Genomic DNA, 134,076 nt, shown 5'->3' on the forward strand with positions numbered 1-134,076 from the left:
TGAAAAATCAAATTATTAAGATTACTCAAAAGCAAAAAGAGGAATTAAGCTAGTTTACTGTGTCAGTTAACTGTGGGTATATGTGTGTGTGTACAAGCACTCTGGTTTGTGTGTGTACTGTTCTTTAATGTGAGGTGTGAAGCTTGTGGTTTAGGAGTCATTACAAGACAGGCATGGTGACAGACAGAGCGGTAATTAGAAAGTTGTGGGAGAGAGAAAAATAATGAAAAAGAGTAAAAGGGAAGATGAAAGAGCTGAGTACTGAAGAAAGAGGGAGAGAGAGAAAGTCAAATGGTCAAATAAGAAAGATAAATAAATCAAATAAATCCAAGTTGAAATGAGGGTGAGGGTGTAAAGGGAGAGTGACAAAGAGAAAGAGGGTGAGAAAGAACCACTCATATCCTCATAAAGTCAGCCAGAGCGGTTAGTGGCAGCTCCGTGGGTGGCTGTGGAGGATGGAGCACACACACTCAGTGAGTGATGCATGCTAGCCGGTCTGAGCCTGGTGGCTAGCGCTAGCCTTGATTGGTTAGGCAGCTGGTTTGATGTGGAGCCCACACACAGCGACAGGATGACAGACACACTGTAACACACACACTGCAGAGAGAGGGGAGCTTATATGTGTGGGTGTGGGAAGGGGATGTGTTGAGTTGGGCTATATGTATGTTTATATGGGAAAACTGCGATTGTACATCTGTGTGTGGGGGCTTGAGAAAGACTGAGTGTATGAATGTTAAGTGAGTTGGAAGTTGTGTGGGAGAGTATTTGAGAGAGATGGAGACACAGAGAGAGAGAGAGTGTGTATGTGCATGCATGTGAATGTACAGGTGGATGGCTGATACCTGTACACCTGTGTGTGATTGGGTGTGTGTGTGTGTGTGTGTGTGTGTGTAAGGGTTTAAAGTTTGCCTATGACTCTGAATATATGTGCAGATGTAAGGAACAATGACTGTGTGTGAGGGTGTGAAATGGAAACACTGAACACTGACAAGAGATTAGGAGCAGTGCAGAGTGAGTTGGTAAGATAAACAACAAGAAGAAACGAAAGACATAACATGAATTTATAGAGAAACAAAAGGAAAAGAAAGAAAAAGAAATGAAGAAAGTGTATAAAAGGACAGGAAAAGGAATCGTTTAATAAAGAAAAAAAAACAAAGAAAAAAGGGACAGAATGACCTCTAATGACTGAGAAGAGAAAGAGACAGAGTCTACAGAGAGAAGGAGGGGAATGATGGAGAGATAAACAGAGAGCGTGGAGTGTCTGGCCATGACCCAGCTTTGTCTTTGGTTTCAGGGGAGGGAGGCTGGCAGAGGCAGGCAGGCTGGCTGCTCTGGCTTGGGGCCAGGCCACACACTGTGCCACGCTGCCCAGGAAAAGCCCCGGCTTGAGAGGGACAGGGGGTTGAGGGAGGGGGCGGAGAGATCCAGTCCAGGCTCCCCCAAGGCACTTCAACAGGCCCCGGGGGGCACATTGTCCCCCAAGCTCAACCACTTGACACATCTGGTCCCCTCAGCCTGGTGAGGACTCGTTCACCCTGGCAGTGCTCTGTGGGTCTGTCTGGGGTCTAACCAGAGTTGGAGTGGCCTGGGGCCGACTGTACAGACACAAGAGCAGATAGTGGGGCTAAAATAAATCTTGCTTCTGCTATTGGCTCTGTGAATTATGGGTGATTACTGGACACTAAGTTAGTTATGTTCAGAAAAGGCACCCTGTGGGATTCTCTTGTAAACAAACAGTTATGTTTACATTCAGTGTTTCATGTCCCAGCTTTTGTTCTTGTATCACTACTTGTCTTGGCATGTTACCATCACCCTGTCTGTAGAATAGTGTAAAATAGGTATTTCATCACCCGCACACAAGCACAAGGGTAAAGCAATAAACATTTTAAACGAAACACGGAAACATCGTCAACATGTTGCTTCATGTTGCCGCTAGAGGCAAAAATCACCACACCGTCCAACGGCTGCAACAAGCAATTATTTTTATTATCGAGAAGTGTCTTAACTGACCAAGTGCTGATTGGTTGGTTGGTCACCGGGAAAAAAAAACTCCAACTGCCAACATTCAGTCACTCAGTCAGTCACAGACAGACATTGCTTACACGGTTGGTCCCTTATTAGACAGTAATGTAACTGAGCGTCTTGGTTTCACCTAACTGGACGTATTTAGTAATAAAATAATATAGCACATAGACACGTATTCCGATGAACAGCAACAACTTCTTTATTTTCCTAAAGCGTGTCACAAGCTGGACTCCTTACGGCAACTCTCGAAACACACAGTGACCACAGTCTGTTACAGTATTTATGTATGTTGCACAGGAAATCCAAAGTGTGGGACCATTTGGAGAGGCTAAAGGACGACCCCAAGAAGGCAGCATTCAAACTCTCAAAGCAAAAAAAAAAAAAAAAGGATCATAAAGATCAACACTGATGGTTAAATGTGCTTGTGAGGCAAAATAGCTGTTGAACACTTCCATGAGCATGGTTCATGCAGTTTTATGCAGTCAGCTGTGTGCACATCAGGTGTGTGTTTGTTGTTGTTGTTCTAACTGTTGATCATAGGTGCTCACTAATTGGATATTTTACAGCCGCCTCTGACTCAGCCATTAACATCTGATCAACTCAGTTCTGTATGCCTCATGTGGCAAAGAGTTAGGCCAGTGTATCCAATGGGTCAACAAATCAAACCAAGTCAAGGCATCGGGACAAACTGGCCCAACTTTGAGAAAGTGGGCCAAGTTTCCTAAACTTCACATTGTACATCAATGAAAACGTGAAAGGCAAAAGACTCTGAATCAAAGCCAGAAATATTCTGACTGGGATCAACTCAGCAACTGCATCAGAGGCCAAAAAAGATCTGACAGTGACAAGCAACTTGAAGGCAAGAAAGCAACGGCAGCATTCAGCCCAGAGCCACTAACTAATGAACACTGTTTCACCACCACTTGCTATGACTGATTAAAACCCAGTGAAACCTCCCTCTATCAGTCTCTCACTCACTTTTCTAGATTGCTTAAAGCTACACAATTTTTTTCTGTTCTCTTTCCTGTCTCTTTTTCTATTCCTTTTAATGTCTGTGGGTCTCTGTTGTACCTCTGTATCCCTCTCCCTTTCCTGTTTGTAATGAACATATTTGAATTAAGTCACTTCACTGGTATGACTGCTTATAAGATACAAGCTGTGTACAGACCTTCCAAAAACTGAAAAACAATCTCTTCAGGCTGAAAAGATTTATTATTTGGTTAGAAAATATGTAATAGTGCATAATCCTCAACAGTCATAATAGCAAAACTGAGATCATATTTCCAAAACTGAAACATGCATGTGCTCCACCTTTTAGCTTTGTTTGTTTCAACCCCTAATGAATCAATTTCTCCATTTCCTATTTTTCCATTTCTTTAATCCTTCCTCTAGCTCATCTATCTGTGCAGAGTACATGTACTGTATGTACATTTGTGTTTGTGTTTGTGTGTGTGTGTGTGTGTGTGTGTGTGTGTGTGTGTGAGAGCATGTAACAGCCCGAAGGCACAGAGCTGACTAAACTCCATTTTCCAGCTGCCTGGACAAGCCAATCAGCCACAAACCTCAGAGCCTCTGTTTCCGGAGGATGGGAGAGGACAATCGCCACGGCGACATTGCACCGGGATTACATCACTGATAGCGGGAAGAAAATATGTCTTTCTAATGTGTGTTTGGTAGATGTATGCATTCATTTTGGCACAGGGCGGAGACTGTGTCTGTGTAAATGTGCATTCACTCATATCCAGTGTCTACAAAAATGACCTCTGTGTTGAATGTACAATCACTAAAGCTCAAATTACTACCAACCCTTCCTCTCTCTGTGTCTCTGTGTTGAGATATAAGGTTACCACTGGCTCCAGACAGTGAGGCTAATACTCCTCCTCCTCCTCCTCCTCCCTCACCTCCCTCTCACCTGACCGGAGGAGGGGAGGAAGGCAGGGAGGGTGGGATGGAATAAAAGGATGAGAGAGCAGAGATAGAAAGGGTGAGAGGAGGAGGAGTATGAAGAAACTGAATGGCAGGGAGGGGTGGAGTGATAGAAGACACACACACACACACACACACACACACAGACACACACACGAGGGCAGAGATTTATATAGAGGGAGAAAGAGAGATGAGAATGAGTGATTGTCTTGTCCACCTGCGAGATTGCCATGAGGAGAATGGACAGGAGATACAGACATTGCGCACACACCCACACCCACACACACAGACACACGCACATGGAGACATGAGATCTGGGGCAGCCACAGCAGTCAATAGACAGAAACCTAAGATGGAGGAAGATGGGGGGCCCATATGACCCCTCCCTGCTTGTCCCTCCAACCGCCCCCCACCCCTAATCGAACTATGCTAGGGGCCCCATCAGGGTCATGCACAGACAAACAGAGAGACACACACACACACCCCTGACCCTGCCCTTCCCCCAAATGAGCCCCTTATTGATGAGGTCACTGCCTGAGAGGTCAAATCCAAGGGACAGAGAGCGAGCGAACCAGAGAGGGAGAGAGAGAGAGAGAGAGAGAGAGAGAGAGAGAGAGAGAGTGTTTTGGGAGAGAAAAAAGAAGAGATGTCTGCAAAAGCTGCAAAAACTACCAATTATCCAACTTCATGCAAGACATTTACTATTACAAAAAATACAACATGGTGATGTCTAATGAAAAATAACACTCACCACACCATAAGATGAATGAACAAAGTCTGTCAATTACAGAGCAGAAGCTGACAAATACATCTGACCACTTCCTTTAACTAGAAATTTGTGCTATTTGGTGTATAGTAATAGTTCACCTTTGGTCCAACCTACGTATCAACACACAGTGATTCAGTGAGAAGACAAGTGTGCAGTTACAAGAAATAGCAAAGGAAACTTCGATTTAATGAGAAGCTGACTCTGATTTCCTGTCTGTCACATTGTTATGAGGAACAGTGACACTGTCTGTTTTTCTCTCTCACATACACATAGACTGACGAATACCTACTGTATGGTATACGCTCATACAGATACACATTTGATAAGGCTGATCACTGCTGCCTTAAAGTGCTTAGAGTAGCTGAACCTTTATGCTGAGATTCATCAATAAAGCAACATCTAAGTATGTGGATGGAATTAAAAACAGAACAGGCCGAGACAAAGTGATTTTTTTGGTGGCTGTTTGAATGTAAAACATCGAGCAGTGGAGTGTTGCTTGATGCCGCAGCAACAGTACAAAGACGGGCAAATGAGCATTTCAAGACGCGCATTTAATGTCACAGTATGTTTCAGCTGATTTATGGCCCGTCACTTGGCGTCTATTGTTGCTGTTAGAGGAAAACTTTGCATCTCAAAATGTCAACGTTTTAGAAATAATGAAAAGCAGGCTTTGTGTTCAGTTGTGTGGCTGTACACGCACTGTTTCACAGTCAGACTCAGACTCATGTCCCACCCAGACCAACACAGTCACACCGCTCAAGTCCACATTAGCAGTTCCCAGGTGGGACAGAGCAGGGGACTGACACCCCTGGGCTTTTGTGACAAGATGTCTCTATTAGGGATGAAGACTTAATGTCATGATACTGACATTTAAAACACATTTAATTGACCTCTTGAAAAGAGAGAGCGAGTGAGTGGGCAAGAGGGAAAAAAGTGTGCATGTGTGGTTAAATGAGTCTGAGCAAGTGTTAAAAAGAAGCAGAAGTGAAACTGAAACTTTACTTCATTTGGTAATTATTATGTAATGTGATTCTGTGTAGTTCTATGACTTAACAGTGGAAAGTTATGCTAATGGTGACAACATTCGTCACATACATATAGACTACTCCCTGCCTTTTGCAATGAGTGACGACTTCATGTGATGATTTTGTTTTTTAAAACCTATTTCTCTCAATAAAAATAATCTCACCACAAGGTCCATTTAGTGCCGTTCTGGAGCTTTCAACTGTATAAGTGACTGTTGCCCTAGATATCACCTGCCCCTGTAAAATCACATCTCAGATGTCACAGAAGAAAAGTCCTCGTTCACCGTGTATTTACGTCTTTCGTTGTCTCATGCATGTGCAGTTCAGCTTGTGAGAATGTTTTTAGCAGCACATCAAAGGCAGCGAGCACGAGTCAGGCTGAGAATTTCACTAGAGTTTTTCTCTTTATTGAGACTCATTTGACAAAGACAGAATTGCCATCTAGACCTTTACTTTAAATGTAGCTCCACATTTTCACAGGCAGTCAGACAGAAGAGTCAGGGCTAAAAATAACTCCATAACAGAGCGACACAGCGAGAGAGCAAGTGAAAGTAAGAGAGTGAAATGGAGAAAGACACGGTGCAGGTAAAGAAATAGAAAAAGAAAATTCATCTTTGTTGCTTTCCTCTTTCTTTATCTCCCCACAGCTCCCTCTCTTCTCTCTTCAAAGCCAGCATTATCTTAAACTGCATAATCATCTCCTCTCTCTCTCTCCTCTTCGCTTTCATCTTCCTCCTCCCTCTGTCTCTCTCTCTCATCGTCTCCGACATCAAATTTCTACTTCTTCATCACTCCTCCACTTCTCTCCCTCTCTGTGGAGGAATAATAACTGCAGTGTGCTGCATGGAAAACACACGCGGGCACACACAGACAAACAGGGGTGGTGAAGGGAACTTTCTGTGTAAACTGTGTAATAAATATTGGCAATAAATGTGTGTTCTGTTATTCACCATGACACCTGCTCTACCCCTGCACTCAATCTTTTACTCTCTTTTCAGTTTCTCCTTCCTTCTGAACCTTTCATTTTTTCAGCATCAATATAAATCTCAGCCCGTGAAGCAGAGAGAGAGATTACTGAAATTCTTTCATCCTAAGTCTCAGCGTCACTATCTGCCACAGACATTTCAATATATGCAGACTTTGCCACTTCAACACACACAGAAACATGCAGATGGGACATCAAACACACACATACACATGCATGTGCCTGACCCAAACATATGCACATGGCGCTGCGGTGATGCAAACTTGGCAAGTTTGATTCCCAAGGATGCACAGCTGCTCGCTTTATTTTTAACACCTCTTTCTTGCTCACAGACCTTCTCTTACCTCTTTGCTCTTTCTTCCCTTCTGTCTCTGTCTTTGTTTTGTGCACAGCAAGCAGAGGGAGAGGAGGAAAAAGTCACAAAAGGACAGATGAGACAGAAGGAAAAAGAAAAAAAACAGGAAAAAAGAGAAAAGACAGGAAAAGAGACTGGGCTCAGCCAGTCGCATGCCTTTTGCTTCTTCTGTTTCTGAGCTGCAAGCCGACGAGTGTGTGTGTGTAAATGCGTGTGTGTGTTACTGCTATTTTTAAACTCCCATACAGCGGCTGACTGCTTGCTTCTCCTACAATAAGTCCCACTGACTGCAGTGCACACTAGGAAACTTTCTGAGCATGTGTGCCCATGCACATGTGTATAATGTTTTCCATTTTTACAGAGGTGGAAAACATATGCACGTGTGTGTGTTCTCTTGAAAACACACCTATGTTTACTACACTCATTCCTGGGTATTTGAAGGTGAATGCTTTTTGGATTAAGGGAACACACACATACATATACATATACACACACACACACACAGTATCAATAAGAGGACAATAGTGATAACCCAAATGAAACCAGTGGGAGAGCTAAGAGCCAGCTGGGGCTCCTGCTTTTGATCTCATCTTTTCCACATGCGCGCACGCGCACACACACACACACACACACACACACACACACACACACACACACACACACACACACACACACACACACACACACACCTAACACAACTCATAATGCTGTAATTGCTTTGTTTTCACATGAAGTGAGTGAGTGTTACCTTCTCCCTCCCGCTCCCCATTTTTCACTCATCCCTCTTCTCCCTCCATCACTCATTCTGAATAACTGATTGCGAGGATTATTATGAATGAATGACTGGGGGCTGTGGGATGGCCACAGTGTGTGTGTGTGTGTGTGTGTGTGTGTGAGTGTGTGTGTGTGTGTGTGTGTGTGTGTGTGTGTGTGTTATGTCATCTCAAAGGCAGCTATGCTCTATTAGTGGAGTTTGATTCATAAGTACAAAGCCTCACTTCACTGATTCCCCCATCGGCACAATAGATCCATTACACACACACTCACACACACACACACGTAGGAAAAAAAATGCATGAAACGACAACGGAAGGAAAAAAAATGTGCCACATGAGAGAGAAAGCTGAACAAAGAAAGGATGAGAGCCAGGAAACAGGAAGTGTGGAAGGAGGAAATGAGAGGAGGAAGGAACTGAGGGGGTGGGGACAGAAAAATGTCTGGAGAGAGCGGATACTTTGTTTCTGCTTCTGTCGACTTGTGGGGTGACGTACAGTATTCCTGCCTTTCCAAAAACAAACAAAATGGTCATTCTTTGTGTCGCTGCTGCCTCTTGGCAAAGTTTGATCATGGACCTGACTCAGTACAGTAACTCAGATCTGCTCATTCATTTAGCTTAATCTAGATATTAAACGCCACTTGCACTGCCTCGAGACCAACGGGAACAAATCAAATGCTGCACAAATAAAATCTGACAGTTGACAACTCATCCAGCAACTCTGTCATAAATAAATAATTGACAATGACTCTATGTGACTGATACTAACCCACATTCTCATGAGTGGATGCACACGCAATACCTCTGCCTACTCCAATGCGTTATCTGTGTCATTAGCACACATAATGATACTGGAGGCAAACAAAGTGACGTTAATAAGATGGACAGATCCGAGCTTATGTGTTCTGTATCTACAGTATATCAGTAGAACTGTTGCTCAGGTTGCTTGTAAAAACTACAATAAAAACCTGAGAAACCAACAAAGACCATTAGCTTACAGCTTGGTTGTACAAGAGTTGGCATGGCAACCACTAAGGCACACACAGACATGCATTATGGGAATCATCAGCAGTGAGTTCACATGTCAGTTGTCAGTGACATATCAGATTGCTTGAGACTAAGCAACCCTGTACCCTGAAGATAAAGGTTTACACTCGAACATGGATTCTTCTGTTTTGCATGAGCTTTTATTTTAAATATTCAACTTGAGTTTATTTTTATTCATTTATTCTTATTCAGTGTGATTAGTTTGTTATGTGTTTCTGTGACACTGATTACAATTTTCCTACTAAATGCTGCTGTGGAAAACCTTTTGTTTACCACATCACCTTAACATGACTTGTAGTTGAGGGGTAAGCAATTGTGTTCAGCCATTTAGAGATATAGAGGGTGAAGTGAATAGCGGTAATAACCCAGCAGTTGGGTTTAGGGTGCTAAGATGGAGGAGGGGAGGAGGTAGAGGGGTTCAGCCCTACGTGACTCCAGGCGCGTACCCAACACTACCTGGCTCCCGTTCAAACACACCCCACTTCAGCTGGAGAGCCCCAAGTCCCTGGAGAGCTCTTTGACATGAACCCACAGACATTAAATATACACAAAAATATACCATCCCTTCACAAACCTTAAAGATACAAACACAGAGACATAAAAGACAGCAGGAGCACACATATATATGCACAAGCATATAAAGAAAGGTACAAGAAAAAGAAGAAAATAATCATGACAATCTGACAAGGACAATCACAGACCGACAAGCCCAGACAGATGCACAGTCTGAGAAAACACACATAATACAATAAACAAACAGACAAACATGCAAACTTCCTTGCATGCAGGAAAACAAACAAACACACACACACACACACACACACACACACACACACACACACACACACGAAAATAGGAATAGGTGCATCAACACACACCACACACACACACACCACTTTATGTGCAGGGTTTCTTTGGATACAGCCTCGGCCCCACACAACAAGCTGCATGAAATATTCAGTGAATTTTTCAACATGTGCTCTTTCCCCTTTCGCACGTGTATAAGTGCAAAAAAAAAGATGTAGGGGGAGAGCAATGGGGAGACAAGAAGGAGGGAGAGAAGGAGTCAGTGAGGGCAAAGGCAGAGCGAGCAGCAGGAGAGAACAGATGAGCGAGCCAGAAACTGACTGGGAGACGCAGAGAGAGAGAGAGAAGAGAGAGAGAGAGAGAAAACCCAGCTGACTATGTTCCAAGCTACTCCCCTTAGCAACAGCCCTGGCTCGGCCTGCTCCCATTGGCCGGCTGACAGCATGCATCACAATCCCATGCATAGCTCCTAAGCCAATCAGGGGTTTCCTTGCAACTCTGCATTTTGGATTTCATTTTCACCATGGCAACACAACCCTGTTCTTGGCCCTGGATGTGGCCTGTGTAGTGCACGCACACGCGCACACACACACACACACACACACACACACACACACACACACACACACACACACACACACACACACACACACACACACACACACACACACACAGATAAAAGAAAAAAAACATACAGTAAAAAGTTGACATATCCAGCAAACTCTGCTGCTCCACACCTGTGTATGTGTAACTGAATGTGTCTCAGGGCATTTTCATATTAGGTGCATTTGTGCCATGGCTGGGTATGACATTTATGTTGTTCTGTACCCTTGTACACCTGTGTATGTACACTCTGATACAGCAGGTGGCAGAATGCACCTATTTGGTTTGCGATATGCCAATAAAAACAGTACACTCGCACTCACATTCTAGCAGTTCACGTCTGTGATTTATTACAGTACTTCTCACACCTGATGCGAGCCGTACTTGACACCACCTTTTCAAGTGGACCTAGGCAGTTTGTTGTCCGTGCTCAGGTACGTTACAGTGTTCACACTAATCAAACCGACTGGACTAAGGGGTCAAGTGTACTCACATCCAAGCCCCAGTCCCTGATGTGAAATCCTTTTAAGTGGTACAAACAATAAAAGAAACTGAAGGGCTGGAATAGGTGTTCATCCGACAGACATTACACGAAAAACCTTGCTCAGTACCCTCTGACACTCATACTGACGAGAAGAAACACATTGTCACACATCGTGTTTTTCCATCTGTCAGTCTGTGTCCTCAAGTTAAGCTACACCTTCCCCACAGTCCTCCACCACATTCACTTTCAAGGTTGGAAGGCAAAGTGTTAATCTAGCGCTCCTTTCTCACATGTACATTCACTCTGTAAATGCTCTGGAGATTTTATAAGTTGCTTTGGCAGCTGTGCTTTAATTACACTCCCCATAGCAATTTTGTTTACAGTCTTTCATTTACTTTATGATATAGAGGGACAGTGGGAACTGTCTCATGACTGAATTAGAGACTACTGCCGAGGTATTGTGTGTGTTTATGGTCTTTCATTCGCAGTGACAGAGAGTGACGATTGAGATGAGCAGGTTTGCAGTGGAGAGATGTCTTTTCTAAATGTATGTTACTGAAGAACAGAAACTTCCTTAAGGTTGTCTTGACTACCAACAATCTGTACCAGCTTCAGACGCTTGTAGGAGAAAGCCTGGGCTGATCAATCACAGCTCTTATGGAATTCAAGAGGTATCTCTGAAGTTATCTTTATGAGGCGATGCGCATCAGCTATGGCATAACATATGGTCAAGCCTAACCTCTTCACTATAACTCCACCATAATGGAGGATGGATGGGATGGCCACATGTCCATCAAATACTGTCATGAAATATTTGTGTAAAACAGAATCTTTTTGGTTTTGTTGCAGCTTCTTTGTATGCAAAGGGCTTAATAAACAGTTTTAGTGACCGGTGACAGCTGTCATGAGGAATCCTACTTTTCATTTAAGATCACTATTCTTTAACAGTGTCTAAACAACATGATTATGAAGAGACACACAAGAAGTATGACTGGTTAAATACAACACCCAGATTACTAAAAAGGCAAAATGACTATAGACTACATTTTTATGAAGTTGCATGGTGAAAACGTATTTTCCCTCCACACATTCACTACAGCTAGTGATCGTACTACATTTTCTTATATGAATACAGTTTAATCTGAGGACTGCATCAATAGTTTAGGTTCTTTGTGCGAGTATCCACTATAATGAATGTTAGCTGTTATTAACTGAACGACTACAGCAGGCTACATAGCAGGTATCTGCTTCTAGCTTCTTAGCCCTCCATAATATATTAAACACTAATAAAGGTTCAAGTGATTTCTGTATCACTGGAGAAACTAGCTTTGTGAGACGAATCCTGAACATCACAATTCATACATTTCAAACACACACACGGGCAGGCAGACGCCAACAAGGTAACTAGCTATGTCCTCTTTGTTCTCTCAGTGAGGCAAGATATATAAAGGGTGTGAGAGATATAAAGACAGGAAGAGAGAGATGGAGGGGGGCAGAAAGACAAAGAGAGAAGTAGTGAGAGAGGTAGAGAGATAGAGTAAGAGGCGGGCTGGCTCCTGGAGAATAAGCAGGAGGAGAGACAATGAATAGCAGCTCCTTTACAGACAGACACATGATGAATGGGTCTGCTGCCTGAAAAGCCAGTGCACAGAGGACGACAAGAGAAGTGTGTCTGTTCACCCCACTGTGTGTGTGGGTGTGTGTGTGTTTGGGAGTGTGTGTGTGTGTGTGTGTGTAACTAAAGAAGCGATCCATCTGGGCCATTGTGGCAGTGACCACACTGGAGATATCCACTATGCCTTCCTCTCACACAAGACGGAACACAACCATCAGCTCCAAAAACAGCGCACAGGGTCAGTTGTCAAACTTAACAGCAGGTATTTAAAAGTAATAGCAGAGCTTCCTCTTGGGTTTGACGATAGACGATGTATGTACCCCACCAACAGCCAGCCAATTACCCCGAGGCCTAATTATAACTGCCGTCCATAGGAAGGCTTTGGGTGGTGTGGGGTGGGGGGCAATAATGGCCTCTTATGGTTGCCTGTGTTTATTTAAGTGATCAATGATTAGCATGATGACTGGGAAAGGTCAGCACCTCACATGAAAGGCTGGCTGCATAACTGACAATTCTGCTTTTCTGGGGTTAATTGGTACAACAGTAGCAAAGTGCTGTTTTCTATTAATGATGTGCAAAAGTACATATTAGGACGCCATCTTGGAGGCTACATTGGGTACAATGAATTTAAAGACCTACACACCACACAGTCCTGAAGACTCAAGTCATGCTTTCTGTGGTCTAATGTTTCTGAAAGGTAATGAACCTATCCACTTTTAGGGGCAATTTGCATAGCCAAGCTAGGTTATTTTTATTTCATTCACTTGAATCTTGCAGGGTTGATCTTATCTGGTTTCATATATGTCTAAGACAGATTTTATATTATCGGTATAAAATATCCATGTTAATGATGGAGCTTTATTGCCACAAGCTATAACTGCAATGCTTACAATGTAGCATTTGTTGGGAATTTTATGTACTTTATTTTGGCTGATTCAATTAAATCAATAGTACGGGTCCTCCAATGTGTGTGTGCGCATGTTTCAGCTCTCAGAGCAGAGGGCTTGGCAGTAGAAGCTCCTCTAATCGAGTTAGCTGTGATAACAGGAGTGGCAGCTGGCTTTCCAGGAATATACTCTCCTATTGAGCATGCACTCCCGGCAAGTGGATTTCACACATACATACACACAGATTCACACACACTCACAGATGCATGCACATACACATGCAAATGCACCCAGTGTGATCTACCTTTCTGTTTCCTGGGTTTTAAAAATTCATGTGTGGTGCTGTGGGTCTTTGGACAGTAAATGCATAATGCATGTACACATACTGAGACAAGCTTATTAACACATTCAAGTGTATATTCACACGCCGGCCTCAGCACTTGCTCTCTTACTCTCTTACACACTCATAAGCCTAATGAGTTTGAGTCCCACATTCGCTTACATGTCACTTTTTCTGTATTTTTGTGTGTGTGCGTTGTTTATGTGCTCAGTGGGACATTTAGGTAGGTCACTAGGTAAATGACGTCTGCAGCGTCTGGCCACCTTGTTTGGTTAACTATGAATACACTAACCTTAAAGCCCTCTTAGCCAAATAATGGTCCATTTCCACTGTCCGAACTCAATGACCTGGGCCACAGTGTGAAGCTGTGTTCATTGGTTCTAAATATGTTTGTATGGGCGATGATGATTTTGGATAGAACTCTCAGAACCCTTTTTGTAATGGGTGATACCTAAGACTACTTGAGGCCTGACTTCTTATTACGTCAAGACCTGCAAAAAAAAAAAAAAAAAAAAATCGAAAAATGGCCGTTTATGAGGAAAGTTATTCCAACAGTCAGGTCATGTAAGCAAATGTGTTGCTTGTGAATGTAGATCTTTACCATGCAACGATGCATTTATAATTGCCCTAAATTATATATAGGTACGCTATACTGGTAGAGTATGTGTGTCTGTGCTGCTCTATACTGCCCCCTATTGAGTCCTACTGGGACATACCATAAATACACACAAAATATACTGGATTTAGATACCTTTAACTACAGCTTGTCCATAGCATTATTTGGGCCAATCAGCTCTGTGTGTACAGTGTATTATTGGTTTAAACATGACATGTCGGTGCTGAAGACAGTTAAATCTATTCAAATGAAACTGAAAAATCATGTACTATACCACAGGCTGTGTGAATTTTTGCCTCTTCTGTGGTTTGTTCTGTCCTTGCACTGTCACTGTTATATCTGTGTAAAAAATGTAGCAGCGCATGAACATTTTATGTTTTGATTAACATACGAACATCACTAATCTTTCATGTGGTGACATAAATTTGGATCAATGGGATTTACACACAGGATTCTCAGGCTGGATGTGCAACATTGATCAAAAAATGCACAGAACTTTGGCCACAGTTTTCAATAGTCTAGAAAAGGTTCGAAGTTGTTTTTTGATATGTGTCGTGTGCAGCATGTACAGCAAGCAGAAGTCATGGGGCTCCAGTGGCTTGAAAGTGGACTATACTGTGTAATAAAAACTGAAAATCTGCATCAGGCGTTTCAATTTTTTCTGGTCTTGTAATCCTTTGCATCAGCAGCCTTAACCAGACAAAAACTACAACATTAACAACAACAACCACCTCTGGCTGACAAAATGATGTATAGGGACAACTAAAGGTAACACACCACTTTATTTCCAGTTTCTATGTTTCTAAAGGCCATTGGTTGATTCATACTACAGCATACATTATTGTAAGAGCAATTAAACTCACGTCACTTCAAACTACTAGAGGAGGTAAAAATAGTAAGTATTAACTAGCAACAGCAACAACAGTACACTAGAAGTAGATATAAATGTGTATTCATCTCTATACTGCTGCTCATAGGATATTTCTGTTCACATGTATGCAACACAGGGACAATAGGACACTGACAACACTTGAGTAGGTGAATGCACAGCTTTCACTCGATGTGCAAATCCACTCAAGTAAGAGCATGTAAAAGGTTTCAGCTCTAGTTTCACATGTGATCTATAGGATCCCTCTCTTCCAGCTCTTGTCTCTCACTCTCCTCCTCGGCAGCCTCCCTCTCCTCTTTCCCTTTGCTGGCCCCTCACACACAAAGGCAGGGGGAGGCAGAGGTGGAGGAGGGAGGGGAAGGAAGGCACACAGGGCTGGGAGCTGTGGGCTTGCCCTGGGGAGAACGAGGGTGAGGGGGTGGATGGGGGGTAACAGGGGGTCAAAGGGGGGCCACGGGGGTGTAAGGGGCTGGGGGGCAGGGAGAAACCTGAGAGGCAGAAAGCCAGAACAGGAGCAGGGGAGGGAGAGACGGTGGGAAGGGAGGGTCTGAGGGTGAGAGAGCACAAGAACAGCTTATAACTGAAGTGATTTTTTTGTTTCCACTTTGAAGGGGGGGGGGGCAGTGGATTTGTTCAAGAAAGGGATTTGGAGAGTTGGGAGAAGTTAGGATTTGATGAGATTTACATTTTTTCTATAACAGAAATGCACATCCACTATCTACCAAAGCCTCTGTTAGCATTTTAGCCACATCTCTTTTTAAAGCAGAACATGTTCAGGTGTTGTGCCCTCTCTGCCTCGGCTACGTTTCTTTCAGCAGCAACAACTACACTTACATTCTCTGGCTGACTGGCACATGATATGACTTATGCTTGAAACAATATTACTTGTTTTCCTTAAGATATATTGCAGCTCTCTTTGTTTTGGGTGGTTTGGCGGTGACTGTTAAAACGCAACATCACTGCCTACCCTCCATAAATTACCAGCACCTAACACTAATCTTGCACCATCTAACCTTCCTCAACTGCCTCCAAAACCACTGAGGGGCCTTAGACACAGGTGCACACATCACACTGAAACACTTCACAGTAATAGATGTGCAAGTATATACATAGCTGCACCAATAAACACATAATTATGCACACACACTGGTGCATGAGCCAACAGACACACACACACACACACACACACACACACACACACACACACACACACACACACACACACCTTGTAAGCACATACACAGCATACCAACAGAGGCCTGTGACAGTTGGGTAACGAAGGCCAAACAACAAGCACAGCAGAGAACAGGAGGCATGTTGGGCATCTTCCTCGTTGCAAACTCTGTAACCCCTACACACAACCACACACACACACACACAAACACATAGAACCTACAAAGAGAGCTCACATGAGAACAAGCACGCACACACACAAACCCAATGCCCTCTTTCCCAGGAAAGTTATATAACCAGATAGGCAGAGGAGCTCTCTTTCTGTACACCTCTCTCATCACATCTCTCCATTCCTTTATCTTGCGCTCTATCTGTTCTTCCATCCCTCCCTTTCTCTCTGTTCCTTCTTTTTCAGAGCCAGTTTTATAAACACACACTCAGCATTTCTTATTTGAGATGTTTTTTCTCTGCCAGCTGTTGTTTTGAATGCATTAAAAGCCCTTTGATGACATAAACATGGCTGTTAAAAGCTTTAATATGGAGAATTTGGTAAAACGCCCTCACAAACCTCCAGGAGGTGGATGATGTCAGCCCCACCTCTTCTCCTTCCCTCCCTACGCCACTCCTCCCTCGATGATACCGCTGATGACGACAGAGGAGGAGGTGGAGGAGGATGAAGAGGAGTCTCCCCTCCTCCCTCTCTTTCCTGTCCTCCTGCTCACCCACTGCTTCCTGCCGTCCTCCCCCTGGGCATCCTGACTCAGCTCTCACCACCTCTTCCTGTCTCTCTCTCTCTCTCTCTCTCTCTCTCTCTCTCTCTCTCTCTCTCTCTCTCTCTCGATATCCTTCCTTCAAGTCTGTTCTCATTTGAACCAAAAGCATTTTTATCTTATACCATTCACTCTCAGTGTCTCAGATGGTTTCACACTTCACATGTGGTTTTATTTGACATCAGCAGCAGATTGAGGGAGACTGAGAGAACAAAGACTAGGAGAGAATTGTTATTGTGATAACTGAAATACCCAAACTTCTTCATTACTGCTTTGACAGATTGGGGTTAACATTAGAAAACCAATTTTTTTCAGAACTGTTAAAAACACCACTGAGTGCTCTGAACACATACATCCTTTTGTGTGCTCCCTCCACGGGTGTGTGGCACATGTGGATGGCACATGGACTGGAGTATTCAGAAGAGGAAGAGTAGGAGGAGGAGAATATAGACAAAGCAGATGGGAAAACAGTTACAATCTCTTTTCCTACACCCTACACTGAACACTTACAAACTGATGTCACCTGCTTAAATGAAAGAAGATACAAACTGGAAAGTGGGACCCATAATTCAAAGCTTAATTTACTGGAATGATCATTATTTATTGCAGTTCTCTGCAAAATAGTAATCCTTTAAACATTTTTGAAACAACCTTTTTGGACATATCAGAACCTCCTGTCATCAGTGTTCTTAAAATCAAATGTGTAGCTTGTTCCCTCCATCACTGTGTGCAGGACTGTGGCTTTACTGTGGACTCCTACTGCTCTGCAGAGCACAATTCTGCTGCAGAACATATGCCACTCATCTACCATGTCTTAAACTAGATCCTTGTCCAAATTAAACTAGTTCCAGGTGCAACATATGGAATTATTTCACTTACAACCAACCAACATCAAAAGCCTGGTGTAGAGGTGCTGCCAAGCTCTGCAAGTCAACTATGGTGACAGGATCATAGCTTCAGATTTATTATTAGTATTAAAATTGACTCTATGGAATTGTAACAACACTGGGGGAATGCCAAAAGGGCCGTGAATCAGACTCAAACCTAAAACACGTTAGGTACATAATAAGCCACCAGGACACAGTACCAGCCTTGTGGCTAGAATATATATCCGTAGCTCTGTATTTACAAAAGCTGGAAGCTACGTAATGACAATAGATAAGATTCAATATGACACTGAAAACCCAGAGGGAAGGTGATACAAGGCACTGTGTAGAAAGGGTGAGAGTGTGCACACGTCTGAGACAAAAAAAACAAGATCAAGGGATGGAATAAATATATCTACCAACTGCCATTTGCAAAGTAGTACTACTGCATTTTAAAAAAAACTGTGAATAGTATTGCAAAAAATGTTGTACAGACTATTGTAACGTGACAGTACTTTCAATCTTAGACAACTGGTCATCATAGACAAGGACAGGACTTTCTTAAACAGAAGCTATGGACCAGTCTCTCAACATGTGAGTGTGTCTTCTCATCATGTGAGTCAGGTGTTTTTTATTCTATGGATTATCTTATTTTATAAGATAGTCTAAAGTCCTATGGAATTACTAGAAGTTCAACATAAAACCATCAGAACCTGTGGATGGCAAGCACTGATGACCTCACTGCATACTCTGATCTCTGGTTGTATACATGTGGTATCAGCATTTTGCCACAAGCTGTTGTGAACAGTAACCGTATACAAACCACAAGCTCTTTACATTCACATAAGACAGCAACCACTGACTTAAGACGAGTAAGACCGGCCCTTTACAGTTCAAATGGATTTCAATAACTCTTAGAGAAACCATTCAAACACTGTATTTCCTTGGTCAGAACAGTTTGAACCTTCTCCAGGACTTACAATAATCATTACACTGCTCATGTTTTCATGCTGCACTGCTGCCACTTCTTTTTTCAATAATCCTTCCTCTCTTCTCTGCTTACATCCATTTTTACAGAATAAACTTGCAGCCAGACTGTGCTTTATATGTAAGTGTGTATGTGTGTATTCGTAATGGAGGGTGTCACCTTGGTGTTAAGCAGGTTTGTGTGTATTTGTGCATGTGCATTTATGCGTGTGATGGATCAGATTCATGGCCAGCTGTAAATGGGGGTAATAAAGCTGAGTGGGCTAAGTGATGGAAAACCCCAGGTGTGTAAGACTGGGCAGGGTCCTGGGAGACGCACGTGTGTGTGTGTGTGTGTGTGTGTGTCTTTGTCCCAAAGAGGGAGATCAAAACAGTGTTTGAGATGTGTGTCAGAGCGTGTTTGAGGACTGTGTGTGTGAAAATGAAACATAGCTGGTGTTAGCTTAGGTGTGTGTACACTTAAGTAAGGGTGATGAGTGTTTAAAGCTCAGCTGAAGTGTGTGTGAGTGTATGTGTATTGGCTGTGGCCCCTGTCCCAATCAATTAGTAACTGTGGTAAGAACGTCAAGTCCTACAAAAACAGAAAGACTCACATCTAATGAAAATCTGAGCTACATTTTTAACACAAAACCTATAAAACAAGTCATGAATTTATAGCTCAATATGTTCAGGCAAGCAAATATCAGGCCAACACAAACATTTAATGAAGCGGACAGTTTTAAATGTGTGGGTCAGTAAATGTAGCAGGCGCTTCATTCTGGCCTAATTAAACAACACATTGACTCTGGTTCAACCAATGCGAGGTACATACTGTGTCACAAAGGTAACCTCTGTACCCTAAATGCACCTTTGGCTTCAAAGCTACCAGACACTCCTTGGGCTTCAAAACTAAAAGACCACATTACAGACTGTGTAAAAACAATAGGCTAATACAGTGCATTATTGGAATTCCGTTTCTAATGGTTACAGTTACTGGATTTTCATCCTTTAAGAAGAAAATGAGACAAAATCCTCAATGTATGTTTTCTTCGCTGGAACACTAAGGAAGGCTGAGATGGAAAAAAAATTCTACAGTTTCTACAGTAATCTGATCCCAGATCAGTAGGGTTTCATATGTCTCTACCACTTCTGCAATCTGAGTGAAAAGCCTCTAAACTGCTGGCAGTTACAGTAAACACCATCACGTGAACATATTATGCCCAATGGTTGGGTACGTCAATACATTTAAAGAAGTTTAATATTTCATTGTTCTGAAAGAAGCTCAAACAAACATGCATCTATTGGACAGACAAAACAGGAATGACAGACATCCCAAAAGGATTGAAGGCATGCACATCCCATGTGACACTGCAGGACACAGGCAAGCAGGTCAAAGTCTGGGTAAAAGCTTAAATATCTTACCTGAGCAGGTGGGTGCTTGCAGCCAAATGCAGATGGATCCCCTGCAGAAAGAGATGTCAACATGTAAACAATGAGTCTGATGTGGATCAGTCCAATTAGCCAGCTGTCATTAGCTATCATGTTATCTGCTGCAAGTCAACTGTGGGAAAACCAAGTATTGTTATAAATAATAGCACAGGATGGTAGCTAGAATTGTTTTTTCATAGAATACATTGTTATTTTATTCAAAAAATTGAACCGTATTTATGAATAAAATCTTATCAGTTAAGCACTAGGTGAAAGTGCCTTTTAAAGCCCACAAAAAAAAACAGAAATCTTACAGTAATTGGTTTTTATATAGAGTAAGTACAGTAACCTATCCTGAATCCAAACTAATGAACAAACCTAAGAAAAAATAAAAACTCAAGAACTAATGACCAGCTCCTAAATCAAACAATCATTCATTTATATAATAGATATATATATATATGTATATTTGTCTTACCATCACTCACTAATGGCAACAGCAGTTTCTGTGCAGACCATCTCGACTGGCTGTGATTTTCATTTTCCATTTTGCCCATTCTTGCTTAGAGTTGGTCAGACACCTAGTCAGACATTTCACCTATGGCTTCAGTCTGGCAACGGTGGTTCTTCAAACACAGCACGACAACGCTTGCCCATGGTCCTCACTCCTTCTTTGGGAATGGGAAAACATACATTAACCTTTTTGTTCAGGAATAATACATAATTGAAGCAATAGTCAAGTAAAGAATTTGTATTTGATAACATTCATTGAAAAAGTACTGAGAGGGTTTCTCTATCACACTCATTTACATGGCTATTTAGGTAATAAAACTTGGACCACAATGGCACTAAATTTGATGGTTTTGTCTACAGGTCAAATTAAGACAAGACAATATTTTGAGAATCCAGTCTGTCTTTCCACCACTGCACTGTAAGAAGGAAGCAGCTGTTGGCCTGCAAATGTGTCGCCATCTGGAGGAAAATAGTAAATACACACTCTTGCACTTCAGAGAACAAACATAAAGAGATAGAGGATCAAAGAGATACCAGATACACTGCTTCAGTGTTGACATGTAAATCCTTTCATTAAGGCATGTAGATAATGTTAATCTAGGCAAAATTATAGGCTATAGAGAAGGAGTAAAGGGTAAGTCAGATAGTATTTGATGCCATTAAACAACTGAGATGAGGGCAGGGAAAGGGGGGGGCTAACTGGACATGTATGAATACAAGAGCTGCATTTTCATGTAGACAGAAATGGCATTTTCCCCTGGCCACAGTGGGAGTGGAGGCACTGTCAATCCATTGTCACATATTCATAACCACCTATAACTGCGTTGGCTATATTTCATAGTGGTGTGCCAGGAAACAATTGTGATCGAGGAGAATCCAAACTTATTATAGTGGGGAACTGCCAGGTTTACACAGACCGTGTATTTAGTTTTATTTTACCTGTACATTTAGCTACGTAGTCTGTTCGTCATTCGAAATGCAGGCTTGACGTCCAAACATTAATTAAACCGCTTGGCGTATATTGAGCAGATTCGGACCAGAATTTACCTGGATAGAAGCTCTACTGTGTAAGGTACACTTGCTAGAAATAAATAGCTTCTTACTGTTTTGTCCTGAAAGAGATGCGCAGAAGGTCTTCAATCAAGATGGAAACTTTGTAAAATTGTTAACAACAATAACGCCTGCTATTTTTTTCAGAATTTCCATTATTATGTTTGTTTTGTTTGGTCTCGTCTTGTTCCGCCACTGCCCATAATTAGTTTAAATTTTTCGCAGCTGTGGGGAGCTCCTCGAGTTGCACTGCATTGTGGGACATTAGTCAGTCAACGGCTCAGTAAAAAATGAAAGGGATTTATTATTCATACTGACATATTTTGGTTCATTTAATTGTCACTTTTCAACGTGGACAAACAAGCAACAAACCCCTCTTTTATAATAATCTGGTAATGTGGAATGTGAGACACCGTTTGTGCAACAGGGGTGGTGCGCGTGCAGGCTGGTGGCAAAAATACATTACATGCACCTTGTAGGGAGTTTCTATCTACTCCAGGATTATTATGATAGTGGTATGTAGGCCTGTGAAGCTGATCCCGAACTAAGCGGACTACTTTATGAATGGGCCATTACAAAATTGTCGTGATCTAGTTCAGTCTAACTGGTGTTAGTGTTGGCTAATTTAGTCGGACTGTATAAAAGCTATGCATAACATTTGACACGGAGAGGCATGTTATTAATTGGACGCTGGGTCAAGGCCTGCTGCCGCCAAACAGCAACTTAGCATCAGCACTCCTGAGCAAAACTGGATCCTTCACCGAAGTCTAGTTCACTGAAGTCTTACTAAAGTAGTTGAACCAATTCACTGTCCTGAGTCGCCATCCAGTGGCGACATGTCAGAAGTGCTACAGGAACAGCGAGGAGAGGGGTGGAGACAGAAAATAAATCCAAGGGAAGAAAATTCAAACGCTCTTCCTGGAAATAGTAGAGAACCCGCCACAACTTCACCACATGACATTTGTGAAAGAAAATGCGACACTCCTTTCTCAACACCAGTGAGCCCGTATTTCATTCAGTTATAGCTGCTATTCACGCCATAACCAGTAAAATACCACAATCACACGTTGCATATCACACCCACGGACACGATCCATCGCCTTTTTGTGCTTTTATAAACGTGTAACCGTGATCAACAGAAGGCGATTGCGACATCACCAACTCCAGAGCTACCTTCCCGTAACTATTCCTTCCTTACCGTAAAAACATGACATCACCATCATCAGTTTCAACAGAAATTTGGGGAGAAGAGACGAAACAGCTGTCAGCAACACAGTAAAATGTAACCGCTGCAGTATCCAAACTTATCGGCCCTATCCATGTAAAGTTAAGAGATGCGTTGCCGAATACACTGTATTAGCAATTATGTAACACCATCAAACCATCCCCTTATGCACAAATCACCACAATCATATAGCCTTGTGTTTTCATAGATGCATGTGTCTAATATGCAAAATCTCGAGTTTACGGGACTTACAATTGTCTCCCACAGTGATACAAATTCTCTTGTAGTGGCTTATATTTTTGCTGTGATGTTGATCGTGTCCTGTAAGATTTATTACAGGATGAGGATACTGTAGTTCAGATTGTTTTCAATGGACGCTCACTGGTTCCCCGCTTACAATTAGGTAATACAGGCTGTAGCCTCACATGTCAGCGTGTACGCCTGATAAGAGTCATACTATGCATCATGCTTACCTTTTATGTGCAATCCAAAATCTGTTAGGGAGGTGGCGTGCTGACTCTTGCTGTTAAAACAGTGTAATAGTGGAAAATCTGCAAAGCAGTCCATCTCCTTTCCCAGCCACGGATGACGCAGCCCCCTAAAATCCCTCTCCCAAAAAACATGAAACCCCATTCAACATCCATAACGCGTTTAGATGCAAACGTCGACACGGGGAGCTCTGTACACGCAGATCGACCATAGCCCAGGCTGAGAAAATGTGGATGTGTTCGCCCATGGGCAAGACATGACGGATAGACTCATCACTGGTCTTGCATCTCTGCACAGTCATATCGCCTTTCCAAACGACTGTACAGCTCTTTTTCCCTCTCTGAAGACCATCTGGTAAAAAATCGCCAGCTTCTGTAGCCTGAAAGGCAGCACGGGTTGCAATGGGCACGGATACCTCAATCATCCAAAAACACAACTGATATCCATTTCATAGAGAGGAATGGTCCACTGCGATCCGAGCAGGCAGTCCTTAAAGAAATTGCGCAGTTTTTATTCCATTGAAACGGAGACTCATTCCCTTCTGTCCCCGTTGAAAGGCTCTTTCCTTCCTCCTCCTCCCTCCCTCCTCTCCCTTTCTCTCTCCTTCTCTCTCTTCCCTCATGCAGGTTTATTTTCGGTGGAAGAGTCTTGGACATTAACTGCCCCGCCTCCATAGTCACTGGCAAACACACTGTACAACTTGCCCAAATTCCATTATAAACTACTATTCAATGGAGAACAACTGGACCCCAGGTTTTCCCCTTGTAACTATTTGGTTCAAGAGTCAGGCTCTCAGTTGGAAGGAGTAACTGTACTAAAGCGGCCAAGAGCCACTTGAGGAATCAAAAGTTATTTGGAGGTGTCTGGTAATTTTGTCATTTCCCAAGAAACTTGAAACTTAGGCAAGAGCTTGCCAGGAAATCCAATTAAAGCACAAGACAAACCCATCACGGATAGTAGCTGTGAGACAGAGACTCGGTTAGCTGGAGGAGTTGTCAGGGGATCACCACTTGCAGATTGATTTAAGTAATACTATGTTCATTAGGAGACAGTATAATGTGATCAGACATTTCCAATTGGTTGTCATCTAAAGTGACAGATAACATTTTCAAATACAGATCCTTTACATGATAAACTCTGGATTTCCACATCACTGACAGTCATTAATGTCCACAACATTTCTTCTAAAGGCAGGAATTTTCAAAGGGGCTGTTTCTGAGTGGATAAGCAGATGGAAGAAGTTGGCTTCCAATGCCCTCAAGAAATGAATTTTTCTGCGGACTGGGAGCTTTTGAAATGCTTGGCTCTAAACTAAGGCAGCCACTGTTTGAACACAGTCACCACCTCTTACAAAATGATAAACACAGCAAATTTGTGTGATTGTGGCACTTTTCTTAAGCAGCCACAAAAGTTTGGATACTGTATTTCTGTCCTGGAATACACAAATTCAACGTATTAGACAGGAAGGTTAATTAATACCGCATAACAAATACATTTAAAATGTTTCCACGCCACATTTACATTCTAGTTCACTTCAGCTGAAGCTTTTATCCATAAAAAACACCTCCCTAGTCTGATATTTTTGTTACAACCAGCCCTGAGAATAAGCCAATTTGAATTTGAATTCAGCATGTTGCTGTGAGTGCCCCTCCATCTCCCACCCAACCAGAGACCACCAGAGACACACACACACAGACCTGGGTCTGATAAAGAGGCCCTTAAACCCTGAGGAAGTCTGTGTTCAGTCTTTCAGGGGGACAATCCTTAAGTCTGAATACAACCTTGAACTCAGGCCCCCCTTTCTCTGTTCCCCTCTCTCATTACTGGACCATTCTTCCTCCCGGCTCACTTTCTCCAGGGTCGTTCTCTTGTTTTTCTCTCCCTCCCTTTCAGGAGTTTGGGCTGAGTCCTTTCCAGTGGGGAAGTCCAGGCCTTCTCCCTCACAACGCTGACCGACTCCAAACGTCTCGTCTGTGAAGCTTCATTAGAATTCATTTGTTTGAATAGGTTCATTTCTGCTTCAGTCGCTCCCTCCCTCCATCCTCTTTTTCAGCTTGGGGAAATGCACATTAGCATAAAAATATCCTTTACCTCACCTTGATTAACTGCATTGTTTGCATGCATATGTGCCTGCATGTGTGTGTTCTTACTGTGTGAAAATTTGTGTATCTGAATGTACAAAACCAAATACAAATCTACTAATTTTCACTAAATTAAAATATTCATAGGTTTTAAAGATGTAAAACTACCACTTACAGACTTTTAACTGTTGATTTGAACTGATCTGGGTTTCCATGACAGTTTGGTCAATAAGCACACAAATCCAGGAAGTGATGTATTATGGGCTTCATAAAATAAAGGAAATATATCTGTAAATTCAGTGTATTCCAAAACCAAAGCGTCAATTTCCGATGATGTTATCTAGCTCATATTTTGCACATATTGTATTTTTTATAGCCCTCAGTTGTCTACACGCAGGTGCTTTGGCAATGCTGTTATGTTGACACAAAATAGATGACAAGCATAACAGCTTATCAGATTACCAAGGAATTCAATAAGCACAACAGACACTTCCATGTCCAGACAGTCACTTGATCCAGATGTTACAGAGAAACAAGTTTCCAGCATAACACTTCACAGTAGGAAACTATTCCCAGTCTGTGTTTGAGCAGGATAAAAGGGGGTCAACATGGAAATACTGATGCAGGTCTGTGGTGGAGTGAATAATCGGTCAGCTGCTGGCAGAGAACAGAGGCAAAAAGGAAAGAGAAGAGGAAAAAAACTTACCAGGAAGTGTCAAACAATGAATCAGACTATTTATCACTAAATCAGGTTTTATAAACTGCATATATATTAGTAAACAGTTAAAACAATAAATAATGACCATCAAAGTATCAGAGTCAATGTGAGTGTTTCTGTGTTAAGGCCTTTAGTTGTCCAGACTCATGAGAAGAGCAGTCCCTCTCTTGATCCAATGGTCTGGGGTCACAGCTCCGGATTTCAGCTCTATGCCGACCACAAAAGATGCCCGGCCTGCCCCGCCTGAACGTACTGGGAAGTAGTAACACGGACACAGGTACGTATCTACACACACACACACGCACGCACACACACACACACACACACACACACACACACACACACACACATGCACACGCACATATACAAGAGAAAGAGGAACAGAGTTGGGACAGTGAAACCACAGGGTATGAGATCACAAATTACATACAAGCAGAGAAAACAAGAAACCAAAAATGAATCATTCAGAATAAAACCGGAGAAAAGGTAAAAAACAAGGAGAGGAAGATGGAAAGACAGTCAGCGGGATACAGTGAGGAAATTCGAGAAAAAAAGTCTGAATTAACTCACTCTTGCCCATCTTCTTGCGGTTCTCCACAGGTTTGAAGTGAATGGTGGGGATCGGACAGACCATCTGCATGGGTTCAGCTTCCAACAGACAGGAGTTCCTCTTGTCCCAACCTGCCCCCTCCAGGTACAAACCTCGGATAAATACTCCATCCTGGGGGGGGGTTTAGAGAAACAAGTAAGAAGAGGGAAGGGACATTTTGCATACAGCTTTGCAAAAAAATGTTTATGACAAACAGCTATGCCAATTAGCTAATGCAACTGAGAGAGGAAAGAGGAGGGAGGATGAAAACATAGGAAAGGGGTGGGCTGCAGGGGAAAAGGGAGGAGAGGGAGAGAGGGAAAAGAAGAGGAAGATAGAGGAGGGAGGGTTAATGGAAGAAAAGGGGAGAGGAGAAAGAGCCAAAGAGAAGCAAGGGGGAAGGAGCACAAAAGACAGGAAGGGCTGGGAGTATGCCCTGTTTTTGGAGTAGCACAGGGAGGTAAAAATGGAGGAAAAGGTGGGAGAAACAAAGGGAGGCACAGAGGAGTTAATACAGAGAATAAAGATTAGATGAAGTGAGTCGGAAATACAGTTAATACTGAAATACTGGAGTGGGAGCATCAAGATAAATGAAAACATTTTGCCCCACTGCCAAAATTTGAATTGTAAAACTGCTCTGTAAATAAAATTAAAATGTGAGAGCGGATTTGTGGAATGGGAAGAGAGAGGCACAAAGTGGGGTGCTGCTGTGACTGAAAATAAGTTTTTCAGGATAAAACACACTGTCAAAGTTTAAGTAGAGATGAAAAATGTGATGGAAAGTGGCAATGACTGCTGAAAGCTGAAAGCCTCAGAAAAAGTGGAATGATGGCAGGTTTATGTAAATCTTTATGGAAATAGAAATGTGAGTACACGGAGTCACCTTGGGCGGGTAAAGGAGGTTGCTGTCGTCGACAGTAGATACTATAAACTCCCAGGACAGTGTGTCCACTGATATCTGCAAGAACAGTTTCACACAATGTTATCTGTTGGATGGACAAGAAAGTGTTACTATTACTGGTTCAAAAGTCGTACAAGGACATTTTCATTCACTTCAGCAGAGTGTTGCAACTGAGAGGTATGAATACATATCTGTTAGATGAATTGCTCAAGTCTCCTAATGTACAACATTAAGTGTGGTGGTTGTTGGCTGTGAGAGGCTGAGATTAATGTATGGACTCAAAAAAGAAAAGGGAAACGAGTGTTCAGCAGGTTGTGTTTGCCAGACCAGCACAGGGAGTGACTTCAGTGTACATCTGAAAATGACTGTGTCAGCATCAGCAAGCTTTTCCCAGGGTGTTTTTAATTGCGTGTGCTTTGACAATTAAACAGGGCATACATTAAACATTAAATGAAATTATAGTTGTTGTTATGCAAACATTTTGTATTTTTGATTTTGTTCTTTTTTCAGTTTAATCTTCAGTTTTAGAATCATATAGTTAACTGGGTTAAGCTTATGAAATCCCCTCAAAAAACTACTGGATAAAATTAGAAATATATGACCATCAATCACAGGCGGGACAATACACGCTATGTATCCTGGTGTAGTGTTTCACTAATAACTGTCTTTCTGCCTAAGTGAATGTGGTTGTGTGAAATCTCACGTTATGCTGTCGAGCATAAGACTGCAGTACAGCAGTAAGGAAACCATTGGGAAAGGTGAAGCCGGAGAGCCAGAACAAGTTGGGGGGCTGGGCCATCTCTGCCCAGCGTGCAAACTGATTGACTCGCTGGCAAAGATCCCTGGTCCACGCTGCCAGGGGCTTCAGTGAGGGGTATGCCTAGTGGACAGAGAGAGTGAGAGAGAGAGACATGGCAAATCTACAGTCATTTCATGCTTCCAGCTGTTGGCAGCGACACATAATGGGAAAAAGCCCAGTGTAATGCAGTAGCACTGAGCGCTGATGGCTTCTAAGTCTTCCCAACACACATAAAGGGATGCAGAAGTGGTGTGGAGGGACTGTGTGAAATTTCACAAATAAGGTGTGAATGTACCTGTAGTATGTTAAAATTTTAATATGACAACTTTTACGTCCTTTGGTTGATTTGGTTTCACTTGAGGAATAAACATGATTTGAAGAGAGCCACAGAAGATTCAAAGGAATCTACAAATAATCTACTACATCACAATCATGGTTCTGAGGGAGGATGTGTAACAGTGCTACAAATGTTATCTTGTTTCATTATCTCATAAAAACAAAAGTAAAACAGATTATGACTTTGGACAGAAGTGTTAACTGGCTGTAGGTAATTATTTTCATTATTTGTCAATTCACTTATTACTTTTTCAAGTAATCAATTAACCATTTAGTCTACAATACATCAAGAATAATGAGATGCCAGCCTCAACTTTCCAAAGCCCACAGTTAAATTGCATATATTCTGTTTAATGTACAAAGATATGCAACAGATCAAAGCAAAGAAATACTCTAAATCACTCACATCATCTGTCAGTCACCTACAGTAACTGATTCACAAATGTCCTTGTCAAAAACACCAATTGCACTGACTGTCCTGAGAAGAACTACAGTTCCCAACAGTTCAAAAACTCTAAACAGTATAAAATAGAAAATTGTTGCATGCTTTGTCTGATTTAAGCGTTGTCTTACTGTCAGTCTCTATGATACAATTCATCATTCTTATGTTTTTCACCAGTCTTCAAGCTGCCACAAATCTGGACTGATCCTCTTTCACAGTGAGAAAAGACCACATTTTTGTTGGGGAAGTCCTTTAGATTCCAACAGCGAGGCTGGCTGCTGTCATTTCAGGGTTTAAGTTTAACTCTTTATTCCACTTTCAGAATATTGATAAATGTGGATCAGTACAGAGTTTATCATTTTCATTTGATTATTTGTGCCTAACCTCAAACTGCAAAATGATGCTTCTATACACTAATTAAAAGTAAACCAATCAGCTTATGTCACTGCTATTTACAGATATTTGCAATGGCACCTACCCCCACTGATGTTAAGATCCTATTGAAAACTTTCTTCAACCTTTATGGCCTGGTATCTAGCTTTATGTGTGAACTAAAAGGTTATCATAACAAATCCTTTTCATCCACATATATCATACTTTTGGTTGTTTGTTTATTATCTGCCGAACTCTCATACACAGACAAAAGGTAACTGGGTGTCTGGGCACTATATTATATATATATATGTACATAGTAACTTTTATTGACATACTCTTTAATTTCTCATTTATTTTGTCTGTTGTCTGACTAATATACACAACACACCAACCATTCATAGCATGTGCACACAAAGATTCACACTCAAATACATACATAGTGACTAGGGGGATGAAAGCCTTTTTGCATGTTTGCCACCCAGGAGCAAATGCCCTGTATGTATTCACATAGCAGATATACGCAATGCTAACACAGACAGCAAAGTCTTGTGAAGAAACCAGATACAAAATGGCCAGAGACAGAGAAGCAGGCAGGCCAAAATTAAAGCCATGAGTCTGTGAGCTCAGAACTAATGACAGGCTGCCATGCCAAGGAGGGGTGGAGAAGAGAGGGATGCAGGGATGGAGGGATAAATAAGGAGGACATAGAGTCTATGAGGGGCTGTTATTTCTGCGTGGACCAGATGAGGCATGAAGAGATAGAGAGAAAGAAGAGCACAGTATGGAGGGAACACTAGACGGGAGATGTACAAGGAATGAGAATGATTAGTATGAGTATGAGTATACAAAAAAACAGAGCAAGACACAATGAATGAGAAAAGACAGAAAGATGGATGAGAGCCAAAAATAGAAAGAAAGAAAAGAGAAAAACAAAGTTGTCTAGTTTACAAGTGGTCAGCAGAAGAGAGAAGCTCAGCTGGAGGCAGCAGCACTAATAGCTGTCCAATACCCCTATAAAAGGAAATAGACACACACACACACACACACACACACACACACACACACACACACACACACACACACACACACACACACACACACACTACACCCAGCAGGAATAAGCCGCTGGCTGGAGCACAATGAGCTCAGGGTGTTTTTAGGAAAGTGGAGCAGGCCTTGGAAGGTTTACTTTGCTTATTACACTACGATTAGTCCACAGGCTTTGTTCAGACACAGGGCTGAGGTATGCTCCACCTGATGAACAGCTACCCACAAATACATGCATGTGCACAAACACACACACAAATGCACAAACAAACGCATATGCATACATTCTTTTATGTGGAGTCCATAATGAGGACAGAATCAGACACTTGAAGATAAACATGAAATGCCCTACATGACTCCTGCTCAGTGGACACACACATGCACAAGCGCGCGCACACACACACACACTTGAACAGTAGCCAGAATCTTTTCTAGCCCCTTGACCCAAGCTGACAGCACCCTGTGTTCTCCTCCCACTGTAAAAAGAGTTCCAGTGATAATGAAGCCAGAATGGAGCGTTCAGACAGAATTACAGCTGGAACACTGCCAGAGCCTCATCGTTGTGTGTGTGGTTGGAGGGAGGAGAACAATAAGTGTGTGTCTGTGCAGCCAGGCAGAGTGATGGATAAATACACCTTTAATAACAGACCAATGGGTCAGTACAGAGAGAGGCCTGCAGCTGGTGGACTGGCTGAAGAGAGCAGAAAGTGTTGATCAGATCACAGATCACAAAGATCAATACTCAAGACCCATGAGTGGAAAATCTGATTGGTCTCTGTTAGATGGCAGCGCACCATAGAAACTTGTTGTAGAGAGAAACGCTTGGATGCAAATGAAGTCAGAGTAAGTCATGGAAAAATAAACATAGCTGTCTGTCCGATTGAAACATTATCAGTGACCCTCACTAGGAAATACTTGGTCAATACTTGATTATACAGTACAGTGCAGCCAAAATAATAAAGGCTGCATTTGTTTCACTGTTTACCTTGGATGTTGTCATGCTTTGCTACCTTTTTAAAAGCATTCTTTTTAAAAATGTAATCCTGACTCAGCAGTCTTTTTTGTTGTGTGTTATTTAAGTGCACCCAATTTTCCAAAGAAAGGACAGTCTCAATATTATTGATCCTGGCAGCACTTCTTCATTCCAGTCTGTGTCTTCCCGCTTTATGAAGTGAGATAAAAGGAAGGTAGTAGGTGCAGTCTCTCTTCTCACATCAGGATGTCTCACCTCTCATAATGCATGTGCATCACATATACAGTATGTGTAGGTGCATCATTTATACATTATAAGAAGTGAGAAGATGAGAATGCCTCAACCAGCGGAGAAAAGATAACCAAAGAATAAATTAAGGCAATAAAGCATATGTGTGTGCTTCAAAAGAACTTGTGTTGGATGAGAAGTGTGTGTGTGTGTGTGTGTGTGTGTGTGTGTGTGTGTGTGTGTGTGTGTGTGTGTCTGGCACCTTCTCCCACAGTGGTGGTACACGGGCATCATAGATGCAGTGGAAGGTCTCCTCCAAGCTGGATGACATGACCACTAAGCCTTTGATCCCTTTCTCCAGCTTCACTAGGGACGAACTAAGACACAAACACACACATGTTGCAGCAGCACATCTGTTATTGTTACCCCCCTTTTGTTGTAGGTCTTTAGTCCTCACTGCTTCCTTGTCTGTATCTACTGAAATTACCCTGCTCTCAGACATAGAAATACAAACAAGCAGGCCGGTAATTGGGCAACTGTTCACTGTAGCATATTCATTTTATGTGGGATGCAACTCAAGCACAATCATTTTGCCTGAGTTTCTTATGTAAGTGCTTATATAAGCCTAAATTTGACTAAATGTGTGATTTTCCCTGATGATGAATTGCAAATAATATTTTGATTAATGTTTTTGGAATAAAGGGAGATATTCAGGTTAATAACCACACCCTGTTGATCTGCTGACGCTAAATGACAACCTACTCAGACACGTGTTCCTCCCTCTACAGTATTCTCCATTTATTCATTTCGTATCTGTGTAAAACTACCCATCAGTCATCTGTTCATTACGGCCCTCATTCCTTGATAGTTTCACCATTACTTCTCAATAGCATATGACACACACACATCCCTAGCACAGTTCATACATGATGGTGGCCAGCAGCGAGTTGTATCTCTGGATCTCTTGTAGCAGGACCACATTAAGAGGTGACGGGTTGTCCTGGAGGAGGGACCTGGTGCCCTCATAGTCAATCACTGCTGGAATCTTCCCACGAATGTCTCCCAACAGCTCTAAAACCTAGAAGCACAGATGAAACGTTGTACGAAAGCAGATGAGTAAGGTTATATTACAATTCACAGATGTATTTGCAGTGAAGAAAAATTTGCAGAGACAGTCAGATCATAGAGGTGAATAAAATTAGAGGACTTACAATAGCTCGGCCTCTTAATAGTAATTATTTCCAAAACATACACATACAGTATACTCCAACATACCAATAAAAACCACAAGAAAAGTTAAAAAGGAGCTGGATGATGAGATTAAACTGCTGACAGTCATTATCAGTTGGACTTACACCTATTTGTCGGCACCATTAAACTACCATAACATGTAAAGCACATTTGATGCACATGGAGAAACTTCGGCCAAACAACAGCCAGTTTGTTATAGTGGAGAACACAGAACTGGCAGATGGTATCAGAAGGATCCTGAGAGATAATGCTCCCCTCAACAAACAGTAATTTCTGGTTCAGTGGCCACAAGCTCAAAGACATATTTAATGCAAGACATACTAATAACAGGTGATAAGAAAATATTTTAAATGGCACATGAGGGGGATTAGCAGATGTTAGTTCTGTTTGATACAATTTGAGTGTTGCGATATATAAATAAATGTTCTTTGTCTTGGACTAAGAGAACATGTTTTATCAATTTAAGACAAGAGTCAGGATGAAATCTTAGTAGCAACAAAAAGGTCAAGCTCTGAAGTTTAGGCTCCCTTTGAGCTCTTTCCTAAAACTTTATAGTGCAGTGTTCTCCACAAAGAAGCACAGATTCCTAGATCTGTATCTTATTTCACCAGCGACGGTCTGCCAGTGCTGTGTAACCATATGGATGTTTCAGAATTGCTGGGAGAAATCAAATATAGACATTGGCTCCATGAAGAGAGCCTTTCAAAGCCCCAACTATTAACTGTTTTGAGTAGCTATTTCTTTAATATCTCAGGGTGTATCAGGCCATTGTGGCATGTGTTTGAAATAAAGTAAGTTTGGCTGTTTTAGCCATAAACAATTTTTTATAGATTTTCCAGAAAATTCACAACATTTATATTGTAACTGGGATAGAGCATTTTATTCATACACTCCGTTCTAATCTGGGACTTTGGCCAGAAAGAACATTCATCCATGTGCCAGGCAAAAGACTCCTCTGCTATGCACCAGTTGATCATAATTGGATATAAAAGTACGGACGAAAACAAAAACAGTGTCAGGCACACTGTAGGTGATAAAACAAGCCCCTTGTAGTTGTAGAGGAAATCGGGCGGGCATATTACACCTGACTGGATTTAACATTTGGCTGAACTCACATAACGACAGTGAGGTCTGACGAACTGTTGTAAACTTTAAGTAAGCTAGATAACAATAAGGTAGGAAGAACTGATAACACTAAGCATCTAAAATTTGCTGTCAGAAACTTAAGGCTCTTCCTGCAGCTTGCATTACTGGTTTTCAAGTTCATGGCATTCAACGTGACCATGGTTTTATGTAGTTATTACTGTTTTTTGTTGTGATGACTAAAGACCTATAGCCCTTTCCAGGTCTGACAGGTTGGATTTTATTTTATTTTATTACATTAGAGGTTTTAAATCAAATGAAACATGAAAAACTTTCCTAAAAAATGAATGTTAGAGGATTATCTAGATATATACTTAGTGTACTCGTATATCTTTCTGACCATACAGGCAGATGTGGCTGAGCTACAGACTGGAATATTTCATCATATCTATTCTTGTTCAAACTGTATGGGCAGTTAAATGCTTGTAAAATGGGTGGGATTTTTAATCTCATAATCATTTGTATTTGTATGCAGGTGACTTAATTAGACTTTCTTCATTAAGTGCTGCTCCTCAACAGTTGTGCTAATATACTCCCAAAACAGACTGTGACTTCAAATTGAAAGCCACAGAGAGGAAGGATAATTACCTTTAAGGAGGACAGAAAGTTAAAATTCTACTTACCAGGAGACGCTTAAATTAATCTCCCTACATTATAACAGAGATGATACTGAACAGGCTGGGATACCACTCAACTATGGTGTAGATATAAAAATGCTGATCTCATTCTCATGCCAGTCTATTATACTCAACTAGTCATGTCTGCTCTCACCTCCTCCCACCCCCCCCTCACCTTATCTTCTCTACTTGGTCCAGCCCCTGCAGTAGTGGGGCTGGTAACCTGGGGCTGCAGGGAGAGCAGGGTTTCAAACAGTGTTCTGGTCTCAGCAATCTGACTGGCAATGTCAGCATTAGGGTGCTGGCCAAACACCTCAGGGTGCTCTGTGGATGGCAGCATGCTGATATATTCCTTGTATGAGGCCTGGGGACCATCACGGGGGATGTAGTAGGAGGTTAAGGGGGACAACCTGACAGAGAAACGGGAGTATAAAGTCAGTGATATGAAATAGTATTTATAAACAATGGTACAGGAAAGGAAAACTGTAATCTGCATGTTCTGGACTTGCATATCTGCATATGTAAATTTAACAATGTGAGTAGTTGACAATAGGCTACACACGAGTACATTTTGAACTTATTTCTGAACACACTGTACAATCTCCCATCTGTATACCTATTAATATAAACATCTAGTGCTGTAGCATCAAACCGAGGATGCTGTCAACACAGAAATTGCATCTTAATTTCATTTGTCATTACCATCAATACACTGTTTTAGTGGCAAACAGCTTCAAGAGTTTCAGAACACAGTATTAGAGCTATTGTTCTCTCAATTGTATTTCCTGCCAATGCAATGACCCATGACCTAGTTTCCCTGTAGAAATTATTTTCATCTCATCTAAGGTAATTCAGTATAATAATTCAAGTGCAGCAGCACAAAACCCTGAGAAAAGAAATGACAAAAATATCTTCAAGTTTTAGTGTATTGATGATTTCCAAATAAATGGGGGGCAGGTGCAGGAAGTGGTAGTGTTTTCATTGTACTGCAGGACACTCACTGTCCTTCACCACAGCTGCAAACAACCATTCCAAATTCACTCTGCCTGAATGCAGTGCTAGAGAGCTTATTCTTCAAATATACATTTATATGCAGTCTTCTTTGTATGGTCCATGTTAAATTGAGCTGATGCATTAAATATCTTTTTAAAAAGTAGTTGATTATAAATTTAAGGAGTGGACACAGCATTTGTGCAAGTCATAAACAAAAAAAGGTGAGCACTAAGGGCTTGTGACAGTGTTCATCAAGTGCCACAATGTGGCTGAATTTCACAGGCTGCAATAATCTAATTGTCCACTTGGTAGTGCTGGCATTCTGTGACCCGCGAGGAGCTTTAATGGGGAGTTGAAGTGGCCTCTGCCACCACCATAGTGCAACCACAATTTGCTTCTACTGGAGAAAATTATTTTACAGTGGGCCTGTAATCATTTGAAGACTAAAATATCTAAATGTCTAGGCATGTGAGCATCTGCAATACCAACTGTTTATTGAAACTTCATAAATTATTTGCTGTGTGCATTTGAATTTAATGTTCTTATACCGGTATATATTCCCATATAATAGGTGTGGTAAATAAATATGTGTGTTACAGTGTCTCACTTGAAGAAGGCCTGGTTGACCGCAGCATCACAGAAGTAGTCATTGATGTATGTGGTTAGAAGACGTCTGTCCCAGTCGTCTGTGACATGACCTCCATAGTTGACCCCAGCTATCAGATACTTCAGTGCATCCCAGGGAATCTCCTCATACTCATCCAGGTACAGACTCAGCAGACTCTCACTCACCTAAGGGTGCACCGAGAAGACGATTTAACAGAGTGACTTTGAAATGCATAACAACACACTGAGGGCAAGTCAAATGGTTCTTCTGCAGAGAGTAGACAGAAACAGTGAAGATAGAGTGGAGAGACAGACATTTTAACAAAGGCCATAAGTACTGTTCAATCTCATGCACTTGAAATAGATTGTCATTATCCATCAGTCTGATTGGCCTTTACTCTGACAGGCTATAAAATGGCCTTTCTGCTTGACTTACGCCTATATTTGTGGTTTAGAGCAGATTACTGACAAGGAAACATCAGCCACGCATAAATTCCACTCAATCACAACCACATCATGATCATCTTCACTGTATTCTTCACTACTTTTCACCAACATCTTCTATAGACTGTACAACAGACTGCTCTGTCTGTTTTTATTCTGTTCTTTCTGATAGCTGTTACTGTTTCCTTCAGTATCAGATGAGGCCCTGACCTCAAAGTCAGAATCGTTGAAGCCATAGACAATGTTCCAGCCCAGCTGTAGAAACTTCTTCCTTTCCAGCAGGATGCTGTGAAAAAAGCAGAGGGAGAAGAGCAGCTTCCGGTAGAAGACGGGTCTTGAACAGCGGTTGAACTGAGTCTCCGTCACCAGCTGGTACAGGCGCTTCATGTTAGCCTTCACACCCTGAGGACAGTGAGCAGTGTTAACACTAGTGAGGGTGTTATGTGTAGGACTTATATCAGACTGTAAAATACATTTGGGGAAATAAAGCTTAATATACAAAGAACTTCTGTGTAGATTTGTTGCCATGTATGTCATGTATGCAAATATGCCTGTGTAGTAGATATCTTAAGCCTGGAAACCATATATGTGAGCAAATGCACCTTTGGTGGTTCAGTGGTCATCTTGATACCAGCCTGCAGGATTGTAATTGGAAAATCAGGGTGTGGTGAAGAGCTGAGCCAGAGTCTGAAGTTTGAGTGGGGCTTCTGCACTTGTAGCTGCTCCACTAGCTTGTCCAAGTCAGGCATCCATGAGAGAGAGAGGTGGCAGTTGGCAAGGAATACCCATTGACCTGGGTAGAGAAAAAGAGGGCTTGAGATTGCTGATAAAAGCATTAAAAAAACTGCTGTGGGAGAAAAAAACATTGCTAAACAACACAATAAATCAGAGACAGAACAGCAGGAAAAAGGATAGAAACTAGTGTTGTACCATTTTTGATACCCTCTTCAATCATCCTCTTGGCAATGGGGGCCTGTCCCTGGCCCAGAGAGAGAGCATGGAAGTGCTTGCTCATGCCTGAGGCCTCAGCCAGCTGCAGCAGGGCCCCAGTGGGGTCCACCCCAGGAGACAGGACAAAAATCAGAGGAGTCCTGCAGGTGGATTCCTCCAAAACCTATGAAGAGGAGAGAGAGAGAGGGCTCAGCAATGAAGAAGAAGGAAATTGGGAGCCGTTGAGCCAACAACACTGAAATTGGCTTCCTGAGTTTTCAAGTGAGCTACGATCAAATAGTATTACATAAATGAGATGTATGAAGTACATAATTAATTCCTTCAAATTCAAAGCCTGAAAACTAAAACTCAGGATAGAAAAATCTACAGAGGTTACATAGACAAGAGCTGACACTCACAGCCTTCATGTTGAGAACAGGCGGCTCCACAAAGCGAGAGCCAAGGTTGTTAACAATGAAGGAGGTGACACAGAAGGAGACACGGTCCTGACGCAGGGAGCGCACAACCAACATCTTCTGGAGCGCATTACATTTATTCTCCCAATCACCTAGAAAAAAAACACACAGGAAAGGGAGAGGGGGAGAATTCAAGAGTGAAGGAAAGCACTTTGGAAACCATAAAGAAAACTAGAATGGCATTACAGAGATATTGTGTTCACATGGCTAAAATTACATTTTGTGAAGTCACTGTGACCTTGACCTTTGACCACCAAAATTTAATCAGTTCATCCTTGAATCCTAGTGAATGTTTGTGCCAAATTTGAAGAAGTTCCATCAAGGTGTTACTGAGATATCGTGTCTACGAGAATGGGACGTACGTACAGACAATCTGAAAACAATATGCCTCCAGCTCTGGCTGTCGCTGGTGTGGAGGCACAAAAAGAAGTGAAAAGGGTTGTGAACAAAGGCTTTAATGAGAGGAAAAGCTGAAAGAAATTTAGGATATTAGTATACTTCCACAGCCCTGAGCAGGGGCTTTTCCTCTTATCGCATTCATACTGAGCCAAATTTTGTCAAATCTAATTCCTCATGATTAAATAAAGCAAAAGAGAGCACACACCAGCACACACCAGCACACACACACACACACACACACACACACACACACACACAAATAAAGAAAAAATTTAAAAGTACTGATGTAACGTCAGCACAAAGGTGAAACTTGTCAATGCACAGCAACATCATACACCCACTTTTTTGGTAGAGTATGATCGAACATTTTTCCAATTAGGAAGAATTTCCTTCAGTAACAAATGACCAAAAAAAAAAAAGAAAGAAAAACCTCCCACAACATATACAGACCTGGTAATGCAGCATTCTCTGGCTCAGCACTGGTAAACCAAAGGTTCCAGTCTTGGGAATACTGTTCAAAGGAAGAACTGATGCCGTTGAAGTTGTGCAGCTCACTCAGCTCTGCGATTTTTTCCCAGCTGGAGTCTGCCATCCAACTGATACAGGGGTTGTAAATTTGAGCCTTCTTATGAAATACCTAAAAACACATCCATCAGTTTATCAGCAGTCATACTATCCTTCCATCAGTGTATCGATATATACACAAACAATCCACACATTACTCATACAGTATCAGGCCAGTTCCGGGGATATTCAGAAATGCACTGGTCAAAAAAGGTAGTTATGAAAACCTTATTTTCCATGCCTGTGGCAAGCTTGGGAAAACATATTGTGAATGAAGGGGCTGTCTGTGAAGGGATAGCATAACTTCTACATGGTCCTACATTTAAATACACAGTGGAATGTCTTTTGGGACACTGAGTGCATTTGAAAATAAAACATTTGTCCAGTTGGATTATGCTAAGTCAGATAAGGCAAATACAAAATGTTTGTGCGTATTCTTTGTTTTCTTACGAGTCCTCCTCGGAGAAAGAAACTGTACTCATCCATGTTGAGTTTGCCAGCCACCTCCAGGATTTTGGCACACATCTGGAAGCTGAAGAGTAGCTTATGGACCTCAAACAGACCTTGACATGTGTTCCTACATAAGATAACACACTGAGTTAGCTAGCTCTGATTGACATATCAGAAACTTTTAATACCAACTGATTAGTCAACTGATAAATTATGACATAAACGTCTTTATCATGGACACAGTTGCTACACATCTCACACAGTGCTCCACAGTAAATTTTGAGGTATAGTATACCTTACATTTTTAAATCTCAGTGAAACACCTTACATGCAGTACAACCCCCCAGAGGAGCTCTTTTTCACTCAGTCAGTGTATGGAAAGGCTCCAACCCTTTTACACACCACAGTGCTACAGCTTTAACTTTAACAGCTTATTTGTACATCACAAAAGGCTCATGGTCTTTCTCTGTCCATACAAAACATATACAAACACGCATGCATGCAAACAAATGCCTCTCTTGATGCATCCTTGCTCACCTGTACACTGCGTATGTGTGGTAGTCATTGAGGTTGGTGATCCTTTCCTCCAGCTTGTGGCTGCGCTTGCTCTTTTCTATGCTGAGGTTGAAGAGGTTAATGTAGGCATCCAGTGAGAACTGGTACATGGGATCAATGCGGCCCATGTCGTTTAGGATGAAGAAGAGAATGGAGGCTCGCTGGGCACATGGGCGGTAGGCCTGTGAAGAGCCAGCACTTTAACAAATATACACATACTCTATGCACAAACTGACAAATGCACATGCACCACACACATAGCTTCTTTTAGTTTATAGTAAGTAAAGATTAGGTTCGCAATTTATCATCAGAACCAGTGAAAAGCATCGACCCGATCTGCCCCTATAACTTCATCCGTAAACCCTGACCTCTCGAGCAGAGTCGATCTTGATTTCGGTCTGTTCACTGCTCTCCAGCTGCTCTGAGACCTCAGTGGCCGTCACTTTGGATGTCTGCAGTGTGTTCACCAGCTGCACATCGTCCAGCAATGAGCCAGTCGCCTCATTCAGCAGCCTGGTTCAGTAGATAAAGAAAGACCAAGAAAAACATTTGCAAACACAAATGCATAGGGGGTCACATACATTCATAATTAAAGTTTATAATTGCATGTTTTAAAAGTCATGTAATTCCTTAGTATATCAAAAAATTATAAATCATATAATTTTGGACAAACGTGCACTCAATCAGTATGTTAATTGTTAAGCGCTCTTCCCCTTGGGAATATTAACATTTGGAATAAAAATAAAAACCCATGAGACTTTGAAAAGAAGCGAGTTTTGTTTATGGACCTGAAAAAATTTCTAGTAAGAATTCCTGACAAAAGAACATTATCTGCTTTTAAACACAAATTATGCACCATTGTAGCAGGAAAATAAGCTGTGTTGATCAGCTGAGTTGCTCTGTTGCTACATTGTTGATAAGTCATTACTACTGTGCTATTACTTATATAAGTGGCCACAAATCTAGCTGTGTTAACCATGTTTCCTGTTTATGTGGCATAATCAGATCACTACAGAAACATAACAATAGTAGTAATATAGTAGTTTCTAGGTAAAATTCAGTGGTCTCCCAGTTTAGTACTTGCTACTGATAAGTGACTAACAGTAATTGACAGGCTAGAGCTACCTGGTTGCTAATTTCTATTACTAGTAGACTATTAGTTACTAAGACTGATAAAGAATTTGGGCCTTTAACAAACCTTGACTTCAATACCTTTAATCACTGGTTCTAAGGGAGGCAGGGCTTGCTACTATTATTACTGCTACTCAAAATGTTTTTACAACAAATGCTTGTACTATATTGTTACAGCTGGTATTAGTACTACTACTAGTATTATTAATAGATTGGATATTGCACCTAAACTCAATTTTGTCCACTTTGTGAAGACAATATTTGTAAAAAAGATAAACAACCTGAGGATCTCATCCTCCAGTTCCTGCAAGCTTCTCTTGCCAGAAGCAATGCTGATCACCAAGGAGTCCTTCTGTTCTTCTAGATCTGGACGCTCCTTACGCACCACTATTCCCAGCAGTTGGGCTTCCAGTCCCTGCATGCATACACACACACAAACGCGCGCACACACACACATATAATTAGAGAAGTACACAACAGTTAACTAGAGCCAAAGCGTACAAATTACATTAATTCACAGATATACAAGCATACACTAACACACACAAACACACAAACACACAAACACACAAACACACACACACACACACACACACACACACACACACACACACACACACACACACACACACACCTGCTCCTTGACAGCGAAGTTGACTATGGTGGTCTTAGTAGAGATTTCTGGTGTGTAGTGGGGGTTGGACAGTTTGGTGGTGATGTAGAAACAGAACTCTGGACTGTACTCCACCTCCTTATCACCCAGCTTCAACAGCAGCCTGCCGCCTGGTAAAAGCAGATTTCATCAACACCCATGGATTCAGGCAACCCCTTATGTTTGGCTGAAGATTAGCTGAAGGTATTTTAATTTGTGAATTTGTGTGTGTCTGACCTATCCGTGTCAAGGACTTGTTGAGAATTGGATTGAGAGATGGGTCCAACTCCTCTTGGACATTCTGGAGCAAAACAGGATTCCCAAACTGGATGGCATTTTCCAGCACCCGCATGTAGTCTGGCATTTGAAAGTCTATTACTTTGAGACCCTGTACATGTGGACACACATACACGCAAGAGGATGGAAAGAGCAATTGATTATATATACTACATTCTATTAATCAGGTGGTCAGTATATCACGATCTGTTTTACAAGAGAGATCTGAGTACAACTGGAGAAATAGAGCAGAGATAAGGCACACACAGGCATGTGCATACAGCATCAGAAACAATGTACAACAGTATAATGTTCAAAATGAAATTCAAATGTTTAAATTCATACAATGGGATGATACTTTGAAGTGTCAGTGTCATTTGAAGTCCATTCCACTTATATTGTGCAAAGCACTGGAAGGCAGTCTTCCCAAGTGTAGTATTTACTAAAGTTAGCAACATTTACTACATTACTACTACATTTATAATAATTTGTTTGTGTCTAAAATACACTGATTGCTGTCCTTGACCTGTTAAAGATTCCTATGCCTACATTTAAATATTGTTCCAGAAATTGAACTCTCCAACAGTAAAGACCCAATAAGATTAAAAAAGAATCACAATAAGTTTGGCTGAGTCACGACTTACTCTGTTCATCTCCATATTCTTGATCCACTTCAGAGCTTGGCCTTGAGGGTCCACCATCAGTGGCCATCTTGCGAGGAAGGAGAAAAGTTTCATACAGTGAACACAATCAAATCCAAAGTGAACAGAAACAAATCCAAAAGCATTTAACTTAAAAGTCTTAGTGGCCTACAGCTATTAACAAATTAGGTCTATATATGCTGACCGGTTTCCGCGGGTGACGATAACTCCGTTCTCAGTAGAGAATGCATCAGAGGGCAGGCCCTGAATGTTCCACTCCCTCACTGCTGTAGGTTTGGACAGAAAAACTGCAAAACTGAACCCGGGTGTACATGGGATCTCAAAGTCCCGTACCTGAGCGGAGGGCAATGGAGAGCAAGAGGAAAAAAGAAAGAAAGAAAAAAAGAATGGGGTAAAAGATGGGGTTTGTTGGAATCACAACCATAAAGTGTCTCAGTTTAACATTTTAAGAGGATACTTCTTTTTCATAACTAGCTAGAAACAGTAGAGGGAGTACAAGTACATGGCAAGCTTTGTTTTTATGTGGTGTGTTTGTGTCTGTGTCTTACCTCCTTCATCCAGATGGCAAGCAGCTCATCCCTGTAGTTGGAAAGGAAGGGTCCCATGTAGGAAAGGAAAGACGCTGCTAGCAAACAGTCTCCCACAAGGTATCCCATGTTCTCTTCAAGACCCTGAAGCATACACACATACAGATTACATAGGTTCTGTATGATCTGTTTTTTCTAAACTGCCCCAAACAAACACCTAAAAGGATGCTGACTTCAAAGGAACAATTTTCACGCCCGAGTGTGTGTGTGTGTGTGTGTGTGTGTGTGTCTGTGTGTGTATGGCCTACAGCAACTCTCTCCTCCCAGCGGACCCTCTCTCCAGCAAGTCCAGTCACTAGTTTGTCAGCTCGGTCCAGTTTCACCTCCATCTCATCTGACTTCTTCCTCAAATTCTCCTTCATGGCCAATTTCTCACTGTGCTGCTTTTTTAGCTCGTCTAGCTTCTCCGCCACCTGTTCTCACGCACACACACACACACACACACACAATTATATTGGTCCTGTCATGTGTAAATTGGACTTACAATAATTCTACTGCTGTATTCGTATATAAACTTGATTTGACATGAGCTAATATCTAAACATCTATCAGGTTGGCTGCTAGATGCACTCAGATCCACACCTCTCGTAGTTTGTTCTGGGCCTCTGCCAGTGCAGCCTGTTTCTCTGCTAACTGGGCCATGGCAGCGTTCAGTTGGGCTCGCTTTGGCTCCACCACTCTGTAGATACTCCCATAAACCTGGAGGAACATTGTACAAATCCATGGGTTTAGTTTTGCTTCCTATTTTCCTGTTTGTATATTTATTTTAACAGATAGGAGTCTCATTGTTTTGTGATTGCTCCTTTGCTGCTGTGCATTAATGCACACAACTCACGGTGGATTTGTGCCAGAATTATCACCACAGTCTACATGCATTACATTACCAACTATTACTATAAAAAAAAAAAAAAAAAAAATACAAAATGTTTTGTGCAAACATGTTTGAGATAGTGTGTGTGACTGTGACACCCTCTTACCTCCATGGCTCTGACCCACATGCAGAGGGACTTGGCAGCCAGTGACACTTTGCCAATGATCTCTGGCTGGAAGTCTACCTGTCTGCAGTACTGACCAATCTTCTTCAACACACGGTCTGAGATATTGTCCTTGTCAAAGTGAACTAATGTTTTGATGAAGTTGGATTCACCTGCCAGAAACAGGTCAAGGTCACATAGGTCAGAAAACCATAAAAGTCTAATTTGTTTTGCCCAGTGGCTCTCAGTTTGATTAGTTTCCTACAAATCATCACTTTCAAAAGGAAAGAGGTGTTTCCTTATTTTGGACTTTGTTGTGTTCTCCCTACATCACAATACCTTTTTAGTGTTATCTATTTTTTGACAACTCTACAGCTTTAGGACCAGCAAGTGGGAAATGCCAGTTTCCTCTGCACTGCTCTTAATCATGACCACATATTGTGCCTCAGAGAGCTGGAGCCAGGATAAAGACAACTTTCACATCATGTGATGGGTGCTCAGCAGAGGGAACTATGAAATGGACAATGCCAAAAGGTATCAAATGGAATATAAAAGTTTTGTGATCACTTGTTTAATAAATTCTATTTAAGACATGTTTCTACACTGTGATTATCTAAAAAGATTGTGTTTAATTTACCTTTGTTTTATGTGATCTGTTTATGAGTCTCTCTGTTTGCCCCAGTGTACTGATGAGGTTTGCACCTTATAAACTGAGAGCTCTGTAGTAAAGTTAATGCCAATTGAAGAGTGAATGGTGTTCCTAAGGGGACTTCTAATATAACATCTGCAATCCCCTTCTTTCCAGTAACATCTTTCCATTTTCTGTGTAACTATGCACAGTCTCTTCTTGTCTGGTGTTACCTGTCAGTTTTCCCCAGTTACTTTGTTTCTTTGACAAACTCTCCCTTCAACCATCCCTAAATTCTGCACTGTTGCTGTCGCTCACCCAGCTGTCTCTTGGCCTCTGCCCAGGTAGGCTCCTTGCCCAGAAGGGTCATGACAGCCTGCATCACTGTCTCCACCAGTGCTGGGGGACGGCCATATGACTTGATCTCCGTCATGTCCTTTTTATTCAGAGACTCCAGAGCCTACAAGCAAAAAGAGGAAGAAACAGATAATGTTTGGATGTAAGAAGGCAAAGTATACCGCTCACTGAATCATGTTTGTTTCAAATTTAGACACACAGAAAGAACACTCAAATGTGAAAATGCTTCCATTAGGGTAAAAAAAAGGTAGAGCAGTCAAATATACTGAAAAGGCAGGAATCATTACTCATTAAATATCAAGGAAATGAATCAACCTGACATGATGACATAATGAAGAAAAAAGGTTCCCAAAAGATGGAGGGATTTGATTAAAACAGGACAGGACAGAGATCTACCTTCATAGCCTCCTCCAGGGCAGGCAGGGCCTCGTCCAGGTCTCTTTGCGCATTGTCAGCCATGGCTTTACACTGTAACTCTTCAGCTCCAATTTTCTCACTGTTAGCACTTACCGCCTCAACACAAACACACACAAACATAAAGCAGTGTGTTACTGACTATTATGTGCCTCTTCTTTTAGTCAACTACCACACACCCTTCCAAAAACAAACCACCAATTTCAACTTTTAATCCAGTCATCCAATAGGATGACTGGATTAAAAGTCAGGTAAGTCAGGTAAATCAGGTGGATGAGAAGCCTGTAAATACCTTAATCAAACTATTACTTTAATCTACTTAGTAGTGCATGTGAGCATTTTTGCAATACTTACCTTCTGCTGCTTGTCAGCCTCTATCTTCTGCTGCACAATGACAGACAGGTACTCTTCACACTGTATCTGGAACTCTGCCACCTGCTTCTTGGCCTCCTCGAGCTCCACAGACATGGCCTCCACCTTCATCCTTGTGTCACTGATCTTGAAAAGGCCGTTACGCAGCTTGCTCACCTGCTCCCCCAGTTCACTGCGTTTCTCTGCCAACAGCCTGGATGGACATACACATACACACATAGACACACACACACACACACACACACACACACACACACACACACACACACACACACACACACAATCAGATGACTAAGAAAGTGACTCTGACAGAGAAAGGCATTTTGTAAAATTAAGAGAGACAGACCCACTTATCCACAGAGGAGGTGGTAACTGTAAAGGGAATAACTTTACACTGGAATTAACCAGGTTAGTGTTATACTCCTGCTTGTTCTGGTTTAGCTCTAATTTGATGCATACAGTATAACACCAAAACAACCCCAAGCACCCACACCTCATGTACAGTATTTACACTTATTTATGTGCACATAGTGTATGGCCCCCAAAACACAAATGAAGCATTAGGAGGTAGTATGAAAAGAGTGAGGAGAAAGTTAGAAGGTGCCTACTTCTTGTATCCAGACACCAGCTCCAGGTAGTTGGTGGGTGTCACATAATTATGTCTTCTCAGCTCTAGCTTCATCCTTTGGGAGATCTGTGCAACTGACTGGTGTGTAGTCACAAAGATACTGGCAACCTTTGTCTGGATCTGCAACATCATGCACCATATGTAAACATGTTGATCTGACATTCAAACAATAGAAATGCATATTATTGACTATTTATTCACTGATGTACTGCAAGTGTCACAGCAGGGTTTAGTGCAGTTCACAGTTAAAGTTATAGATTATTGTTTTCATTTTGTTTCATCATAAGTTTTTATTCAGTATTACTGCACGTTTTGGAAGGACTTGCTCGACAGTAATATGACCCACTGTTTTAATTCACATTTTAATGGGACTGAAGTGATATCAATCAAAACCAGTCCCATAGAAAATGATTAGAAAACCCAGTGTGGATGAGGTCGGATTTTAAAGCTTGTACTGTAAATGCAATTTGTGGTAGAGAATGTTTTATAGGCACAGACATTCTAGCTGTTAATGTGGAAAATTGAAAAACAGAGCACTCTGTCCCTGTTCAGTCATTTTCAGGTTCCATTCTTACCCCTCTATCTTTCTAATTTAAAGGCTGACACCATAGTCACATAAAGCAAACCTTACAGATGTTGGAAGAAAATGTGTGTTTATGTGTGTGTGTATGCCTCACCCCTTCCAAGGATCCCAGCTCCAGTCCATCCAAGTACCTCTCAGCTACTTCCAGCAGAGCATCTTTGGGCCACTCACAGAACCAGTCAATTGTAGTGCAGTTTACAAGTGCTGGGTACTGGAGAATGCGGTTCCTGTTGGCAAACAGCTATTTATGAATTTTATTCATATACAATTTGTTGATATAATGATCCTTATTAAAGCCCTGTAGACGCAGGGCCAGTAAACTAGAGGAGGTACATTTGACAGACCACTGAAGAGAATAATGAAGCCATTATGCTTAAGAATAGATTTTTTCCTCTAAGGCTAAAATGGATGTGTAAATATGACTGGCTAGATTTAAGCAGTATGACACAGAAGTTTTTATAGAACCTTCTACAGTTAAGTATGGCAGTGTATGCTCCAGACCAACAGTGTGAGCCTGTGAGTTTAGCTGGTTAATTGGTGTAGTGCTCCCTGAGTTCTGGCAGTGTGATATGAATCCTGCTAGCAGCTAGTGGTGAGAGGGCCAGGATGCCTCGTCACACAGAGAATGGTGATTAGTTCTGGGTGAAGGTGCCTGCCAGCCCAATTAGCACCATCATGTGTGACCACTACCCTGTGCCACTAATTACAACCAGGCCATCAATGCTTGAGGGGAAAGACATGTTTTGTGAAAAGAAATGCGTGTGTGTGACAAAGGAGAATGAATAACAGAAAATGTGTGTCCATCTGTGCGCGTACTACGTCTGCGTGTGTGTGCAGACAGCTGACACTCTCTGTCACAGTATCCTCACCGTTTGCAATTACAGTGACTCTCAGGTCCTCGTTACAGAATCCAAGTTACTAAACATCATTTGTCAATCAGCCACTAACACACTGTTTCATGGTAAAGCACGACTCACTGTCCCCAGTGTAATTGTGAGGAATAGGGAATAGTGACCCTGTCGAAGATGACCAGTAGATTATTTTATACTTATTTACAAGCTCTCTGACTAAACTTTACTTCATTATTGATGTCCTCTAGGAAGACACTAGTGTAAAAGTCAAAAACGTGCAGCACAAATATCAATATAAAATAATGGCAGACATCCATATTGTTATAGAAATATAGACTACTGGACATTATATTGGCACTACTGTGAAGGCCAGTTTTTAATTGTGTATAAAATGAAATGAAATGAAATGAAAAGGGCTCTTCATCCTATAAGAACTGCAATGTGATTTATTCTGTCCTAATTTCCATAAACTTATGTGTGGAAAACCAGAGCAAACAGGATTCTCAAAGAGAGGAGAGGAGAAAAAAGAGGAGGGGGGAATATATTGCAGAAAAAGGATATATTATAGGACACAGTGTGTGCTGCAGGAAACAGTATCAGTATTCACCTGAAGGGCTCTCCCACTGGGCTCATACAGAGCACTATGTGCAGGTTGTTCCTGACTCGCTCTATCAGGTAGCTGAACAAGGAGTCAGGAGTCTCCACCACCTTGTCTTTCCTGGCAGACTCTGACAGAGCATTACATACCTGCAAGCAGAGTTACATGGTATGAGGATTGGAATAAGGTTTTAACTGACTTGAGATGTATTTAAATATAAACTTTAATGACTTATAGATACATGATTGTGACAACATGAGTTTAACACACAACCAATTCATTCCAAATGGTTTAAACCAAATTCATATAGTAAATGGGTAAAACCTCAGCCTAGATTATTTTCTTCAATTCCTACAGACTAAAACTGAGTTCATGTAAATCACCATAGTGTTACCTGTTGACTTCATAAAATAAAATAAATACACACTATGCAAATAGACATGACAAATAAAGATAGATGTACAATACGGACCTCAACAAATTCATCCTGCTTGTAGAGATTAGGCACCTCTCCAGAGCTCAGGATGTTATTGATGTCCTCTAGGAATGATTCATCTACGATCTGGGTGTCATTGAACATGAAGACAGTGGGCTTGTTGTCCACACCAGCCAAACGGTACAGCTTCTTGATGTCTGAAAGTAAGGAGAGAAAAACCACCTATTAAACTGTAGCTGAGTGAAGAACTGACTGCACAGAGGTTATTCGTCAAAGATTAAATTCAGGTGAATCAACCAGGAGCTAAATATACTTCACACTGAATATTAAGAACATACAGTATGTGAGTCCATGGTTGTTCTAATCTTTCCATCTTAGTTTTGAACTTTCCTTGTTTTAATTTCCAGACAATAGAGTTACTTCCAAAGTGGAACTTGTTGGATACAGTCATGCTTTCCCTTTCTGAAACATCTGTGCATGTCATATTAATGTGCTTGATCTCACCTTCTCGAAACTCCTGTTTGCGATACTGCTTGGTGACTTCCACTTGAAAAACCTTGTACTCACAGATGTAGGTGGCCATTTTAGAAAGGCTCTGTCTACCAGAGCCTCCAACACCAACCAGCAGCATGTTGCCCCTGAGCTGACTGATCACACGTACTACACGGGTTACTGTGGAGGAAACACAAACATATTACCCATAACATAACTTTGATCTGAAACCCTTTATTGACAGTATTCTTAGAATTGCTATCTGTGTGGCTTTTACAAATGACAAGGGTTTCTTACAAAAAGGCTTTCAAATGTGTTTACATCAGCTTGACAAATTGTTAACGTTGCTAAAACATCATCATTTTGCATGTGACAAAATCTAAAGTCATACATTTTTTCCCACTACCATATAACAGTGTGCAAACCAACACTACACACAAAAGTGTCAGCCCATGTTGTTTCTATAGTAATGCACTACTATTGATTTGCAGTGGTGTGTGGCACACTGACAGCAGTGTACAGAGCAGAGCCTGGTGCCGAGAGGGTGCTGCCTGGGGCCTTTTCTCTTTCAGCTGCAGGGCGGCTTTTAGCTGCGCCTCATGCTGTGTTTTTTTAGAGGATTTTAAAACTGCGCCTCAATCATAAGACACTGAAGATACCAGAGAGCAGAGAGCAGCAGATGAGGGCCTCTTATACTGATTGTTTTAATGCGCTGGTTTGACTGGACAGAATGTGATGAGTTGACACTGCGTGTTGATTCATCAGGGGAATTTTATGCACAGTGCATCCATTTAAATGCGTGTGTGTGTTGTGTACTGAGACGCACTGTGTTCAATGGCGTCTCTGAAGAGCACCAGGCTCATGGGCACTAGGCCAGGTGTCAAGTTGTAGTCTTCCAGTTGGGTTTCCATGAACTTCTTCAGAGCCTTAATGTCCAGTAGGTCCTCATACACATGAGACTCACTCAGGAAGTCACCTGACACACACACACACACACACACAAATATTTCATAATGCTTAAACCACTGCCCATTAACAATCAATTTAATTATCTGTAAGTAAGTCTGTAGGTATTTTTACACTCTTGACACTTTTTTTTACACAGTAATGCTGACACTGTGACAATGGCATGCTGTGTGCATGTACTGTATGTATGTGTACAGTACTAAATGTACCAAATATTGGCGGTTGTTTGTTGGGGCAGATGTTGTGGTATGTGAGATCAAAGAGTGAGCCCAGTTTCTCCCCCATCAAAGCAATAAAAGCCTCCATGTCACTGTGATCTACAAGCCGGTCTGAGAACACTCTGAAATCAGAAACAGAGCATAGGCAATAAATATTATCCCGTATACACAACAAGCTTTGACAAGTGTAGAACAAAGTAGAAAACCATTCCATAACTGAATATACAGTGTTCTAGGCTTCAGATAACAGATAATGATACATTAAAACACTGTCACTATGAGGTTAGAGCTATGGTAAATATGCTACTTGACTGTGAGAAGGTTCCATGTTTGGTGAAAAACATGTTACCTGAAGCACTCATGGATCCACAGTCTGGTGATGTTGTTTTTGGTATCATGGAATTCTGGATGCGCTCTTAACAGACCCTGAAACACCTAGCAAGGATTGAACAGGAAAAAAAGACTCATCAAGTCATATAACATTTTAATTAAACAGTGTGAGGCTTAGTGTAGAGAGCTTTCCTAAGCTGAACTTCCTGTTGAATTTTCTTGAAAACATATTTTAGGTGGTGTATGTGCTGATATATATATGTGTGTATATATATATACATATATATATATCAAACTAACCAATCTACAGTATATGTGTTCTTGTGTACCTTGGAGATGTCCCTGAGATTGAAGAGGTAGTGTATCTTGGCTGGAGTGGGAAGAAAACGAGCTGTAATGGCATAATACAGTTCTAACGTGGCCTGAGTCAGAATCTCTCCAATGGGCTTCACCTCCTCTTTAAACTCCTGTAGTTTCTGGTTGATCATGGTGCTGTAGATCCGCCTGATCTGGGACTCCTGCATGCAGAGAGGATGGGCTTCTTCAAGTTAGGAACATCTCGTAAATCTTATAGCCATGTCAATAAGATACCGAAATTTCAGAGTTGTAGTGATCAATAGAAAAAAAAAGGCAGAATGGGTATAAGTGTGTAACAATTCCATTTCAAGTTGTCCACTTCACAAATTCAAGAGGCGAGGCAACTGAAATGTCAAGGGTTTACTTCCTGAATACGGTATGGCCCAAGAGAGTTTCAAGAGCAAGAGCTCTTTTGTGAGTGGAGAGAGGGATAATAAATAAAAGCAGAAATCAACAGGACAGAGCTGTGGGCAAATGGAATATGTAAGATGGAGCAGGAAAGGTTGAAAGGAGCACAACAACAGAGATAAAAAACTGCCAGGTAATTGAAAAAGACTGAAAAGAGACAAAAGGTGATCTGGAGAGGGAGTGAACAATAAGTGGAGAGAGTGAGAAAAGTACAAAAAGCCAAATAAAACAAAACAAGGCAACCAAACAAAAGATTTAACAAAAAGAAAGGAAACAGATGGGAGGGGGGTGTTAGCAGGTGGAGAACATTTGCAGGCAGCCTTTCAGTCAATCATATCTCCTGGGTTCTGGGTATGAGAGAGTGCAGTTTTGCAGTGGTTATCATTATCATCACAGCTATAATCATAATCAGGGTAATTCCAGTGTGGCGAAACAAAAACGCATTTGTCAAATGGTGATAGAAGATGAAAAAACATCTGCCAGGTGGAGGATTACCCAGATCCACCTGGCTGAAATGCACAGTAACAGTTGGATGATAGAAGAAGGAAAGACACAGATAAAATTAACAACAGAAGTTGCTTAACTGAGTGCGAATCTCTTTAACTTAGATGAGAAAAAGTAAAAATGACAAAATTCATAAATCCTGGGTATTTTCATTTCACTGCTGATTAATTTGTCTACATTTTTGTTGCATATTTGATTTATGTAGGTGCCTGTTTTAGTAAAAAATATGTTCATTAGTATGGTTTTGTGGTAAAGGATAAACATCAGACAGGAAAAGAGGAGAGGCGAGGACTTACATTAGGAAAAGTCATATTGATGAGGTTGAATCGACTCTGTAAGCGGCCAGAGATGTGAGTCCTCCCTCCACCAGGGGGCCCCATGGATGCCAGCAAGAACATGTCCTAACAAAGCAGACACACACATGAACAGCAAACACAACAGAAAATGGTAAAAAGTAAAAAATACCTATGGAATGAAACACATTGCACATGTAAAGCTCTTGTCCCACAGATTGAAAGACAAAGTTAACTATGAGGTAACTGTGGAGGAGGCACTACGAAGGCAGAAAAATGATAATGTCTTAATCTCACATACACTAAAGTACAGACCTCACTCCCACTCTGACCTGAATGCCCTCTCTCACCTTGACAAACTTCAGGGTCTGTTTCTGGCGGTCATACCAGAAGCCATAGTCGAGCCAAAGGCGCAGCAGCTCCAGTGGTGGCTGGGAGCCAAAAAGATCATGGGCTGGCATGTTGAGGTCATCCAGGAAGCATAGCAGGTGTTTCCCACCTGCTGGCACAAACACGCCTTTGGTTCTCTTTTCTATTCGGCTCTCGATGATGGCCTGGATGTTATTAGATGTGGTCTGGACAGTGGTGGAAACACAGAGAAACACAGAAACACAAAGATGAAATGGTGTGTTTCACTGTGTACCATGTCTCATCAACAATGTGAAAGTAAAATTTTCCAATGAAAACAACAGAAGAAAGACATTTATTGTATAACACGTGGATGCCTAGATGTGTACTTGAGTATTTGTGTAAATTATTTCAGGTGAGAATGGCTGTTGCTGGGGGTTAGGTGGTAATAGTAAGGACGTTTGGGTCGGGGGCAGAGCAAGGGGACGGGGGGCATGGTGACAATGGTAATGGTGGTAAAGGTGGAGGGTGATGAGTGCCTCCATCATCCCAGGCTCACTGATAGCCCTTTATCAGAGCTGACGTGATTCAGTCTAACTGCAGTGCCATGGATCAGGGTGTTACTTTTATTATAATTGTAGTGAAGCCGAGATGGAGGCCATTAAGAGCCACAACACGGTTGGATGGAGGCAGATGCTCTCTCAAACACACTGAAACATGCACTTGTATGTCACTGTATCTCATGCTGTGAGCGAGGGTGGGCCATCCAAAGTTATGTAGGTGAGATCTGTGTATTAGCCTGTTCCTGTACATGTAGTATCTACAGATCATAGCCAATGACAGCATGTGTCATGACATTCAATATATAAATTCACATAATGGTAATGATATACCATCTCTCTCTTTAATGAGACAAAGCCAAGGGATAGAAATGTCTGCCACAGCAAGACAAACCAGGTATATTCCAATTATAACATTATACACTGTATATGTTGTACAAAACTATGTGTTTTGCCTTTTTGCTGATATTGCAGCTTATGTTCCACAGAAAATCAAATTCAATATGGCAAAATAACAGTGTTGAAAATGTGGTGCCATGTTGTGTCAAGTGTACATAAGAGAATAGCTCAGGGAAATGTCCAGCCCCCGGGCCCTTAGCTTTCGTAAATGTGGCCCCCTGAACAACATAGTTGAATAGCCCAGACTTACACTGTCCCTGTTACCAAATACACATATTTACTATTTACTATATACTCTTTTAACAACCCTCACTGACTACATTACAGTAATTCAATATTCATTAAACCTAATATTAACCCCTGTGTTAATCATAAAGTAAAAGCCAAAAAAAAAACTAAGTACCCGACAAAATTATCTTTCTTTCCAACAATTCTTTCATTCCTAATACAAACTGGTTTATATAAGGCTAGAGGAACATGAACACAGACCTGGCACACACAGGCCAAGCAAAGACACCAACCTGTGAAGACATGTTGACAGTGAGGGCAGTCCACTTGTTATCCAAGCCCTGCAGGACACTCTGGGCCACTGAGGTTTTACCAGTGCCCACTGGCCCTGTGAGCAGCACTGGGTACTGACCCGACACCAGAGCCTTAACCAGGAAATTGTAGCGAATTGTGTCCACTGTAGGAACCATAATCTTATAGAATGGAGCACTGCAGGAGAGGGAAGAGGGAGAGATATACATTGTAGTTGTTATGTAGGTTACATTATCTAGTACTTATTCAGTTTCAAAGGTAACTGAACTGGCAGAGAGTGAAATAGATAAAACCACATCCACACTCACATATATGTGTACAAGAGCTAATGCCAGGTACATGAGACCACCTGGTTTCCTACCTGGCATTGTAGCGCCAGCCCTTTGGTAGCTTATCTTCAAAGAAAGCCCAGGTTTTGTTCTTGGTGTCCACAAAGTATTCATAAATGGTGTCCTGAAAGAGTTTACACAAAAGGTTCAGTGAATGTTGGTGCCTGCTAAGACAGATTCATACAGTCACATTACAGTTCTATGCCTGTGGTGCATTTAAAATGCGTACATCAACTCAACCAAGGGTTGCCATTCTAAAACCATGTGCACATCATTCACATATATTTAAATGTTAGTGTAATGATTGTTGAAAAACAGTTTGTTGTGTTTGTCTTAGGGTTTGATTTGGCACAAAACGGGACTTTTTAAACACTCATGGTATCAAGCAAAAATGATGCTCAACAGAGGACCTTATTGGGGAAAGTGCCATCCATCTCGCGTAGGAAGTTGTCCATCTTCTTGCGCCCATCTTCATCAACAGAGGCACAAACAGACCAGATAAGGCTGAAGATGAACCAGAGCTCCACCAACCTACCCAGGTTTTCTGTGTCTGAAGTGTTAACCTGGAGAAAGGGAGAAAACCACAATTACATTGTTTTCACACTGGGCTGGCTTAAGCAATAATGTTAGCCTTTGTTTTCAGATTTCAGACATTCTAATGTAATGAGGTGGAGTTGCATCATTTATGGCTTAATTTCAGTCACAAATCTTAAAACTTTGTTTGTCATACCCCGTTGCTGGATGTGGCCAGGGAGTCATAGAGGCGGCAGAGGGACATTACTGCATTAAGCTCAGTGATGGGGATCAGCTCCTTACAGTTACTCTTCTTAAAGTTCAGTGTGCTGTCCATATGTTTGTCAAACAAACGCTTTAAATGTTCCCCTTCAGCCTGTGGAGAAATACAGAGAGCAATGCAGGGAGATGAAAGAAAGCGGGTACCAGAAAATAAGAGAATAAAATGGGCGTCATTCTTCCTCTAATACATTTGTTCTTTAATGAAACAGGGCTTAGATGTCAGCACAAGCAAATTTTTTTGAGAGGCCTAAGGTTTCTGAATTTCAAAAGAAATACACAGAACTCCAAAACTGTATATGAATTGATCCAAATATGCTGTCAATGCCTGAAGGCAATGAGTTATTATGTCTGAGTCCATTGTACCTTGTGACGCTTGTCCAGCCAGGACTGAACAAAAGGTTTCCAACCCAGATCAATGTAATCGTTGTAGACCATCCCACAGCGAGACACTGTGGCTGGAGAGGCCATTGCCAGGTTCTCCACTTCAAACAACAGAGACACCTATGACAAAGAAATGTACATATAGTTTCTCTGTCATGATAATTTTACAGTATATGGTTGACTAGAATTAAGTAATATATGGTTATTAATTACATGTTGTTTTGCTATTAGTTGATTTATCATAATCAATCTTGTATCAAACCAGATTACTGCCTTAGAGCAGTTGTTTGCAGACTGAATGCTGACATTAATTTAAAGAAAACAGCAATTAACTTACAATAATTTTTTGATCGTGCACATTAATGGATATTGTCAGGATTGTCTAGTTGTCTGGTTCTAGCTATGTTGAAAACATATGAATTCCAATGTAATACCTTACACAACAAGTACATGTTTATGTTTTTTTTATGTTAAAGGATTTTCAATGGAAAGCATGTTGATATGTAGGATATGTGTCATATGTGTAAATAATGGTGGCTGCATTTCATTTAGCTGCTTCAGTTTCAGGGTCTTGCCATTGTACATGCACCTGACAGTCACATTGCCATGACATACTGGGACACTACAATTAAATTGAGCCACTGTCAATGTTATTAGTAACACCCGTGTTTTTCCTACCATGACAATTAAAACTGAATTAAGGGCCCATCTGTCAGGTTTTCAGTTCCGACCTCACCTGTTCAGGCATGGATATTCTCTCCCCATTGATGAGTGTGAGCACCTTGTTGTCATCCATAACAGAGTTCATACTCTCTATCCACAGTGTGTCAACAGGTCCATCAAACACAATCCACTTCTCATCTGGTTTCTCATCTAAAGAACAGAGAGGAGGTGCAACATGTGACAGAAAAAGTGAAGCAACATACAAGTATATTATATATAACATTGTTCATACTGTAACAAAGATTTTACTAACAATTTTAAAGCAGTAAGATTAACTTTTCTATGCAATGCTTTGCCTTTTCATTAAAACATTCCAAATTATTCAATCAATATAAAAAAAAAATGACATTCAACCTTTTTGGTTTGAAAACCAATCACATATTGATCACAAAAAGACCAGAGTATAAACAACAACAGTTATGATAAGTGAAATGCCTCATCTGTTTGTACTTCAGTAAACCTTAGGTAAGATGGCTAAGAAGGAAATTCACAGCACAGCAACACACAGGTTCATTAAATTTTGTCAGCTTTCCAGAGCAGTAGTATGCATAGTGACACAAAGAGCATTTGTTAAAATGCCAATTCGAGATGCACTGTCTACAGCTACTGATTACAGGCATAGTCTGAGCATAGTAAGTTGCCAAATATTAAGATGCCAATGATGATCTTTTTCACACTACATTTTCACACTACATTTTAGTACAGCTTAGTAGTGCTATTTGAAGATGAACTTGGATAAAATAAGTATTGTGCATGAATGGATGCTCTATAAGATAATATAAAATTGGAAGAATCATCACTGCCTACTGTGTTCACCTATACTACATGTAATGTCAACAGAAACATTGTTATGTCTCAGCACCTGCGCAGGCTGATCTCATGAGAGAAGATAGCACTCCATCAGTCCACTCATTGGTGGACAGTTCATTTTCTCCATATAGTTCTCCCAGACTCATTGCTTTGGGGTTCAGAGGATACTCCTGTTGTGCCACAAGGACCAAGACATAAAAGAGAAGATGAGATGATAAAAAGATGACACAAAGTGCATTATAAGGGGAGATCATGATTACTGAAGACGATAACACACAAGGATAACACATGAGAACAGCATTGTTTTCACTAAACGTCTGCATGTTTTTACTGATTACATGTACATATACTGTAAACAGATACATTTTTAGCCCCTGAATTGGTTTGGCTTTCGACTAAATGGTCGTGATACATTAAGATGAGGAATTCACAAACACATAAATCAAATGTAGTTCCATCTAAATAACTTTTTGTGTACTAGTTTTAGTGTATGAAAGCCAGCAACACATAAGTGAGGTGATGTTACGTTGTTAAGTTTGAAAGATAAGTACATGTCTTTAGCATGTTTGCTATCACTTTGGTTAAGAAGGTTTGATTACCTTAATCATCTAATATGTGACTCACAAATATATTGGTGTTCAGTGTATAATTTCATTGGCATACTCTGCTGCAAGCTCTATCTAGTGAAATCCTAGAAACGGAGGTAGGGAGTCAATCTTTGAATAGGCTTATCTTGATACTGCAGTTAGCTTTCCTTTTCACAAGTAGTTTCAGCATGTTTCTCATGTCTGTGTGTGTGTGTGTTTGTGTGTGTCTCTGTTTCAGTACATGTGTTTGCATGAACATGTGGGTGGGACAGAATCAGGAAAAGAAGGCTCAGTGGAGCCAGGGAATAGAGAGGAACAGAGAGCCAGATAATGAGAACCAGGAGCAGCAGAGGCTGACACGAGGAGAGACACAAGAAAAACATTATGCAAAGAGCACTGAGGAAAAAAAAGAGAGCAAGAGGTAAAAATAGAGTGAAATAATTAGGAAGACAGCAAGATGAAAAGTAGGACGGACAGAGAGAGCAGTAAGTAGAAAACATGACTGTGTCTGTTTTACTGGAAGAGATAAACTAGTGTCCCCTTTTAAAGAAATAAGCAGTGCTGGTGAACTGTACATGCTCAGCAAACCAGTCACTTAATGTTTGTTTGGCTCTGGGTGCAAATACAAAGAGGCAGAATGAAATTAACCCTCTAAACAAGAATGTTATTTATTTAAAACAATACATTTTAATATAAATATCTCATTATGGAGGCTGATATTATTTGTCAGTTTGTGCAAATCTGAAATATAACCCTCAAAGTGAGACCTCAGCAGTATTAGCCAATAAATCATAGTGCATTATTTTCCATCTGCACCCACCTGGACCAGCTGGAAGCCAGGCACTCCCTTGTGGTGCAGAGCAGTGAGGGCACTCTGCAGAGTCCTCCAGGTAACACTCTTAGCGCTGCCTGTCTTGCCTACCAGCATGGAGGAGTGTCGAGAGTTTTTGGTCTCATAAAGTTGGATGACTTTGGTTATGGTAAAAGGAGTCACCTGAAAACCGCTCAGACGAAGCTCCGCCTCTATGGCCTCCCTCAACTGCAACAAAATGACAGAAAAAGACACACAGGTAGTCAGTGATAGGGATACCCTGAGTGGCATTATAAAATATACAAATTTATGATATATTGACAATCCAGTGCCGTGCTGAGAGCATACAAACACACATACATAGGGGCATAACTGCAGCTGAACTCTAATTCTTTTGGCATCTACTTGCACGGATAAGGAATAACCTTCTTGTTATTTTGCAGAAAAAAGAAAAAAGGAAACATTGTCATAGAGTCAGAGCAAACCTAACAAAAACATTTGCTCTCTGCAGGAATGCTGATTTCAACTAGATCAATTTACCTTGCCATAATCTATGATGGGTGTCTCCACAGCTGGGAACAAGTCCTGGATGATCCCATTGAACAGTGGCAGGTCAGTAGAGGTCAATTTAGCAATGTTCATGTCCTTCATGGCCATTAACAGGATCTGAGGATCGAGAGAGACAAGGAGAGAGTTGTTTGATACACTTAGTTCAATAAAAAAATATTGGCCCTGGTTCCCCTAGGATTTAGCCTAACTAGATAGACAGCACGCCAAAACAGAGATTACAGCGCAGCTCGGGTTTGCATTCTAGCATTATGGTAACTCTAAGAAATGCCAACTTGATTTGACTAACTCAGACTGCTGAAGCTTCACATTAGCTTCACATAAACTAGGATCCCATTAGGAAGGGATGTCTTAATGGTCATTATGAACAGGTGGCAAGATTACAACAAGCAAAACCTGTTTGTGTTCATACAACACAGACTTGAACCTAGCTTTAATACCAATAATGTGTTTAACTTTACTTAATGTCTGTACTTTAATTTCTTTGTAGAACTTAGTGAACATCTATTCTATGTCCATGTATTCTATTCTCTAGTCTATGTTTTGTTTTTTAAGGGATCTACCATAAGCTCTCAAGTCCTCAAACCCATTTTCTGTGTGAAACAGTGTGAGACAAAGAGAGATAGGGCCAAAAGGGAGATAGAGAGAAAGACCTACTTCTTCATCAGGAACTTTGGGGCAAAAGCGCCTCTTCTTTCCAGCATAACGAAGCAAGGAGGTGAGAGCACGCAGGCCAAAATCATAGTGATCCTGTTGAGACAGCTGCTGCACCGCCAGGGAGTACAGGGTGAATACCTTCTTAGCCAGGAGCTATGAGAACAAAGATGGAGACAGGGATAAAGCAACAAAAAGACAGAGACAGAAAAGCAAGAAACAAAGGAGGAGGAGAGGGGGAGGAGGATGAATGTCATCTTAAATAGGATTCAAATTTGCAGTATAAACCAGAGGATGACATACAGGGCAGTGTGCCAGTAAACTATGTTGCTGAACATAAATCCATCATTTCCCTTTCCCTGCCTCAGTGGGCTTTAAAGACATGCCTCAAATTACACATCTGATCAGCCAGCTTACAGCAAAAGAGAAGTATGTGTGTTACATTGGTCTGGTCTGTCTGTGCAGTCTTCATGTTGCAGGGAAACTAGGACAACACTAGGACGACGCTGCGTCCAATCAAGTTGTCCCAGCCTGCTGGCAGGTTTAGTGTCTATATGTGTGTATATACTGTATATCTACTGTATATCTACTGTATATCTACTGTACATTCAATAGAGAATAAATAATTTTTTTTTACAACAAATGGCTTTTACAGTAATCGACTGTGTTTTGAACAATACTTATTATATGTTACATTCTTTTTGCAATTTCAACAGTTCAAACTTCATCCTCACATCATTAACATAATTAAGTTATGAGCCATTTTGAAAATGTCTGTACATATTAAATCTGCAACCTCAGAAAGGATGATTCATTTACAGAACTCTGGTCTGCAACTTATGACTTATGTTACTACAGCTGATAAAATCAATATAAAAATAAATCAATAGTGGTCTGTGGTCAAAGGGTAAAAATGAAAAGTCTACAAACCTCATGTTTTATATATTGCTATCTATATAACAGATTCAGAGCTTGAAAAATACATACATTTTACCAACTTGGAAACAGAAATACACACCACAGTATTCAGCTAACATCAGGTGTTGTTTCACTCTTAATCTGTTGCTGTTTGCACTGCTGCTTGGTTAACACTTCTCATTCTCTATCTGGCACATAATTACGGATCCTATTGGGATCCAGCATGGCAAGAGAGCAGTGTAGGATTTTGATAAACCCTCCAAGGAGCAAAATAGGTGTCCATTGTCAAGTGTAAGACACGAATTAGGATATTAAACACACCATCTAGGAAGCACATACACCATCATGAAGCTCTTCTCATCTAATGCATACCAACTCTGTCATCCCCCTAACAATTAACACTCATAGGGCCTGATTTACTAAGATCCCAAATAAAGAGCGCTAAATTGCGTGCGCACACGGATAGATTGCGCGCGCTACCTGTTTGGGCCTTGCGAGTGATTTACTTAAATTAACAGCGCAATTGACTACAGGCGCAAAAGTGATCGAGCCGGCCCTATTTAAATGAGGATTTTGCGCAAGTTAAGGGTGTTCACCGTGGCGAATGCAAACGAGCAGATCCAATTGGACCGGAATTGGAGGTGCTGGTACAAGAGGCAAACAAGCACATTTCTGAGTTATAGCAAAGGAATTTAACCGTTATTAGGAGGAACGCAATATGGGAGGCAATCTGTGACAAGGTTAATGCTGTGGGGAAAACCAAAAGAACACCGGATGAAATGAAGAAAAGGTGGCAAGACATTCGTAGAAGAACAAAGGAAAAAATCGCACAGAATAACAAATCGGCAAATAAAACAGGTGGAGGACCGGCGGAGGAGGACCCTCTGTCTCCCATTGAACAGCAGGTGCAGCTGACGTTCTGTGATGAGCAGATTACTGGGATAGAGGGAATATTTTTAATTCATTCAGGTACACCACATAAGACATGAACGTGCGTCATGAACGTTCTTTAGCTGTGCAATGGAAAAGCGTAATTGCCAAAAGGGTTTTTTTTTGTTTGTGCGTTCCAGCAGGGGCGCAGAAGTGTGTGCGTTTTCATTTGTTTTAAGTTTCAGGAATAAATGATAGGAACTAGGCCGAACTAAATGTTTCCTATGTCTAAAAGAAAGTGGGCTTTAGTACATAAAAATGTGAGTTTTTGGTTTTGTCAAAATAGCACAAACAAGAAACACTTGACATTATGATGCAACATTTATTATTTAAGGATTTTCTGAATTCTGAACGAATGACTTTTTTGTTTTTTTCTTTTTCAAAGGACAATCATGGCATCGCCGGATAACTGATATGTCTCGATTATTTTTTCTTCTGCCATTCCAAAAAGAGTGACACGAACAGAAAAGATGTGTTCTCTCCGTTGCCTGTCGTGCCTACGCCGCCTCCTTGCAACAATGACCGCAGCCATCTGTGCGCACGGCTGTGCCAGGTAGCCTAAGACTTGACTTTCAAACGTGCTAAATATAGACGCAAAAATAATCAGCGCAATTAGTTTGAGGTTTGGTAAACACATTGCGTTCGCAAACCGATTCTATTTGCATCTACTCCTCCCAATATTTCACGCGTTGTGGCAGGCACGCCTATATTGCATATTCATGAAGGCAGAAGCACTAAATGGATAGCGCATGTTATTTTGCCCGACTGACAGACGCAATCCTCGGTGCGCCCGGTTGGTAGATCAGCATCAACATGTGTTTGCGCGTGCTGTCACGTTTGCGCACGTTTTTACGCACGCAAAGCTTTAGTAAATCAGCCCCATAGACTGTACATAGTATAGTGAAGCTGCAAGAGCAGAGTCAGCAGTAATTCAGCTCCAACTCTGGTCCCAGAGAATCATGTGATTGTGGTACTCATGACACGCACTAAACACACAGTAATGCTCTGACACCCTGGCCCCGCCTGAGCTCTTCACATAAAAGATGCAGTGGATTTTTCGATGTTTAGAAATCATTGCATATTCAGAACTGATTCAGCCACTACACAGACAAGGCCTTGTTATTGAGAAGTGAGATTTCTCATAGTTGCACAGAGTAATGCAATATTACCATGTTCCTGAATAAATTTAACAATTTAGTTCATCTTTCTTTAAGTAGTAGTACCTTGCAGTTGTTGAAGCCCTCTCCAAACAGTATGATTTCAGCAATTAGAGTAGAGTCTGGCACCACCATGGAGATTGGTCTGAACATGGACTTAAGGTTGTCTGGAAGCTCAGTACGACCAGCGTAACCTATAAAATATTACAATTACAAGCAATGAAAGAGCCAATAATGGCAGTTTTTTTCATGACAGAAAAAATGTCAAAACATCAATTTAAAATGTCTCAAATTGTTTCAGCAACGTAATCCACTCTGTCTCTATATGTCCTCTGTATGATTCAAATGTCAATTCTTCCACCAAGATATGGCAACATAAAATGGAGTGTACGCATTTACACATTTGTGTTGACTTACCGGGATTCATGGTGATAAAGATGCCACATGACCACACCAGACGTATGTGCTGTCCATCAAAAAGGAACTTGGACAGTCCAGCTGAGAGGGCAGATAAGATGGAGAGGATTTGCTGGGCCACCACCGACAACACCTCGATGTTAATACGGTTGAACTCGTCGAAGCATCCCCATGCTCCTGTCTGTTCAGTGTGGACATAATGAAATACATACTTATTTAAATGTTGAATTACACAGAGAGACGCAGTGGGAAATATCCAAAATTTTGGTTGACTTCATCGTCATCACACTCCCCCTCCTCCCTACCTGTGCCAGACCAGAGTACATGCGTCCCATGGATTTGTAGTCAAGTCCTTCAGAGCAGTTGACTACAATGACATACATGCCTAGGGCTTTGCCTAAGTCCTTTACTGTCTCTGTCTTTCCAGTACCAGCTGGGCCTTTAGGAGAGCCCCCTCGGTGAAGATGGAGCGCTGTGGTCAGGGTCATGTAACACCTGTAACATGTAACACAGTCAAACTGTGAGAATTATATATATGTAGAGTTTGGTCATGAATTGTTTGTGTGATACTTAACGTTGATATAACAATAAATTAATGAACTAATTAATTGATGTGTTGATGCATATGTTAATTAGTGCACTTATTGACTGAATGATTGATGTGACAGTGACCTGTCAGTAAGCGGAGTAATGACGAGGCGCCCAGAGTTGCCCAGGTACTCATAGCCATACTTGAAACACGTGTTGGTCTGTCGGATTATGCAATTATTCACATCCTGTTATGAGAACAAACAAAACATTAAAAATGGACAAGTGGGTATTTTTATTGGCCTTCTGCAAAACTGATCTCTTGCTGTCATTAGACAGGTCAGCAAACTGAGTGGTGGAGAGAGAAATGCTGTTAATATGGAAAATTTGAAACACAGAGAGAATATAGGTTAATGGAGAAGTATTGAGTATATATAAAAACATTATAACTAAAATGATGCATGAATGATGCATGAAATTGTGGCTTTACAAAAATGCTATCATTTCCTTTTTCTTCATACAATCTCTGTCTGTTGTTTTTACTTGCTTACTCTCAGAGCATACCTTCTCCCAGTATAGTCGCAGCTGGCAGAGCCACTCAAAGGCATTGACATCATTGCAGCCTGCCTTGGCCAGCTTGTCAATCACATCCCGAGCATGAACCTCCACTGTGACCAGTGCTACAATCTTCAGACGCAGGACTTTGGACAGGTTGCCACGGATGGTCTCTGAATAGCAGCGAAGCATGTTAACCTGAGGAACAAAGACAGTTACAGCAAAGGGTCAAGAGTTTGTTGAAGCCTGTTAATTCTTATCATCATTATGTTGCCTATTCATGCTGCCAAAAAGGCTGACACATTGATTGTAACATATCAAGGTTAACTGAATCACAAAACATTGAATACACATAAAATCTACACCGTAACACACACACGACACAAGAGAAACATTTCACATGCCTAGAATCACACAAACACTGGATACAGAACTTTAAGCTTGCTGTATGGAGACATACTGGTGCGTAAACAAATCATGAGTGAATTCACAGAAAAAAAATTTTCAATGTCCTATTTTCACACAGGTTAATAAAAGATTAGTTTAAAAAGTCAATCAAACCTGTTTCTTCTTCAGGGACTTAAGGGAGGACTTGTCAGCTCTCTCCTTGCTGGTAATGAGCGATTTTGTGACATCAGTAGTCCACTGGATCTGACTGGCTGTGACCAGCATCTAAAACGGGAAGAATACACATTTAAGAAAAATGAATGCTTGAGTTCAGGGAATCCACTAGCTTCTTTTTAAAGTCTATTTTTTACATTGAAATACTAGTTTCAAACTTTATTAGACATCAGGCTATACAGGGAGAAAAGAGGAAAGAGCAATTACAAAGAAATGCTTGATTTTGTTTTCAAAAAAAAAAATTTTTATTTATTTTTATGACCGTCAGAGACAATCAACAATATATCACTGCATCAGCAGGAAAGACAATTAAAGAGGGGAAAAAAAGATAAATGTACCTGTCCTGGCCAGTCTCTGACCCATTTGTCTCTCTGTGATGTCATCTTCTTCAGAGCTGCAAGGCAGTCCCTCAGACAATCCTTCAGTGTGTTACGCATGGCCTTCTCAACATCACACAGCCAAACCTACATTCACACAAAACAAAATGGTGCTAACTTTCCACCATTCTCCACCATAAAACTATATCATATTCATTATCACCAGTATTATTGTGACTTCACTCAGATTCATCATCATTAACACCTTTATCACCATGATCACAATCATCATCCTCATCATCACTGCTGTACCTCCACAGGTTTGCTCAGTTGCACTGACGGGAGGAACGCAATATACTCCCCATCAGCAGAGAACATCCCAATGGCGTCTTGTTTGCTGCCCACCTATAGAAGACACACATACACAGTGGCAGCATTCTGTATGTACTGGTCCATTCAAATCTACATCCATTTAATCTGAAAACAGTTTTTTAGACATGGAAATAAATGCAGTCATATGTTATCTAATAAGAGCAAGAAGAATGCTACAAAATAAGATCGCACCAGTCACTTAGCACAAGAATCAGTCATAAAAAAGGTTTCATGTTCTTGAATCATGGCTGGTGAACCAGTGGAGTGCTCACATTACAGTATTATTTCTGTTATATAATATGCATAAATAAAATATCAGGTTTTTTGATGGTGTTTTGTGTGCTTTGCTGCATATTGCAGAACGTCAGCTAAAGTAAGTAATGAAAAATGTCAGGTTTAGTCATCTCATCATAACCAAAATGGCCTTAAATTACTCTTTCACAGAAGTGTAGCAGTGGCTACTGAGTGTGTGTGTGCCTTTGATTATCAAGTTTCCCTGCCTTTTCAATGCGCAGGCTCTTGATGTTGTCGAAACACTTCTTCATGTGGGGTTGCATGGCTTGTGGGTTCTGTGACTGCCCAAGGATCTCCAGCATGTCATCATTGGACAGGAAGTAGAATCTTGGGAATATCTGCCTCTTGGTCTCCAGGTACATGTCCAAGGCCTTCTGGATATCCTCCAGTTTGGTGCTCATCTCTGACAGCTTCTCCAGCATGCCTGGAGGACAGAGAGGAGAAGCTGACTGTAGGCCTCACTAAATTCTAAATATTGTTTTTATTCATTTATTTACAATAACAAGACATTTATTTGTGTGGACTTCATCATCACAATTATGTTTCTTAACTCACAACATCCTTCTAAATTATTCTTTAACCACATGTGATTTTCCTGTTGAAATATGAGACACATTTTAAAATAGCTGTACACCTATCACAAAACTAATTTCACAAAATACAACTGACCTACAACACAAGTCTTTAAGGCTGATTGTACAAATGGGTGATCAGGTAATAGACCTAATTTTATATTAGTTATTATTAGATAGATAGATAGATAGATAGATAGATAGATAGATAGATAGATAGATAGATAGATAGATACTTTATTTATCCCCTAGGGGAAGCTCATGGCCAAAGTTATAGTAGATTCTGTTCAAGTTTTTTTTTTTTTTTTTTTTTTTTATCTCTGCTGTTCAAGTGTTCAGTAATTCTCTAGCTTGATGGTTAAAACTGCATCATGCTCAATAATTCATGTTGTTGCTGTTACAACAACAATTTAGTGTAGGCAAAGTTGTATGCATCAGACTTTGTATGTTTAAAGTTCTGAGCAATGTTGTCACCACAAGGTGGCTCCTTATTCCTGGGAGCAGCTTGCTCTTGTTACAGGCATTGCTATTTCTGTGCAGTGAGCTCCTGGCACAGAAATGCCTGTCACTGCAGAGATTCTTTATTTATTTATAGATGATAAGATTCCTATTCCAGTTATTCATCACTTATGTAAGTCTTGCTGGTATTATTTATAGTATTACTACTATGCTAGCCTGTGCATGGATCATTAAGAAATATCTTAAACCTGACCAACACCAACTTGATCAGCTACCTGTCTATACACATTCCACACTTACACAGGTCTTGAATTTAAGAAATTTGGTTAAAACTGAAAGAGATATTTTTTTCATTCCCCACACCTCTAAGACACAGAGGAAAATCTGACAGACTGACCATGTGCAGTTTTGATAACATTATGTTCTTTAAAGAAACATGAAGAGTGTTGTTATACCGGGGTGGTGTGTTCCCTGTAAGGCGTTGTTATCCTCATGAAGTCGGCTCATGATGATTTTCCAACTCAAACTAACATCTTCAAATTCTTTGCACTCCCGAGGCAGCTGCTCCCTGATGTCTTTTCCCTGGAAAATGATCTAGAGGGATGAAAAAAACGGAAAATGGAGAGTGACAGAGAACAACTGAGGTAAGGTAGTAGAGAGAGGTTAATTGTAAGTGATGGTTTAATAAATTGATAACAGGAATAAAGCAGAGGCGAGAATACCCAAATCAGAGAACTGTGAAAGGGATGAGCAAAAATCATCAGTGGGATTGCACTCAACTGAAATGATACTTCAATCACTGTTTAGATTTTTCAGCCAGATGGCCTTCCTTTGAGTGCAGACTGCACAGACGTATTTAATATAACAAAAAAAAGCAATAATATAATTATACTGTGTCCTAAATGTGCTCCAAGAATCCAACAATTAATCATCACATTTACCAAAATAAACCAACGACCACAGCAGATTAATAATGTGTACTTCATTAAATGATGAATATTCAAAGACAATGACAATGAAAATCATAAAATAATTAATATCCATGTATACCAATAAATCCTATGACATAGTATGTAGGTGTTTCCTCTACCTCCAGATAAATCCATTGACGTTGCACAGTGAGGACCATCTCAATGACTTCCAGCACCTGGGATAGCCGGCGTTCCCAGGAGTCCACTTCTCGCTCAAAGGCTCTGACAAACCGAGAAGCCTTCATTGTGGACAGAATAACCTGGTTGTCCTCCAGGGCTTGGAAAACCTCCTCTGTGCCCCTGTGAGACACAGGTAGGGAGAATTAAACATGATGTTAATGATTGCTTATATAATGGACTGCAACGCTGACACATGTTCACAGAGGAAAAAGTCAGTGAAGTATACAGTAATCCATTTATTAGTTAAACCTGTACCGTTTAGTGTAATCGAATGCAGTTACATCATTTTTGCAACAAATCTCATCTTTATAAGGATTATTACCTCTGCCAAAAAGGTTTTAATTCTCCCCCCAACTCATAGAATAAAATCTGGTGTGCTTGTTCATAAATTGATAAATTGCTGAGTAAATATCTCATTTGACCTCAGACATATACGACAGCAGTCATTTATATTTTTTTTCTGCCATATCTGTTCTTTGTCTAGCTCATTTTCATTTGAGGTTAAATTCACAGAAGGTTTTATGTTTCATATTGTATAGCTTTCACACATCCTTACTTTCCTCTACTGTGTCTCTCTCTCATCCTGCCTCTCTCCATCATGTTTACTGAGGGACAGTGGCTAGCTATAGCCTTGCAGCCTCTGCCAAATAAGTGGCAATGACTTGAGTTTCCTAAAAGCCTTAGCCTGAGGTGTGTCTCTATTCATTTTCATATGCAGCAGATGGCCTTGGTATTCCTGCTGTCATCAGCCAGGTTGTTGCTTGCTTAGCTCAGTTCTGCTTACTCATTGCTGACAACAAACACTCACTCCCTAAGTCGGACTTCTCCAACATACAGATGATTCTGGCATCAGCATCGTATATGCTCTCTTCTATACAGCCATGCTACAGAGACATTACAAGCACCTATATACAAACAAAGCTAGATTGAGACATCACAGGATGGCAGTATTGAGCTGTACTGAGCGCTGGGATATAGCAATGCAGGTAAATAAGACATAGCAAATCTATGACATATAAATTAAAGAGAGTTTCAGGCTGGATTATGACTTCTTGAAGCTTCCACCCATCCCTGCATTCACGGCTTGCTTTCTCACCTCAGCCGGTAGTGGCCTTCATCTTTGTAAGGCACTATGTCCAAGGATGTTTCCCCCCAAGTCTTGGTAATGTTCTCCAAACTCTTAAGTACCAAACACAAAGAATAATGTTAACAGACAGGACACACCACTGAGAGGTGGCAAAATTAAGGAGCAACATTACTATTCTTATACTTTTCCACAAGCTTCATGATACATTTTCATGACTAGATGATCAATGACAGGAAACCATGAATCTTAGCTTTCAGTTCTGCTGTCTACTGGCAATACACTGTACTGTTTACAAAAGGATAGTTTTATCAGTAATAGTATTAGGAGTCTACTAAAAGGCATGGCTGAATGCCACTACGGAGGAAACCTTCTAAAACTTTATGGAGTATTTCAATTTAAGAATTTGACAAGTTAATCATTCTTCTGAGCTAGCTAATCTTAAACAAATCCCATCACATGACTGCACCATTCAGGCTCTCCTTCACTTACAGAATGTGCCAAGAATGCAGTCCCAGTTTCTAATTGCCCAATTACCTGCTGTTTTAGCAAATCTGCTGCTAATTACATGCAGATTGCGAGTGCAAATTGAATGAAAGGCACAGCACAAATTTGCACTGTGCTTCCATGTGCATAAATATGGCCATAAAACTGGCACGGCTGATGCATGAGCTGGCTGTGCTGCCCAAGAACAGCGGGGGTGAAAGGGAGCAAGTTCATTACACTTCCGACTTTGCTTACCAATTTCCTGGGTGAGATCGCGATTAAAATAAATGGCAAGAGAAGTTAAAAAATTGCCCACTAAGCATCAGTCTAGACTCGAGGAAGAAGATTGGACCTGCTCTATGGAGAGTTCTTTGCATGCGGCTCCTGTGATTTCAAAGATCTTGTCAGCATACTTGTCAAGGCCCAGAGATATGATCTTCTCCAGGGTGAATTCAGCACTTTTTTGGTCAAAGGTGCACTGCAGCTCCTCACAGATCTGCTCCCAGTGCCTGAAAGGAATTTGGCATTGAAAGTTTAGTAAGTCTTCCACCTTGCTTCTGACTATTACCAAGTCAATTCAAGTCATTTTTATTTATATACCCCAGAATCACAAGTCACAAATTTGCTTCAAAGGGCTTTATAGTTTGTACAACATATGACTTAATCTATCTTTAGACCATTAGTCATTAGCAAACACATGCTTACTAAATGCTAATACAGTACTCCAACATTCATAATCTAGCAATACTGGAAAAGAAAGTTAAGGTTTAACATTTTTTAACTAAATGCTCAACTTTCTAAAGAACTGAAGGACATAAAGTCTCTCTTAATCACTGTGACACTGTGGCAACAGTAATGTACTAAATGTCTAGTGTGTGCTTATCCTGCCTAAAATAGTGTACAAAACTAGGACATTTGTAGAATGCCTACATATGAATAGAGAGATATCTGGGCATGACAGATGTACCACTGTACTTTAAGCTCAGTACAGGAGCATCATGAGAACACTGACTGACATAACTGACAGCTGGCACTGAAAGGGATGGAGAGTGAAACAGAGAGGGAAGAGACAGCAGAATCTGTGCCAGCTAACACTTCCTGGCTCCACTTCTCCATTTTAATCACAGCAACAGTGCTCTCATTCGAGACCCAGGTAACATGGCTATATTTGATATTAACCATAAATTAAAAACACCCTTTTATTCCCTGCCATGTTTTTCAACGTGTCTTTCTCATTACCCTCACCGACTCTTATAACAATCAGCGCGCTGAGTACAGGATGTCTTTGTTTCTTTCTGTTAGTTATCTCTTGGCTGTTTAATGGTGCGGCATCAGACCTAATTCTGTGTATATTTATTACCCCAGCGCAGTGAGCAAAGGAAAGCTCTTTCAGAAAGTTACATCAGAAAAGATATAACCCATTAATGTCACCCACTCATCCTTGTTTGGCTTTGGTTTCCTCCCATTTCAAGTTGTGCTTCGCCCAGTCAAATGCAGTTTGTTGGTGCAATTTAGACAAAATGGACAGGACAAGGCAAGACGCGATGCTGGTTCAGAAAAAGATTATTACATCTATTTTTTTCTTAGTGGTGGTACCACTAACTCAGAGTGAGGACAGAGTGCAGCCAATGGGTAGTCCTCTGGGAATGGAGTCAGCAGCACAAAAAACACACTGTAATGCTTTTATGCTATGTGGACATGCTAAATGACCATCCTTTTAGTCAAAGTGGCAAAACCCTCCCCTGTACAACAAACTAAGCATGGAGATTACCCCTCTCATTTGGTATCAGTCTTCTAAATAAGAACTCTAAAGCATTAACTACTGACTGTAACTTTTATTCATTTTGCTGTTATGTCTTACAGCGTAAGACAGAAAGTGTGCTGTAAGACTGAAATGACAAGGTGTTATATGAAGAGTAAATAAATACTTTGTCAGTACCTGTCTCTCATGGCTGGGTTCCTCATGTCACTAATGAGGGGGATGATCTGCTTGAACTGGTCAATCTTGCTCTTGGAGAATTCTACTATATCCCACTCCTTATGCTGCAATCAAAGAAAATGTCCTCACTACTTTGTGATGATATTTGCACCAAGTTTTATGCATCCTGAGGGAGGGCCATGAATTTAGCTGTCACTTTAAAAATACATTTAACTTTGTGTTTCTGAAGCTAAAAATAGAGTCCACTAAGAGGCTGTTAACTTTGTATCCATCAGAAAGACAAAGTGTCATTCAGTGTTCTTCCTCCAGAGATCATGACCAAAGTACGGTTTCTAGAACATACAGTAAGGATTAAATGTACTGCTTTGGCATTTATGTACAATGTATTTTTATGAAACAATACTTAAACTGACATAGGTTAATATATTATAGCTAAACCATGACTGTCATCCTGATGCAGGAAGCCAAACTGACCTTTAGTTCTCTCTTGAGTTTGTGGAGTTTTTTGAACATTTCCTGTGCTGTACTCTCCAGGTCCTCCGTCTGCAGTGTGGCAAACTGACCGACCTTCCAGATGTTCCAATTGGCATTCCATTCCTGTGTGATCTCCCAGACCTCCTGCAGGTGGTCCATGTCCTGTACAACACATACAGACACAAGCAAACATAAGCTCAACCATTAAATGCGTCTTGCATTGTCGGCCTGGAACCTTTGTTGCATGTCGACTCTTCTATCTCGTGTTCTGTCAATTTCCTTTTACTGTATGCAATCAAATATTTGGCAAACTGCACTAAAAATATTCAAACACTGCACCACAGTTCACAACCTCTGAATTAATGGCTCATTATGTTGTAGTCAACAATATGTTAGGACTATGAGACAGACCTTCTCCAGCATCCAGATGCTTTTGGAAGGGGGCTGTTCTATTTTGAAAAAGCCCAGCCCGTGAAGGATGGTGCTCTCTTCCTGTTTTAGAGCCTCCAGTTGGCTGCGATGCTCTGCTATTTGCTTTAAAGCCAACTCAGTGCTCAGTGGACTGTGAAATGGACCTGGATATGCACATGCAAAAATGTAGAGAGATACACAAACATGAAAAAACACAAACAAACATTGACATTCATATGTCCACACACAAAAGCGCAAAAACAAAGGGCAGACATATTATACAATGCCTATTATATCTTAGTGGTCAGCAACAATAAACAGATATTTATATGTTGTGAAATCATAACATCACCACCCAAACCATGGATGGCAAACTGACAGTTCTGTTATACAAAATGTAAAACAAAAATACTAAACACATATAAAAACACATGTAAATTCTCCCAACACTCAGGTTGGTATATGTAATACTGTTAACCATTGAATATATTGTTATACTATGTTTACTAGTCTAATATCTGTCATGTAATATCTCTGGTTATATTAGGCAGTAGTGAGCTACTAGATTGCTTTATGGCAAATTTTAAATATATAGGATTAAACATTTTTGCAGTCATATAACCAAGTATATTTGTTTGTATTTAATAAATTCACAAAGGAATTCCCATCTTGTTTTTTATGTTTAGACCATTAGTGTAGTTTGGATTTTCAATAAATGTCACAGTATAAAGTAAATTGATATTTTGTGTAAAATTATGATAGAAGGTTTAATCCATATCAGCCACTTCTATTACACACTAACAAGGAGCGCAACATCTTCAGGGGTAAGAACAGATTAGATACAGGACAGATGGAAACAGAGCAATGGTAAAGTGCACAGACCGTACTGATAATAATGTACACGACTGTATGAGAGAGAGTAAGAGAAAGAGTGTGTGACCTGTGCTGTTGAACTCCTGCACAGTGGTCTCGACCTTCCTCTTTAACTCCTCTGAGGACAGGATAAGGCTGTTCTTAAATTTCTCCTTGTGCTTCTCTAGCATGATTTCACTGTCAATCAGCACCCGCTGGAACCACACCCACTCCCCATTCAGCACCTCACGCATATCCTGCACCTGTGGGTAAACCCAGTGGCATAATGATGAGAAATAATGTTTGTTCATGTGTAGACAGTACCCATAACTACCAGAGGAGTCAGAATTTTGACAATGTCTGTATTCTGCTGAAGGTGTACAAAATCCTACAAATTTCATTATTTTACTTCAGGGTGGTTGAACAGTCAATAAGTTGGTCTTGATTCAACGAGATTCATCAATGCTTATAAACTCTTGCTATTATGTCCTGTCTATATTGAGTGAGCAAGTGTAAAATTTCTCTCTCTTCATACCTGCACGATTACTGCAACCAGTAGCACAAAATATGTGTTTGTATTTTACTTGGTTCTAAATAAATTATAAGAGCGATAGTGAGCACATTATTTCACTAATTGAATGTCTGAGAGAGCAAACTTGACATAATACACGGATACTAACAATAAGGTCACAGTTATTTACTGTTACAAATTCACAAACACAGATACACAATATGTGTATGTACCATCCTGTATCATGTTTGGAGTATATGTATATATTTTTGTTTACTAATGAACGAGGTACTTACAGCCTGTTCCACTGGGACCTCATATTTGTCCAGGATAGCAAACTGTTCATGGATGAGAGGAATCTGAGCTTCTATCTTGGCTAAATCTCCCTGGAGAGTCTCCAAGAGCTTCAGGCTATCACCAAGCTCAACCAGCGTCTGGGGGGGTTGTCTCAGCCTAAACACACACATAAAAAATACACAACAAAGAGCCACACCACCTTTAGCACAATACACATCTCAAATGTTTACAGGAAAAAGCATATCCCTTTCCCTTTTCCTCTCCTCCTTTACCATCTCTTATTCCCTTGATCTTCACATTTCACTCAGTGACTGAATAGATCAGGATAAGTTACATAAATCATTAATATTTCTCATCTGTATTCACCTTGTTAGCCTATTTCATGAGCAGGTGCTCCAACTACTGTGTACACTCTGTGTGGACTGTGGAGACAGCATATTTGGGACAGAATCGTCAGAAGATAATGAAGGAATCAGGAGTTGTTTCCTTGTCTTGATACTCCACACTCAGTCAACCTGCCACCTTTACATATTCAAAAACAAACTTGAACTGGAACATCCTCAGTTCAAGGCCAGCCAGGGACTTTCTTAGAGCTCTCCTTTCCTCATTGTCTGTCATCTCTACTGTCCTTAACAAACTAAATAAAGTCCTATGACTTGACTCCCCACCTGTTGGCATTGTCGTGCAGGGAGGCATGAAGTTCTTTGAGGCGGGTGCTGGCAATGTGGCTGAGCAGCTGAGTGAACTTAGTTTGCCATTCACTGCAGTGCTGCACCAAGGAGGACTTGAGTGGTGAACAGTCCAGCATGACAAACCCAACGTTCAATACTGTCTCCTCCTGTTGAACACTGTTGGCCTTTTCTGTGTATCTGGGGGTGAACCAGAGAGTGGACACAGTAAAGACATTGCATGCTTCATTATGTCTTATGACAAAATGAAACAGAAGTTCACTTGGGATATGGAAATAAATAAAAACAAACACAATTAGAATATGGATCTATGTGAATGAGTGTTTTTAACAGACTCAGCTGCAGTAATGTCTTAAACAGATCAACTGAAGAATGATGTTTAACAATTTGTTTTCATTGCACAGTACCTGTGTATATCTGCATCAAAAGAAGTGACTGGTGGGTTTAGCCTCTGATAGCGTTGTATAAAGGAGTCTTTGTTGATCTCCCAGATGTCCCTGTATTTGTCCCAGGTCTTTAGATAGGCCTGCAGGTGGCTGGCGTTGGCTGTCATCCCTGTGGCAACTGCAGCCTGAATCTTCCTTATCTCCTCATCTTGCTCTGAAGGATGAAAGACAACCAGGGTGACAACGGTGTACAAGCACAGACAGATAAGCATGGTCACATATACATACATATACAACTTCTTAGTAATCACAGTCTGTAATTCCATACTTTACAAGGATTTAATATACACATCATGTCTAGATTTGCTCAGCATGGTGTACACACTGGCATTCATTCTTGGAAAATGTAGTAAAAATAAAATGAATGAACATGTTTCCAACCAATGTTGATGTATATGGGATTCGACTGTGAGTGCTTGCCGGAGAGAAGGTCAGGTAGTCGTTTAAATTCTGAGATGGTGCTGATGAGCTGAGGCATAATGTTCACTATCTGAGCAAGCTTTCCAGGTGTCGGGGAGAACTCAACCTGTCAACACAGAGACAGACACACAATCACACACTGCTATAATTTGTCCTATTCATTGGCTACTGAAAGTTAAGAAAATGGGTCTTATCTAATATGAGCCTGTCAGAGGGCAGAGAGAGAGGAGGAAGGACACACAAATGCAATTATCAAGCATGGTGTTCTCTGCACACTTGCCATGCATTGATTTCTCAACAGGTCAAGTTAAAGGATTTTATTTTGGGGGGCATTTTCATGAGTTTATCACAGTAGAGGTGCTACATGGTTATGGTTTGACTTTGCTCATCCATTGGAAAGAGACCAGAGGAGGACAAGGCCAGGCTCCCACCATGGTGTTCAAGTGAGGCTACACTATGGAGCATGACTCAGACTCACTGGTATTCAGGTAAGACCTGCATTCCTTTCTCTGGCATCAGCAACCAAAGCCACTCAATACATCTTGTGGCCTGTTAGTAATTTATATAGCACAAGCTTTGTGTTAAGGAATCCCCCTAGACATAATAACAAATCATTTTTCCAGTAATACGGATGCCATCATAGTATGCATGTGACAGAAAAAGAGTGCGTGAGAAAGAGGACCAAACATTTATGTTGACTGCAATCTAATTCATCTATTGAGTAGAGTCCTGCAGTTAATGTAATACAATACAATTGTGCCTTGTGTGAAGTTCAGCGTATATCGGACATATCCAGACACAGTGTAAACAAATCATTATCACATGACCTAACTGGACTATGAGTGGTTGCTGGTACCTTTGGTGTGGTGTGGGGAGTTGCTTGGCGTAGTGCTACCAGGACTTTGAACAAGGGATTAGGTGATGTCTTGCTGTCGCCATTGATGGCCCTGGATAGCTTCTTCATGGAGTGTTTGATGTTTCTTCGAAGAGCTTCCTCTACCATGTGGTCCACCTTCTCTGTGTAGGTCACCCAGTGCTCCTGGACCTTAAACACCATGGTAAAAATATACACACATGACATGGCAGTGCAAAATGAGCTACACCTGTCATAAAATGAAAGATGCAAAAGGCTGAGTAAAACTGGTTCTCAATAAGAAAAAAGATGCTGCCGTATAGATACAGATTACAATGTTTTTGAAAGCTGATGGTCCTTAATTCAGTTTTTTCCAGACATCTTTTATTTCCTTTAATATATTTGACCATGTATTTTTTTTTACTACTACTCTCTTGTAACCACTAGAGCAACAACTTAAGTGGGTGAATGTTACAGTTGTAAATCATTTTGCTTCTCTATCCTCTAAACATCTTAAAGTCTAAAATAATAATCATAATAATAATTATAATCTTTTGAATCTAACAGATTACTGTTCAGGAACATTTCTGCTGGAATGCAAATAACATTGAATGAATGGCAGAAAAACACACCACAGACCTCAGGTCCATCATTAGAGAAGATGTTATAGATGCAGCTCATGGTATCAACAATATCCTGGTGTGCTGACTGCAGTATTTTGAGCTTGCTCTGCTGGTGAGCCTTCTGGTCATCCTCAAACTCCAGGTTCCTAAGAATAACAACAAGAATAACACCCAAGATGCAACCAGGGCCTGTTCAAATATCTGTTGTTTTTCTGGTTACTATATCTGAACTGAATGAATGAACAAATTCATAAGAAGAGTACAGAGAAGTTATGTTCTGTTTGAAATAAAATAAAATTTTTACTTTACCACTGTTTGATGTAATTAATGAATATGTGTGAAATATGTAATAACATGTGGCTTGAAATATAATAACTAATATCTGCAGACTTTATTTAATTCATTTTGTATATTTACACAGTACAGAAGAAACCACATAACTGTTTTACCTGTACACAGTCTTTCCATCCAGTCTAACCAGCAACGTTTCACTGATCTTGTGACAGAGGTTGGAGATGGATAGATTGGATACTTTGTAACCATCAACTATCAGCTGGACCTAGAGTGTAACGAGAGAGGAGAGGAAAAGAAGGGAGGGGATGGGAGAGGAGGGGAGGGGAGAGGAGAGAAAGGGGGAGGGGAGGAGAGGAGAGGAGAGGAGAGGCTAGGCTCAATGACTACAGCCCAATGTGGTATTCTTACTGCTTCCATATCAGGTAAGGCTGCCTGTAATAACTTTGTCCTGTTCTCTGGAACATACTGCCTGAACTAAGATCTGTCAAACATGTGTCCATTTTCTAAGGTAAACTGAAAATGACTTTTGCCAAAAACATCTTTCCTGCCAGTTAAGGGATCTGACTTCTCCAGTCACCCACTTTTCTACCCTATATGCCATCACTGTTGCCAGTCTGAAATAATTCATATATATAGATAATATAAATAGAACTCATATCCCATAAGAACTGTGAACTGTGTGTTACAACCTTGTCAACATGCAGGAGACAGTCACGGACAAAGGTGTTAGAAGTTCCCTTAGATGACCACAGAAGCTTGCTCAGCCCCGGCTGAATCTTCTTATCCATTAAATGAATTCGCTCCCGAAACAGACCCAACTCATCAGGAGACAGCATTTCAATGATCCTAAAACACACACACACACACACACACACACACACACACACACACACACACACACACACACACACACACACACACACAGACACAGACACAGACACACACACACACAGACACAGACACAGACACAGACACAGACACACACACACAGACACACACACACACACACACACGTCAAAAGAGCATTAAATAAATATTATTGTGTTTTGTTAACTGATTGAGTAGTATGTGTGAGTTTCAATGTACATGTAGATGTGTGCTTTTACTTTGAATCCCGTGTAAAAGCTTTTTTGCATCATGATGAAACATACTTCAATATTTGTAGCAGGCTTGTTGTTTGGTTACAATGCTGCAAAGGGGTTTTTGTAGGCAGGTCTGTCCCACGTGATAGTTCTAAATATGAGTGTATGACTCTTTGTGTCCAGGTTATTAATTACAGAACAGTCTAAAAAGATTGTATTCGAATATGTTCATTGTGCAACACAAAAAATACAATCACCAAAGGACAATAGCAGTCAGTGGACGATCAGGACTCCCTACTGACACTCTACCACAAAATGACATCAGGAAAGTGTACAAATTATATAACCTACAACCCATTATCACTAAAAATCCTCCACACAGACAGATAGACACCAACTTACCTTGACTGTTGCCTACATCCTAAAATCATCTCAGTCCTATTTGATTGTAAAAAGTTCCAAGTACAGAAGGAAGCTAAATGCACATTTATACATTTTGATGATTACAATCAGTCATTAATCAGTGTTGCATGTATGTTTGTTCTCCTCTTCTGTGTGTGTGTGTGTGTGTGTGTGTGTGTGTGTGTGTGTGTGTGTGTGTTACAGACCTGTTATAGTTCCTGACCAGCAGCAGTACTCTCTCCCGCAGGCCTCTGAGGTCCTCCCTGTTCTGGTAAATGTCAGTAACACACTGGGGGATCTCAAACTTTAGTCGATCCCAGTAGTCAATCTCAGAGAACAGGTTCAACAGGTTCCTGGACAACAAAAAGTTTCTACTTGAATATACTGTTCAAGAGCATATCTCTGTATCAGCATCTCTGTAGCTGATGGTGACAGTATGTTCATCCCTCCTGTGTGGCCATGGATGCGGAGTTAACGCACAAAAGTATGGGTGTAGATTTGTGTATGTAACAAGTACACAGACAACAGTGTGAAGTGTAAGACACCATGTGAATGTATAGTGTAGCTTCATGAGAATGCTTTGTGTCTCTTGTATGTCAGATGAGTTCGTGTGACCCACTTGTCAAAATTGATGTCCAGCTTGGCAGAACTGTCCTTGCAGCGCACCATGAGTGACTGCTCCAGTCTCTTGATGTACTGCCCATCCAGACTCTGGTTCCATTCACTGAAGCTCTTCCTCACAAACTCATCCATAACCTGGACCATCTGACCATAGGTGTAAACCACTTGTTTGCGGTTGTATGACTGAGGCATGAAGTGGATCTTCTCAAGCACCTGGAGGGCAACAAAATAGAACAAAGGAGAAAGAAATCAAGGAAGAAGGTCTTGAAGGAGGGTCTTTATTTTGCACACAAGTAATAGTAATTGGTCTGTGCCAAGACTAAAAGAAATAGATTACTGTGAAATCTAATGGATTTACCTCCATGGATCTGTCTATCCGCTGTCTGAGGTCCCTCACGCAGTGGGCCTGGCCTGCTATCTGGGGCATATGGTCATGATAAGACCTTGTCATCCGGTTCAGCTCCTTGTTGACTATTTTGAGCTCCCTGTCAAAGATGATGTGCACTTCATCTGCTTTCTCTTCTATAGTGCGCTTAATGCCCTGGGATGGAGAAGATCGGATGGAAGTGAATGAGTAGATAAATTGTATGGGGGTAAGAGGTGAGAGCTAGTGGAGGACTTGAATGTATGCTTGTTTGTGTGGTTGTGTGTGTGTGTCTTTGTGAGAGACACCTCTCGAGAAGACATAGGCCTAAAAATGTCCAGAAGCCGCGCTCCTTCTGTCACTGTCTTCACTGTCTTAAAAACGGAATTGATCAGGTTCTGCATCATCATTTCCAGATCCTTTATCAATGCACGAAACCTGTGCATACACGGAAGAACATATCCACACATGAACACACGTGCACAATGATCAGCTAATAAATAAAGAGCACACTAAAACAGGAAAGCAAACACACATACACACACTGATAGCAGCTAAAGCCAAAGAATAACTAAAAATCTTGCTTAGCATGTGAGCATGTACAAGTAACATTGGAACAACTGATACTTTTTCAGGTATTGGTGGAAGACTTTCATACTATTTTATCTAGTCTTAGCTTGAATATCTTAAACAGCAATAGACCTACTTGTTGAATTCATTGCACCATGCGTTGTTCTCGACATCAAGCATGCCGTCGCCAACAGAGCGCAGGTTCTGTAGTCCACTGTGGAAGTTGCCCTCTATCTCCAGGAGGGACCGGGTGAACTCTGGTCCCTGGCAACTGCTGAAGATTGGCACAGTCCTCTGCTGACCATCCTCCCAACGGGCAAACTCATGCTGGCAGTCACATATCTGAGAGAGGGCAAGAGAAAATAATATATCCCAAATAGAAAACAATACATACTGTATCAACACAAAAAAAAAAAAAAGTGGAATTACTGAAGACTGTTAAAGCCTAATTATATTGGATGTCATATCCCTTTGAATTATATTGGATGATATGCACAAAGAGGCTTGATCATCAGTAGCGTGGATGGAGGGTAGATGTTAAACATATGAAGACAAAACGGAAACAAAATGAGAAAAGTAAGCCAAAAAAAAAAGGTTATCCTTATACTGTATTTTACAGATATATTTAAATCTCAATGAGAACACATATCACATTCCACTTGACATTTTCTCTTGTTGTCCTATGTCACACTGACCATTCATCTTAGAAGTTATAACAATTACATGAATCCAGCAGACAGTGCCATGTGGCCTCGACATCATTTTTAAACTTCTCCATCACAATCCTGTGTTTAATCTCTTTAGTATTGTTCAGTGCATTGGAGGTTTGACAGAGCACTGTTGAAAGCATTGTTTAATGGCACCTTTTGCATTGGTTTCAGCATTTGCTTACAGGTGTGGTAACATGGTCTGACATGAATTTCAACAGCAGGAATTTACAGAGTTGTAGCGTGCACATGTGTTAATGTCTGTCAATATGTGAGCAAGGGAAAAATTCACCTCTAGCAGGTCTCTGAACCTCTGAATGAAAGCATCAACCACCACAAAAAAATTGCTATAGTCCAGGATCCAGCCTTCCGAAGAATGCCTGAAAATGAGAAAAAGAGGACAGAGAAAGGGGAGAGAGGATGGAGAGTCAGAAACAGGAGTAAAGAGACTGTTACACTGACAGCAAACTAATCACACAGGGTGACTCTGATCTGCCTCTGTGAAACACTACTTAGTTATACACAGTCTTCCAACCTTCCAAATCAAGGCTATTGTTTATCACTGCTCATTATGTGTCTATTTCAGCACTGACTACCATAGCCACAATGAAATTTTGCCCAACTTAACAACTTTGCCTCAACTAAATATCAATTCAATTTTACACTAAACCACATGAAGCAGTGAATTATGATATTTGAAATCAAAGACGTTCGCTTTTGACAATTTAAGACTTAAGACTTTTAAACTCCCTTGGCTACCCAGTTCATTTGGGCCCTAAACAGTTCAGCCCTAAATTTCTCCTACCTGTGGTGCATCATCGCTTCGTACAGGTATATTTCCTTCCAGGTCAGGCAGCACTGGATACAATCATTGAGGTTTTGCTTGCTAGATAAAACATAGCCCTCAAAGATCCTGTCCAGAGAGATGCTTTGGCAGCACAGGCGGATGATCTCATCACTCATCTGCAACAGCAGAAAACAAACACTTGGCATAATAAGTATTGGAAGACCAAAATACAGACAGAAAATTCACATTTATTATGCGATCTATTTATCCAACAAGTCACTTATACGCAAAACCCACATCATAACATTGTAAACTGGCCTCGAGTTTGGATGTGGATTTGCTACCTAATGTCCTTTTAGCAGCCAGCAAATATGTCTTCGCCAGGCTAATGGATCACATTCATAAGCTTGAACCCCTAGACTGAAAGAGTCAGTTGCCAGGTACAATGATACATTTCTGCTGAAATCCTTCTTCCCAACTTAATATCTCCTTTTCACAGTCTTGATAAGAGACAGAAGATGAGGAAAATATCAAAATGTAGACACACAAAAGAGTGAGAAAAACAAAAGTAATACAACAGGGAACCAGACGATGGTGATAATTATACAAATGATTTGAGGTTGAACATTTTCCCTGGGTCTTTGAAGCTGTCAACTGAAGTGAATACAGTTGGTAATGAAAAGGATGATTGGAAGTGGGTTTCAGTGGTGATCATGCCTTATCAGAACAAAACAAAAATCTAATCCAGCTGGAGAGCTACAACTGCTACAACTGTGGAGATGTTCTCACACTGAAAGGTTATTGGTTAACGTTGCTCCACAGACTTCTCTGTGGAAGGTCCTTGAAGCAGCACATCTATTAATTTTCTTCAAATTTTGGTCAGAAATATTGAGGTGGTTTACAGCATGTGTCTATGCATGTACACTGTATGTATAGTGCATGTGTGTGGGAGTGATGGAAGTAATAGAGAGAGCAAATTGGGTCAATAAAAGAGACCTGGTGTGAGTGCACTACTCCCCATCACTCTGATGTTTTTAAATGCAGTTACCTTGCGGAAGAGTCCACTGATCTTCCCATCACTGGTGTAGTGTTCGGAGTTGACCCAGATGAAGCGTATGAGCCTGACAATGTGTCGCAGCTTAGGAGCAGCTTGGCTTGGCTTGAGCTTAGAAAACTCTTCACAGGGCTCCTTCAGTATAGACAGGAAGGACAGGTTTGACTGAGCCTGCAGAGAGCAATCCTGGGGAACACAGTTTCAAGGAAATATTATTTATTATTATTATTACACTTAATGTTATGTTAACAAAAGCTGGTGGGTAGCACAGATACAGTCCTGCAATGAGCAGCACCACAGTCTGGTGGTGGCCTGAAAGTACAACATCTTGCAACAATACACCTTTGTTAAGAGATGATTTTAGACTTGAGTCTTGCAGACTTCCTGTACCTGTATTTCCTCAGTCAGTCTGTAGAAGCGCTCTACATACAGAGACTTGGAGAGCTCCAGGATGTTGTGGAGCTGCCTGACCGCTGGCTTTTGCAGCTGTTGGCTGATGTCCAACAGCTTGTCAGAGCGACTCCTCCAGAAGGTTATCTCCTGCAGCGGACCACAGTTGTCCCCCATCTTCGTTACTTCTTGGGCATTCAGTAGCTCCCTGATCTGATCTGTCCAGTGGAGGAGGACAACTAAAACAGGAAGAACAAGTGAGTGGATAGATGAATAAATAGATAAGAGATTTTTTGTTGTGTTTTTTTTTTTTTTTTTTAAATAGATGGAGGACTTTCTAAAGGGAAATTACAGAAGATTGCAGAATAAGGATAAAAGGAAAGATTAAGAGTCAGAACAAGAGAAAAAACAGAAAGAATGTGGGAACAAAGAACAGCAAAGGTTTGAATGATGTAAAAACCAGTAAGTATAACTAAGGAAATGTTGGAATAAATTAATGGATTTGTAGAGAGACATTGAAAAAGAAAAATGATAAGTGAACAAAAAGTAGAATACAAAAAAAAACAATGAACAATTTGGATTGATGCAGGTGAAGGGTTACGAGCCCAGCGCCTCATTCAATAAAAGCTCTACAGTCTGAGACACAAGACAGTCAAAGACCAGAAGTCTGTGAGTGGCACGCTCACCTGCATATATTGTGTACACAAACCACACACACACACACACACACACACACACACACACACACACACACACACACACACACACACACACACACACACACACACACAGCTCCTCAGGCTTACTCTCCATTCTCTGCACCAGCTTCCTATTCTTGATGGCCTCCTCAGGGCGGCACTGCAGGCCTTCCATTGGGATGTATAGGACTGTGTTGCCCGCCTTCTTATACACCTCATCTGTTCAAAAATAATTTCACATGAAATATTACACTGAAGTATGTGTGCATGTCGCTCTGTGAAAATTTCTGATGGTCAGTCCTGTGCACATTGCACCAATTGAAGCTGATTGCAAAGCATCTCTTGTGCTTTTCATGATTTCTTCCTTATCATCTTGGTATACAGTGGAACCTGTATAACAGGGCCTATAAAAAATCCTTTGCCCTCCATTTACGTACTTATGCTGTAAACCCACAATTTAAAACTATCTCAGTCTTTGATTCGACTAATAATTGTGTTACATAAAAAAAAAAAAAAAAAAAGGATTTCTGTCAGGAATATATCATGTTAGTCTTATCATCTAGGGAAATACTAGGTTTCTGGTAGAGATACATTTTTATTAATAACCTGTAAATACAAACCAGGGAACCAGGAATTCATCCATTCCACCCCAAATCTGAATGTCCTGCATTTTTAAAGTCATCAGAAGCAGCTGTCCTTTCACAACACTAACAGAAAATACTAAATATATTGGTCTATTCAATGGACAGAAGTCTAGTTTCATCCAGGATACATGAATAGTTGCCTGAAAGTGAAAAGACTGCTGTTGTTTTTAATTTATTGATTTGTTTATTTCTGTTTTTGATAACTAGTGTAGTTTAACAGTCAACTTTCTCTTTTTTTTCCTTTGAGGTACCCACCTGTGAGGCTCAGGAGGTAGCAGTGCATGGTGTTGGTATAGTTGTCCTTGATGCTTTTCTCTCTGTAAGTGCTGAGGGCAACTGAGGGGGCATGCAAACAGGTCATGTCATGAAGCAGTCTCAGGCTGGGGTTGCCCCGCACTGTGCCAAACTGTACGACCGCATCAAACGTCTCTGCTGTGATTATGGATCCTGGCACGCGGCTAAAATAGGACAGCTGCTCAACCATCTGTCCCTACAAAAAAATTTTTTTAGGTGTGGAGATAGAGAGAAACAGAACAAGAATACAAAGAGGGAGTCAAATCTTAAAAAACAAAATGTAAAGGAGGAGAGGAGAACCCCCCAGCTTCTCAGACAACAGGTGGACAACATTCCCTATATTCCCAGCCATTGAAAAATCACACAATTTTCCTTTGAGAACTTAATATAAGTGATAAGTGGCTACAAGTCACATGCAAGTACCTGGATATTAAACTAACTAAAATTAAAATTGATGAAGAACTGAAAGTGGAAAGGAAAGTGTGCTGTACCGGTAAGGGCATGGAGAACTCCACCCGCAGCCTGCCATAGGTGTCCTTGTAGACCACCACAGTTGTGACAGAGGTGTCCACAATAAATTGATCCAAAGCACTCTTATTCTCCTCTGTCCATAACTCTTCTGTTACGCCAGAAATAGTCACACAACGAATAAATATCTTCCAGTGGATGGAGAGATGACAAGAGGGGTCAGAGAAGAAGGGAGGAAAAGAGTGAAAGGTGGTTATTTAGTGGGATAATGTCTGTGCATACCACATGCTGATGAAAGAAGTAAAAATTACAAATTCCAAGCGATTAACCAGCTTTACCAGACGAATGGGCTTCAAATACTCCTCTTCCATTTCTTTAACAGCTTCCACTCAAAGATTCCTTCTTTCTCTATGAAGCACATAAAGAGATAAAAACACACAATACACTGAAATGCAGTGACAAATTCAGATGCCAATTTATAGTTTCAAACTGAAACATTAACTAACTCCAACTGTCCTGTTCTTTGCTGTTATAAAGACTAAACATTAGTGGCAAAGGATTTTTTTTGAGGTTATAGTGCAATACTTGACTTACATTCTCACTATACAGCCCTTTTTAAAAAATATTTGTAGCTTGTCAAGTGTGTACCACTTTATTTATAATTCGTCTAAATTTCAATAGTAGTCAGTCTCATTTACCTTTGTAACAGCGTTGGTTTGGTTGAAGCTGTACAGAGAAATGTGTTTTATCAGATTAGTAATTTCAGGTGAAGTGAGGGACAACACTCAAGCGTCAGTGCAGTTTGAGAGTTTAGTTTCCTCGTTGTCTCAGATTGACTTGAAACTTGACCAGTTTGTTCCCAAATTCACTAAACCTGATCTAAAAAAAGAAAAAAGAAAAAAAAAATACATTATTTGCTTAAGTAGAAGCTCATAGCATCTCTCCCTCTCTCTCCAAACGCATCTAAATGAGTAAATGAATCGTTGTGTCTGGACCATAGCTCCGGACTGGGTAACTTTGACGTTATAAAGTGGTCGGGGTATTAAAAACTATCTTAAAACATGCAAAGTTTACCTGTTACCAAACTTTTAGCAGCTAACGTTAGACTACTTACTTCTCAGGCAACAAGCGCAGCCATCCTCCTGTTTGTTTGCTAACGTTATCCCTGTAGTCAAATCTTTTTTGCTTGTGGATTGTCTCCATGGAAACGTTTGGTTGCCTGGGGTAACCCCGGACTGGGTTCAGGCTTGATACCACCTCGCTCACGATCACGACAGCGACGTGAGACGCGTGAGTTATGACGTAGGGGTGGCATATGGAGTTCTTACAGACGTCGTTTGTAACATTAATGATCGAGTTACATTTGTTTTTGAAGGGGCAGTTAGCATTACATGATAAGGCACACATTCACATGGGTACACGTGGTCTGTCCAAATGAATGGAGCAGCTCAACTAGGCGAATAATACATCATAATACAATACGTTGTTTTTAATACAATACGTGTTTAAATTGCAATAAGTCAATTTTTAGGGTCAATAAATCATTTAGAAATTCATAATACATTAGAATGCAAAAAAATTAGTGCAAAAGACTGATTTAATTATTTGATTCTGTCACTTTATACAGAGATAAAGTTAAACTGGTATTTTAAAGGTATTTTGATATTTCCAGATCATACACAGTTGACTCTAAAACAGCATACACAATAACAGAAAACATGTTTGCTTAACAATATACTATTAATAAACGCACATCATAAACGCTTAAAAATATTTTTCAATGTATGCAGTAATATTATACAGAGCATACAAGCGTGCCTTTTACATCCATAAAACGAAAAACCTTGAATTAAATGTATTGAATTTTAAGTTACCATAGCCATGCAGAACTTTTCTTTCTGTCTTCCAGTCTGAACTTTGGCAAGTGGCAGCTGTCCTCAGTCGCCACCCAGTGGCACAGTGACTGAAATGCAACAGGGACAAAAGGGGAAAGCAAAATTTAACTTTTAATTTTAATTTAAATTTCAGAAAGAGACAGAAAGACACTCTTCTGTCATCGCGATCATCCAACCAGTTACATATTATATGGCGAAATTAAAGTTAAATATTTACTATGTTGCCAAATTATAAATATAATGGGTTCTATGGAAACCTAACATTTCATAATTTGCATTATCACAAACTCTAGACCTTTTGAAAAAAATGAAAATGAAGAAGATCTGGAGAAACCAGAAAAAAAAAAATGTGCCAGTAAAAAGTTTAATGTTCAGGCAAAGTTTTGCTATACAGTATTGACTGTAAAAACAGTAGAGCCTTTGTGGTCGCATGGTTCTGCTCTCCTGATGAACTACAAGCTTATTTCTTACCTTTTATGTGCAATCCAAAATCTGCTGGGGAGGTGCTGTGCTGTCTCTCGCTCGCTCCTTTCCCAGCCATGGATGACGCAGCCCCCTAACATCCCTCTCCCATAAAACATTAAAACCCCAACATCCATAACGCTCAGGTGCAAACATGACAAGGGGAGCTCTGTATACGCAGACAGACCATAGCCCAGACTGAGAAAATGTGGATGTGTTCGCACATGGGCAAGACATGACGGATAGACTCATCACTGGTCTTGCATCTCTTCAGTCGCATTGCATTTCTTAATGACTGTACAGCTTTTTTTTCCCTTCTCTTAAGTAGGCACATAATAAAACCCAAAAAGTAGCCTTCAGTTGTCCATAATAAAACCGCAGATCTAGTTGGTCCAACTTTGTACCCAAAACATTATTAGTAATAAACATTTCTCATTGAGGAATGGTACACAATTCACAGATCAGAGCCAACAGTCCATAAAAATTGTGCACTTCTTATTCTGTTAAATGGCTAAAAGACTCTGTTACATCTGACCCTCCTGAATGACCTTTTCCCTTTCTTCTCTTCTAAACTCTCCTCATGAAGGTTTCTTTTAGACATTAACTGCCCCGCCTCCATACTCACTGACAAGTTTATAATGGAATCTGGAATTTGCCCAAATTCCATTGCAAACTACTATTCAATGGTGAAAAACTGGATCCCTGGTTTTCCATATGAAAGTGGTAACTGAGAACCAAGAGTCACTTAAAGAATCAAAAGTTGCTCTCTGAACCTGTCTGTTAATCCAGTCAGGTCACTGTCATTTCCATAGAAACTGAAAACTGGGGCAAGGGCATGCTGGTTAAATTGGGTTGGTTTAAAAATCAAAGCACAAGGCAAACCCATCAAGTAGCTCTGAAACAGAGATTCATTTGGCACCCAGGGCTCTCTTGAGTCTGCAGTGTCTGTGTCAACAGTTCTGCAGATAAAGTTTTCAAAGGTCTGTAGTATAAAAAAAAGTTTGTAGCTCCTACTCACTGACATTTACAAAATGTTCACACATTCTTTTAAAAACTTGAAATTTTTTAGATGAAACAGTTTTACCGTTTCTAAGTGAGTAAGCAGATGGAAGGTGTTGACTTCCATACACCTCAGGAATGAATTCTTCCATGCACTGGGAAAGTGAAAACAAAATGACACATCCACAGGTTGAACACCACCTCCAACACAATTATAAAAAGCTAATTTGTATCATTATGGCATTTTTCTAAAGCACATTAGCTACCAAACATATAGTATTCTTGGTCTAGGATACACAACTTTTATCGCTCATTAGACATGGAAGTTAATTACTACCCCATTATAACACATCCAAAATGTTTCCATAGTGCATTTATATTCTAGTTCATTTTATCCATAAAAACACCTCCCAAGTCTGATATTGTTGTTCCAACAAGAAAAGTACTATTTGAATATGAATTCAGCATTTTCCAATGAGCGCCCATTCCATTTCCCACCCAACCATAGACCACCAGTGTACCACCCCCTCTCTCATTACTGGACCATTCTTCCTCCCAGCTCTCTTTCTCCAGGGTCGTTCTCTTGTTTTTCTCTCCCTCCCTTTCAGGAGTTTGGGCTGAGTCCTTTCCAGTGGGGAAGTCCAGGCCTTCTCCCTCACAACGCTGACCGACTCCAAACGTCTCGTCTGTGAAGCTTCATTAGAATTCATTTGTTTGAATAGGTTCATTTCTGCTTCAGTCGCTCCCTCCCTCCATCCTCTTTTTCAGCTTGGGGAAATGCACATTAGCATAAAAATATCCTTTACCTCACCTTGATTAACTGCATTGTTTGCATGCACACGTGCCCGCATGTGTGTGTTCTTACTGTGTGAAATGTTTCTCTATCAAGGATCAAAATCATTTTCCGCAGATGAAAACATTCCTCAGTGGCTCAGATGAAATTACCAGTAACAGAATTGCTCCTGTTGACACCAAGTGATGGTAGTGAATTGCCTGTTCAGCAAGCAAACAGTTCCTCTGGTCAGTGATGTCTGCCACACAGTGAAAAAATGATTGTTTGAGAGTGGAAGAAAAGTAGTGCAGATATGCTGACACAGGGCTGGATAGATACACAACTTGGACTGCGGTTCTGAAGATCCATCAAAATATCAAATGCAAACACGTGCACACATGTCTGAACTCGAGGGATGAAAGTACCTGTGCATACAACACAGCCTTAACCTCTAAAGGTTGTGCCTTTTAGCCACTACACACACATATACAGCCGAGCCTTGTAAGGAAGCCAGATACAAAATGGACAGAGACAGAGAGGCAGGCAGGCCAAAATTAAAGTCATGAGTCTGTGAGCTAATGACAGGCTGCCATGCCAAGGAGGGGCGGAGGAGAGAGGGATGAAAGGATGGGGAGATAAATAAGGAGGACAGAGAGTCTGTGAGAGGCTGTTGTTGCTGCTTGGACCAGATGAGGCCAAAGATATACAGCATCACTTAGTAAAATGAGAAAACACAGAGGGATGGATGAGAGCCACAAATAGAAAGAAACTTTAAAAAGAGACAAAGAGAGAGAGAGAGAGAGAGAGAGAGAGAGAGAGAGAGAGTTGTCTCGTTTTCAAGTGGTCAATAGAACAGGAAAGCTCAGCTGGAGGCAGCAGCACTAAAAGGTGTCCAATACATAGACATATATATGTAAAATAAGAGAACATAGATACAGTACACGTGTACACACACACACACACACACACACACACACACACACACACACACACACACACACACTACACCCAGCAGGAATAAGCCGCTGGCTGGAGCACAATGAGCTCAGGGTGTTTTTAGGAAAGTGGAGCAGGCCTTGGAAGGTTTACTTTGCTTATTACACTACGATTAGTCCACAGGCTTTGTTCAGACACAGGGCTGAGGTATGCTCCACCTGATGAACAGCTACCCACAAATACATGCATGTGCACAAACACACACTCACACAAACAAACGCATACATATGCATACATGCTTTCATGCACAGACTGTAATGAGGACACTTGAATCAGACACTTGAAGATAAACATATGAAATGCCCTGAATGACCCCTGCTCAGTGGATGTGCGCGCGCGCACAGACAGACAGACAGACAGACAGACTACACTCAAACAAAGACACACACTTGTAGCCAGAATCTTTTCTAGCCCCTTGACCCAAGCTGACAGCACCCTGTGTTCTCCCCCCACTGCAAAGAGAGGTTTACTGATAATGAAGCCAAAATGGAGCTTTCGGACAGAATTACAGCTGGAACACTGCCAGAGCTACATCGCTGTGTGTGTGTGTATGTGTGTGTGTGTGTGTGTCTGTGGTTAGACAAAGGAGAACAATAAGTGTGTGTCTGTGCAGCCAGGCAGAGTGATGTTTAAATACACCTTTAATAGCAGACCGGCAGGTCAGTACAGAGAGAGGCCTGCAGCTGTTGGACTGGCTGAAGAGAGCAGAAACGATTGATACTCTATCAGGCTGTCTGTCTGTTTTGCTTTAAAACCACTGTCTTTTAATACTGTTATTCCTCCATTTAGAATGTGCTTCTTGTCTCATTTTATTCAAGACTACTCATTTTCCTATCAGCACCTGTCTCAATGTTCTTGATCCAAGCAGCTCTTCTTTATTTTAGCCTGTCTACCCACTTTATGAAGTGAGATAAAGGAAAGACAGCAAGTAAAGATGAGCATCAGAAGGAGAAGTGAGCAGTGTAGAATTACATGTTGCAATTTGGAAAAGAATGAATTAAGACACAGAAGTAGAAGCCTTGAAAGAACTTGGTTTAGAAAATGATGTTAGAGGATTTTGTTCATGCTCTGTGAGTGTGTATGTATGTGTGAGTGTGTGTGTATGGCACCTTCTCCCACAGTGTTGATACATGCGCGTCATAGATGCAGTAGAAGGTCTCCTCCAAGCTGGATGACAACACCACACACATCACTTTCTCCAGCTCTACCATGGACGAAGTAACACACACACACAACACACAGTTTTAGTTGGCAATCTGTCATCTTAACCCCCATTTATAGTGAAAATTTTGTTCTCATTCTAATCTAGTCTGGGATTACTGGAATTGTGCAATGTTTCGTTCATATTTGTGGAATAAAGGAAAAAAGTCAAAGCAGAAACAGGGCATTAGGTCTATGCCACTCTTGTAACTGTTGGCAGTTCATTCACATATCCATCTTTATTCCACATTTCCTGGGTTATTAATGTTTACTTATATAGGGGGACCTTTGACTATTCCATCAATCTTCAGATTGACAGCATGTGGCACACACAGCTTCAAACATTCTGAACATACCTGAATACACAAATATATGTTTGCAAAGTTCTAATTTGATGCTGGCCACAGCATCTTCATTACCCATTACTAAATCAAAACAGTCCAGGCTTTAACACACAAATGCAATAGACTGTAATCACACAGCCGTAAAAACAGAGGCAAATTCAGTGATTTGTACACATACTTCTTGCAGCTAAAAAGAGACAGTAAAAATAAGATCGGGTGCATGTATAACGCTCTCCAGGTGAACAACACCTGCAAGTGGAACAAGAGGAGGCACACAGTCATCTACATCCTCCTCAGCCAATAGAACAAGTTAGCTGCAAATAAACCTGATACATGAACAGTTTGTGGATGACATTTATATTTTTAAAATGTTTAGATATCATTTCACCTTGATGGCCAGTGTTCGAGCTTTGAGCTCAGTTATTCATATGTTAATCATGTCATTACAGCTGGATCAAGTGACAACAAAAAATCCTGAAGAACTCAATTCATCTTGCTTTTTGTAAATAAGAAATTGCATTTTATCTGCTCTGACACCAGTGTGCCCCGGCCTTAAATCTTTTGAGAGTGGCTGGTTAGGAATGAAGTAAGCGGACACAAGTGCGTGTGTGCATTCGTGTAAGTGATTAGATGCAACAAAAGCAAGGACTAAGTGTTCCTGTCAGTGTTCATCAGCTTGCCACTGTGTCTGTATTTCCGAGGCTGAAATAATGGAATTGTCCATGTGGTGGTGCTAGGACTCCGCAACCATGAAGAGCTTCAGTGGGGAGTTGAAGTGGCCTCTGTCAGCTGAGTGCAGCCGCAGTGCGCTTTCTCAGAAGAAAACTGCATTTTCATGTCAGTGGACTGCATGCATTTGGACACAAATACACATGCACATTGATTTTAAGTAAAGCCGTTTACATTTTAAATATAGTACATTTATATTGGGTATTTGTGTTGCAGCATAGTTTGAGTTGACCCAAAGAGGGACTGGCTGTACTATCACATAAATATACAAATTACATCATGACCATATACAATAAGCTGTGGCATAATAATATGTGTCTGAATGTATGTGTGTGTGTGTGTGTGTTACAGTGTCTCACTTGAAGAAGGCCTGGTTGACCGCAGCATCACAGAAGTAGTCATTGATGTATGTGGTTAGAAGACGTCTGTCCCAGTCGTCTGTGGCATGACCTCCATAGTTGACCCCAGAAATGAGGTAGCCTACTTCAATTCATCCCAGGGAATCTCCTCATACTCATCCAGGTACAGACTCAGCAGACTCTCACTCACCTAAGGGTGCACCGAGAAGACGATTTAACAGAGTGACTTTGAAATGCATAACAACACACTGAGGGCAAGTCAAATGGTTCTTCTGCAGAGAGTAGACAGAAACAGTGAAGATAGAGTGGAGAGACAGACATTTTAACAAAGGCCATAAGTACTGTTCAATCTCATGCACTTGAAATAGATTGTCATTATCCATCAGTCTGATTGGCCTTTACTCTGACAGGCTATAAAATGGCCTTTCTGCTTGACTTACGCCTATATTTGTGGTTTAGAGCAGATTACTGACAAGGAAACATCAGCCACGCATAAATTCCACTCAATCACAACCACATCATGATCATCTTCACTGTATCATTTACTATTTTTAACTACCAAAATCTTGACTGGAGTGATGGCAGTCCAACTGATGGCAGATATGCCGATGACTGACACTGTTCAACTTCATACCTTTAGTATCAGATGAAGCCCAGATCTCAAAGTCAGAATCATTAAAGCCATAGACAATGTTCCAGCTCAGCTGTAGAAATGTGTTCCTATCCAGCAGGATGCAGTGAAAAGCAAGCATAAGGAGGTCATGTTCATTCATGTCGGCTTTCACACCCTGAGGGCGATAGGGGGCAGTGTTACCACTATGACGGGAGCTATGTTTGGGATTGTGTTACTGTCTTTCATAGATATACATGTTTCAATTTATATTTTCATATGTTCATATGGGTTTTTATTTTGGGCCTCAAGACAAGCACATGCAGCTGTCATGGTTCGTGGACACTTGACGTCTACAGGCGAAGAGCTGAAGTTTGAGGGTGAAGTGTGAGTCCACCGCCTTGTCCAAATCAGGCATCCAGAAGTGAGAGATAAGACTGGTCTTAGTGAGTACAGCTCCTGGTAACGGATGGAAACTACAAACAGGGAACATGGGGAACAAGAGGGGTACAATGTGCAACAAAAGGTCCCAAAACAGGGTAAAAGCCAAAGCAGGGTCGCTGCTGTGACGAGGTGCGAGTCTCAGCCAGGATGCCTGTCTATTCTCTTGCATGTTTTTGAGCGACATGGGGTGCTTTATCTTAACTAGGCGCTAGCTTTGGCTTTATCTAAGCTTAATGAGAGATGTAATGAATCAATCAGGTGTATAATGTGGAGTGTATTACAGAGTGCAGAGGTCTAAGCAGGGTTACTGCACATGGCAGGATTTGTTTTATAAATCTAGCCATTGTCTTTCAAGCAAGGTTATCAAAAGAATTCAAAAACAACAAGGAAGTGGCCCATGGCTGGATCAGCTCCTGCCTGAGAGACAGGAATGAAACATTTGTATGCTGATTTTCAGCAGCAGCAGCTTGTTTCATTAAATCAGTATAAAACGATTTATTTAGAGTCATTGCTGTATTAAAATACAGTGCAGTAAGAGGAACGGATGATTTGTCTTGATATGAGTTAAAGTTGCAGTTGGTTATGTGCCACTTGTAGCCAAGCCTTTATAACTGTTATGCATCTAGAAGAGGGAGGACATGGAAGGGTGAAAATGAGTCAAAGGAAAGACAATAAAAATCGACTTTCCCAAACAAACAAATTGCTTGATGTATAACAGTGACATTTCCCTGGTTACAGAGAGGCGTGTCTGAAAGGCAACAAACCATACTGACAGTCAGGCCTCCACTGGTATAATAAACAGCTGCAAATCACACTGATGAGCACGAGAGAGCTGGGAAACAGTGGGTCGATACAGGCAGTGAAAGATTCATCTGAATAAACCAAATCAATCAAATATTCATCAAGTATTTTGTGCACTTTGACAACCACAAATGACACTTGAGCCTAAGAGAAACACTTGTGGGGAGGAAGAAAACACTAAGAAGCAGAACAAATCAGACACAGAAGAGAAGGAAGAAGGATAGAGCAATTGGTGTTGCACCATTTCTGACGCCCTCTTCAATCATGCTCTTGGTGATGGGGGCCTGTCCCTAGCCCAGAGGGGGAGCATGGATGTGCTTGCTCATCCCAGAGGCCTCGGCCAGCTGCAGCAGGGTCCCGGTGGAGGAGTCCCCCACAACCTGAGGAGAAGGCAGAGAGAGAGGAGTCAGCAAAGAAGGAAAAAGAAAGTGAGAGTGGATGAGCCAACACGGTGTAACTCACTTGACACGTAATAGTAACCCTGTGATGGGATTTTGAGAGATTCCGAGTTTTCAAGTGAGCTACAATCAATTAGAATTACACAAATGAGATGTATGAAACATTTGTTTTATTTAAAATTGATACAGTTCTCAACTTAAACAAAACCACTGAGAATTACAGCAGCATTGTGGCATCGCCTCAGTCTCTGGAGGCCATTTTAGCCATCAGAGTCAATCAAACAGGGGCTTACGGTGGAGTGTGTGTGGGTGGGAGGACTCAGCCAGAAAGCCAGACACAGAGAGAAAGAGAAAGACAGACAGCCACATGGAGGGGACGAACACAAGAGAGAGAAGCAACAGGGATTGATGGGATAACAGCTGACACTCACAGCTTGTAGAAGCGGCAGAGAGAGCGGGCGGCTCAACAAAGCAAGAGCTGAGGTTTTTAACAATGAAGGAGGTGACGCAGACGGAGATGCGGTTCTGACGCAGAGAGTACACCATCAACAGCTTCGGCAGCTCATTACAGCTATTCTTCAAATTACCTAGAAAGAGGAGCAACAGGCAGGAAGGGTAAAGAAGGGAAGCAATTGGCACATAAAGGAACGGATGGCTGGAGTGATGTACAGAAAGAGAGGGCAGGTGAAAAAATACTGAGCGGAAAGAGTTGAGAATATATAATATGAGGGAGTTAGAAAGACAGGTTTAATGTATGTTGTCATTACGAATATGTAACCGTGAAACTTTCGTCAAACTTGCAGAGTTACCATGAGTCATGAATCACGGCCCTACATCATTAACTGAGCTAGATAAACACTAGACTCTACTCTAAGCTGAGCGGAGAAAAAATGTTGGCAGCAGCTAAATCCTCCTGTGATCACATTAATATTGAGCTCAACTTTGTCAAATCTAATTCCCACTGATGGAATAAAGCAACAGAAGTGAGTGACAGATATCCACAAACCCACACACTCTCTTGCTCTCTGCTCTTTTCAGTGAGTCAGCCATGAATAGATCCTCAGTTGTCAGAAGAAAGCAGAGGAGAGGACACGTATTCATCATCACCAGGGTATAATAATATATACACACTGCAGGGGGACTGTTTTCTCAATCAAATACACAAAGCATACAGCTGTACTCAATTGTCACTGTCTTACCTAAGCGAAATATTTCGGTAAACATTAGAAAAAGCACGATAGAGACACCGACACAGGCAAGCTGTCTTTCTTAAACACACGCATACACCCTCCCTCACACCCGGCTTCACTTCAGCTTTATTGTTACTGGTGGGAAGAATATTCTCTCTGCAGCAGTAAAACAATAAAAACCTAGTGGGCAAAGCAAAGGTTCCTGTCTCAGAGGTACTGTCTGAAGCAAGTGGATGGAAATGCAGAAGTTGTGCAGCTTATCCAGCTCCATGATGTTGTCCCAGCTAACTGCTCTGACACAGACTTACTCTGAAAAGAACAGTGCGAATGAAGGGGGCTGTGTTTGAACTTCTACATAACTTCTACACAGTACGTCACTGAAATTCACAGTGGAACGTGTTTTGGGACATTAAGTGTGTTCCAAGCCTTTGAAAATAAAAAAGATTTGTCCTGCTGGATTATATCAAATCAAACAGGATTCTGTTGTTTTCTTTCGAGTCCTCCTTGGAGGAAGAAGCTGGACTCATCCACATTGACTTGGCACACATCTGGAAGCTGAGCAGCAGCTTTTGGAACTCAAACAGATCACAGCAAGTGTACCTGCAGTAGATAAATACACACACAGAGTTGCCTTAAGTTACTCCTAAGAATCACTGTAAGTCTTGGAAAACAGTGGTTCCAAACGCCAGGGTTGGGTTAGCTGAAACTGAAGGGTCACAAATTATTCAAAAATAGACCCCACACATAGGTCTGTCAGTGCTCTTCTCTCATCTTTGCTTTTTTAGCATGAGTTATTGGATCATTTTAGCCTCTAAATATTATTCAGATCACTCTCTAGTCGAACTGCTCGCAATTCATCAATATATACAAGCAGTAATGAGGGGTTGCAAGCTGAATTTTTCTTCATTTTAAAGGGTCACAAGCCAAAACCATTGGAAACCAGTGTGCTAGAATCACATGCACCTCTTCCAAAGGCATATTTCACCGAGTAGACTGCATGCTCTGTAACCACAAAGGCACATTATATTTTGTTTTTCTAAAATCAATGATTACAAGTTATTCTCCACAGTTCTAAGGCTACATCTGAAACTACTTAATGTCACATTACTTAAAATACTTTTCTTCCCTCAGTCATATCATGATTCATGCAAAACAATCCTCGGGTACACAACGCTACTGCGTGCATCAGTCCATTTACAATATGACCTATCTTTAAAAAAATTGAGCAAACCAAACCCAGCTACCCTGACTAGTCCAACACAATTTGTCCCAAAATAAAGGTGAACTAAATTAATCAAAATGTACCAGGCTCATTCAGACCAAACCAAACCAAGGCAAATACAACCCAGGAACTATGTCACAAAACTGCATTATTACATTCTAAGCCTGGTACTATAATTGCCTGCAGATAATTAGGCAGATGTAGACATGTGCGTACATTCAGCGCGCATGCAGTGTGGTACTGTCCAGGGTTTAATAGTGTGAATGTAGGCTCATACTGGAAGTGCCAAAGCTCATGCTGTAATTCTGAGAACAAGCTGACTAAGAACAAAGTCAGAGCTATTCTAAAAGTTTGATCCCAGCAGAGAGCTTAGAAGAGGTTGAGTGAGGGGAGAGAAAGAAAGGTACAGAGGAAGAGGATAGGAACAAAGGGGAAGCAGCTAATAGTTTGGAGGATCTAGGAATAAAATATTTATAAGGTAAAATAAGGTTCCTTTAGTCCATCCGTCAGCATTGGTGCAGTGGAAATTAGTCTCTGCTCTAGTCTACTCTCCACCTCCACAGTGCACTTCTACAATACCCAGTTGTGTTAAATAGCCCCTCTCTTCTCAATCTTTGCTCTGTATTCTTGGGTTGTTTCCATATAAAAAAAGACTATAATGTACCACTCCATATGTCATGCCACGTGAGTAAAGTCTTCATTTGTCTCGTGAGTTACATTTACGTCTTCCAAATGTATTATCAAATGTTTACTAATCCTCCCTCGGCTCTCTCCTTCCCCTTTGTCTCTGTCTTTAAACAATTTTTCAACTGACCTCAGCACTGCTTTGCATCTTCACTCAATCCCCATTTCCCCACATTGTCTTTTTCCTCATCTCTCCTCCTCACCACTACATCCTCTTGCTGTGGCTCCTTACCATCCCTCGCCCTCTGTCCACCACTCATTATTTGTCTTCTCTCTCCCTGCTCCCTCATTAAGAACAAAATCTTCAGCATCGCTGTCAATTACTCATCAGCTGCCACTGAGGGGAACTGGCTGGTAATTCTCTGTAGGTTTATCACTACAGACCAACTGAAAATAGAAAAACACTGATTCAGGCAGCTTTAAGAAATAGCAACTATTTATCATTTTGCTTTGTATGGTTAAATATCTAATGTCACAGTGACACAGTGTTAACACTGTATAGCCAGGCGCATCAACATCATCAACTATTGACAGCCAGCACTATAAGGAGAACATATGACCAAATCATATAATATAATCCCTCAATCATAATATTGCCAAAATGTATGTTTTACAAGCATGTAACTACCCAGATAAATCATCCTTGCATCATTTCTCAAGAAGGGATCACATCCCGCCATGTCTCTCTCATTCTATCTAACTTCTCCCTCAGGTCAACCTCTTACTTCTTTCCAAACACATGTTTGTATTCTTTATTCTTTCTGCTTTCCCTCCCTTCATTATCTCCTCTCAACCCTGAGACCTCTCTTCTTCTCTGTCCTCCTCTCAATCTCTGTGCAACTCTCATCAAACTCTTTGTTTCCCCTCCACATCTCAACCTCTTCCTTGACCTCCTCCCTCATCATTACCTGACCTCTCTGGTAGCAGCTTGCTCTTGACCATAGTGCTTTTGTTGTTTTCCAGATGCTCAATAAGTTTCAAAATGTCAAATGTTTCAAATATACAAACAGTGGTAAAAAAAAAAGAATAATTAGATAATTATTATTTACAGTTTGCTTTAGTTTGAAAACTGAAAAAGTCAAGTTTACAGGATTTAACAGATAAAGCTGTTAAATGTACAAACTGATATGAGCAGAGTTTGTGTATTCATTATTTACATTTTGGGTAAACATGCTCTTTAAATGATCTTTTTTGTATTATATGAGACTTGGAGTAATAGTTCTACTACTTTTCCTGCCACAATGGATGGACAAAGAAACAGAGAGGGTCATTGATTATTGGCAAGTCAGAAGGAACAGATGACCAGGCTATTAGACAAATACGTCACTCTGAAACACTGCAGTTGCAATCTATAACTGCCACAACTCAATTGTCCCTAAATGTCACGCTGTGGCTACATTGTGAACTGGCAGCTGAACCAAGTGAGAGAGACGGAGAGAGAGAGAGAGAGGATGAAAGGTCAGAAAAGACCAAAGAGGAAGAAAGTGAATGGCACACACTGGGAAGAAATTGGCCAGAGAAAAGGAAGCAGAGAGAGGAGCGTTCCTGTGGAGACGAAGGACATTTTGAAAAGACGGAGGAGGATGAGAACGATTGTGACCTAAAGATTGGGACAAGTAGTGAGGTGACTTACTCTGCTCATTCTCTGTTACCCAGCCACTCTCCCTCTCCCTGTTTGATACTACACACATCTCTCTCAGACGACATGTTCAGGGCTTACAGGAATACACAGTACTTTAGAGACACTTTGCTAAGAAAATGTAACACAGACTGCAGCTGCACGAGTTTAAATTACTCTAAGTGTCTTCTTCCTCAAAATCTAATTTTTTAATTGTATAAATCTAAATTTAGCCCCACAAGTCTCGTGTTTGGCTTACAGATGGAAAATTATTGTTTTGTGTTTTTTACCTGATCAGCTAAAATATCATAAAAAAGAAAATATTGGTGTTTCTAGTGTTAAGAGACCTGTGAATCAATTTCAGAGTGACAGAAGGTTTCAGTCTTTCATTTTGGTGGTGGGATGACCCCTTTCTTTACTTCTTGTTCCACAGACAGTAAACATAAGCAGACGCTGTTGAGCATTTGACATATTGTTTTACTGCTTTGGTGTCTACAGTCTTATCAGTTGTGGAGACATCCCAGTAATGGGAAATGTATTTAGTTATACATGGTGTGCAACCTTAAACTTGCCATTTCATAATTCATAATTTCAAAATGAGCTAATTTGATGAAGCATTTTCACTTTGATTGAGCTCTTGTTTAGAAAATTACAAATGTAAACTGCTAAAACAAATGCAGCTGCAGACCAGAGACACAAAATGCCACACAGAACATACACAAACATGAAAAGAGTTAAGTTCAGAAACTGTTTAGAGAGCAAAGAAAAAACAGAAGTCACAGTAGTTTTGGAAAACAGGAAGGATATATTAGCTCCTGTAAACGTTCTTTATAGCTCTGCCTGGCTTTCAAATGCTGATGTCTTATCTGATATCCAGTCAAAGTAAATCCCTTCAATTTCAAGAGCCTTCCTCAAATACGACCATAATGCACTGCACTGCAACGCCTCCACTGATGGCAGTTCAAGACAATCTGGTTTCCATTAAAGTGTAAAGGCCTGAATACGGGCTTGTGTTCTCGTGTTAAGGCAACATGTTTTCAATGCACTGATTACTTTCCTCTACCTGTTCATCTCTGAGGCTAAATTGCTTTAAAGAGACACAGTGGAAAGTTTGGTGGAAGAACATGGGAGGTAACCGGTGGCACAGGCAACATGGGTGATTGCTTCGAGTGGCAAGTGGATGTAGAGTATAAGCTCCAGCAGCCTCTGTGAAAACGCTCAGCTGCTCCAAGGTTTCTATTTGTTGATCCCCACTCGCTCACACTAGGGAAAACAAACTCTTCAAAGGTTAACCCATTGCAAATGCAGCTAAAGGTGGCAAAAGATGCAGAGGAGGTCAATGGAAACAAGCAATCAGAGGCCAACAGCCACAGCATTGCCGTAAAGATGGCACACACTAAGTTGTACATGTCATCAAAAACAAGGGGGAAAGCGAAGCTCGGGTTTGACAGTAATGTAACACAGAGCAGATGCTCCTGATGCGTAAGGGAATGGATTCCCCAAAACTTTTTAAACAAGTACCCACAACAATAACAGCTTTTCATCCCCCACACACAGTCAGTGTGTAATCATCCACACTATCAATCAGAAAACACCAACAGAAACAATTGGAAAACAAATTTCACCTTGCATTATATTTAAAGGGGGGGGGGGGTATCAAGAGAGACCTTTCATGAATTCATTCATTTCTTAGTCTGTTCAGTCTCAACTAACCTCATGTTAAAATGTTAAGGTGTCACCCTGTAGCCTCTGTGCAAAACTGACCTAAAATGCTCCTCAGTGGCAGTGAATGTATGGCACCAGCAGCAAAACGTAAAATACACAACTGTGCAAAAAGACAGACCTGTTTGTAAGGGTGCATTGTTTTTCATATCATTAAATAAAAAGCTACAATGAAAACAATCGGTGTTCTTAAATAAACACTCAATTATCTATGGCTTTTCCCCAGAAAAGAATCTATGCAACAGTGAAGACAAAACTATAGTAATGTCTACCTTGGTCTAATGAGCGGTCTGGCTCTTTTCATCTATACAAGCTTGATCCACTTCAGAGACTGGCTTTGAGTATCCACCATCAGCTGCCATCTTGAAAGAGGAGAAAGCTACATAACTTCAGACAAATAATGTTTTTGTATCACGCTTACTGTACAGACTACACAATAGTAAGAAAAGAAAAAGGAAGCCAAATGAATGACAACAAAAATACACCCTGTAGAGAGAAAAGTAAACCCATACTTTAATCATCACAGAATGATCCAAACATAGATGTAAAGAGAGACACAGTCAGACATGAAGAAGCTTTCACCAAACAGATGTTTAAATTAAACTTGCTACATCAAAATCTTTGGCTCACTGCTCCTGCTTGCTGTCACTACATAGTGCATGTTTCGGTGACTCTGACGCCTGAGCCTGCGAGGTTATACCTCTGTTTGCTTCAGTGATGTCTGTTTGACATCAGCTAAGTCATATCGTCTGCGAGAAATGCAAGAGGGCCGGTGTTACCCAGAGTGCAACAGTGAAAGCTCTGTTTGCTTAATTTCAAAGTGTCTTGTCCTTAGTGTGCTCACTGGACTATGGCTAATCTCAGTCAATAAACACTTAATAACAACTTGTGTGTAAATGCACTGACCGGTGACTCAGCGGAGGACACGTCTGTGAGCAGGTCTCGGTTGTTCCAGCCCCTCACTGCTTTGCGGTTGGACAGGAAACTGTAAAAAGAAAACCATAGTGAACATCTGTGACTCCTGCTCCTGCAGAGAACACAGGCCAGCAAACAAACAATGGCTCGTCATCTTTAACACCAAATCCAACATTTTGTCCTTTTGATGAAGTTAATCTGCAAAAAAAAACTCAAGGGCACACAGATATTTTTCTCTGTTACTTTCTTTCACAACTACCATTTTGATTAATTTTCTACTCTGTAGTCATAAGGAGAGACACATTTTCTTGTCTTGTGACCTTCTTTATGATCTCCCCAAATCACCCCGCTGCTTTGTGTTTTATGTGTTTTTATCCGTCTTTTTTTTCTCAAGTGTCTCTCCGGTTACAGGGTTGTGATCATCAAGATGAATATTTAGCTCAGTGAGTCAGAGGGGAGACATTTCACGTGCACGTCAACGAGCTTCATCATACTTTTCAGAACTTGAGAAAATTATTTTCCACAAATCACATTGTAAGCAGCTTCTAATTAAAAAAAGGAAAACTTGTAGCGTGATATTATTGTGGCTGTGAGACTTTGACTCTCGACTTCTTTACAGTGAATTTTCACCTGCTGTAATCCTCTTTGAAAAGTCAAAAAATAAAGGAAAACAAAAAATCAATCACTAAATAAGAATAAATGAGGTTCCAATCCACAGGCAAGAGGAAGGAAGGAGGAATTTTAATGAGTCAGAGCACAAGACAAATATGTCACATGTATGGACGCTGTGAACAGGGAAAGATACAGATTTAAGGGTGGCTGGAGGTCGACCCATATAAATGCACTGCCAGTCAAATGCTTTTTTAGTTTCTTCCTTCTGTTTTCTGTCTTTTATTATTTTGCAGTCAGTACAATAGCACCACTATTACATTGTTCAACTCGCATTCTAACCTGCAGCTCTTGAAGCTTTTTATTTATTAACAAATTGCTTTTTATCCCTGTTGCTTGGGTTAAGAGGAATTCAGAGCTAATTTTAACTCATCATTCAGCTGACATTTTTGTTTCTAGCCCTACAGAGATAATGGTATCACTTCAACATTTTGGCCATGATATGCAAATGAGGATGGAAAATAAAAATAAAAAAACGCAGGTTGAAAATACTACAAATGATCCATCAGGTAGCAAGATAAAGAAAACAGAGGAGGTCTTCCTTTCCTCTCTGTTTCTCTCTATGCATGGTGTGACTGTACACAATCTCCACTTGTCAGGTTTTACTCTGCTCATTTTTAGGGCACTTTAGTTCCCCCATTTTCTCTGTGTTTCTTTGCCACACTCCCAATCTCCTCTCTGTCAAGCCCAAATGGCTCTGTCTCCCTGCATCTCTCCTTTCAATTTCCTTCCCTTATTCAGCCCTTCATCCTGCGCTGCTGCTGTCTCTCTCCCAGCTGGCTCTTGGCCTCCGCCCAGGTGGGCTCTTTGCCCTGGAGGATCATGACAGCCTGCATCACTTGCTACACCAGTGCTGGGGGACAGCCATGGAACTTGATCTTTGCTGTGTCCTTTTTATTCTGAGACTTCGAAGCAAATGAGAAAGGACAGAAAATGAAAGTGAATAGATGACAGCACAGTATATAGTTAGTATACTTGCCGAGCCACATTTTAATTAATGAACGTTTTTTCTAGTAATTAGAGATTAACTAGTTCCGCCGGCTGCTCTTTACATTTTGTCTTTTCTGCCCTCTGAATGTAACATCCACTTGTCTGAAGCAATAACTGTAAGAGAATCCTTCTGCCATTCACGATTATATCCGTAAGACTTAACTTCTGAATGCTGAAAAGATTCTTCTTAAAGATGTGACAAAGATTTACAGATTTGGGCTAGTCCTTGCTAACACAGTCCTTGTCTAGGATAAACATTTCATTACAATTCATTCAGAGTTGGCCACATTGGCTACACCAGATCCAGAGGAGCTCAGCGTCTCAGTGACTGTATCTCAGTGACTAAGCTTGCTAAGTCTTTAACTGACGAGGCAGCATAGATGAAGCATATAAAATATTGTTCTATGTTGTTTACCAGTCACAGGTTTGACTACAACTACCAACAAGCAGTAGGACTACATATATTACACATATATAATACACATATTTGGATAAGAAGACAGTACAAGAGTCTACAGCCAGGCCAGCGTCTGTGAGTCTGACCTGTAGCATAGCAGTGCTTTGAGCTAAATGCTAAGGCTAAACAAGCTTTTGTTTAGGAGACATTATATTCACTATGATCGCCGTCTTAGTGTAGCATGTTAGCATGTCATCATTTCTTAAATAACATTAAACATGAAGTTGAGCTGAAGCTGATGAGAATGTGATTTGCTTTGAACGTATTTGGTCATAAACCAAAATACTGAAATAGTAACCTGTGCAATTCTGTGCAATAACACCGAGGCAAGAAAAAGTGAGTGAACTACCCACTTTTATAAATATGTCATATGTCTTATGAACGAATACAATCTCACCAAGGACACACAAATCATTGTACTGTTCTTTCCCATATTGAATCATTCAAACATTCACAGTGTAGGTTGAAAAGTCACTGATTGAAACAAAGATTAAAGGTGTTGGTTAGAGCCACTTTGCTTGACCAAAAAAAAAAAAAGAAAGAAAAAAAAAACTCATTTTGAGATTGCTATCCACAAGAAGCATCTGCTGATGTGAAGCATGCCTTGCAAAAAGATATCTCAAGACTTATGATCAAGTTGATTTGCATGAAGCTGAAAGGGTTGCAAAGTCATCTCAGAGAGTTTAGATATTCATTAGTCCACAAACTGTCTATAAATGGAGACGATTTAGTTCTGTGGCTAGCTCTGGGTGTTTAGCAAAGATGACTCCAAAGACACAACACAGAATGATCAATGAGGTAGAAAAGAACCGCAGAGTAATAGCTAAAGGCTTATGGGAGTCATTGGAGCTGGTTAGAACACCAAGACACTCCACAGTGCTACTAGGAAAATACTGTGGACTGATGCAACTAAGGTTGAATTGTTTGAGAAGAACAGGGAGCACTATGTATGGCCTAAAACATCATCCTAAAGTTGAAGTATGGTGGAGGGAGCATCGTGATTTGGGGCTTTGCTGCCTCTGGGCCTGGACACATGAATTCCCAAGTTTATCAAGGTCTCTTACAGGATAATGTCAGGGTGGCTGTCCACCTGCTGAAGCTCAGTAGAAGCTGGTGATGCAGCAGAACAACGAAGCTAAACATCAAAGTAAAGCTACTACACAATGACTTCAAACAAAGAAAATCCACCTGTTGGAGTGGCCCATCAGAGCCCACAACCCACCAGAGATGCTGGGGAACAACCTGAAGAGACCTGCTCATACCAGACGTCCTGAGAATATGTCTGAGCTCAAGCACTTCTGCAGGAGAATTCTACAAAGTTCCTACTGAACATTGTGCAGCTCTGATCAGCAGCTACTGGAAGCTACTGTTTGAGGTTACTGGTGCCAAAGGAGGTTCGTCATCTTATTAAATCCAAGGGCTTACTTTTTCTGCCAGCACTGTGAATGTTTAATGAGTGTGCTCAACAAAGACATGAAAGATTACCATTTTTTAATGCATTATGAGCTTAAGCACATTGCATTTATCTACATTCTTTACTTATAAAGATCAGATACCATTATATGACCAATCAATGCAGAAAACCAGGTCTTTCCAAATGATTCATGTCCTTTTTCTTGTCACTGTATTTCTATTTATAACCTTTTCATATTGTGTAAAAAAAAAACAAAGTCTTGTTTCTGTAAGTGTTTCTTTTGCCACAAAGGTCATGGGCTAAACTAAATGTCCAGCAGTGTGTTGGATAAAAATAGAGGGCAGCTAAATGTTGTGGAAAAAAAAGGTGTTTTAGTTGTAACAACAAAAAGGTTTAATGTTAGAGCTAATATGGCAAGGCACTAAACAAAGCCTACCCTCTGCTGCCTGTCTGCCTCTGTCTACTGCTGTGATGGACAGCTACCTGTCACAATATTTCTGGATCTCGACCACCTGCCTCTTGGCCTCCAGATCCACAGACATGGCCTCCACCTTCTCCCATGTGTCACTGATCTTAAAGAGGCCACAACACGGCTTGCTCACCTGCTCCCCCTCACAAACACCCGCATACATCCACGTTTTACTATACTCATGGGGACCCATCGTTCACATAAAGAATTCTCACCCTCATGGTTTTTAGACCCCACAAATACAGTAGAACATACGCGCACACGCACACACGCGCACACGCGCACACACGCACACACACAATCAGATGAATGACAGTGATTTTAACAGACACAGGTGTTGAGTGAATTGGAAGTCAGTCAGAGCCATTTTTCCACCAAAGACGATTAATGAAAGTGAGGAAGTTGGCAACTGTAAAGTGAGTGAAGAGAAAAGTGGAACTGCAAAGAGCCAGAGAGCAGATACTTTAAGAGGAGTTCTTCTTTAATTTTCTCTATTCTTTCTCCTCCAGAGTTTGATAACAGGTCATCCCATTATCTACAAATGATGAATAACATCCACACGAGACTTGAGCAGGTAAGCTATGTGCTCTTGTCAATTCTGTTTAAGGTCCAGTCTGAAACATTTAACACCTGAAGAATGGAGCACTGAAAACACCTGGGCCTTTTTTTTCCAAAAGCCTGAAATAGATGATCCTTAATTTACGTTTGCAGGGTGTTTCCAAAAATCAGTGTAACTTCAAATGCACTCAGGAAAGATAGTTTCTTAATTGCCTCAGAGCCAGTTTTGGAAGACTAAGAGCATTTTAAAGGATACAATAGGTTTGGATAGTTAACAGAAAATTTAATTAAATTCATTATCTTTTTCCGCACCATGGATAGGGCTCTTCTGTTGTTGTAAAAAGTTTGATAAAGTGTTTGCAGAAATCCTTCAATGATTATTGGGAACTTGCTAATTGAAGTAAATCAGGTGATCATGTGGGTAACAACAATAAATGTTAATAAAACAAAACCTATCCTTAGTAAATGAACATGTTTGTATAATTTTACTTTTTGCAAAGATCATATTAAATTATGATAAACCATTGTGAGAAAAAATAAAAGTATGAAAGCTATTGCTCTCTGACATTACAAGACAGCCAAAGCTAAATCAAGCATTGTGGAAAAGGGCTGCAAAACCCTAATTTGAAATGAGGTCTGGTCGAGAGGCTTGCAAATGTAATTAAAGTCAGGTCATGTTTAATGGGCACGAAAATGAAAGCCTCCTGATGTGGAAAGCAGAAAAAAGCTCTCTGTTCCTCTTCAGCCATGTTCAGATTACTGCCTTCACTCCAGACAGCAATCCTCTCCCTTCTCTCTCACTTCCAATTCAAAGGCTGCTGGACTCACGAGTTGGCCAGCCTCAAAACCTTAGGATATCAACCGGGCATCTTTGGGGCCGCTCACAGTACCAGTCAATGATAGTGCAGTTGATGAGCACTGGGTCCTGAATAAGGCAGCTTCACCGGGCAGCCACAAACACACATCCGTGGATTTAAATATGATTTTAATAAGCTATAACAACCTCCGTTATAGAGAGTCTGTCGAGTAGAACAGGTGTCTTACACAAGGATCCTTTCAGATGTGCGACATTCAGCCCTGCAGTTCCTCAGATGTCACAGACGAGTAAAAAAATTGGCCTCCCTTAAACGGCATGACCCAATTCAAAAGCACAACCAACAAATAAGGTAAAGCAAAGTCTGCCCGAGACCTACAGTGTGAGTCAGTGAGTTTAGCTGGTTAATTGGTGTAGAGGGGCTCCCTGAGCTCGAGCAGTGATATGGATCCTGCTAGCAGCTAGTGGTCAGAGGGCCAGGACGCCTTGTCACCCAGAGAATGGTGATTAGCTCTGGCTAATGGTGCCTGCCAGCCCAATTAGTGGCATAATGTGTGACCACTACCCTGTGCCACTAATTACAACCAGGCCGTGAGAGTGTGTGTGAGCGAATCAGAGAGAGACAGAGGGAAAGAGGTGTTTTGTGCAAAAGAATGTGTGTGTGTGTGTGTGTGTGTGACGCCAGTAAGAGAAAGAATTAAGAATGAAAAACGTGTGTGCATGTGTGCTACGTCTGTGTGCATGCGCCACAGCATCCACCCTGTCATTTCTAATTACAGCGAGTCTCAGGTCTTTGCTACAGCATCGCCCAGCTTACTAGACCTCATTTGCTCGACACCGAGCGTCAATCAGCCATTAACACACTGATTAATGGTGAGACATGACCCACTGTCCTCAATGCAATGTTAAGGAGCTGCTGAGATAATTTCATGTAGGGATTTAGGAACACTGTATTTCAATTTATTTATTTTAACACGATTAAAGTAGCGTTAATTCAGTGGCCCCAAAGAACAAAATCAAAAAAGAGCACAATCACAAACATCAAGGAACAGTGCTCCAAATACAGAAATACCCTAACACGTAGCCTACGATGGGCAAAATGGAAGATGAAATATAGCAAAGCGTTGATGAACGGCTGTTACTACGTCTTGGGCAGGACTGAACACAATCATGTTCCAGTGCTTGTTGAACTTGATGAAATTCCACAGTAAATACTGCTTTACACAGCAGCTTATTCTCCTCAATTTAACATGTTTGTCTGAATATGAAATTGTTTAGACAAAAAAAATTGGCCATGACTAACATGATAAATCAATGTGACCCACTCCTGACAAAATGACTGGTGAGTCAGTCTAATGTCAGCACACACACACACACAGTGACAGAATTATAGTAGCAATGCATCTCTTCCACTTTGGTGTCACCTTGTCAAATTCCCTCCACAGAAAATGTAAACATACAGATTAACTTTGGAACATGCACTAATTTAAACATACAACTGGAAAAAATGTGTATTTTGTTCATATAAATAGCTACAGAATCTGTTTTACTGCTGTAGATCTGAATTTTACTCTTCATAACTGGACCAGCTTCACCTCAACATGGCCAATGCGACATGAGGTGGCAGACATCATTCAACCTCGTGGAAGCTTAACAGAGAAAACTGCGTGCACTTTTGTGTGATGTGTTTTTTTCACTCAGCGGACCCTTATGTTCTGTACTATGCTGAAGCAGAGTTGTTTACTTGTGAGAGGAGTTTTTACGATAATATAAAAGTGCCCTGCAACGTATCAGAAATATACAATACCTGCATGTAATCCCTTGTTGTTAAGGCAACAATTCACACACGGCTGGAGAGAAGCTGAAGAGTGCCATTAAGTGCTGGGGCTCTTCAGCCTAGAAGCACTGCAATGTGATTCACACCGTGCTCTTTTTCATCAACCCGTGTGTCGACGGCTTGGAAGTTGGTGTATGTGCACATTGAGTACCTAGCCAAACACATTAGCAGATGAAATTTTCTGCTCTAATTATGGTTGTACAAGCAGGGCTATTCATCTGTGTTAATGTACTTATTGAGGACTACAGGTCAGAACAGTGTGAAACAAGAGGGAACAGGATTGTCAAAGAGAGTAGAAGATAAGAGAGGAGAGCAGGAAAAATGGGGGCTGGGAAAATATTGTGCACCAGCTGATGTAGGACACAGTGTGCTGCAAGAAACAATGTCAGATTCCACCTGAAGGGCTCTCCCACTGGGCTCATACTGAGCACTATGTGAAGGTTGTTCCTGACTCGCTCCATCAGGTACCTGAACAAGTTGGAGTCTCCATCACATTGTCTTTCCTGGCAGTCTCTGACAAAGCTACAGGTCGACAGATAACGGTTCAGTTATATGTTACACGGATTCAAAATAATGTATTTTTCTAAAATAGCTTCTCATAGTCTTCAGTCAGCCAGGAAGTTAAACTGATCCCAGCTCTCAGACACTGGCTGCACTGAAGGTGCTAACAGGAGAGAAATGCATCATCTGCTGTGTATACAACTCAGCAGTAAAACATTTTGAACAGCGATAAGTAGCTCACCACATCAAGATGAATCACACCTGTCTCTGACTGTTAATTTGTATCACACTGCATGGCTGACTGATTCCTGAGGAAACAGTTACAGTTAAATAAAAACAATGTGAAAAGACAGACAGTTTCAACAGCAGGCTGCAAGGCGGTCTCTGCAGGCTTGTTGTCTGAAAAAAAGTGTCTCAACTGATAAGAATTACTGCATACACTGCTGTGTATTTGTCTGTTTTACCCTCTGGTCTTTATCATTCTGTTCATTCAAATATAAAACTGAACACAATAGTAACACTGTTACTGCCAAGTGTCAAACCCACTATTCTGACGTTACAACAGTAAGAATGAACAATTTCCGTTGTTATTCAAGTGGAAAGAACTTGTAGAATAAAACTCTTGAAGAGTCAATCTAAATCAATACAGATGTTTTAGAGCCACATAAATGTAGGTTTAGAGTGGAAAGACCTAAATACAGTCGAGACACACATTTGAGTCATCACAGAATTAGCACCACAGTGTTCTGAAGGAGTAAATATTTGAAATAAAATATTGGTTCCCGGCGGATTCAACCACATTTGTCTAGGTAGTGGGTAAAATCTCAAACTTACGGCACCTTTGTGTTCAATTTTAGTCGCTCTACAGAAATCCACCTCTGTGTTACTTGTTGATTCCATATGAAACATTTTGAAGTATGTAATAAAGAAGAAAGCCAAAACTGCCTCTTGACTTCCAAAGACAAGGTCAGAAAACTCATCTTCTATAATGTAGCTGACTGAAGAGGATGAGCGGAACTAACAGTACAAAGGCAGAGGTGATTCATCAAAATGGTAATTAAAGTCATTAAGTCAGGACCCAAACTTCTTTATCCTGTTTTTCACCAAATCATTGAAAAAGTCATTAACTACAAATTGTGCCCAGTGTCCACTGAACAGGTCTTTCATGGCCTTTCTCATTGGAGGAGAAATTCTATCTGTGGGCTTTGGATTAGACGTCTGTGCCTTTAACTGGGAAAATGTGAATAAGATTCACTCTAGCTGCTTATACATTACTGTAGTGTCTCTGAGCAAGGTACTCAGTCTCCAGCTGCTCTAGTGGAGCTTTGTATGTAAGGGGTATTTCTCTGCTGTGAATATGAACAAGCATTTGAAAGTGTAGCCAGGTGTAAAGTGTAGAGCAGGACTGTGCTCAGTCAACCTTTCCTGGATAAATAAAAGTTGAAGGAAAACAGAATGCTTGATTATGTCAAAGAGATTCATAAATAAGAATTACCTCTGCCTCCACATTCAAAATGCCACTTTGTTGATACTGGAGTCCGAAACAAAGACACAGATAGAAGGGAGCTACTTTTAGCAGGGCACCAAATATGAGATGACAGCAAATAAGTGTGACAAATGGCGTCTGTGTAAAGTGTCCCATTTAGTGGAGATAAGCAACATAAGGGCGGCAGTCTAAGACAATTAATATTTAACGTCCAGACAGTCACAGCAATATCATTCACTGCAATTATATGCAAAACGAACTTCTCTTACAAAATCTGAAGCACAACAGTATCTATCCCATGATTGTGATAAATCATTGTGTAGTGAAGAAGCAGCAGCATGAAGAATGTACGAGCTGAGCTGTGGTCTGTAACAGAAGACTGATGGAAGTTATACGAGCTTATGGTTTGATCTTATCTCGTTTCATCGCTGTCTTTGCTTCCAGTTTTCCTTGTTTTAATTTCTTAGAGGTTAGAGTGGTTTCCTCAGCACAAGAGGGCATCAGATATAATCATGTACTTTCTCAAACATCAGTGAATGTGCATCACTTATGTAGTACCAGTGTGTGTGTGTGTGTGTGTGTGTATGATCTCACCTAGTCTGAAGTCCTGCTTGCTGTACATCTTAGGGACTTCCACCTGGTGGCCATCACTGACAGGCTCTCAGTCTGCCCAACAGAGGGGAAAACACACACAAACACACTGGTATAAACACACTTACACACAGACACACTAAGCCCTTGCAGAGTGACTCACACTGTATCTGCAAGACAGGCGCGTCAGCAAGTGTCTTTCTGTCTTTCACACTGCAGCTGGAGACTGAACACTAGAAGAGCGTACTAAAAGTAAACCATTGAAACTTATTCAAAGATACAAGGACATTCATCACATCTCACCACAGTTACGGTAAATGGACTATAGTTATAAAACACCTTAATACCTCAGCAGTTACAAAGCTCTTTGCAATTTTGCCTCTCATTCACTGATTCCTCACACACACACACACACACACACACACACACACACACACACACACACTCACACTGATGGCTACAGAGCTGCCGTTCAAGGTGTTGGCCTGCCTATCAGGAGCAATGTAGGGTTCAGCGTCTTGCCCAAGGACACATGGAGGAGTTGAGGATCGAACTGCCAACCCAGAGATTAGTAAACAACCTGCTTTACTTCCTGTGCCAAACATATAGCGGTTCACACAGAGCATATTACTTACTGCACAAGCAAACTGAGGGAGACAACATAACCAGATGCTGCTCAGAGGCACTGATTGTATTAGAAGACCATACTTGAGGTAGTGCAATTAGATTTGTGTGTGTGTGTGTGTGTGTGTGTGTGTAGGGGGGTGTGCATGAGGGTGTTGTGTGTGTGGCAGAGTCTCTCACTATAAATGTACGTTGGGTGCTTGTGGGGTTCTGGCTTTAGAAGATTATTATATTGCATGTGATAAAATCTGCTAGACTGCATTCATACAGTTTTGATTAACTGCCAATATCCTCCATTTTCCTTAGTCAGTGGAGCATCTGATTAGCACTGTCATCAACCTTTCACTCTTTGTTCCCAAAAACGCTTCAGATTTCTCAATTTTTTACAAGAGTGTCGTTTGTGTTAATGGTAATCCATTCACAACTGCACTAACCTGCATTACCCACACACACACACACAATAATGCACAAACTTAATGTACGACAACACAAAAGTACTGTACACAAAAGCCATTAGTGGCGTGTTGAGCCATGTTGTTTCTATAGTAATGTACTGCTATTGATTTGCATTGGTGTGTGGTAAAGTGGCACATTGACAGCAGTGTGTAGACAGCAGAGCCTGGTGCTGAGAGGCCTTCTCTCTTTCAGCTACAGGGTGGCTTTTAGCTGAGCCTCATACTGTGTTTTTCAAAAGAGTTTCAAACTGGGTCTGAATCATAAAACTGACAAACAGTGAACACAGCAAAGACCCATCAGAGTGCAGCTGATGAGGGCCTCTTATATTGATTGCGGTAATGTACTGGATTGACTGGGTAGAATGTGACGAGTGGATTTGACGCTGTGGGTTGATCTATCAGTGGAATTTTATGCACCGCGTGCCAATTTAAACTTGTGTGAGTATGTGTGTGTGTGTCGATGTGTGTGTTGTGTTCTCAAACGCACACTGTTTGATGGCATCTTGGAAGAGACAACCAAGCTTATGAGCACTATGGTGAGGGTTTTTCCTCGACTTTCTTCATGTTCATTAGGTCCTGATACACGAGACACACTCGGGAAACCTAGCTAATATACACACACGCACAGAATTAAACACACATAAACACACATCAATATCTCCTGCTGTATTCATTAATCTGTCAGTTAAGATATTACTATCGATCGACTCTTTAAATGATTATTAAACCAAAGTCCCTGCTAATCCATCATCTTATCTGTGAGGCCATCTTTACACCATGACATCACTGTGTGTTCAGTAATAAATGTACCAAATATTGGTTGCGTATCGGGCCAGACGCTGTGATGAGTGAAGTTAAAGAGTGAGCCCAGCTTCTCCATCAGAGAAGCAAAAAAAGGCCTCCATCACTGTGATCTGCAAGCCGGTCTGACAAAACCCGAAATCAACAATGTGGCATGATATTCAAATTAACCATATCAGGATAAACCCCTTGAAATGTACCATCTTACTTTCAATGAAAACCTTGGAAACTTTGAATGGCGCTGGTTGCGAATGGAAGCAAAAGGTAAGAGAACGATATTTAATATGATAAAATCATGAAACAAGCCGTCACTGAACTGTAATGTTTATAAACGGTGATCACTCACTGCTGCGTAGGAATCACTTTTGGATTTTAATCTTCTGTTTTACTTTGTACACCGGTAAAAAGTCTTTTCCACCTACACAGAGAAACAAGCCTGATAGCACTTTCATTTTGGCAATCAGGGCAAACACAGAACATTTCAATTACAGAATGGGATGTTCTTCTTTGTTTCAACCCTGTGTCTGATTCAAGCTAATAAAGTGGGTTTTATTTTTGCATTAAACTCTTGCCTAGTGCAGCTTGAAGTTTATTTGCACAACATTAGCGCTTAATTGGAATAAAAAAAAAAAAAAAAAAATGACAGTGAAAAAAAAAAAGAGGGGAAGCAGATGCAATCAATGATATGCCGCTGAGATAAAAATGCCTAAGAGGCTTAGATCAACTTCTCACTTCAAGACAAACAACAAATCAGAATGAAAATCTATATCACTACTATCACAGGCAAACAAAACCAAATACAATGAAAAGAAAGAAGAGGAGAATATCAACTGGATTCATAAAACAACTAAAGAAATGATAATTATTTATTCATCACTAAAAAGGAAACAACACCTGTACAGCCCTTCAACAGTCTGTGTGGCTTCAGAACAGCAGTAACATGCATTAAAAGTTGAACTGTTTGATGGTTTGAGATCTTAATAAAGCGGAATAACAGATTTTAGGAGGAAAAGCATTCATATTCCTGCTTGACAAACAATCTTGACATTTTCAAAAATGATAATCATCCTTCTATCTGATAACAGGACGCTATTCTCAGACAGTGTTGTCTCTGCAAGAATAACACTCAACACTGTATTTTGATGCAGCAAAAATGAGACAATTTATACAGCAGCCTGTGTTCAGCTGTGTTAGAATGACCCCTCATCTCGCCAGTGACTACATTCAAACTGGTCCAACTGGACACTGGAGTGGGAGGCTCCTGAGCTAAGACAGGTTAACATAGATTGAAAGTGTAATGAGTTGGTTTGTGCTATTTCTTTGTTTTTAATGTCTTCTCTGCTCTCTCTTCTTCTCTCTCATGAAATAAATAAAAATAAAAATAAAACAGATGAACATGACATTAATATGTCTGCCTCTTTATTGCCATTGATTTGGTCATGAAAATGTAAACTATAATTATGTCAGAAAATGTAATAACTTTGCAGTGGATTTCAATTGAATCGTTAGATTTAGTCAAAAGATTTTCCATAAAAGTGGCGGACCAGTTCTGATGTCTTCTCCACATACTGGTCAATAATGCTATCATGCATGAAAATCCCCCAATGAATATCATGCTCATATCAAGATTTAGCTACGTGTTATTGTAGCGGTAGAAAATATGTGTAATCTATACTTATAGAATGGATAATACAGAGGAGATTACAAGCAAAGATGAGTGGAAATGTGCTCATGAAGTATTGATATTCAAATATCCAAGTGATATCATCACACATCTGGAGGGACAAGGAAGTGGAAGGAACACAAATAAAAGACAGACAAAAGAGGGAGGTAGATGCAGGTTACCTGCGGCTCTCGTGGATCCAGTCTGGTGATGGTGTTTTGTTATTAGGGGGCTCTGGGTGAGCTCTCAGCAGACCCTGAAATACCAGAAGGAGATAGAAGATTGTTGTGTGCCTTTTGACATCTAGCATACTATTTTTTATCTTATGTAAACAAAATGTCAACCACTGTGAATATTAAACTACATATATTATTCAAATAGATAAGGTTCTATTTTGTCCATACACATTTGCTATATATAACCAAAAATAAATGAAAACAGAAATCTCCCTCTGCAGTGATTTAACTCTTTATCCCCTCCAAGATGAAAATTCATGACATGAAGTGAACTGACGAAACGTGTCTCAAGTTTAGAGTTTCTAATCAATATAGAATAAGGACACCTTTAATTTGCCTTATGATGCAGTAGAAGTAAAAGTTTTTAAAATCAAATGTTGCTGCTTTTAGCCCATTAAAAATCCCTATTTCTGTGTGTGCCCTCATGTAATAATACTGAATTATACAGTATATAATATAATCAGATAATTATACAAAACAAACAAAACCACATGATGAATAAGAGCACGTAATGATGGGCTACAAGCAGAGCTATTTCTTGTGACTTTTAGTTTAATGAGGCAACGTGGCAATTGTTTCCTCATTCAGCAGCAGCAGCACTGGACCGTTGGAGATGTTTGAACCTAAACAATGAGCGAGAATTTGACTAGTGAATCTGACACAGCGAGGATGAGGAGAATAACTTCCCTAATAAAGTGTGGGGTAGCAGTGATATGTCAGACACTGGTGCAGCAAGCCAAGCAGGAAGCAGCATCTTCACAGGCGAGGGCCAGACTTCAAGATTTCAAAAATCATTTTGAAAAATACTGTGATTACTGAAATGGAATAATTTTCTAGCTACTTTCGTGAAACTTCAGGGTTACAAAAAAAAAAAAAAAAAAAAAAAACCCTCAAATAATTTTGTTTTGACAAAATGACTCTGGGATTGGATTGAGTTGAAATTTCCAAGATAACTATAATTAGGTTTATTTCCCTTTTCTTCAACACATTTTTGAGGAATTGTAGTATCCATCATTGTAATGTGCATTGTGTGAGATACTGTATCCCTGAGGTTAAAGAGGTAGTATATCTCGGCTGGAGCAGGAAGAAAATGAGCTGTAACAGTGTGTTCTCTCCAATGGGCCTCACCTCCTCCTTAAACCCCTGTAGTTTCATGGTACTGTAGATCCGCCTGGTCTGTCTGTGTGGAGAAGACCGTTCAGGGCTGTAGATCTTGTAAATTATATATTCATATCAATAAGATACATGGATTTTAATGTTGCACTGGTGAAGTCAAATAAAGAAAGAACAGGAAATGCATGGAAGAGGATATAGTGATGAAAGATGAATGAGGCTAACAAAGCCATTTCATGTTGTCCACTTCACATATTCAAGAGGCGAGGCAACTCAACTAATTACTTCCTGAATGCAATATGGCTAAAAAGCAAATTTATCTTGTTCCTTTGTGGCAGTTGAATACGCGGGCAGGACAGGATGAGAGTGGAGAGAGGGAGATGAGAACAAATAAGGACTGAAAACCGGGAGCGAGAGAGGAGAGAGCCAGGGACAAGTGGCGGAGGTAAGATGGACAAGGAAAGGTTGAAAGGAGCACAACAACAGAGATGAAAGACTGCCAGAAAATTGAAAAAGACTGAAAAGAGACAAGAGGTGAGCTGTAGAGGGAGTGAACAATGAGCGGAGAGACCAAAGAAAGTACAAAAAAAGCCAAATAAAACAAGAAAAGAAAAAAAAGAAGACGAAGAAACAAAGAGAAATTGAGGAAAGCAGAAAAATGGGATGGGGGAAACATTTGCAGGGAGCCTTTCAGTCAATCATAATCTCCTGGGTGTTGGATATGAGAGAGTGCAATTTTGCAGTGGTTATCATTATCATCACGGCTATAATCATAATCAGGGTAATTCCAGTGTGGCGAGATGGAAAGGCGGATGGCAAAGGGTGATGGAGGAGGATAAAATGTCAGATAGGGGGAACAAGGACATTACTGGGTGTAACCATGGTGAGATGCACAGGGACAGTGATACAGTAGGTGGATGAGAGTAAAATAAGGACAGGGGGTATGGAAAATTGAGAGATTGTGAAATGAACACAAGCCTCTTTTAATTAAATCAGTCACAATTATCAGGTTTTAAATTCCTGTGTACTGTGTGTTTTACTGAATAATGTTAGTTTTCAGGACAAAGGGGAGCAATGGCGATGGAATGAAAGAATAATATAATAAGGGTTTTTAGATGGCAACAGCAGAGAAAGGGTCTGAAACCCTTTTCAAAAAATGACACTCTTGTAGCCACCCAATTATTACCCAATTTGTAAAACTGTGACTGTCTGCTGTTTAGATACTACTACTACTACTACTACTACTACCACTGATGGTACTAGTAGTAAAAATAATGTTAATAATAATCATTATTCTCACCATCATGTTGATCAAAGCTCAAAGCTCTCTCTATATATAAAACACAGGGAATATCCAAGAGACCAGACCAGTGCTAACAAATAAAATATAAAGTCATATACTCTAGCACATATATATGTGAAAACGAGTCAGAATATTCATCTGTATAACAGAGTGCTTTGTATCAAACTGTACTGGAAAACTTTCAAGGCCTGGACTTTATACTGTATGTAATGAATTATAGTACAACAATTATAGCTACAGTAGGACACAGGACTAAATAGGAAAAGTGGAAACTTAAGTGAAAAGGAGATGATTAAGTCAGCCGGACTTACATCAGTGAAGGTACTTGTGATGAAGTTGAACTGACTCTGTAAGTGGACACAGACGTGAGTCCTCCCTCCACCAGGGGGCACCATGGATGCCTGCAAGAACAAGTCCTAACAAATCAGACACTGGAAACAGCAGGAACAAACACATACACATGATGCAAAATTGGAGATACAGAAAATTACAATTTTAAGTCTAATTATTGGTTGAGTAACACACACCTATGAAAAGAAATATCTTTCATAACATGTAGCTTTTGTGATACAATTAGTGGCATACAACGAAAAGAAAAGGTAATTAAGGCCGGTAATCAAGAAGCAATTATGGGGGAGACACTAAGGAGGAAGAAAAATGATGATGTCTCACAGTAATCTCACACACACCTACACTCTGAGCTCACTTGCCCCGCAACAAAAGTACTCTTTCACCTTGACAAACATAAGGGTGTGTTTCTGGCGGTCACACCAGTGGCCTTAGTCCAGCGCTGGCTGGGAGCCAAAGCGGCTGAGTTCTGGTATGTTAAGATCGACCATCAAGCAGAACAGGTGCTTTCTGACTGCTGGCACAAACACGCCTTCGGTTTTCTTCTCTCTTCAGCTTTCCACTACGGCCTGGATATTATTAGAGGTGGTCTGGACAGTGATGGAAACATGGAGGGAGATATAGAGAGAACCATGCACTTAGTGTTTTTCATTGTGGAACCAAGCAGCTGTTTGCAGCAGCTGTTTAAACTTGGCCGATGATAAGTGCTTATTAAGATGAGATTTACACATCACTGAATTAACTGCACAATCTAGTCTTACTATAGAGCTTAGTTGTTACTAAATATTAACACCTAACACCTACAAGACATAAAAGACTGAGAAACACAAGAATTAACCTCACCATGAAAATAATACACTATTTGGCAAGTTTATTGTGAGTAGAAAAGGTAAACTGGAGAGCTGTCAGGTAGTGTTTCACTCTAATGGCACAAATAACATCATTTTTGTCAGTATTTGTCTATACAAAAATAAAACACTGCCTGCCTCTATTAGTGAAATTGCAACCAAGATTATTTTGCTGCTTGGTCTATTGAGGCTGATATTTATAGAATTACTAATTTATTTCTGCAGAAATTCTTTTGATTATGATGGGTTTTTTTTTCTTTGATTGTAGTTGATTTGCACTTTACATTGAAACACTTCAACTTTGAACTGAACTGAGTTTTCATGGAACAGGTTAGAAAATGCTACCTGCTGCTTCTTGCTGTGTCTTCAACCCAGTCCTTGAGGAAGCATTTATCTGACCTAATTAATGATGCATTTTCAGGCACAAAAGAAGGACTTGTGATACAGATAACTACATTTATGATGATTTGTTTAAACTCCTCCAGTTGTTCACCTTAATTCCACTTAAATGTCATGAGCTGGAAGTAATTCACTTCAGCAGATAAACTATAGCAAATAACCAAAGAGAAAAAAATGTACACCATACAACTAACCTCTGTATCTAAAATAATACTTGAGAACTCTGGGAGTCAGAGTTCCCAGAAGCTGCTCAAAAATTCATTTTCAGAGACAAATAGAGGCTTTGGACTAAAGTATTAAAATAGGGGCGAGAGTAAAAGAGTGAAGGAGGAGGAGATGGATTGATACAGGCAAAATGATTCAGCCAGGTGAAATGCATCAAATTGGAGAAGATAAGGGGAAAATAAGAGAAATTGAGCTATTAAAAGAGGTGCATGACTCTGAGAAAAAAAAACGGAAGGAAGAGGGAGAGTGAAGCACTCAAAGAGGCTAGAGAGAGGAAGATGAATAGACGTGCATATGAACAGAAGGAAGGAGAGTGGATGAAGGATAGAAAAGGCAGAGAGAGAGAAAGCAGGTGTAAGATTCATGGAGAGCACTTATCCCGAAATATATATGAATCCGTGGCAGGAAATGAGACAGATGCAGAAGAGAGAGGAGGGAAAAATGGTGGGGAGAGAGCTGCCAGGTTAGAATGACTCTTTCTCAGAGTAGTTGCCTGGGAAAGTTTGGTGGTAATGGTGATGGATGTGGAGGAAGAGGGTGTGGGGGCCATGCAGTGGGGGTTGTGGTGACGAATGGTGATGGCGGTAAAGGTGGGGGGTGGGGGTGGGGGGGTTGTGTGAGTGCCTCCATCATCCCTGGCTCTCTAATAGCCCTTCATCAGAGCTGTCCAGCGCTGACGTGACTCAGCCTAATTGCAGCGCCTTGGAGCAACGCATCACTTTTACTCTAATTGTAGTGAAGCCGAGATGGAGGCTATTCAGAGCCGCCACGTGGTCAGATGGAGGCTGTGGAGACACACACAAAGAGAAGTAGCACATGCACACCCAACACCTGTATTCAGTCACCTTTGCATGGCTGCATGTCACACTGTGAGGGAGGATGGCTTGTCCAAGTTATATTTATCTGACAGGTGACAAGTGTGTGCAGGCCTGTGTATATGTGGGTGAATGTATACTGCATGCATGTGTTGGCATCTATAGATTTGTGCATGAATGTGTGTGTTACCTACTTCCACATTTTTTAAAGGGTTACTCCAGCATTTTAGTACTGAACCTCCATAATTAACTAAAGCCATAACATAATTAACTAAAGCTAAAGGATGGTTAACTTAATCATTAAGCACAGTTCTAAATAATAATACTTTAATTAAACTAATATTTTACACTAAAGTAGAACCTTAATAGGCTTAGGTCAAGTCAAAATGTCCTTTCCCGGAACAGATGAGCTCATTCTAAGAAGGATTTTCTAAGGATAAGAACAAGAACACAGACCTGACATACACAAACACAAGCATAAACACACACATACACACACCTCATGCACAGGCATGTTGGCAATGAGTCTTTGCAGCTCTGGGTACTGACCAATCTGTGTACAGTGTGATCTCATAGATTACAGGTCATTCACAATCATATAGAATGGAGCCTCCAAGAGAGAACAGACGATATGGAGAAACTCGTGCTGTAGATATAAGTGACTGGATATTATCATATTATCATGTCATATGTACATATTTCATTTCAATTTGAGGAACTCGGTGCAGTGTGACTACAGAAACTGTTGCTTGTTGGGCTTTGAAAGTGACATTTTGCACACTGTTTAGGCAAAACAGCCTCTGATAAGCAGTCAGTAAAGTAACTAAACTGACAGACGGGGGAACGGATGAAAGGATGAGCAGAAAGTGGGATGAGATGAGACGGCAAGGATAAGAGGGGAGGGATGAAAGCATGACAGGAGAGAGAAAGACAGAAGCGATAAGGGCTGAAGGGGAAGAATAGAGAGCGACAGATGAAAGGGTGAGGACGGGAGCAGGGATGACAGGATGAAGTGAGAGAGGGAAGGTGGAATAAGGGAAAAAGGAAAGATGTGTAGGTGTCACCACTAATCCTATTGCCATCATGTAACTTAATAAAATGACCAAAAAGTCGCTGTTTTAGCATAAATTATACTAAAACAGAGGTTCTGCATATAGTGCACACACACACATATGCACAGAGGAAGTGACACTGTGTATGGAGGTGAGGTTTGTGACTTTAAGCGAACAAACCTGGCAGCAGGTGTCTGGCAGGTTGTATATGGTGTCAGCTGCGCACACACACACACACACACGCACACACACACACACACACGCACACACACACACACACACGCACACACACACACACACACGCACACACACACACACACACGCACACACACACACACACACGCACACACACACACACACACGCACGCACGCACACACTACCTGAGGTCAAGCACACAAGGCCAGGCGGTTACTCACTTGGCAGCATAGCGCCAGTCCTTTGGCAGCTTATCTTCTAAAGAAGACCAGTGTCCACATAGTGTAGGTAAAACAGAGTCCTGAAAGAGTTCAGATGAACAAGAGTTCAATGCATAAAAAGTTCACACAAAGTGGGCACCTGCGAAGGAAGGGATTTCAGTTTGTTGGACAAATAGGCAGCAGCGAAGTTATATATTACTCTCAACCTGTGTGTCAAGCGGTGTGTTTACAGGTGCTATCAGTAATATTCTGCTCTTCAGTAACATTTATTGACAGCTGGGAGAAACTTTAAAACAAAGGCCAGCTTGTGTCTTTCTCCACACCCCTCCCCCCTTATGGGAGGAAAAGCACAAACATTCATAGATATATAATTAAAAGAAAAAACACTAACACACATGTATAATGGAGATTGTTTTAAATATAATTTCATGGTCTTCATGCTGTATGTTTTGATGTTTGCAGTGAGCAACACAGGAGGATTCAATGGTCTGCAGTCAGATCTATACAAAGCGTGAAACGTGAACTGAGGAGCCAGTACTACAGGTGGTACTAGTCGTCAGTGGTATTCAAAGCATTGCTAACACCTGTTGGAAAGCACCTTTCCTTTTTCATGATTAGGTATTTGGCAGCTGTATTAACCTTAGTTGGCTTTTGTGGTGTGTTACCTGTCACACACCCACTTGCTATAGGTGTAGTGTGATGCTTGAAGCCTGTGGATCCAACCCTCACTCCTGGTACTTGACTCTACTTCTAGAGGCCCTTTGTAGGCTCTGTAGAATTGAAATCTACAATATATAATACAACACAGTACTTATAATTAAATAAGTACTCTATGTTACTACGGTATTTTGCTACAGGGGAGAAAATTTAGAAATTTAGTTCTGTCTGCAATTCTGCTGCAATGTGAATGATGGTGCGGGAGCCCTGCAAACAGAGCTCCTGATGTGGAGAGAAAAGTCAAATCTGGGAAGTTTTATCGTGGCTTTCTTGTGCACCCACAGTGTGCAGACTTCCACTAACCCACTGATGGAATGAGACACACACACAACACATGGAAACAATGAAATGCATGACAATAAAGATACTTTGATACTTTCTGCTTATAGCAACCACACAAAAGTTTTAACTTCTCTCCAAGTTTTCAACTGAAGAAGGCAGACTGTGATATGAGTGACAATAATAGCATGAAAGCTGGATTAAAAACATTTGATGTTCATGTTATTTCCACTTCACAGACATGACAAGGGAAAACTATTCAGCTTGACGCAAATGGTAGTCATGGGGATGAGTGGGATAGACTCAATCTCAACATTTTATGTTCTTGATTCAGTTATATGAAAAGCTATCTAGGCAGCAGACAGAGACGACTCCACAGAGCTCAGTGATGGGAACCAAATTAAAGTTTCTGAATATTTCTCAAACATAGTCTGTGGTCAACTTCAGTCTGATGAAGTAATAGAAAGAGGAGATAATGGAAAGGGGAGAACCCGGATACAAAGGAAAACATCCACAGTGGTTTTTTCCACTGATAGGTTCATATTGTTATTATAAGCGTCAGACAACATTATGGATATGATGCCTTCACATATAGACCCTATAGACCCCCATATAGATCTTTGTTTTAACCAGAAACAGCTGATTTAATCGCTCTGTTCAAAGCCTCAGAACATGGGAGTTACCAGTCGACCGCTGCCTCAATCAGTTCGTTTGTTTGTGTCATCGTGTTTTTATGCCAGGAAAGGATCTGAACAATTCTTCCACCACTGAAAGTCACACAATAACAAATCAAGACAAATCAAGACTAAATATCAGCTGGGAATAATGTCATTATCCTGGTTATTAAATATGTTGATCTAAATAATAACATCATTGCAAGAGTGCAAGCAAGCACACTAGTCTAATATAACTTGCACACTAAAGAGGAGAGCAGCTGATTAACTACACAGCCAGGAAGATGCGATCACTGTCAAAGAAACTACAAACTTATTAATACATGTAGTCAACAAGAAATGGATTTGTGTTTGAAACAATGAACGCTCCCTCCTGGATAAATTGTAATTGAATGGAGAAAGGAGTGGCTTTAAGCCAGTGAGTGTGTAAGGTGAGCTTCGTTTGATTTAATACTCCCTCTGTCATTTAATCATGTAAAACACACAATCGTGGTGGTGATTTGTTGGCTGTCACTTTGTTCCATTTCTAATGTGAGCCAGACTGTCAGCTAAATGGATCAGGCCACTTGGACGTTCCAGCTCAGTTTTAAGCAATTAATCTTACGCTGTCTTTGTGCTTTTGCCTTGTTGGATTTACAGGACAGAAACCAAATGGTTACAGTTTGTCTCCTTTGGAAAACTTCTAGCTGCTGCCCAGAACAAAACCACTTTTCGTCAGTGTTTTCTCACTTTGACAAACTGTTTTCCACTTAGAAATGCACTGTGGTGAAACCTGGCACTCAACACAGTGTATACCGGTCAGGTTTTTATTCTCACCTGTTCCTCCATTAATCGTCCACACAATCCTTTTCTCATCTGGTTCCTCATCTAAAGAATAAAGAAGAAGAAGTGAGATGAAATACAAATAGCAGTGATGATTACACCTCCACACTTCAAGCTCACAATTACAAAAGACTGTGGGACTACCTCACGTCATTGTCTCATGCAAACACACTAATATTCCTTAGATTTCTTCTTGTACCTGATCATTCCATGTTGACATACTTTACTGTATGCATGCTATACTTAGACCGTTGTACTCCTTAGTACTGGTTACTTGGTTGGGTACTAATGCTGCTACTGCTAGGTAAATCTGAAGCATCTTCACAGTATTGATGCAGATTTTGGCCCTTTACAAATGTTTTGTTTAAGCATGGCATGACATTTCAATATTATAGAATTGTTAAATGTAAATGTTTTTCTCAATTTCTTCGAGTTTCTGAGCGACACTTTTTACACTTCATTTGCTCCATTTACTTCATTTCATGCTTAATTGTTAGTCCTCTCACACCAGCATTTCCAGTTAGTTCCACTGCAAACCAAGGAGCAAGACAAGTCACAGTAACTTCAAAAGTGAATGAGAACAAACCAACAATAGGGAGCGACAGACAGACACACAGAGGAGGAAATGCAAACACACATTTGACAAGTAAAACTGTCACAAGCCTTCTGGGATTGAGCCTTTTGGCAAATAAAGGTAGGAGGAAAAGATAAACAAGTCAAGCTGAACGGAGGAATGTTCAAGCAGGTCTACGCAATCACACACACACACACGCACACGAACGCATTCATACACAACCATGTGTCTGCTGATGCACCTGCACACATGTTCATAAGGAGAGACGCAACAACAAAGCAGATGGTGCACTAAGGAGACCAAAATACTCCACAAACCCAGGTGATAGCATGATTGATTTATAGATAGATTGGTGGTTGTGTCTCAGCTGTTAGCGCCATCTCATCTCAGTGCATGGACTGCAATGCACAAACACAGCTGGGAGCAGGCGGAGGGGAACAGGTGATCAGAGCGAGAACAGTGCAGAGATAAATATCAAGTCACAGTGATAAGAGGTGGAAGGCATGAAAAGCAATGAATTTGAGGGAAGAGGAACCGGCAGGAAAAAAATGAGGGAGCAATTAGAGGTGGGGATATGGAACAGAGGAAAAGAAGGATGTAATAAAGGGTGTTACGGGATGAGTAAGATGAATACATCCAGTGAAAATGGATGGCTATGTGTGCATGCGTGGATGTATGAACAGAGCCACGCTGTGTCCTGGTTGAATGTTTGCACATGAAACTGGAAGGCCCTTGTTGCACTGGGCACAGTTTATTTGACTCCTTCAGAAAAATAGTACCTCATGTGTCAGGAGGGCAGCGCATATCTGTCTGGTCCCTCCACAGGCCAACAGAGGAGCAGCAGTGACACAGACCACAGCACACAGGAAACTGGTAATTCCACTTTGGAAAAATCATTAAATTGCAAAAAAAAATTGCACTAGCTCTCTCTCTCTCCATCACTTGCCCTCTCAAGCACACTGCATGATTATCTCTTTCCTTTCTGATTGGGTCCACTCAGAAAACCTGATGCATCTGCAGCTTTTCTGGAGATGATTTTTTTTTTTTTTTTTTAATCAAGGGCTGGACAAAGTTACTTGTAATCTCAAACACACACCTATTTCTTTCTACTAATTCACATCCATTATTTCCAAAAAAGTAGAAAAATGTGAATATTTTGAAAGGTATGAAAATGTTGAATCCACCTGATGATGTGAGAACAAAGAGGCTAAAAGAGGAGAGTTTTCATGTGATTCAGCAATCACACCAAATAAAAGAGAGAACATGAGTGTGCTTCACTGAAGCAAGAACACTTACAGTATTAGCCTGTATTGCATTGTAAGTAGTACATTCTGAAGACACTCAATTACATTAACATGTTACAGATACATGGTAATTCCTCAAAAGTCTAGAGCCCAAAAACTACTAGAGATGATTCATCTCACTAGAATAAGCACCTCTATGTGGTGATTTCTCATTTTGATTATTGACCTTAGTAACAAATTACAGCCCTATTCAGATTGTAGAATATTGTCCACATTGTCCAACCCCAGCACAGCATATTTAACCAGTATTATACAGTATTATCAGCACGCGTGCTGTCTAATTGTGTGATCTGAGCCACACACAAGAAGAAATGGCTGACATTACAACCGCTGCAAAGCCGACTAACACCGTGACACAGGAAACAGCAACAGCAAATGACAGTGGAGGGCACTGGTGATGACTACATGCTACCAAAAAGTAGGAGGATGTCAATAAAATAAATTGAGGGAATGAAAAGATGGTGGAAAAAATCAGGATAATGTTTACCAAGGCAGGATGATATAGTGATCCGTAGGTGTGAGCTAGATTATGGAGCCACTGTATAGAAATTCACACAGACATAGGGTTTGGCACAGGTTCATGTTCATAGACGGACAGAATCTGATTGTGCAGCATATATTTATACATGCACTCGTCTACGTGTGTGCTTGTGCATCAAGGTGAGTGTGGCGCCACTGTGGACAGAAGAGTGCAGTGGAAAAGGCGAGCAAACACGATGAGAACACATACATCAGAGTCAGAAAACACCATCAACAGCATCCAGCTACAAAGTGTGGGCTACAACAAACCAATCTGATAGCAGCTCAAAGAATCTCTACCAAACAAACTGAGACAAGAGGGAACAGAGAGATTAGAGCTGCTGTCCCAAAGGTGAACCAGTCAGGATGAATGAAAATGAAAAAAGGCACATGAAAGAGCAAGAGCAAGAGTACGGCACACAAACAAACACTGTTTTTTTTTTTTTCCTCAGTGGGCTCACGCATTTATGAGGGTGTGTGAGTGTATGTGTTTGTGTGCATCTGTATATGGACAGATGAGTGTGTGAGTGAATATTTGGCCATAGCAAAATATGTAGTGTCCCAACAGGAAAGCACTGTGTGCCAACACTGTGCTGGTTGAGGAGTCTGGGCAAAGGCATGCAGGGGAAACACTGGCTAGGAGCAAAATAAGAAGGACTAAATGAAAGAAGGAGGAAGGAGAGAGAAATGTTTAGGTGCATAAAAGGAGAGTGTTTGGGTGATGGAGAATGAGAGCAGTGGAAAAAGGATGAGGGAAATAAGTGCAAGAATGATAGGAAGAGTAGAAGAGGAAGAGAGATGGGGGGGATTTGGCCCTCCTCTGTGGGTCCTGGTATCTCCAGTGAGCAGCACTGGGCCTCAGCAGACCACAGAGACAGACAGGGGGGTAGATGGGAAGGAAAAAACACAGGAGGTAGTGGATGACAAATTTCTTGAGCTGGCTGGCTGGCTGTCAGGCACCTGCCTCTGACTCACCAACCTCCTGCTTCTCTCCTGCTCTCTGTCCAGTGGGGGAGGACTGAGTTTGGGCCGGAAGAGAAGCTGTTAAGGAAGAAAGGAGTTGGGAAAAAGCAATGGGGTTTCCAGGTAATGATGTGTGAGGGCTAAACAGAGACACGGTTTTAGAGAGGAAGAGATTGGGAGGGGGCAGATAGCTCTGATGGGCAACAGGACACAGCTGTACAAGAGATGCCTCCCCTCAACACACTCTCCACCTGATTGTCTGATGCTGACGCTGTGCATGTGTGTGTGTGTGTCCAAAGTACTACAGATACTTCACTTCCAATTTCAGTCGACATGCCACTTTTATCACAGTCTGTCTCTCTGTCTGCCTCTCTCCACCTTTCCCTAAATCTCTCAATCTTTTCACAAGAGCTCCTAGGTCTTCTCTCTCTCTCTCTCTCAAATGTCACTCTATGTTCCCCAAAGTAATATTCACTCACAATAAAAAACAGCATGAACACATCTCCATCTCCAATTCTGTCCTCCTCTCCAACACACTGGGGCTCTGACCTCTTTCCTTTCTGCGCTGGGTCAAGACTTTGAACAATTCTTTTTTGTTTTTTTTGTTTTAATGTAGTCGTCCTGAAAGGACAGAAAGAGCAGTGTATTCANCATATATATATATATATATATATATATATGTGTGTGTATATATTTAATCCTGTGTGTGTGTGTGTGTATACATATATATATATATGTGTGTATATATTTAATCCTGTGTGTGTGTGTGTGTGTGTGTGTGTGTGTGTGNCCCAACACTGCAGTGTGTATCCAATTCTCTAGCGCTGGGGTGCACAAATTTCCACCTGAACAGGTAAGCGCCAGACAAAACTTTACCCAAGTTGAGAACTAACTTGCTGCAAGTTTTGTTTTCCAGCAGTGAGTGTTACAGCAGTCATCTGTCATCTAAATACACACACATAGCACACACACACACACACACACACACACTACCACGACAGCATCACAACGATATATACATATATAATAGTATATATATATATAATATATATATATATATATATGTGTGTGTATATTTAATCCTGTGTGTGTCTGTGTAAGTAGTACTCAGGTATATACTAATATAGTGTGTGTATATATTTTAATTTTCCCTGTTGTCGTGTGTGTGTGTGTGTGGTGTGTGTGTGTGTGTGGCACTATCCTGGGAAATCTACAACTTTAAATTAATCCAGTATTTATAGATTTTTTTGGACACGCTTGGCTCAGCACAAACAAGCTGTAATCATACACTGACATATTATCATAATCACTCATAAAGTTGTTATGGTGAACTAGCATCCGATGTGGTGGTCCAGTATTCAAAGCTCCTTAATGCGTGGTTTTTGTCTCCACCAAACTGCTGAAGTGAGAAATGATCGGGCTCATAATCCTGCTACATGCTCCGCTGTGATCACCACATATTTGATAACTCTGTAGGTTTATCAGAGAAAAAAAGCTGACTGCTGCAGCTGCTGTATTTTGATGGCAACATATTCATAGGTGAGCAGTTATTACTTGTGTGTATTGCTTATAACTGTGGTCATATTCGTACCATTTTATTGATATCTGGGCCGGTTTATTTAATGTCTCTCACATGGGCTTTCAACCTGTATGAGACACCATAGTACCCCAGGTATTTCACACATGTACAATTCTATTGAAAATGCCATCACCTCTAAACCTTCTCAGCAGATGTAGAGGCATCTACATGAAAAGGTAATGAAACGAACATGAACAGCATTTCTTATTTGTGTGTGGCAGTGTGTGTGCATTGAATGGTAAACTTAAACAGTGTAAAAAAAAAAAAAAAAAGCCTATTGGCACCACAATTTTTTGCGCTGGATCAAATCAATGAACCAGTAGCCCACTTTTCTGTATAGACTTTATTTTTTTGCTACTCGGATTCTGAATGGATGTTAATAGCAATAATAGCATTGACAACAAAAGCCTTTTGGCTCTAGTGCCAAAAACAAACTGTTATCCCAGTGTGCATAGTGAAACAAAGAAAATTAGGCTCTGCAGACAATGATTTTAGATGCACTGATTACACAGTGAAAGGCTGTGACAAATGTGTGCAATAAAAGCTGGATCAATGTGTCTGAACATAAGGTCCCTGCCACAAATTCTTTTATTTTCTCATGTAAATTTTACACTAATTTTCACTACTACTAATCATTGCTTTATGAAAGAAATATGAGGAAGGAGAGCTTGAGTAAAGTTGAGTTTATACATGTGAATGGGGCACTACCGTCAGGAGATACAGTCTGTTCAGTTAGACTACATGTAGAAGGAACATCGCTGTGTGTTTCTAGTGTCTGTACCTTTGCATGCAGATCTCATGAGGGAAGAAAGCGCTCAGTCAGTTCACTCACCGGTGGAGAGATAATTTCCTGCACACAGCTTTCCAAGACTCATTGTCATGGAGTTCAGAGGATACTTCCATTGTCCCGCTGGGGACCTAGGCCAAGATGAGATGGTAAAAACAACAGTGCATGGTGAAAACATGTCAACAGGAGGGAGAGCGCAGAGATTAAAAAAAAAAAACAAGCAGTCTAAAAAGAGATGAGGACATTGTAATTGTCGACATAATGATACAAATGCTCATTACTGGCAGATCATATCACACGTCTTTCTTGTTTATCAGCTTTAAGGTTTGCATGACAAAAAATAAAATGCATTAAAATTATAATTTCACAGTAGCTTTTCAATGAACATCTGTTCCATTTTATCAAAAGGTGGCAGGGGGTGTGCATCCTCCCCCTTCAAGTGACAAATAAATTAGGGCATGGTAACAATGTGCAAAACAAAAGCAACGCACACTGACAGAGAAAAAAGTCAAAGGTGCAGCGACATTTACACAAACGCTTGTTATGATGCGATCATATCACTGACAACTGGCTTGTTTCTTAGTTACCAGGGTTTGAATGACAAAAAATGTAATATGCTGTAATTTAACAGCAGGTATCTGAGGGACATCTGCTCTGCTTTGTCTGGAAGTTGCACCAAGTGGGGATCATTAGTGACAAAAACATGAGTTCATGATACAAGAAAATAAATAAATAAATAAAAGTTTCAATAGAACAGAGGGCAGAGCAGCCAGATAGAAAAAAACATTAAGGCTTAGTCAGATTTCTCACTCTGATACTAAAGTTCAAATGATTAAAGACATTTCAGGAACAGATGCTTTACTTTGCTGCCACTTTGGCAGGTTCCTCTACCTATTCATAGTTTTGTTCTTGTTTTTTTAATATATGCTGTTGTTGCAGTGGAATATTGCAAGCAAGGACATCTGCAGTATAGAGATGATATGATGACAATTGTCAAATAATGGAAATATGACCAGGTGCAAGTTTCATTTCTCATTATTTAAAAAGGGCCTACATTTTACACTTTTTCAGTGTTTTACTTGAAGTGTTGATTCATAAGAAGATATATTTGTGGTTTTAAGAACCAAAAACCATATCTGTGTAGTTTTACATCTCCTCTCTCAGGCTTCTCTCTGGAGCTCTAGTAACAGCAGGTAAATCAGCCAATCAGAAGAGAGGAGGCTCTGCGTCTCTCTTCTGATTGGCTGATTTATCTGCTGTCCTGACAGACTGTTTTCTGAGTGCTTGAATAAAAATATAGCAGATTTCAGGTAAACACTCAGGGGAAACCAAATCCTGCATGGTTGGATGGTGGGTCCAGGTGGGTGTGGCTTGGGGCTGGGCGGAGAGCGGTGACTGCTTTGTTTTGACATCACAAAGTTACAGAAGTCCTCACGGCTGGTTTTACAGCTCAGTTTCTGAATACAGGCTGTGTGCATTTCTCTGTGGACTGAGCGCTTTGATACTTTCACAGTATTAATATAGAAACTAGACCTGATCTATAATCAAACAACATGTGAACATCTACCTTTATACAATATGGGACCTTTAATATGTTAGTTTCAGAAACGTTTTGGTCCTCAATGTGTGATTTCATTTCCTTTTCTGCTTCTAGCTGCATCAAGTGAAATCCTAGAAAAGGGTTTAAGGGCCAATCTTTGTCAAGGCTTGTCTTGATATTGCAGTCAAGCAGTTTTAGCATGTTTCTCATGTTCCCAGAAGCAAAATGCTAACACAGAACAAAATGACAGATCTGATGCAGTGATTTTAAAAACAGCGCATCTGTGTGTGCACGTGTGCAGGTGTGTGTGTGTGTGTGTGTGTGTGTGTGTGTGTGTGTGTGTGTGTGTGTGTGTG

At 40.8% G+C, this 134,076-nt stretch overlaps 1 protein-coding gene across 1 annotated transcript; it reads right to left on the bottom strand.

Moving 5' to 3' along the window:
- Nucleotides 1–26,290: 26,290 nt before the first annotated feature.
- On the bottom strand, nt 26,291–86,888 carry dnah2 (dynein axonemal heavy chain 2). Its single transcript, XM_022758363.1, has 88 exons — nt 86,856–86,888; nt 86,541–86,705; nt 86,011–86,239; nt 85,220–85,330; nt 84,414–84,652; nt 84,018–84,209; nt 82,988–83,145; nt 82,475–82,562; nt 81,612–81,817; nt 81,214–81,343; nt 80,900–81,082; nt 80,540–80,754; nt 80,127–80,273; nt 79,126–79,282; nt 78,592–78,701; nt 78,159–78,288; nt 77,523–77,711; nt 76,628–76,772; nt 76,208–76,400; nt 75,780–75,980; nt 75,111–75,267; nt 74,392–74,566; nt 73,452–73,615; nt 73,041–73,202; nt 72,567–72,670; nt 70,980–71,136; nt 70,154–70,236; nt 68,997–69,177; nt 68,362–68,500; nt 67,077–67,299; nt 66,522–66,615; nt 66,231–66,356; nt 65,833–65,943; nt 65,281–65,469; nt 64,861–64,964; nt 64,494–64,683; nt 64,189–64,369; nt 63,838–63,965; nt 60,770–60,922; nt 60,086–60,211; nt 59,555–59,773; nt 58,200–58,317; nt 57,351–57,487; nt 56,597–56,734; nt 56,169–56,327; nt 55,849–56,001; nt 55,471–55,562; nt 55,091–55,286; nt 53,613–53,837; nt 53,266–53,370; nt 52,030–52,218; nt 51,720–51,805; nt 51,362–51,492; nt 51,013–51,162; nt 50,199–50,366; nt 49,731–49,891; nt 49,268–49,407; nt 47,904–48,036; nt 47,207–47,346; nt 46,581–46,791; nt 46,209–46,325; nt 45,774–45,915; nt 44,831–45,000; nt 44,436–44,552; nt 44,102–44,266; nt 43,815–43,937; nt 43,451–43,599; nt 43,249–43,315; nt 42,566–42,716; nt 42,311–42,459; nt 41,958–42,091; nt 40,914–41,058; nt 40,528–40,727; nt 39,991–40,117; nt 39,427–39,613; nt 38,521–38,669; nt 38,102–38,285; nt 37,774–37,964; nt 37,382–37,573; nt 36,729–36,913; nt 35,304–35,538; nt 33,044–33,195; nt 32,380–32,494; nt 28,621–28,797; nt 27,900–27,974; nt 26,998–27,148; nt 26,513–26,712; nt 26,291–26,363 (listed from the first exon to the last, which is right to left on the bottom strand). Exons 1-87 carry the CDS (start codon nt 86,886–86,888, stop codon nt 26,558–26,560), a joined length of 13,323 nt encoding a protein of 4,440 aa, XP_022614084.1. The 3' UTR covers nt 26,291–26,363; nt 26,513–26,557.
- Nucleotides 86,889–134,076: the final 47,188 nt, after the last annotated feature.

The sequence above is a fragment of the Seriola dumerili genome, unplaced genomic scaffold, assembly GCF_002260705.1.
Source record: "Seriola dumerili isolate Sdu_G_001 unplaced genomic scaffold, Sdu_1.0 BDQW01000295.1, whole genome shotgun sequence".
Lineage (NCBI taxonomy): Eukaryota > Metazoa > Chordata > Actinopteri > Carangiformes > Carangidae > Seriola > Seriola dumerili.

What these genes read in the sequence shown, in the direction of transcription:
- dnah2 (XM_022758363.1), bottom strand. Translation starts at nt 86,888, where the DNA reads ATGGAAGAGGAGTATTTGAAGCCCATTCGTCTG. An exon ending in ACTTCGCTGTCAAGGAGCAG is followed by an intron (nt 42,092 to 42,310) that starts GTGTGTGTGTGT and finishes GTATGCATGCAG; the next exon opens with GGACTGGAAGCCCAACTGCT. An exon ending in AGAGAATGCTGCATTACCAG is followed by an intron (nt 38,670 to 39,426) that starts GTCTGTATATGT and finishes TTTTTTTTCTAG; the next exon opens with GTGATTGGGAGAATAAATGT.